Source organism: Zophobas morio, unplaced genomic scaffold, assembly GCF_036711695.1.
Source record: "Zophobas morio isolate AGI-343-1 ecotype UQ-CSIRO unplaced genomic scaffold, CSIRO_AGI_Zmor_V1 ptg000428l, whole genome shotgun sequence".
NCBI classification, from domain to species: Eukaryota; Metazoa; Arthropoda; class Insecta; order Coleoptera; family Tenebrionidae; genus Zophobas; species Zophobas morio.
This window is the reverse complement of record NW_026972532.1, coordinates 138,181-275,258: the sequence shown is the minus strand read 5'-3', so window position 1 is coordinate 275,258 and position 137,078 is coordinate 138,181. Positions and strand designations below refer to the sequence as shown.

The 137,078-nt window shown below is 31.4% G+C and overlaps 17 protein-coding genes and 3 long non-coding RNA genes across 28 annotated transcripts; 10 read left to right on the top strand and 10 right to left on the bottom strand.

Annotated features, from left to right (window-relative positions):
• Positions 1–965: 965 nt before the first annotated feature.
• On the top strand, positions 966–2,576 carry LOC135120840 (tRNA (adenine(37)-N6)-methyltransferase). Of its 2 annotated transcripts, XM_064045157.1 has the most exons (11): positions 966–1,106; positions 1,182–1,282; positions 1,333–1,414; positions 1,473–1,543; positions 1,599–1,672; positions 1,737–1,771; positions 1,826–1,898; positions 1,946–1,995; positions 2,056–2,187; positions 2,245–2,303; positions 2,354–2,576. In XM_064045157.1, exons 1-11 carry the CDS (start codon positions 1,079–1,081, stop codon positions 2,492–2,494), a joined length of 846 nt encoding a protein of 281 aa, XP_063901227.1. In that variant the 5' UTR covers positions 966–1,078; the 3' UTR covers positions 2,495–2,576. The 2 variants fall into 2 exon arrangements, with proteins under 2 accessions (XP_063901227.1, XP_063901228.1); XM_064045158.1 differs by lacking the exon at positions 966–1,106 and having other exon boundaries at positions 1,193–1,282; positions 1,338–1,414.
• On the bottom strand, positions 2,379–5,842 carry LOC135120839 (probable arginine--tRNA ligase, cytoplasmic). The gene is made up of 23 exons (XM_064045156.1): positions 5,740–5,842; positions 5,598–5,676; positions 5,461–5,524; positions 5,057–5,175; positions 4,881–5,005; positions 4,701–4,813; positions 4,570–4,643; positions 4,398–4,514; positions 4,213–4,335; positions 4,102–4,159; positions 3,970–4,047; positions 3,840–3,908; positions 3,672–3,782; positions 3,522–3,621; positions 3,391–3,466; positions 3,227–3,322; positions 3,111–3,174; positions 3,005–3,054; positions 2,899–2,950; positions 2,746–2,847; positions 2,637–2,692; positions 2,524–2,582; positions 2,379–2,459 (listed from the first exon to the last, which is right to left on the bottom strand). The coding sequence occupies exons 1-22, from the start codon at positions 5,784–5,786 to the stop codon at positions 2,529–2,531; spliced, it is 1,827 nt and encodes a 608-aa protein (XP_063901226.1). The 5' UTR covers positions 5,787–5,842; the 3' UTR covers positions 2,379–2,459; positions 2,524–2,528.
• A 3,332-nt stretch (positions 5,843–9,174) lies between these two features.
• LOC135120829 (uncharacterized) lies at positions 9,175–9,594 on the top strand. The gene is made up of 3 exons (XR_010278759.1): positions 9,175–9,210; positions 9,318–9,401; positions 9,453–9,594. It is a non-coding gene; the product is annotated as an uncharacterized LOC135120829 (long non-coding RNA).
• Positions 9,595–9,711: 117 nt separating this feature from the next.
• LOC135120841 (ras-related protein Rab-2-like) lies at positions 9,712–11,034 on the bottom strand. Of its 2 annotated transcripts, none has more exons than XM_064045160.1 (8): positions 10,945–11,034; positions 10,788–10,876; positions 10,580–10,719; positions 10,443–10,525; positions 10,178–10,292; positions 10,036–10,125; positions 9,902–9,970; positions 9,712–9,855 (listed from the first exon to the last, which is right to left on the bottom strand). In XM_064045160.1, exons 2-8 carry the CDS (start codon positions 10,834–10,836, stop codon positions 9,778–9,780), a joined length of 624 nt encoding a protein of 207 aa, XP_063901230.1. In that variant the 5' UTR covers positions 10,837–10,876; positions 10,945–11,034; the 3' UTR covers positions 9,712–9,777. The 2 variants fall into 2 exon arrangements, with proteins under 2 accessions (XP_063901230.1, XP_063901231.1); XM_064045161.1 differs by having other exon boundaries at positions 9,777–9,855; positions 9,902–9,960; positions 10,018–10,125.
• A 3,750-nt stretch (positions 11,035–14,784) lies between these two features.
• Positions 14,785–18,745, top strand: LOC135120857 (uncharacterized). Its single transcript, XM_064045174.1, has 19 exons — positions 14,785–14,852; positions 14,936–15,022; positions 15,092–15,340; positions 15,402–15,482; positions 15,534–15,604; positions 15,820–15,923; positions 15,974–16,086; positions 16,361–16,418; positions 16,732–16,806; positions 16,876–16,962; positions 17,038–17,129; positions 17,182–17,248; positions 17,309–17,477; positions 17,535–17,589; positions 17,639–17,715; positions 17,766–17,816; positions 17,871–17,943; positions 18,006–18,473; positions 18,524–18,745. The coding sequence occupies exons 6-19, from the start codon at positions 15,842–15,844 to the stop codon at positions 18,710–18,712; spliced, it is 1,656 nt and encodes a 551-aa protein (XP_063901244.1). The 5' UTR covers positions 14,785–14,852; positions 14,936–15,022; positions 15,092–15,340; positions 15,402–15,482; positions 15,534–15,604; positions 15,820–15,841; the 3' UTR covers positions 18,713–18,745.
• Positions 18,746–25,079: 6,334 nt separating this feature from the next.
• Positions 25,080–26,451, top strand: LOC135120860 (uncharacterized). Its single transcript, XM_064045176.1, has 5 exons — positions 25,080–25,371; positions 25,448–25,552; positions 25,629–25,900; positions 25,953–26,056; positions 26,110–26,451. Exons 1-5 carry the CDS (start codon positions 25,173–25,175, stop codon positions 26,363–26,365), a joined length of 936 nt encoding a protein of 311 aa, XP_063901246.1. The 5' UTR covers positions 25,080–25,172; the 3' UTR covers positions 26,366–26,451.
• LOC135120861 (snurportin-1-like) lies at positions 26,363–28,793 on the bottom strand. Of its 4 annotated transcripts, none has more exons than XM_064045177.1 (12): positions 28,651–28,793; positions 28,553–28,585; positions 28,368–28,465; positions 27,663–27,750; positions 27,411–27,471; positions 27,212–27,262; positions 27,045–27,147; positions 26,938–26,984; positions 26,839–26,889; positions 26,663–26,750; positions 26,528–26,611; positions 26,363–26,460 (listed from the first exon to the last, which is right to left on the bottom strand). In XM_064045177.1, exons 1-12 carry the CDS (start codon positions 28,652–28,654, stop codon positions 26,416–26,418), a joined length of 753 nt encoding a protein of 250 aa, XP_063901247.1. In that variant the 5' UTR covers positions 28,655–28,793; the 3' UTR covers positions 26,363–26,415. The 4 variants fall into 4 exon arrangements, with proteins under 4 accessions (XP_063901247.1, XP_063901248.1, XP_063901250.1 ...); XM_064045178.1 differs by having other exon boundaries at positions 28,553–28,582; XM_064045180.1 differs by having other exon boundaries at positions 26,404–26,611.
• A 1,924-nt stretch (positions 28,794–30,717) lies between these two features.
• On the top strand, positions 30,718–32,658 carry LOC135120871 (nuA4 complex subunit EAF3 homolog). Its single transcript, XM_064045199.1, has 11 exons — positions 30,718–30,880; positions 31,074–31,111; positions 31,168–31,277; positions 31,337–31,411; positions 31,463–31,512; positions 31,714–31,815; positions 31,881–31,968; positions 32,031–32,114; positions 32,168–32,251; positions 32,309–32,393; positions 32,452–32,658. The coding sequence occupies exons 1-11, from the start codon at positions 30,806–30,808 to the stop codon at positions 32,534–32,536; spliced, it is 876 nt and encodes a 291-aa protein (XP_063901269.1). The 5' UTR covers positions 30,718–30,805; the 3' UTR covers positions 32,537–32,658.
• Positions 32,659–32,661: 3 nt separating this feature from the next.
• On the bottom strand, positions 32,662–36,967 carry LOC135120870 (SEC14-like protein 2). Of its 4 annotated transcripts, none has more exons than XM_064045195.1 (27): positions 36,800–36,967; positions 36,643–36,729; positions 36,518–36,567; positions 36,288–36,364; positions 36,170–36,229; positions 36,049–36,115; positions 35,889–35,992; positions 35,675–35,836; positions 35,483–35,548; positions 35,332–35,415; positions 35,209–35,276; positions 35,033–35,087; positions 34,864–34,915; positions 34,726–34,808; positions 34,623–34,667; positions 34,464–34,572; positions 34,351–34,393; positions 34,245–34,285; positions 34,110–34,180; positions 34,008–34,055; positions 33,873–33,950; positions 33,725–33,817; positions 33,542–33,666; positions 33,351–33,435; positions 33,009–33,076; positions 32,893–32,959; positions 32,662–32,815 (listed from the first exon to the last, which is right to left on the bottom strand). In XM_064045195.1, exons 1-27 carry the CDS (start codon positions 36,875–36,877, stop codon positions 32,667–32,669), a joined length of 2,115 nt encoding a protein of 704 aa, XP_063901265.1. In that variant the 5' UTR covers positions 36,878–36,967; the 3' UTR covers positions 32,662–32,666. The 4 variants fall into 4 exon arrangements, with proteins under 4 accessions (XP_063901265.1, XP_063901266.1, XP_063901267.1 ...); XM_064045196.1 differs by having other exon boundaries at positions 34,488–34,572; XM_064045197.1 differs by having other exon boundaries at positions 36,518–36,563.
• Positions 36,968–39,414: 2,447 nt separating this feature from the next.
• On the top strand, positions 39,415–42,981 carry LOC135120867 (cullin-3-like). The gene is made up of 23 exons (XM_064045192.1): positions 39,415–39,463; positions 39,515–39,611; positions 39,690–39,791; positions 39,848–39,900; positions 40,054–40,155; positions 40,214–40,382; positions 40,438–40,492; positions 40,542–40,612; positions 40,670–40,721; positions 40,781–40,870; positions 40,942–40,994; positions 41,041–41,127; positions 41,178–41,267; positions 41,328–41,390; positions 41,497–41,554; positions 41,606–41,748; positions 41,803–41,910; positions 41,974–42,036; positions 42,088–42,204; positions 42,261–42,349; positions 42,403–42,690; positions 42,753–42,837; positions 42,890–42,981. Exons 3-21 carry the CDS (start codon positions 39,744–39,746, stop codon positions 42,539–42,541), a joined length of 1,650 nt encoding a protein of 549 aa, XP_063901262.1. The 5' UTR covers positions 39,415–39,463; positions 39,515–39,611; positions 39,690–39,743; the 3' UTR covers positions 42,542–42,690; positions 42,753–42,837; positions 42,890–42,981.
• On the bottom strand, positions 42,977–50,528 carry LOC135120866 (structural maintenance of chromosomes protein 4-like). The gene is made up of 37 exons (XM_064045191.1): positions 50,484–50,528; positions 50,344–50,416; positions 50,162–50,283; positions 49,312–49,342; positions 48,823–48,891; positions 48,451–48,530; positions 48,328–48,393; positions 48,052–48,118; positions 47,787–47,938; positions 47,588–47,729; positions 47,399–47,486; positions 47,311–47,339; positions 47,127–47,254; positions 46,976–47,066; positions 46,822–46,916; positions 46,616–46,759; positions 46,424–46,555; positions 46,230–46,366; positions 46,096–46,179; positions 45,922–46,043; positions 45,756–45,867; positions 45,608–45,692; positions 45,472–45,543; positions 45,344–45,412; positions 45,251–45,285; positions 45,003–45,186; positions 44,757–44,942; positions 44,464–44,549; positions 44,318–44,402; positions 44,155–44,268; positions 43,981–44,092; positions 43,875–43,922; positions 43,707–43,767; positions 43,587–43,647; positions 43,387–43,521; positions 43,269–43,324; positions 42,977–43,211 (listed from the first exon to the last, which is right to left on the bottom strand). The coding sequence occupies exons 6-37, from the start codon at positions 48,520–48,522 to the stop codon at positions 42,977–42,979; spliced, it is 3,285 nt and encodes a 1,094-aa protein (XP_063901261.1). The 5' UTR covers positions 48,523–48,530; positions 48,823–48,891; positions 49,312–49,342; positions 50,162–50,283; positions 50,344–50,416; positions 50,484–50,528.
• Positions 50,529–59,855: 9,327 nt separating this feature from the next.
• LOC135120874 (uncharacterized) lies at positions 59,856–61,704 on the top strand. The gene is made up of 13 exons (XM_064045203.1): positions 59,856–59,875; positions 59,934–60,031; positions 60,082–60,208; positions 60,258–60,379; positions 60,437–60,534; positions 60,595–60,634; positions 60,692–60,751; positions 60,803–60,841; positions 60,893–60,986; positions 61,142–61,288; positions 61,352–61,449; positions 61,510–61,572; positions 61,633–61,704. Exons 4-10 carry the CDS (start codon positions 60,286–60,288, stop codon positions 61,146–61,148), a joined length of 432 nt encoding a protein of 143 aa, XP_063901273.1. The 5' UTR covers positions 59,856–59,875; positions 59,934–60,031; positions 60,082–60,208; positions 60,258–60,285; the 3' UTR covers positions 61,149–61,288; positions 61,352–61,449; positions 61,510–61,572; positions 61,633–61,704.
• An 845-nt stretch (positions 61,705–62,549) lies between these two features.
• LOC135120834 (cytosolic non-specific dipeptidase-like) lies at positions 62,550–66,944 on the bottom strand. Its single transcript, XM_064045149.1, has 15 exons — positions 66,863–66,944; positions 66,631–66,735; positions 66,503–66,575; positions 66,346–66,449; positions 66,145–66,290; positions 65,824–65,880; positions 65,063–65,130; positions 63,685–63,833; positions 63,551–63,624; positions 63,416–63,501; positions 63,201–63,338; positions 63,001–63,136; positions 62,871–62,939; positions 62,648–62,812; positions 62,550–62,596 (listed from the first exon to the last, which is right to left on the bottom strand). Exons 1-15 carry the CDS (start codon positions 66,865–66,867, stop codon positions 62,550–62,552), a joined length of 1,422 nt encoding a protein of 473 aa, XP_063901219.1. The 5' UTR covers positions 66,868–66,944.
• A 3,926-nt stretch (positions 66,945–70,870) lies between these two features.
• LOC135120849 (trifunctional enzyme subunit alpha, mitochondrial-like) lies at positions 70,871–77,960 on the top strand. The gene is made up of 25 exons (XM_064045169.1): positions 70,871–71,168; positions 71,306–71,379; positions 71,440–71,604; positions 71,666–71,809; positions 71,860–71,947; positions 72,074–72,129; positions 72,206–72,332; positions 73,927–74,009; positions 74,065–74,128; positions 74,181–74,249; positions 74,360–74,410; positions 74,464–74,600; positions 75,295–75,343; positions 75,494–75,597; positions 75,794–75,890; positions 76,202–76,263; positions 76,326–76,422; positions 76,484–76,567; positions 76,637–76,725; positions 76,783–76,885; positions 77,049–77,105; positions 77,190–77,246; positions 77,314–77,435; positions 77,497–77,612; positions 77,840–77,960. Exons 1-25 carry the CDS (start codon positions 71,108–71,110, stop codon positions 77,958–77,960), a joined length of 2,277 nt encoding a protein of 758 aa, XP_063901239.1. The 5' UTR covers positions 70,871–71,107.
• A 2,416-nt stretch (positions 77,961–80,376) lies between these two features.
• On the bottom strand, positions 80,377–81,776 carry LOC135120869 (uncharacterized). Its single transcript, XR_010278766.1, has 4 exons — positions 81,700–81,776; positions 81,341–81,633; positions 81,071–81,280; positions 80,377–81,012 (listed from the first exon to the last, which is right to left on the bottom strand). It is a non-coding gene; the product is annotated as an uncharacterized LOC135120869 (long non-coding RNA).
• Positions 81,777–88,542: 6,766 nt separating this feature from the next.
• LOC135120830 (uncharacterized) lies at positions 88,543–91,640 on the top strand. The gene is made up of 5 exons (XR_010278760.1): positions 88,543–88,642; positions 88,695–88,763; positions 88,819–88,901; positions 89,093–89,237; positions 91,544–91,640. It is a non-coding gene; the product is annotated as an uncharacterized LOC135120830 (long non-coding RNA).
• A 4,488-nt stretch (positions 91,641–96,128) lies between these two features.
• Positions 96,129–100,728, top strand: LOC135120872 (uncharacterized). The gene is made up of 11 exons (XM_064045200.1): positions 96,129–96,216; positions 96,713–96,847; positions 96,916–96,999; positions 97,154–97,228; positions 97,551–97,808; positions 97,874–97,969; positions 98,036–98,175; positions 98,711–98,824; positions 99,626–99,723; positions 100,252–100,502; positions 100,556–100,728. Exons 3-10 carry the CDS (start codon positions 96,946–96,948, stop codon positions 100,422–100,424), a joined length of 1,008 nt encoding a protein of 335 aa, XP_063901270.1. The 5' UTR covers positions 96,129–96,216; positions 96,713–96,847; positions 96,916–96,945; the 3' UTR covers positions 100,425–100,502; positions 100,556–100,728.
• Positions 100,729–102,165: 1,437 nt separating this feature from the next.
• LOC135120848 (pyridoxal kinase-like) lies at positions 102,166–104,249 on the bottom strand. Its single transcript, XM_064045168.1, has 7 exons — positions 104,111–104,249; positions 103,886–103,990; positions 103,739–103,822; positions 103,563–103,683; positions 103,318–103,510; positions 102,525–102,617; positions 102,166–102,324 (listed from the first exon to the last, which is right to left on the bottom strand). Exons 1-7 carry the CDS (start codon positions 104,247–104,249, stop codon positions 102,166–102,168), a joined length of 894 nt encoding a protein of 297 aa, XP_063901238.1.
• A 1,566-nt stretch (positions 104,250–105,815) lies between these two features.
• LOC135120863 (uncharacterized) lies at positions 105,816–111,015 on the bottom strand. The gene is made up of 13 exons (XM_064045183.1): positions 110,830–111,015; positions 110,619–110,733; positions 110,467–110,513; positions 110,230–110,410; positions 109,943–110,078; positions 109,745–109,801; positions 109,583–109,682; positions 109,002–109,087; positions 108,806–108,944; positions 107,555–107,767; positions 106,614–106,910; positions 106,275–106,403; positions 105,816–106,218 (listed from the first exon to the last, which is right to left on the bottom strand). Exons 1-13 carry the CDS (start codon positions 110,912–110,914, stop codon positions 106,046–106,048), a joined length of 1,758 nt encoding a protein of 585 aa, XP_063901253.1. The 5' UTR covers positions 110,915–111,015; the 3' UTR covers positions 105,816–106,045.
• A 6,575-nt stretch (positions 111,016–117,590) lies between these two features.
• Positions 117,591–128,420, bottom strand: LOC135120847 (GMP synthase [glutamine-hydrolyzing]-like). The gene is made up of 15 exons (XM_064045167.1): positions 128,349–128,420; positions 128,037–128,205; positions 127,737–127,973; positions 127,415–127,531; positions 126,580–126,650; positions 124,892–125,014; positions 124,510–124,603; positions 123,334–123,446; positions 122,585–122,792; positions 122,247–122,391; positions 121,016–121,095; positions 120,804–120,947; positions 118,642–118,763; positions 117,764–117,950; positions 117,591–117,689 (listed from the first exon to the last, which is right to left on the bottom strand). Exons 1-15 carry the CDS (start codon positions 128,418–128,420, stop codon positions 117,628–117,630), a joined length of 1,944 nt encoding a protein of 647 aa, XP_063901237.1. The 3' UTR covers positions 117,591–117,627.
• Positions 128,421–137,078: the final 8,658 nt, after the last annotated feature.

The window sequence follows — 137,078 nt, the reverse complement described above, 5'->3', positions numbered from 1 at the left end:
CTGGTGACTGAATTATGACTTATCTTGGCGAGTGTAGATGTCGACTCTACTTGAACGTTATAATATTGGTTGTATGCTCTCATGCTGTTTAATATGTCTAATATTGTTAATTATAGAATTAAGATTAGATAATTGTTTCCAAGTTTATAAAAGAAACGAAATTACAAAACAGAATAACGTGCTGTTTTAAATAACTAATAAATTTTATCTTGATTTAAGATAAAATAATTATTTTTAAGTTAACAAAGGAAACAAAATTAAAAAACAGAATGGCGTTTAAGGCTAACCATAAAAAAACGATTCACCTGTTATTAACTGGTTGTGTTATATACTAACTTGGGTTATAAAAAAGTCTGTACCGTTTCTCAGTAACTTTTTCTATAGATAAGAATTTACTTATTTTTGTATAAGACGAAACCCCGAAGACACGCCTTAAATTTATTTTACGAATGTTTTTTTAAAAACTTAATTCAAAAAATCCTAATTTTCACACGATCTAATGTTTTATTACAAAGGATACATTCAAAAAAGCTAATATATTGTAGTTACTAAGTAAAGCTTGTAAGTTCAGATTGCTTTATATAACAAGAGTTTTTGTAAACAGACTTGAAAAACAACGAAGAACGGCGGTGTAAACAAAAATGTCTTTATAAAAGGTAGTCAAAAGCGGGCAATGACTACTTCGGAATTATAACGTATACAAATTTATAAGCTAGTAAATACATCTCAGCTAAAATATTAGAAGGGCACACATCTCTAAAGGCCAACTTCATTACTTGTTAAGGATTTATATACTGCAGCAGTACTCCGGGACTATATAAAAGAATGACTTAGTAGTTTTAAACTGTTTTCTCAGCAAATCGTTTCCGCCCTCTAACTCCAGTGGATGATAATTAAAAACATGTGAGGGTATATAGGTGACTTCCATTATTCCTGTCCTGTAGGTTGTTAATGAAACAGTTGCCGGACCCTTGAGCCCGTAACTTTTTGGATATTCTACACGAATTGGAGCCAAGTTGTCTGTCTACTTGAGTCAGGTCGCCTCTAAGACAAGAGCTTTTGTTTTTGGATTATAACCATGTCAACTCGTGACTTTGAGAAAAAGGGTGCTTGTTTTTTTGTCATTAATGTCCATATAATAAGTCCAATATGTGTTTACTTCGTATATAATATACAAAAAGGGAATCCTTTTTTTACCAAAACCGCTTTGCCTACGTATGAGTTAACGGTTTTGGGATACGTTGAATCAGTGTTTCGAACCAAAAATGGCACCCCAAGACAAGTTTTTAAATACTGTTAGTTTGAAATAAGTTTTTTTTAAATAACTTTTAGTCCAGTGTTGTCCCTAACTCAAAGGCTAGAGTTCATATTTTGCTTCATGGCAATAAAGGGCATATACTAGAAGGATTAGAAGGTTAACGTATATGTTGTTTTAGCTGTTTGACTTGCTTGTAGACTATATGAGTTTTTAGAGTTTTCACATGTATGGCTAATTTTCTTGTTTAACTGCAACAAGCAGAAAAATGTCAACTACAAAATAAGGGCAAGTTTTTTTTCCCTTATAAGAGCTGTGCTGTAATACAAGTATATTATAATAGCCGCCTCGCCTAAAGGAAACCCTTGGTGTGTTTAGTACAAGGTCCCCCCACCGCCCTAATCCCCTCGGCTTAAGGTTATTTCGTAAACAAGAAGTTTGATCTTTTTACTAAAGTTTGCAATACTTCTTAAAAAGTTAGTCTTGCTAAGTTGGATAAACTTGATCACAATAATGGTAATGGTAATGTATTTATTTGCGTATGTGGTAGTGCACTTCTATTTTGGCTAGGCACGCTACACTTGTCCCGAATCGACTTGGTGCACGGGACGCCAATTCTGGATATAAAGCCTTATATAGAAGAGTAGTTTTTTAAGTTATACATTCCTTTTTTATATTATGACTGTTTAGTTTTGATCGCGCTGAAGGATCACTTGTTCCCCAGTGGCTTACGTCAAGCCGTAAGAAACTTAATTAACCTATTACCTAAATATACTAACTTTTTTTATTTCAAATTATAGTTCAACAAAGTAAGTTTCAGGTTCTGATAAGTGAAAAGGCCCGAAGACAAGTGCAATACAAAATCAAAGCTAGACAATTAGATTTCTATAAATCAGAAGAAGAAGTGCTCTTAGTTATTACCCAAATTTTGGGTGAGTGACTAGATTTAACTATTTTCAAAAAATTTATATATTTAAAATGTGAATCAGAAAACGATCCACGGAGTCGTTATAGGCGAAAACAGCATGAAAACCAAAAAAATTTAGATGTGTGTAAAAAATTTAATATTTTAGCACGCCCTAAAAAATTTTTTCTTAGTATCAATTTCCCCTCGACAACTGTGTAGTCTGCTGCAAGTACGATCCCTATGATGCTAAAGTTCATGTGTATGCTGTGGAGAACTGGTTTCCCGGCTGGAACCACACTTTAACAAAGTTCGAAAATGAAAGCTTCGAATAATAAATTTATTGTAAGTATTGCAAACTTACCATTTTTACATACTGTCGACGGTTTTCAAACCAAGTAAATAGAAACACTGACGAAAGATCTGAAAAGCGTACTAAATTCATTTAAGAATTTATATTTATTATTATAAACTTACTATGGCTACGGCGTCACATAAAGTTAACCGGTTTATATTAACTTTTATAACTGTTCCTGAATAATAAAAAGGTGAAAAAAAGTAAATACGGTAATTCAAATTTAAAGACCTTCTTGCACTTCAACACACTTGCAATCGCGATAAAAAATGTTAAACGTGTCGCTGAGGTTGTATAAAAACGAACATAATCCGTGCGGCATCAAGTCCTTTTCTACTGAAAAATAAAAAAAGCGCAGTATATTTTACTAATTTAAAAGCCCACCAATAGCACGAACTACTTCCGGAAACCGAAGCGTCTGCTTTATAAGCTTTATCTGCAGAGAATGAGCATCATAGCTTTCGAAATGGAATCTAAAAAAGGAAAAAACCTCACTGGGATGGTAGAGTTTTTCTAGGGGCGGTCTTCCGCTGAGAAATTCTTATAGAGGAAGAGTAGTTGCAAGGGGGCGTGCACAAGCACTGCATGAAAAGTACCTCCCGCCTTTTTAGATATCGAGACGATGCGCGCGTAGGAGTAAAGCAGACGAGCCGCGGTGTCCTGATAACGCTAATAAGCGCACATAGAAAACCTGGTCACAAGTATTAGCAACCCCCTTAAGAGACATCATCCTTTCAAAGGAAAAAGAATAATCAGCAGTCCGGCGGTTCTTGAGATCGGCGTACTTAATGGCGGAGTATGCGATGACCTGAATAAAGTGAAATAGTGAGGGACCTGAGAAGGAAAAAGAACGGCCTCTATTGTTCGCAGAATAACCTCGTGCTTCCCCGAAACATCGGAACTGCCGGGCTCGTGGCTTTCAGCGCGTTTTTCCTCGGCTATAGTCGCAGCACTGCACAAAGAAGAATTGCAAGAGTTATAAGGAAGGCGGAAAAGAGGAGGAGTACTGCTGCACAGCCTTATCGAGCAAGTCCTGGAGTTTGACGGTTTCCCCACTTCTTGTCTTAAACTTCTTCCCGCTGGCATCATGGACGACTCCAAAAGCCACTAAGCGCGACAATCAAAAGAACAGAAGGGGAAAGAAAGACAAGTATTACCGTGTTCTACGCGATGTTTAGTAGGATCGAGGATTCCCGCAAGCTTTGCTGCTTCGAAAATGAGCTCAAAGTGGAGGCTTTGCCCAGCATCCACAACATAAAGTACCCAATCTGATATATAACATGCTATTATGCAGTCCCAACGCAAACGGAAAATGCGAGGGCTACCTGCTTTCATGTCAATCAATCGGTAGCGCAGAGCGGCCAAGTCGGAAGTGTCGTAAGTAAAACCACCATCTATACTTGGCGGGGGCTGTATAAAGGTTATGAAAATAAGCGGCCGCCCAATGGGAGTTACCGGACTTTTGCACGGTCAGAGGAGGCTTTCCTTCCATGCAGTACATGAGCTTCCTGCCGTTTTCGATTGTCAGCAGTCCTTAAGTATTGTTTACAAATATGTACTAGGCAAAAGCATACGACGGAAAAATACCCTTCGACTCCAAATACTGCACCATCGAAGGCATAAACTGCTGATAAAATGATTCGCCCTAATAATAAAGCTTACTTAAAAAATCATTATAAAAAGCTAATAAAATAACACCTTTTCCTCAATATTAATATCAAGCTTATCGTAAATGCGCTGGAACTCTGCTCTGGAAACGTCACAGATCAGCTTCCAAGCCCGCGTGACGGTTGGATCACCATTCTGAAGAGTGACCACTCCCTTTTTTATATATTTAAAAAAAAGGTCTCAACCATCCTTATTTGAAAAGTGTATTTAAATACTTTATAGGCTCTTTTCCTGAATCCTTCATCCTCATCAAACCGCTTTTTAGACTCCTGGTAAAACACCTGCAAGTCGCCAATAGCCGGTGACTCGGTGGCAAAATCGGGAAACTTATCCTTTGCAGAAGAAACAGATCGTTGACTAACGAGAATACGCTCTGCGAGGGACAACCTCCAGATGGCATATGAGCATCCCAAACTGTGTTCCCCAGTCGCCCACGTGGTTCAAGCGGAAAACCTCGTGGCCTTAAGGAAGCGCGGCAACGTGAAGATAAGCACGTTGTTGGCAGATGAGTGGAAGACCTAAATACTCGAAGACTCGGGAAAGTGTATCGCCGATAATCGTCGAGCGAAGATGCCCGACGTGCATTTGCTTAGCAATATTGGGAGACGAAAAATCTATGACTATTCTTTTTCTATGTATTATTGTAGAAAAGATAAATAGTTAATAATATCCTTGATGTGTTCATTCAATAAGGGTACTTGTGGGACGGCTTCGGGAAAACAGCTCCATTTCTATAAATGTTGTCCATAAGCTTGCAAAGAAAGTCCGGGGAAAAGGTGATATTAATAAAACCAGGCCCCGTAAGGCCGATGTCAGAAACAGCCTAAAATAAAGTTATAAGAAAAAAAGGATATATTTTTCCAAAAAGGCATACAGAAACGCTTGGAAAATGTTCAATTAATAACTCAGCTACTTCCTGTGGAGACTTTGGAGCTCCAGGCTGAGATTTTACGAGAGGAAAAATAGACAACGCCGATTGACATTGATAATCAGCTATTATAGTTATAATGATTAGTTGATAACAAAAAGAATTGAGTAATCCTTCAAGCCACTCTAAATGAGGACTGCTGTTCTTTTTGCTGAAAAATTATTATTTTACTAAAGTTAAATACTAGTAAAGGCTTCAGCATCCATTGTTGCCACGTATGAAGCTGACAAAATTAACGAAATTTTAAATAAAAATCGGTAGCCAACCAAAGTTTAAAATAAAATTTTTGGGTGACTGAAAGCAAGTTAAACCGTTTAACGCCTGTATAAAAATATTTTAAACTTTAAAACCTTTAAAATTTTGCGAACATGGTTGAACAGAAACAGGAAGACCTTGAAGCTGCGGAAATGATCTCTAGTTGATAAAGCAAAACAAAGGTAGGGCGATTTAGTTATAGAAAATATATATATTGGCAAAAAGCTTAAACCTCAATAGCCACTTTAAAAAGAGTCTTAGAATAAGCGCAAAGATCAAAGAGATAGCCCCCCCAACAAGATTCGTTAGGACTTAAAAATTATTGTTAGGTAGTAACTCTTAGTAAAGATGTATTGGTTTAGTAATATAAAAACTTTAATAGTATTTCTCTTTGTATTTCGGACCCATTTAAAGTTTCCATGACTCCTTCGAAGCTATTCAGGGCCTCTATCTCCTCAGTAACAGTTTTTAACTCTCCTTCCCTTATAATCATAAAGCCCAAACAGTAATAAGTTGAACGAGAATCACAGATGCAGGGGTACTACTTCTCGTTTACCCCACCACCTTAAGCACGAGGGCCTCTGTCAATAACGAATAATTTATAAGAATTAATTTTTTTTTTTTAATCGCTTATAAATATTTTGTATTTAAGAAATAAATTGTTTTAGGTAATTAACTAGTGGGAATGGTGGTCATTATTACTTGGCTTAATGCTGTGAAATTGTCTTTTTGTTATGGAGTTCTTTAAACGATCCTCCACAATAACATCTCTACTTTATATTGCAAATTAGGTTTTTAAAATAATTTTAGGACATGATTAATAAATTATTTTCTGCGCAAGATAGGCATCCACTTTTTGGTGTGGTGGGCAATCTAACAAACTACGAAGATCGATGCATTATAATATAGTGTTCTAACCCTGCTAGTATTTCTTCAGTTATCTATGAAGTAACCTTTTAATAATTACAGAATTACAGAATTTATTAAACCTAATTATTTTTGATCATTTGTCTTAATTTAATAGCTTGGTTCTTTAAATAAAGAAAAAAGTTTATATTCACTTACATCACCCACTATTTGACAATGAGGCGCGCTGACATTTATCTGGTCTGTGCGCCCGCACCTTTAAACTATGAATCTTGGCATTTTCATACCGCAGAAGAAACGTTATATCTGGTGCACTATAAATTTTTTTTATAATAGTAACTTTATTTAAGTCAAAAATGTAAGTAAAAGCATAATAAAGAATGGAAGGCTGTTAAAATAATAGATAGACCTAACACACCCCTTACCTCATTAATTAACTTACATATTAACTTTATTACTTTATATTCAATTTAAAATACATTATTTTAACACAACTTATATATTTACTAAAGTAGTTGCCAGTAATAGCATACTTTTAAAATATATAAGTTAAAAAAATACATAAAAATGTAGTTTGAATTTTTTTAAGCCGTTCGTGTGCAAATAAAAAAAACAAGATTTAACTTATTTTTTTATACCTCTCTCCTAGTAAAGCTATGATGAGTGCGATTAAACTGATTGGAAAAAATTACTAATATTGCAGAAAACATGGTAAACAAACTTTCTGTCTATTTAAAAAAATTTAAAGGATCTTAATCGTTTTGGAAATTTTACTCACAAATCAGTTTTAGTGCACTCCAAATTAGCTAATACTTGGAGCGTTACGAGTTTTTGCGGGAAAGTTAGTAGTTTATAATAAGAAATATTAATTAATCTAAGTAGAAAGCCTTCAAGAGTTGCTACGTTAAAGCTTTTTGTAGGGTAAAGAAAAATGACCGTATGCTTATATTTAAAAATTACTTTTTGACCTTAGTAAAAAGTTTTCTTTACGTGTAGTAACTTACCGCTATTCCCCGTTAAACCAAAATTCAAAAGACTTATTCTTCATTCTTATAATATTCAATTACCCACTAAAGGAAATTTGATTATTCTATTATGGACGTAGCTGAAAAAAAAAAGCTGCAGATTTCGACTATGTGCTAATAAAAGCAAGCGTAAACGATATGTTTCAATAGGTGGCAAACAGCACAAGTTTTCCGTTATTGAAGGGCAAGTTAAAATTTTTTAAATCCTCTCCATACCTTTTTAATGGTTTACATACTTTTCCTTTACTTTCAAGAGTCTTTCCCTGCAAGGCTTTTTTTTAAAAAAAATTGGGGCAGAAGAGACCTTGAAGGGATAGTGCGTAGCCCCTTAAAAAGTTTTTAATGGCAGCAGCCTCCTAAGTTACTATCCTTTTTTTTTCTTCTTTTAAAAAAGAATAAGAACTTTTCTTCGGATCTTTTTTTTTAAAAGGCTTACCCTCTGAAAAGTCAAAGACTAATCCAGAAAAAAAATCTAGTTTTTAAACGATTTAGCACAGTATAATAAAGGTTAGGAGGGGGGACATGCGTGTGAAGGCAACTTTTGAAAGCTCTAAAGGCAAGAATGCATCACCTCATTAAATTTTTATATTAAATACTATATATAACTTAACCCACAAAATAATTAATAGGTAATTTACTCTATTTAAGTACTTTTTATCCTATTAAGTTTGTGGAATTTTAGTTGAACACTAGCATTTATTAATAAAATTAGAGTCAAGTTAAAATAAAGACGGCATGACACCGCTGGAAACCTAATACTCTCTGCTCTGTCCCCTAACTGCCTTTTACTGTGTACGCCGTATATCTATTCATCCCCATGGGTGCATATACTTATTATAACGCTTCTTACAACTACTTGTGATAGTAACATTATTAGAATAAAATCTTCCCCAAGCTAAAATTTTGGTTGGACACTTATGGGATAGAATATATTTTATTACTGAAGTTATAATAATTGATTTTATTGTGAACCCATTAATACCCTACATAAGTAAATAGCTTGGCCTTAACTAAGTCGCTTAACTTCTATTTTATATTTTCCTTCTCATTTACTCTTGTACTTTTTTGTGTTCTATTGCTTATAAACCATTATATATATATATATATATATATATATATATATGGCTTATCTTTTTATTATTTTCCTCGCGTTCCCAAAGTAATGATATTAGGAATTTAAAAAGATTTGCAAAAATGTCAGTAAGTTAGTGATAAGTGCTCACCTAAATAGTCTGGAACATTCGATCTATAAAATTTTTGGGCTATTATAGGAAAATGTTATGGCTCTAACTTCTAGCTAGAGAAAAAGTTTCTAAAGTAGTGCCGAAGTTTAGAGAGCTAAAACATTGTTAAATAAGCAAACTCATCTTTGGAGAGACTTGGCAAGAAAGAGAAAAGCCAACTAGTCGTTACGAAGATTTCTTCGGTAGTGGCGAGTCTCAGAGCACCATTAGTCTACATTTACAACTGCTAAATTACTTTTCAAATTGAACCAGAAAATCAATAGGAAGTTTAAAAGAAATATTTTTGGCAATATCAAAAGAAATTGCCTCTCAGCAGTTAGTGGCTTATGTGAAAATTTATATTCAATTTTTAATAAAAAAATTTCAGCATACGTTACTAATTGCTGATGAACGTAGTAAAGGGGCCGTAATCCCTTAATTATAAATTGTTATATATGCAGATTTTTACAGGACCATAACAAACCAGCATTTAAGTTAATAAAGTTTTACAGAAGTACTTTCTAGTTGGTGCCTTTAGAAGTACATCAGCTTTTCAATTTATAAATATGTTTAGTCTCCTATTTTGCCTAGCAAATCATAATTAGACTTGTTTTCTAGAATTGTCCCGATTAACCATCTTTACTTCACATAACCCTCAAGATTTAGTCGTATTAAGCAAAACCTAACCGCTCTCAGCTTTGATTCTTATTAGTAAAGCATGTTTAGCTCGGTGCTCTAAAAATATTTTCTTTTTCTTTTTGACCTTTTACTGTCTTTTACTACTATATATATATATAATTAATTCAATTTTTTTTTTTTATCGTTTGTTTTTTTTAGCTGCTCCTGCATACTTTTTCTCATAGAGGTTTAGTTAAACCTGCTTCTCCTTTAAGACGGCTTAAGGCCGCTAAAATCGGAGAGGTATTCGTTATATGTCCGCACTTTCTTAAGTAAAGACGTTATTTATTTTAGAATCTACCCTTCAAAATTGGGCCTGACCATAGGTTGAGTCTCGGCATAAAATTTCTTGTTTTCATGTTATTTGGATTTGGCAGCCCCATAGCTATTGTTTACTATCACAAATCTAATTCCGCATAGTTCCATGAAAAATATATAGGACACTTTTTTCCTAAAAATAAATTCTATCTAGGCATGGCCTTTGTGATCTTTTTAACATCTAAAAGTTTATTGATCTTTTTGACATCTAAAAGTTTATTTAATCCTCATGGTTTGCGAGTTTTAGATAATTACTCAAAGATTTTTATTAGCCCTTTTTTCCCCTTTCTTTTTTTGTTTCTTAGCCACAGCAGTTTGAGTTTTTTTGACCAATTTGCGAACTTGCCTGTCTTTGTGGGCCAATTTTAACTCCGCTTATCTACTTAAAGTTAAACGCTTTTCGTTAAAATAGAACTTATTAATACCTCGTTTGACACGTCGAGCCTGCCACATTTGATCTTTTTTATAACTTCCCTTGCTGATTCTACAAAAACCTATCAATTAGAACATTGCGAAATTTATTAAATCTGGAACCGTATACATTTAGAAAGATGTGCACCTCCTCTACATTCTCGGTCGTTTTCGCAGAGGTTTCCATAAAGTAAAGGCCGTGCTCCTTCGCAAACGTCTCAGCTTCCTCTTTGGAGACCTAATTTATTACAGTATTGTTATAAACCTCAGTTTTTTCTCAAACTAGATACCTTTCTTTGGGGATGCATATCGCACTTGTTGCCCACAAGCATAATCACCATATTGTTACTTGCATACTGTTTCACATCGCTAAGCCAAGTATTTAGATGGTTAAATGTTTCCCTTCTTTATAGATTAGTATCGCTTGAGAAATAGAGCCAAAAATTTAAATGACTATTAAATGTAGCCCTATTTTGTTACACCTAACTTTTATTGCCCTACTGAAATTATTATTTACGAAGTAAAAGAGTAATTTCAAATAATTTTTTTAAAAACCGTGAAATATCGTAGACCAGAAGAGCACACGCTGCTCCTCGATAGTAAGATCTAGTAATTGAACGAAAGGATTCCTGTCCAGCCTAGCAGTAAAAAGAAGTTTACCACAAAACTTTGAAAGTTACTCGTGGATCTACCGTATCCCATATTTGTAATTTATACTGTTTTCCTTCCAGAGCTATTATACGGGCCCCAAATTCGACCCCTATGGTTAAATCGTGCTCTGGTTGAAAGCGTTTATCAGTAAACTGAAGTAGTAGACATGATTTTCCTACCCCTTTTTTTAACAAGTAGCTATATATCTTTTGGACGTATATTGGGCTTTTATATTAGTAAAAAGATAACCTGTATCTCCAATTATTATGTATTTAAAAAGATAAGTGTAACTTGTCATTTTTCCAGAAGTCTAAAAGCCGATTTTAGTATGTTGAGACCTAAACATAATATATATAGTTTTTTTACTTAAACAAGTGACTTGTACAATATTTTGACAATCTATAACCTGCAAAAAAATTAAACTCAACAAAGGATCGTCAGAGTTAGCGACGGCAACTACTAAGTTGGTAAGAAGGTCGTGCCAAAGCTAAAATAGTATTACATTTATTTAAAAAAACTAACAAGCAAAAGAGGATGTAATACCTAACCTTAAGATAAGCAAATTCTCTGGGCTAGGATTGGTCTTTTCAACCATCCGTTGTTTTTCTTCTAACAAATACGAAATTTCTTTAATCTGTTAACTTATTTTTTAGTCGTTTACATATTATTACTCTTCTTAATGTTTTGTTTTAACATCAGACATATGCACGTTATTATATTGACTAAGCTTTTCTTAAAAAAGATATCTAAAAGGTTATATGGAGCATGTAAAATCTGTCCATAACCGTTGGATTAAATTATTTATTATTATAAAATTATATAACTTCGACTCTAATTTTAATACTACTACACAACAACGCTAAATAATAGATTAATAATTCTTATTAATATTTAGTTTTTTCAAATTAATGTAATATGTTTAGAATGTTATTATAAGCTAATACTTGCAACACCTTTATTATAACGACTAGGGACACTATAAACGAGAAATTTATAGTCTTTTAAGAAAAGTGTGAATATTAATCTTGGATGAATTGACCTAAATTCATCAATGAAATTAGAAAAAAAGGATATTTGGAATAGATAAAACTCAAGAGAGAACTTATAGTACTATCAGGGTCTTATATAATTATTAACGAATAGATTAGATTAGAGCTGAGGATTTACTGATCACGAATTAAGAAAGCTTTTGAGAAAATCCTTGCATTAGAAGACAAAATTTTTTAGGGTACAATGGATTTGAGAAATATATTGTCCAATTCGAGTGACTATGAAATTTAAATATGTGTTTTACTTTTTTATAGAAGGTTTAATCCACTGCTATTGAAGTCATTAAATAAACGCTCAGCTTGTAATCTTATAATAATTGTTTCCGACCTCAAAACTCATCAACGGGTTAACATAGTAATGTGCGGTCCTCACCAGTAATACCAATTTTTTGACACTTAACCTTTTAAAATTTATACAACTAATTTTATTACTAAAAAACTGCTGAAGTTTTTCTTTAGTTAGTCAAATTTAATATAGCTCCTTTTAACCAGTAATTGATGAGGTGGGTATGTCAAGCCCCACTGAAATTAATTACGTTGCCACATGGTTTTAGGTAGGTAGGAGATCGCTCACAGTCTAAATACTTTTCATTCAATTTGCTCTCTACCGGTGTAGTACACGCACAGTGCGGAATGATTCTTTAGTTTCAAGTTATTTCTCCACAAACCCAATTTGGGGTTTTTCAAACCCTACTCTACCTATGTTACTGTTTTTCCCTCGATTTGTGTGGCTTACACGTCTTCAGGACGTGTAGTAAAGTCGTATGACCCGGTTTTTAGAATGCGCAACAAATATAGATAACTAGTAAGAGATTGATTATAGTGGTGACGGAAACATTGTTGACCCGGGCTTCGTTATTGGCCATGAGAAAGATTCCGGCAAGAAGTTTGTCAAATCTGAACCTGAGGATTATCTATACGGTGTTGATCAGACAACGACAGTAGAAAAACAGAAGACAAATTCTAAAGCATATTATGAAAAAGGGTCTGCCTTCAGAACCTGTAAATCCCAAAGTTTTAACATAATTACGCATCTTCCAAACATAATTGGTCCAGCAAAGCAGAGAGGAAATTATTGTACTTAGCTTTCTGCTTGGAAGCTATATTGTTCGCAGAGGGTAAATTTTGGAGAGGAGCTCATAACACTAGTTACTGCGCTCTGATACTTTGGTAGTATACTCTGGGTAAGCATAACCTAAGACCCATATAATTAAGAGAGGCCTAGGACCAACGCAAAACTAGTATTACACAACTTGATAAATGCTAAGAATTTTATTGAATATTACCCATTAGTAATGAAGAACTTTGTCTATAGTGTGATTGGTTTTTTACCAACTACGTTAGTGAGTTATTAAGCCTAGTGTATTATTTTTATTAATTAACACCACACTAATCAAGCACACCATTAAATTGGGAAGATTTCAGGAATAGTCTGTACAAGGACTTAAGCTCCCAAACCACCAGCTAACCCAAGATCGTTAATTTATTGTTGAGAACCAATTACCTGTGTCATGGATAATTTTAATGACACTTTCCCTAACTACCACATTTTTTTCTGGTGATAATTATTGAAGGATAGTCACTTTTTTCATCATTTATGGAGTGTTAATCCCTATAATTCATCTTGATTTTTCTTGAACCTTCAATGGGATTAGTTTATTTATGTGTTGCCTTGCCTCATTTTAGTGCCTATTAAACACTAGCAGGTAGTTACCTAGTTAGGTAAACTATAATTCCTATGGCTTTTGCACCGTTATTAACAAATAGATTCCTGCCACTATAGAGATGAACAACTCAATGCTTAAGCAGTTCCGCTACAACAGTTAATAATTCACTAAGGTAACGATCGCATTAATAAAGTATTTACTCGGAAAGTGCATTATATTGTTAATCTCTGCATATAACTTTGTTCAATCCACTCCATAGACAATACAGCAGCAATCGACAATGATTCTTTAGTTACATTAATTATAATAATAGAGCAATAATAAAATTTAAACGTACACGCACGGTTGAATACTAATCCTGATACCTTAATATACTGTTAATTCTTTTATTCAATCATTTGTTTAATGGTACTATCTCTTGGTTCAGAATAGTCAACTAGTGTTAGAAAGAGTCAATACAACGAAAGACTTTAACGAACTTATGAAAGTACCATCTTAATTTGTATTTTTTCTACTCAAAGTAAATAAATCCCAGAAGGGCGACCGTTCTGCTTCAAAAGAAAAGAAAAATATATTGCCATTAATACTTTGCGAGTACTAGGTCTCTTACTCAGGTACGTTTATTCATTACCAAAGGTATAATATATTTTTATTAAGACAGCATTGATTACCCTATTAGCCATACCAAGGTCTTAATAAGATTTCGTCTACTTCTACTAAGAGGTTTTGCAAACTGAGGGGATAGCCAAAAGTTGGTAACTTAAGCAAAGACTGTGTCATAAGATGGGAAAAAGCAACGTCAACGTAAAATTAAAGGGAGGCAAGGTATTAGTTAAGTTAGCTGTTGAACAAACTCCTCTAAATCTACAAGGTCAAACCTAGCTCAAATACAAACCTTAGATTTTAGTAACACCTTCAATAAGATCTGCTGCTAGTTATTCTAAGGGGGTGCAAAGGAAAGGGCCTCATAACACTAGGTTTAGGTTGGTTTTAACAATTAAACTGTAGTATAATTAAGTCTATAAGTTGGTTGGCTAACTCATTCGTTTACGGAGATAAGAAGTTTTACTGAACCGTGGGCCATAGTCATTAAGCAAATAGGAGAGGGGGAAAAGATGTTAGCTTCATTGGTCAGAGCCCTCTACTATGATTGTTAGGCATACAAAGTAGAAGTGAAAGATAAAAGGTCGCAGTTGCAAAACACAAAACGGTGAAAACAGACTGCTTGTAGCACTGCACTTTGTCATAGAGATGAATATACAAATTATGTATTATTTTCCCTCAATCGCTATCTTTCCTTTTAAATAGTAATTACTCTTAAAAAGGAAGGGAACCTTCAGCAAATGTTGCCAAAGATAAAATCGACATTACAGTACTGACAAAGCGGTGAACGGGGGCTCTATATTTGTACAGTAGTCATGACAGTAGCCAGAAAGGTCTTATATAGTAAACGCTTTAGTCGTCGCTTCATATCACCCTAATATTAACTAAATACTTAATAACATTAGGTTTTGTTAGAATATAAAGTTGGAAGAACTATAGGCCGTGGTGCTTTTTCAAAAGTAAAGCTAGCTGAGCATCGAGGCACCAGGGAGACAGTATAACCTTCAACTCTTCTTTAAACTACTATTTAATAGTTAAGTAGGTTGTTTCATATTTATAAGCATACGTTTTGTAACAGGTTGCTGTTAAAATCATAAGCAAGGAAAGACTTGAAAGCAGCTACCGGAAAAGAGTTGAGGATTTAAAAAAGAAAAAGAGGCGGGAAGTAATTGTTTTGTCTTTGTACGCTAAACTATATATTGATTATTTCCCTTTTATATTTGCATATCTGTAGTTTGAGAAAACCCAAAGAAATACTCCAAGGAAGGTTAACAATTCGAGCCCCACTGGCTACACAAAAACTACCAGAAGAATAAATAGCGAAGCACTAATAGCTACTTTTCCCTGGAATTTCCGGCTTCTAAGTTCACCGCGAGCATATTCACATACTTGCGAAAAGCTTGGAAAAGATCAAAAAGTTCAAAAACTATGTGATAAGCATGAAGCACAACCAAACACGGCCGTAACTTCCAAGAGTATCAGAGTGACTATTTCCGAGATTGTTATATATATATATATAAGTTTTGTACTGCTTTGCTTTATAGAAGAAGCTTGATGTGGACATCACTGAAATTCTTCCCGGACACTTTTCTAGGCGCCTTTCTAAGGAAGTTCGTTTGTTGCAGGTTTTCAGAAAATTGAAAGTGCTGGTTTGTTCACTTAGGATTTTTGCGTAGGTTTTGGAACATCCACATATTATACGACTTTATCAAGTTATAGAAACAGAGCAGGAATATTACATAGTTACGTAAGTATCTCTTTCACTCTTTTCTCTATACCGTTTTTAATAAAAATTTATATAAACTTCTTTGTCTTTATTTTTATTGTATAAATAATGGTTTTATTGAATTACAAAAGATTATTAATTTTTTAACCTAATTTGATTTATATTTGTTCAGTCTTTACTGCTTCTCTTTCTTAATCTTAACAAATTTATTGACCCTTTACTTTTGTCTTGACTAGGCAGTACGCTCCTGGAGGCGAAATGATTGATTTTATTGCTCGCAAAGGGAAGTTACCCGAAACACAAGCGAGATACTTTTTTAGACAGATAATCTCTGCCGTGGGTTGTTGTGATAACTAGTTTCTCGTCATTTTCTAAAAGAGTTTGAAGCAGATCACTGTCACAAGTCCGGGATACTCCACAGAGATTTGAAATTAGAAAATATTCTTCTCTCCGAGAAAAACGAAGTTCTAATTTCTGACTTTGGCTTGGGAAGAACTTTTAAAGTTTGCTTATATTTTTTGTAAAATTAAAATTGTAAAACCTTTTTATGCTCGAGAGCCAAACAAAGGCTCTTTGATGGCGCTCTACTCTTTTAAATTTAATTTCGAGTGCAGAATTACGTTCTTAGCGTGCGTGGTTACCACTATTCTGGCTTATACACTCTTTAATTACAATTCTTTGCTAGTCATAAAATTAGTTTTTTTTAAACTTCTTTCTTAATGTTGTACTTCGCCATCGATCTTTTAATTTTCTGCTGAAATTACTTTTCTTACTTAGCCAGAAAATCTATGTGACACGTTCTGTGGCACTCCTTTATATGCGTCGCCAGAATTGGGTAATAATCTTTATAAGTAATGCAGTCACCCCCAAGGAGATTCCAAATTGCACGAGCATTCAAATTTTTATAAAAAAATTGTAATAATCTGCTTTAAATTAGTTACACTTTTTGCTATTCAAGAGAATAGATAAATTCATTTTTACATTTTTCAATTTATTTTGGGAGAAGTTTTTACTATGAATTTATAATCTACACACAAAGCTTCTTATATATAATTTTCGAGTTCGGTTTATCAACAGCTCTTCTTTGAAATTATTATTTAATTATACTTGTGACTTTTTATAATAAAGCCTATTATGAAATGCACTAGTATCGGGCGTACAGTATCAGGGGCCTCCCGCCGATGTCTGGGCGATGGGTGTAGTTTTGTTTGCCATGATTGCAGGTCTGAAATATTTTTATTTATAATTTATAATTTATAATTTCGTCTTTTATTATTATCAATTTAATTAAGGAAGACATCCCTTTCGAGCTAAAAATATGAGCCAGTTGTATAAAAAAATCAGGGAAGTGGACTATAAGATGCCGTCTTGTTCCGAAAGTCAGACCTTTTATGTTTTAATTTTTTTATAAAAATCTTCTTGTCTACTTGCTGACAGCTTCAGTTTTTTTTTAGGTTTAAAGAAATTATTCAAGTCGATTTTTGTTAAAAGTGCGGAAGCTCGCGCCACTGTTGATGATCTGCGCCTTCACGAGTGGGTTATGGAGGTACCAATTTCAGCTGGGGTTACATTTTAGCCGTTAATTGGGTCGCATGAAGGGCTTCACAGAACCTCCCTTGCGCTTAAAGCCCGTTCTTCAGTATGATGGCACTAAAATTGAGAATTGTTAGTTTTGTAAAAAATAAAAAATTATGGGAATTTTCGATTTTTCTTTACTCTGTTGAGGCACTGCAATACAATTCGAATCGAACGCGATGATGTACCAATTTAAAGAGATGCCAAAAGCGCAAAAGTATAGCTTTCCGGTAGATGAAGAAATGCTGAGCGCGTATTCGGAGCGAAGTCAGCTGCTTCCAATTACTCCTCGGAAATTATTAAAAAAAGATTTTAAACAGTAACTTGTGTGAACATTAAATTTTTCTAATAAAAATAGAGAAAATCTTTTTTCCAGAAGTATTGGCTGTAGTACTCTCTTTCCTAGTGGCGATCTACTTCTTTGCAAAGAGGTTCTTACTTGTACTGCTTAGATCTATATAATAAAGCTTTTGTGTATAGATGGGAATGCCTGCCCCTGTATCCTTTCCAAGAGGCTTATACACAGCGACTGACAACACTGAAGAGGCTACTCGAAGGTTCTCTTTTAGGCCCGCTTGTTAAATTTGATTACTTTACTCTCGAGTAGATTTTTGGATCCCATAATGGAAGATTTCTTACGCAAAGTAGAGTATTTCAGGTGAAATTGATTTGATTATATACTTGATGCCCTTAATTAACTCCAATAACTAAGCGGAGATGGTCATCTTTGTTGGCAAACTTACGGGTTTGATAGTAAGGAGTCTGAGTGTAGTGTCTGTGTGCAGGTAGAAAGTTGTTTTCCTTTGCGTAAAATTTCTAATTATTTACTTTATGGGACTCTTTATAGAAACATAAAAACTTGAAATCTTCAGAATGGGTGCTACCTTATAATTCATTAACACTAATCAAAACATTTAGAAGCTCATGTTTTCGAAGTGAAACCGCGAAAGAGCTTGAATCTTCATTTAATAACACTTCGGAAGTGGATTTGTGCAACCTAAAGATCTCTAATGATCCTTACGAAATAAGTATTCAACAATTGAGAGTCATAAACTGGAATAAAAAGCAAAATAGCCTTAGTTTGGAAATGCGTAAGAAATTTCTCGGAAGCAAGATGAAAGATGAGAGCGTACCAGCGCCCGAGCATCCTTTAAACTTAGAGAAGTACATTAAGGGTCAAAAAAAAACAAAGGATGCAGCTCGATTGGTCAGAACTTTCTATAAAACACCAGTTATTAAGAGTAACGGTTCCGCTGAAACACTTCGTACTGAGCTTTTACTTGTTTTAGAAAGTTTAATGCTCCATTGCATTAAAGTACTATGTATATTTTTTGTCTCTCCTCAATATATACAATTTCTTTTTAGCTTGATAACTTCAAAATTACTTGTAACTACAGAAGTAACAACAGATCTGTCGAACTAGGCTTAGAAGTGGTCAAGGTTTGGCTCCTTAATAGTTGCGGAGTAAAAATTAAAAGATTAAAAGGCGACGGTTGGCTTTATAAAAAGGTTCGCGAGAAAATCGTGTCGCGTTTAAATAAAAAGTACAAATGAAATCAAGCAATAGGCAATACACTTTTTATAATTGTTTAATAAAATTTTTATTAAGCTGCGCAAACTGACCAGCGATAGTAAGGCTGAGATTATTAGTTAACTATAGTATATAAGTGTGCACTTCCCGCTTAATTTTTAATAAAATTCTAGAAAATGTGTTATATTATACTTATAATAGCCTTTATCCAACATCCATACGCGAGAAATAGATTTCATGTGGAGGAGACAAAATATTTGTAAGGGCATACGAAATATGCTTCTACCTTGATTTGAATTAAAAGTGATAGTTTCATTTCATTTAGCAGACTACTTCTTTCGATCTTGACCTATGAGTAAAAGCCACTAAACTGTAATAGATATGAATATTAATAGAAATTTTCATGTAAGAAACGACCTCTTAATTTTTATATGCAGTTTGTTTAAATAACCGTTTTGACAAATTGTAAATGTTGTGACAAAAGCAGTTTAGAGCGCAAGAGTACTTTATTACTAAAATCACTTAAAAGTGCTTGAGTGGAGAACAGTGTTTTTGGTCGTTAATAATATTTTGACTTAGTTTATTGCAGTATTAGCAAATATCGGTGTAACCCGGAGACCTATCAATTTGACGAGTGTCATTGTTTCCTGCTAATGGGCAACAGGTTTGCCCTTGAACCCGAAGATGGTCACTTTATTTGGTTCATCTCTACTATCTTTTTATTTTTATAAACAAGCTTGCAACTCTTGGGCTCTTTTTTATAATAGGACCCAGTTTCTAGCTTCTTCTCCAATTAACTTTTTAAAAGTCCCTAACACCTTAGCTACAGTTCTGTTATTTGACTAACGGGTGTGCTAGTTAAATTATTATCTTATTTATTTAACCTCTGCTTCATGTGATTTATTTCTGGCGCTCCATAGAGTGAACGAACACCATTACATTAAAGGCATGAAGCGATCTTTGCACGTCAAAAAAAAAAAAAAATCACTACATTAACACTGCCGCTGACCCATGAAGGCAACGTAATATCGTTATTCAAGCGAAATATTTGAAGGAGTTATAATAAACTCTTATGGCGTCCGCACGTAAGTTATGGGGTAGCCGAGGTTGAAGTGGCGGCCTGAATCTCTGTACACTTTGTACCAAAAGCAAAATCTCATTGCACAGCAAGCAACGCTTGTATGTGTTGTGTAGCGGTAATCATGACATATTCGTCTGTTCCCAGAGCCCACCGACAATAGCATGCTCGCTACAATTGACAAAACAAGCCGCGCGCTTCATGACATGGGCACTATGATTTCTTTATTAAGATGCATTACTTTAATACCCTAATGAGATTACTTTTACTTCAAGTAAAAACTGCATCACCCCGTTGAGAGCTCCTGGCCCGATCGAGCATTAAAAAATTCTATATATAAATTACACGAATGCGTGTCTTGGTTTAACATATTTGTGTAGCCTCCTGTTTCATTTTTAATGAACTTACTGTGGGGTTAGTATAGCCCCCTACCCTGTTAAAGGTATTTAAAGAGTATTCTTGGATAACTTAAATATGTAAGTTTTTATTGAGTTGTACATTCTTAAATATATTATGAAACATTAGTGAACATCCGCAACAGTTTATTATAATAGTTTCACACACGCTCTAAGAGTAAAAAGAGCAATTAACCATGCAGAATAGATTTTTCCGGTATATCAGCCCGCACCTTAAGGAGGCAGGAAAACGTAATGTATTTAGGGGTAAAATTATTCTTTTTCTTCGATCCCGCTCCCCCCAAGAAATTAATTATTTACTAAACTTAGAAGTAGTGAAATATATGGAAATGTTATTTAAAAATTTTAGAGTTTCCACCACACCAATAAGTGGGCGCCCATCTTAATGGGGATGTAAATCTTACGTCAAGGTATTAAGTCCTGACAAAGAATGAAAGTTAATATGAAACTCTCAATTGAGTCATCTACGAATATAGTTAATTAGTTTTTTAAATCCTTCTCTTCCTGTTAAACCTTAAAGTTAGAAGCCATGTTTCCGTCAATAGTACCTTTGGACTTTTATTCACGCGATTTATTAATACACTACTCTAGAGAGATAGGATTAAAAGACGCAGGATTTATAATTATCTTAAAAGTTACTAAAAGTATCATGTGATAAGGTGAAGGTATGTGTTAAACTTAATACCTTAATAAATTATTACTGGCCAATAGAGATAGGCTTCCCGTTTGTCGTAAGGGAAATTCAAAACAGAAAAAGCATAACGTTTTGTATACTGTCACTTTGTTTCATAAATTGCAATTTCTCTTGATATGGGGGCCAAATATAGTTTCACAGCCACCTTTTTACATTTTTTATTTCTTTGCAATTTAGTAAATCTCTGTTTAACCTATGCGTTAGTCCCTGGTCCACAGGTACTTCAGGGCATTGCGCCCTAGAATATCAAGGGAGGCCGCGCATTTTAGTAAAAAAAGGTACGATAGGCGTTTGTTACGTTTAAGAACGAGTAGAGATTTAGTCCTTACGTTAATTTTTAACTTCCAATTTTGGTACCATATATATAAATATATACATTTTATTAATTGACATATCAAGGTATGCACAATGCAATAAAAGAGAGTTTAATAAAAATATTAGGGTCTCATCACCGATAGATCAAGTCTTTGGAGAAGGAAGAGTCTGCTATAAACATGTATATAGAGGAGACAGCATATAAAGTGCACCTGATTGTAAACCTTCTCTTATCAATAATACAACAATTTAGTAATAGCTCGCTAGCAAAGTTTGTCCAGAATTCCGGCATGTTATACGTTACTGAGGTCTTTGTTTTTCGTTTTCTAATTTCGGGTAGCAATTTCAACTGTTCGTAATAAACGTAGTTATTTCTAGTCCAAGCAACTTATTTTGGCCAAGTATTCTTTGAAATAGGAAAAACTGATCTGCCGATATTCACTAATCTTTTGTGAAGAAAAGAATAATTAGAATGCATAACTACGGCATTTTTCAAACTATCTGAAATGCTCCTGGAGTGTGAGTAGAATTAATTCAGGTCGTAATTTGCACCAAAACCTTTTTAATAGAAACAAATCTTTGTTTTAAATGTAATCTCCACTAGTGTTTTTTATAGTAATAAGAGCGATTATAATGCCTTCTATTACTTCAAATAGGGAATCACACCACTCTTCTCTTAAAAGCTCATCAACAAACTTTATGATTTTGAGTGATTTCAGTTTTTGCGAGTATAGGTTTGCACAGTCATGCCTAATACTTTGTGGACCTTTAAGCCGCAAAGCTGGCAACGTATAACATAATACTAAGAATTATTAAGAATTATTAAGAACCAAAATTTTATAACGTTTGTACCGCATTGCTAAGTTTTCCCCAAAAAAATATATATAAGTCCTCTATAAGACTTCAAGTTTTCAAGTGAAACTTAAGCATATTAAAAACTCAATTTAATTATTTTTTTCGTATCTAAGTACGTCCTCTTTAAAACTTTAAGTTTTTTCTTTTAGTTTTGGAAGACTTATTTCCGTGTTCTTTCTGTCTTCAATACCAGTTAAACACTATTCTCTTAGATATTTAGTTTTGTTACCACAGTTACTATAAATTAATTCTTTCTGTTTCTAATTCTCGCTTAGCAGAACTTGTCTGCTTTAATTCTTGTATCGAGTTAAATATATCGTATAGTATATATCTAGACCATTTGCTCTTTGGATATAACAAGTATTTGAGGCAGTGGAGCAATTAGAATCTCACTTATAGGCGGTGACTACTTCTAACTACAGCTATTGCCTTTCTTAACTTAGGAATGTAAAAATCTCGTTGGAATTAATTAAAACTGTAACAAAAATACAAGTAAAAAAAATAGAGAAGAAGCAGAAAAAGGGAGGGTCCGAAGTCTCTAATGTGTTACTGGCGTATTAACTCTAATCCTTCGAAGACGCCTTTTGTTATAAGTAGTTGTGTTCCGTTTTTTTGGTACACAAGCGCTAACAAAAATATATTGAGCTAATCTAAGGTTTTTCTAAAATTTAATTTTAAAAATCACTGTTAACTTAGGTAGATGGGCGCACGCCTCATCAGTTTCATAACCGACGACTAAACAAAAAACAGATATTGTACATAAACGAGGAGGTTAAGTTCTTGTGTTAATGTCAACTTGGTGTTTTTTGTAAAGGTATTGTTTAATAACGTTAAGAAAAGTGTGCTTAAGGCGCCAATATTACGGCCCTCAAGTTTAAGATAAGTGTTAAAAGGCGTTAGTACTCCTAAAGTTTTTTATTTCAAATTTATTTAAAATTGACCTTTCATGGAGCTCGATTGGATACTCAAGCTCTCAATTAAGCGTAATCGCTTGGTGTTTTACATCAGCCGAACTCTGCATACCCTGATTTTCTAAGGGCAAAGTGCAGTACGTAGTAGCTTCCGTGGTCTCTCACCGCAGTACTAAACCAAGTCCTGAAGATTAAATTTTTAGATCGGATGGATTGAATGTCTATCTATAATCTAATGAGCTGTATTTAAAAAAGAATGAAAAAGTTAATGTTAATCATTTAATAGGCTAAGAGGAGGAGATAAAACTAGATACCTGAATAAAGGTTTTTCTGCTCTATTTAGGAGGGCATGCATATTTTGGTGTACTGGTAAGTCTAACAAAATAGATTGCATGGAGTGTTATTATGGAGAGTTTGGTTTATTGTGGCGATAATTTTTTTACGCCTTGTAGGGGGTGTATTGTTTAGCGTGGAAAGGGTAAAAAGAGAATTCTATTGCTTTCCGCCTTTTTCTCTTCAGTAAGCTTTCGAGGAATTCTAAGCCGGTAGCATAGGAGATACCTTTAAATAAATATATGTTGGAGCTATAGAATAATTTTTGTTATAACTAAAGTGATCACTTTAGTAGTTAGTGTTTATGGTCTAAACAAGAGGGCCACATTAATACTACCACATAATAGATACCTTTATATAGTTTGTAACAATTAATTATTGGTGAATCAAAAGTAAAGTAACTTTGAAAGGAACACTTTTTATTATTGCACGCATAGGTTTAAGATACCAAAAAAGTTGCATGCATCCAAACTTTCCTGTTATATTCGAATGCTCTTGAAAGAACGGGATGTAGGACCGTGCTTAGCTTAAGTGCTTGCTACTTTTTAGCGTCATTTGGAAAAATAACAGGATCCAAGAAAAAATTTTCACCACTTGTGATAATAACTTTATTTTTAAAGTAAACAAATATAGTGTTAATTATGTAAAAAGATATAGAAAGGACAATAATTTTATTATTGAAAGTATGATTGTATAACCTTGTTTAGGTAATAACATAAACCAGATATATATGAGCTTAAGTAAGAACGGGACATAAAAAAACAGAGCAGAACTAAACTAAGCATCATTATAAAGAGTAATCGAAGAGGAAGGAAATGTACAACCCTAAGCTTGTCGTCAAGTGCGAAGAGTTTTGTACTTTATTTAGGGAAAAAACCAAATAAAGTGTGTACACGTTAAAGTACTGCATTTCCCGAGCCCAAGTGTAAGCAGCTTTGGCTTTGCGTAGCGCTATGCCAGTTTTTACTTTTAGTAGTAGAAGGGCATGACACCTATTTCATGCCGGTTTAATATTTTACACTATGTGGTCGCTTCTTTATAAGTACCAAGATAAAAAGTTTTAAAAGAAAGCAGAAAAAGATTAGGTGTGCAAGCGGGTGGAAGCATTTGCGGACGTTGATTATAATGTCACTATATTGAAAAATCCGTCACAAGAATAAGGGCAGGGTGCTCCTTTAAACTTAACTGCATTGCAAATTAATGTGAGAAAAATTGCTGCTATAAACAAATAATGAACTGCCAGCTAATCTTACCATTGAGTACTACCGCTATACTCTGTTCATTATGCATATGAAAAAAATTAGCAAAGAATGGCAACCCCAAGAGAATTATCACTCAGAAGAAATGAATCTTACTTCCTTTAACGTTGTAAGTATGCAAGGCAGTGTCTTCATAGACTTAAAATCGTAGTTTAAAAAATAACCACTAATCAGTGATTAAGTACATGATTTTTTTTAAAGATACTGTGTTGAACGCATCTTGTTAAATCTTACCTTATACAAATCGCATGTAACGAGGTCCGTCACGTGGAAAGAGGGCCCCTGGGAAGTTCTTTCAGACTGACGGGCTCCAAGCTATGGGCTTCACGCACTGCTTTGTGCCGTCTTTGCTTATGATCTTTAGTTACTTGAAATAATTAAAGTAGTTATAGTAATTATGCATTTTTTTCAACAGTTATTTAATAGTAGAAAAATTTTAACAAAATTTATTAGCACTAAACCTAGAAACGGTGCTTTTTACTTATGTTTTTTCACCTACAACATTAAGAGAATATATAGCAATAACGCTAACACAGTTGCGTGTTCGGTACAGGAAGCTCCGAAGTATATTAAACAATTAAATAGCGCTAAAGGGAAAGTTGATATTTTAAAGTTAAAGAGGATGTCACCTTATTTCCAGGAGCCCACACCTGGTTTAACAAAACCTAATATAAGAGATTCCACTGAAGAGAGTATAATAGATTTACGTTTACCATCGTCGTTATTAAAAGAGCTGGATTTAAGTAGTGTTAAACCAGAAACAGTCAATAAGAATATTTATGAAACAAAGGGAAATTTATACAGAAATATAAGAAATTCAGGTGGGCGCCTTTATTCCTTCAATATACGTTGTTCGAGATCACGTTGTTAATCTTTTCCTTTTACTTAATAATATAGCTATACAAAGTCTGTCGCATAACGTTTTTTGGACTGAACAACAAGACTTTACTTTGGCCGTTTGCTCTTACGAAGCTGAACTTCTTAAAGTTAAAGTTAAACAAAGTAGGTTACTTGTTTAAATTTCATTAACTTCTACTTTTGCGACTTACTAATATAATTTGTCTTTTGCCTTTAAAAGAGTGTAAAACTATATGGTCTAAAAAAAACTTTGTCCCTCAAAGCGCACCGTCTTCCTTTAAAGCGCCTCCTGTAGTAAACACTAATAATTCTTTACGCAAAGAGCCTTCTGAGAATATCGTTAATTATGGTAAGAGAACTAATTTTGTAAGCAAGGTTGCCGGTGGAACCACAACTAAAGAGAAAAAATTAAAAACATACAATTTTCCAAGACCAAAGTTCTGTATTAGAAGTTTGTTGACGGGCGATGATTGGTTTCTGATCTCCAAAAAAGTTATTATTAGCATATATTTTGTTATAGTTTTTGAGTTTTTTTTTGGAACAGATTAATGATGGAAAGCTCTCCTACAGTCACCATCATTGCAGAGTGAGATACGTAAATTATCTGAAAACAATCGCCAGATCAATACTACATCAGGCGAAAACTGAGTAAGTTTTACTTGTTACGCGTCTTTATATATCTGAAATTACTTCTACTGCAGCTCGACGGTAAAAAACTTTATTACAAACTTGAAGAAGTTTGTTACTAACGAAAAGGAGATAGACTTGCTTGAGTGGAATGCAGTAGCTGAAAAATTTGAGTGCTACAGGATTATACATACGGAAAACAGTGGATATCAATTAAGCATTTGTAAAGAAAGTGAGGCTCTTCAGGAGGGGGCTATGAACAGCAAGTACGGCATCTCGCTGAGTCCCGCTATAGTTTATTTGATTTATAAGCTTTCGCCTAAGAATTAACGTTGCTTGGAAGAGATTGGAATTCTGATCAATTTTTTTTTTTAGCTTTATTAGGATGAACCAAAAAATAATCTGTTTATATCCATTTTTTGTACCTTTTTTTGATATATTTATAATATACAATAAATATGCTTTCCATATACTTTAACTATACGAGTCTACCCAGAAACACAGTGGTGCGGCAGCTCTGCTGTGGTATAGGCTTCTCCTGTGGAAAAACAGGATCCCGTCCAGCCGTGTGGCAGTCTCGTGATAGAGTAACTGAGCAAATTACGGAAGTGCTGCAAGTTGACTCACCGTGAATGTCTCGAGCGCTTTATAAATATTATTTATGCAGCATTGACCGTAGGGAAGTAAAGCGAACGGATATGGATTCATTTTGGTCCTTTTTTGTGAAAAATAAAATTTTGAAAAAAAAAAGTTGTTTACTGGCTTCGCCATTTTTTCGAGTTAAAAGAAATATATAAAAGAACCGTTTTGCTAAAGATAAAAGTTCATTAATTTTGCTTTCTAGCCACTGAAACCTAATAGTCAACTTAATACTAATGCGAATTTAAATAGTATAGCAAAACCTTAATTCCGCTGGAACTTCATTAAGTGGTTGTCCCTTCCATCGCATCTAAAAAAAATAAAAAAATAAAAAAGGCACTATCTATACTTTTAGTGCGGACTGTGGCACCACGTCGAGAATATAAAACTGTTCAGTTTCTTCCTCGTATATACAATCCAACCAACACTGCAGCATTTTGTGTTGAACATCTAAACCGTTTCCTCCTGGTAAGCTCATCAAAAAATTTAGTATAATAATTATAATTCAAAATAAATTTATAATTATTATTTACTTACTAACTGTAGAAGGAGGGAAGGCAGCATCCGTTTCTTTGATAGCTGCGCGTTCTTAGTAGATTTTATTAATTTTTATTACTAATATTTTCAAGTAGAATTACATAGTCGATATTTATATTAGTTTTCTTATGTATAAATTAAATTATTTTAAAAAAAGTCTTAAGGGGTTTATAAAGGACTTATAGTCGAGAAGACGTACTCTCCTTTGCTAGAAACAACCAAACTTCTTTTTCCTCTCGGGCACAATTTAAAAATCCAATCTTTGTTTAAAGATATTGGATACGTATAAGTAGTTTAGAACTGAATCATACTATAATATTTTATATAGTAAAAATTTCTTATATATACGTACAAGGTCAACTAAAGTTTTAAAATGTTATTAAATTTACAGTTTTAACAAAGTGTAATTTAATTAATAACTGGGTGCTATAAAAAAATATTAAACTTGGACCTTTTTCAAAGTTTTCAGGAATAACTTCCATTATCACCGAACGCATTATTTGTTTTTTGAAAAAAGCTTTTCTTTTAGAATTCTGATCCTGAAATAAAGCAAAATAAAATTTGCTTAAAGTATTGGTGGCGTAAAAAAAAGTAGAATAACTTTACCAATGAAACAAATTATAATTATTAGTATTATAGTAAAAGTTTTATTTCTGCAATAGAACAGGAAAAATATAAGTTTAACTCCCACAAAAGCATTTTAAAATGTTTTTTAATATAATAAAAAACCAAAATATTGCAGCATCTTTTTGAAATTATAAAACATTATAGTTTTTATATTATTGTATTCTCTTGCCTTAAATCTATTCATTCTAAACTTCTTTACGTTATTAATAACGAAAATTAAATTAAACGTGATAACAAGCAAGTTTCTAGCTTTCTTACCATTAAAAAGTATAAAACAGTGTTTTCCATAAAGTTCGCTAAGCGAAAATCCATAGAAGTATAGGATATAACACATAGTTAAATTAACCTTTTTAAAAAGCTAACTTTGTAAGTGAATAATATATATATATAAGGTCTTCGGTAAAAAAAAATCCAACTTTTTTTTTTAATAAAAAGATCAAAATTTAGGCTTATAAATCTGAAGAAAACAGAAAACTTTTAATAAATAGATAAAGGTTTGCACAATATCAGTCTCAGACACATAGTATACCTCTTGACTAAGACATCGAACCTTGCCATCTAACAAAATATTATCATTGTCCTGCTTTTCATATTCCAGTTTGCGCTTTACAGGCGTCAGGAGGCTTTCTTTGTAACCATAAATTTATATATTAAAATGAATTAACTGAAAAGTTTTATATTAGAAAATGAAAAAAGTAGAATATAAAAATACACCATACGCTTCATCTTCATAGAAATTAGTATCTTCTAGTAGTATAAGCATTTTTACCAATTAAAAGTCGTAATAAACTAAAAAAATAAACTGTAGTCACCCATCTATAAATATTGTTACTGTCGAAAGTAAAGTTTCTTCGAGCTGTGATAGTCAAAATGTCGACAGTCCTACACCCAGTAAGTTAATTATAAACCTTAAGATGTTGAAGTATAAACTAAATAAACTTCCTTTAACAAAAGCTAAAGGGCTTTAAATAGAACACATCAAATATTATTCTTCTATTTAGTATTTGTGTAATAACAATCCTCCCCTAATCGTTCGATCGAGTCAATAACTCGAGCCTTTATATTAGTAAGTAGCTCACTTGGTAATTCGCTTGCACCTCTTACCTTCACCCCTCCTCCAAGATTCAGCTCCTGACCCTAAAGACAACAAACTTATCGTCCTTATTAGGACCCGCTTGTAATTAAAAAATTTTGTGTTCGGTTAGAAGTTTGTTTAGGGAGATATAATGCGCCAGGAAAAGTTAAAGATTGTTTTGTAACTGTGGAACAAGGCACTATTACTGGCGCATTGTAGAACCATGTAGTAGACGCGTATGTCATGCAGATAGGAAAGTAGGAGGGTTTATAAAGGGCTTGTCCATTTTGTGCTTCCCAATGTGTAGATGCCGTGATGCTCTAACTATTAGTGAACGGTGACATGTCATTCAACATCAGCGCCACTGGCGGTGTAAAGCACTATTTCGCGTAAGAAGTGTTTTCTCTAATTTGCATGGACAATAACCCAACCTCGCGAAAGACTACCGTTTTGCTCGCTTATAGAAATCCACACAGAGAAGGTTTTGCTCGGTGGCAGTAAGTCGGTTTTTTAGAGCGCAAAGAACAAGGGTAAAAAAGATGAGAATCACTGCGATCCTTCGGAAAGATCTTTTTATCAAAGGTTAGTCCTTAAGAGTCTAAGAATGCTTACTTGTTGAGAGACGACATGGGCAGAAGAGTTCTTCGTAATCGCCTGTTTTACAATTTTGATTGTAATTATTAAATTTTACTTATTAGATTGTTTTAAATATAGGCATTAATATAACTTTAGAACTGCTATTAAAATAACACTGTATAACTAATTAGTTCGTAAGCCTATCCTTTGATTTATTAGATAAGGTGTCGGCCCTTTGCTAAGCTAGCTGTGGGGGTATTTTATAATTTACGAAGGTTAGTGTGAAGAGGCAGTCTACAACTAATTTAGAATTAAATAGATCTTTTAAATTGAGTACACTCTTTATGTATTATAACTTCTAGCTCTCTATGGTTTCCTTGGGCATCTTTCCTTAAAACCCTTCATTCGTTCTTAAGTTAAGAAAGTAAAGTGAACTGCAGTCTTTACATAACATGAGATGATAGTCTAAAAATATCGTGAGATATGACAAAGTAATAAGATAACTAGAGTTATCCTTTCGGTAGAGGCGGGGATCTAGTTAACAGTTGATTTGGATTTTTTTTTGGAAATGCTAAATCTTATTTGACAGCGTCGCGAGTGCTGGAGTCATCTTAAGCGTTAGTGCGGCTTTTACGTATAAACAGAATTCAAGAATTTTAAATTATTTACTCACTTTATGTGAGTTGGCAATTACTTAAGGAAGCTGTGAATTATTTATATAGAGTTATTTCCTTTTTTATAAAATTGCTTCAGAATTTTGTAGTACCTGGTAAAACCAGTGGAAAAAAGTTATATATTATTAAACAAGCTAAAAGGCACATTTTGTTGGTGTAACAGCTTTAAAAAAAACACTCGAAATCTAGTTTTTTAATTCTATTACACAACGTTTAGTAAATATTGTAGAATGGGCTAAAAAGTTAGTAAAACTAAGTTAGCTATCTTTTGTTAGTTAGTTAAAAAAATTTAAACACAATAAAAAAACAAACCAAAAATAATAAAAATCTTTAGTCTTACAAGAAAACAGTATTACACTTGTATATAGTAACACTTTATCATATAAGCTTATATACTTAACTGATAGCACTAATTATTAAAATAACCTCTATAATTAACAATTAAGAGCTCTTAAAAAACAATTTAAATAATATAAAAGGTCAGAGCTTAACGGAGTTGCTTTAATTATATCGCCACTTTCGGTGGAGCCGCATTTACGAAAGTTAAGTAAAATTGGTGCGTTGTTGGGCCCAGCGCCATTTTAGGCACTCCAGGAAGGACTTTCCGGGCGTTCCTCTTTGCGGATTATTTTTGCACTATTAATGGCGACGCAGTTTAGATTTGAAGAAAACGAAAAGGTTTTATGCTACCATGGACCGTTGCTTTACGAAGCAAAGGTACTGCAAAGTTAATTCCATTTTTTTTGGGTCCTTTATAAGGTAGTTACTCACTTATAAGTTAATTTTTGTTTTACCATTCCGTCGCTTTAAAGAGCCTTTATGATTGCAAAGTATATATATTAGTGGATAAGTATACTATTATAGATATTCTAGTAATTCAAAATTTTAGATTTTTCTTTTTTTTTAATAGGTTCTTTTACGTGAACTTAGGGATGACAATACTCCAAGGTTTTTTTTCTATTGCAAAGCCTTTAGCGTTTTTAGAACATCGTGTGGCGGTGTAGATACCGCATTCACTACAACGGCTGGAATAAAAGTTGGGATGAGTGGATCGACGACACTCGAGTATTGAAGTTTACCGAAGAAAATCTGCAACGGCAAAAGGAACTTTTAGGTTACGAAAGATCTTTTTTCACTGCCGTTATTATAATTAAATATAAACTAATTACTTAGAGAGTTTTTCTTATTCTAAAAAAAAAGTCGATAGAAAGGATTTAAAGCGGAAGCCGGCAGAGAAAGAAGAGGACGGTTTGTCACACCTTTTGCATTTAAGTATCACAGCGTTGATTCTTATTACAGCTAAGAAAAAGAACAAGAGGCGGGCAAAATCGTTAAACGATGTGGAAACGGTAAGTAGTTTTTATACTCCGCGGATCTATTCACTTTCGGGTGATGCAAGAACGCATTCTGCTTGTGCAGTACACTTAAGCCTTAAGAGTTTAAGGAGATTTTTGGCTTGGTAAAATTTCACGGTCGTGTCGTGAGCGCCTCGCTACTGCCGTTTTGTTAGTAGTGAAGAACTGATATCTCCATCACACCTTTTTTAAAAGGAAGAAGAATTTTTACAGAAAGTTGAAGTCCATCTTCCTATACCTGATAATCTACGGCGGCAGCTGATTCGGGACTGGGACTTGGTAACTTACCAAAAAAAGGTTGGCGGTGCCCATACAACTAGACCCGATTGGCTCCTGCTATATACCGCTGCCAACACGATAAGATGGTGCCGCTGCCTCGTACGCCCAACGTGGCTCAGATCCTTGACGAATACCTGAACTCGAAGGCCAAACTTTCCGACTCTTCTGACGGTTCGCTGTGCTACTAAAGGAGAGATACCTGCCGGGTTCCATAATTTTTTTTTGCGCGGCAGGTGTCGTCGCGGAAGTTGTAGAGGGACTACGCACGTACTTTGACCAAGCGCTGGGAATGCTTTTGCTCTACCGCTTGGAACGAGGTAAGGTCGGCCCCCTGCGCGTCTCATCGCTCCACCCATGTAGCATTCAATAGCGGAGTACACGGACCAGCTCAACCAGCAGCCTGACCAACCAATGTCGAGCGTTTATGGAGCGGAGCATCTTCTGCGTTTGTTCGGTACACCCCTATAAGCCTCGCTGTGGCGTCATGTATCTAAGTCAATGCCGGTTACAGTGAAGCTCCCAACACTTCTGGCGCACACCAACATCGACGAGGAAACTTTACAAGTGCTAACACAGCACTTGCAAGACTTTTTAAAGTCCTTTTTTTCTCAACAGAGTCAGCGTTGTACTCATTCACGTATGAACAACTTTTAGATATTTAGATAAGAATCGCTCAAAGCTTTTCTGCGAGGAGTACACGTCGGCGTCTCCCGAGTATCTCCGCTTAGCGCAACTATAAAGCCCACCCCGCCCTAGAAAGACTTGCCCGCACTCTCCCCGCACTCTCCCCGCACTACATTCGTCATCTTTCCACGGCGACTCCACTACATGTACATCAATAAAGTTTGCCGCAACCAAAAACATTTTATTCACGTTAAAACTGAGCCAATAAGGTAAGTCATTATCGCCCCCAGCAAAGCCAGGATCACAAGTTCCTTTCCATCCTCCAAATGTAGCCTCCTTGCCCACGTGTTTAGTGGCGCACATAGCCTCGTCACGACAGATGGCGGCGGCGAGACTTTTCATTCGGCAGGAATCACGTGTTTCTTGCTAATAAGATTTTCCTTCGTCAGCTTTAAGTAAAAAAGTTTATACCGCCTAGTGGAGGAGCGGGCTCCTCAGTTTCCCACTTAGGCGCCTCCTCGTGGGGTCCGGAGACCTTCTAGTAGATCACCCGTTAGGAGCAGTATCATAAAATACGAGGGGGCTACCGAGTGGGTATCTGCGTGAGGCGGCTGAGCAACGTAGCTGGAGTGGATATCCAACCTTTTTATGCTTTCTACAGGTAGCATTATATATTTTTACCTTAGTATTACTATTATCATAAGCAGCTTCTAAACATTACTAGTTTTTCTACTTTATATAAAAAAACTTCCATGAGGCTCGCGGCTCCGGTTCTTTACTTTTAGTTTTAGATACGAAGTAAACTTACACAACACGGGAGTTGTGCAACTAATGACTAGAGTAAAAGAGCACAACAACCCCATATTGTGGCCCAACCAAAACTATTATAAACAGACTAGACGTTCAGCCACTACCAATCACGGGCTTACCCTGACTTTGGCTTCTTTTTAGCTTAAAGGAAGAAAAAAACTTATGTTTTGGGCGTCTGCCTATTGATTTCATGACGTTTAGCCACTATTAAAATAAATTTCTGAGTATAATATAAAAAGTTGATAAAGCAAAACATAATATAACAGTAAAAAAAGCTTCTGAACATTTCGTCTACATTCAAAACGCCAACCTCTTTGCCCACTTCTTTGCCTGCACAGCAGAGCAACAAATTGGAGCCGGTGATTGTGTCCTTCAGCTCGATAAAAAAGTAGTGACTTTCACCCTGTTCTTCAGAAACAGGTGGGCATCGCACAGCTAAACGATTAACATGTGCGTCACTGCACACGAGCAAATAATTGCAAATTGGAAGGACAATTTTTCTTTATTTTGCGGACGGATAGCCCATCCAGATGATGGCAACCGGTGCACTTTTCGTGGTCCTCCGGGAGATAGGTGAGCAGCCTGCCTGTAGTGCAAACCGTTCGTAATATACGTACTTTTAGCAGACCACTAATAGAAACCTAAAGTAGTTAACATGTGGTAGCGCAAAACCCACTGCCCTTCCGTATGCGCTTCTTTTCTTTTATCTTTCGATTTAGCTTATCACCAGAAAAAATGGTGAAACCTTTAAGGAAAGCAGAGCTACCAAGTTATACCAAAAGTTGTTGAAAACGAAGAGGGCTCAACTAACGCATAAAGGGGTCCTAGAAAAAAAGGCTATAGCGTTATAAAAAATTAAAAAGTAAAATAAAAAGTACCTTCCTTTATTACAGCCTCATTGACGCTCATGGAAAGTGCGGAGACATTATCTGGCTGCAGGCCCAGCAAACTTTTTGGTAGGAACGTAAAGAGATTTCTGAAAAATGTGATAAAAGGGAAGACAATAGCAACACCTTGACGTCGGTGTGGTGTCTGCTAATGAAGGTTCATCGCTCTAATGAGAGTTTAAGAATCGTCGCAATTACAAATACAAAGTTCGCGACCATTATAATAAAGCACCTCATAAACAAAAGAGGCCGTCGCAGAAGGATCCTCTCTACCACTACAAATTTAATGTTAATTAAATATAAAGTCATTATTTTTTATTAAAAACTTTTAAAAATGTCTAATACACAACAATTTCTGTTGCTTTATACTTAGCAGAAACGAGTTGATAGTGAAGATATAGTTTCGCCGCGGAGTAATGCTGCGAATTTGCAAAGAGAAGCACGTACGTTCCCTCTTCATAAAAATATGAAAAATATTTACTCGCCAAAGTTCATTTTCCGTACCTTTTGCGCACGTGTAGCTTCCTTTGTGCGGTACGTGAACAGTTTCTATAAAAGAAAAGTCATAACTCGACCCGCATTCGGACGGAGGTGTGCATGAGATAACCATTTTTCTGCTTAGAAACTACCACTTCCATGCTATTAAAGTTTTCCTTTGTAATGACTTCGTGGGAAGCGTTGAATAAAATGCTTTATTGGCAAAAATATTAACGAAAATAATTAAAAACTCGTGCTAATGTTAAACCTGAATTCCAGAAGGAAGTCTTTTGACGAGTATTCGTACTCAATAATAGTTTCTATAAAAATATAAAAATGAGGATTAAAAAAGTCAAAAATTCAAGTGACAAATCTTTATAAAATTTTTATTTAGTAAAAACTTAAAAAAAAAGAATAAGAAGTGAAGCACGAATGACCTTGCTTTACATCAGGCACGGTGATATATTCCTCTTTCCCAGACTTTATTTCGTACTATTATTTTTTTAAAGCATATTGGATAAACATTTACAAAAAGGAAATATAATAAAACCACCAGTGCTACTGTTGCTCATTTTGTACTACTTTTAATTAAAAAAAATATACTATGAAGAACCTGATTCCAATCATTCAGTCTGCTGTTTAAATAATACTTTTCAGGGATCGGCCCTCCAGCCCTTATTCCTTACAGCCACACAAACTCAACCGAGAAACACAGGGTGTTCAGCATAGTGAAAACCTTCGTAGAGCCCAAAAATATCCGCATCCACTCGGCGAATCCCGCAGCCTTTCCCGTTATTTTTTGCGCAAAGCTTGCAGGAGCCTTTGATTAGCCAAAAATAATAAAATTTAGATATCGAGATAAAAACATCGGAAGATAACGAATACACCTCCCAGGAAATCAGGTATTTGGTCTTCCTCGATAAATTCCCGAAGAGTATTATAATAATTTTTACCTTGGATTTGGATTGCAAAATTATTATATTATTAAGATCGCAAGTAACCAGTGGCGAGTTATATAAGATATTTGCTTAACGTGTCTTAGCTCAAAAAATATTTCATTAAAAAATTTAACGACACACCGCAAACAGTTATTTTTTTCTGAGTTTCTTGAGGAAGTAAACCCTTAACCAGGTTATAAACCATCGGAAAGAAGGTCGGCGCCCGAATTATAAAAGTTTGGTACATCGATTCAGGATAATTAGATTCGACGTCGCTGATGGAGGATGCAAACCTTTGCACCGCTATTCAGTAGTAAAATTTTAGAAACAGACCATTTAGTAAGGATCTGTAGACCTTCTTTATTTATAAGAGACCAAGAGAGACCATAAAAATCATAAACAATAATATTTTGGTGGCAGGGCTTCCCTGTTTTCTCCACACGCCGGGCCATGATCAGTCTTGTTGGTATTACTTGAAGCTACCGTGTAAACGTGTTAGTAAATTTATTTACTACCTCATAATTTCTGTTTCGCGAAGGTAATATTTACGAAAATCAGAAGGACGAACAGACTTGAGCAATCCTTAATTATAAGCAATACAAAATTAAAAAGGAGGAACCTAAAAAGATTGTTTACCTTTTAAGTCAAGTAAAGTGATTCTATCATACCAAACTAAATGTCCACTTTTTGAAACGCCTACGAGAGAATATTATAATAGTTTGAGTTGCTTCTTATAAGAGGGTTGTATCTAAACCGTGATAAGCAGCAGTGGAATATTTCTTTAAGACATAAGGAGGTTCATAATTTTCGACCAAGTTATCAATACTCTCACTTTTATATTCAACAGGTGTTAAAAATTAATTTTCTTTAAAACTATTTTTAAAGATATATGGATATATAAAAGAAAAGTCCAGAGGTAGAAAGATAAATTTTTATAAGACAATTCCAAGATTTTGAGAATTATAAAATTTTACAAGGTAATACCTTTTTCTAAAATCTAGCATATCAAGAAAAAGTTTAGCAGCAACATCTAGCTTTAAAAAAAATAGTATTATAAATAATATATTAGGTAAATTTTGATATAAAATGAAAGGATCCCGAAAAATTACTTTAAAATCTCTGGCTTTAAGAAATTTGTAGAGTTGCAAGTCGGTATAGTTCTTCACTTCCTGGTAGCCTTTTAATTGCTCTCTTAGCTAAAAAAAAATAATCAAAGTATAAGATTTCTCAATTAAGTTTTTAAGTATGGTAAACAATATAGGTCACCATGGTGACTAAAGGCAACTTCTCCTCGTCCATATATTCAGGATCATAGTTAATAGGTGTGTTTTTAAAGTTTGACATAGAGTATTAAAAGTATTATTTTTCCTGTAAGCTACTTTGTACAAAATTATAATGATATAAGTTTTTCCTCTACGTTATAAGTTGCAATGTCCAACTTTGGCAAGAGCGAGGTAAAAAGTCGGAGTTTAACGCTTTAATAACTTTTATTCAACCATTTGACTTACTTTTAATTTAGATACTTTTAAATAATTGGCTTGGAGCTATTCAGGATATGTCTTGGTTTTCACAATATGTACCTTTCCACCAGCTTATTAAATGTAAAATTAGACATCAGCTTTATTGCTGATAGTATTATCAAGGCCTTTCTAGTATTACTCATGACATTTATTAGAAGAATCTTCTTTTAAAATACTGTTAGACTCTTCTTCACTTGTATAAAGTTAGCTTGTGTTCCTATCACCGAGTAAAAAAAACGCAAAAGGCGTGTTCTTCAGACTTTAAGGTGTTTTAAGGTGTTATCAAAAAAAATTGGAAGGGATTTTGTCTTAAGTGACGTATTAATGGCCCTACGAAAGTCGGATTATGCTTAATATCTGTCACTGCTCGTTCTAACCGATAACTGTAAAGTAACTATAAGAAAAAATAAGAGTAACAACGAAAATACAACTTCTGTATTTTAATATACACATATTTTATTATAAACAGCTATAAGCGACAGCTAATCTAAAGTAACATCAGTAAATAAGTTATTAAATAATTTTTAAGTTTATACTATTATTAGTAACCCAAAAAGTTAAACCGACAAAAAGTTACAAGAATAGAGCTAATTCTATTACGGACAAATACTCATGGACATTTTTGAAGCCAAATTAGATATAATAGCTAAGTTTGCAAACGTGATTGCCGTAACTTGTTTAAACGACAGATAAAAGCAAAGTAAGTCTACAACATATCTAGATCAGTTTATAAGAACTTAATAAGGAACAAGTAAATAAGGATAAATAAATTATAGAACTTTCTAATGTAGCTTTTATGGATTTACTTTATACAACTTGGTAAATTTATTGGTACCCAATTCTATAGCAGTGAATTAACACCGATTGATTCTTATAACTGTTTATTAACAGAAAAAATTTTTACCAGGTAACCGAGACAGAAAATTGTAAACGAAAGAACTTTATTAAGCTTGACGGCTTTATAAAGTAAGCTCTGTCACACATTTCGATAAAGGTAGACAGTAGTAGTTAAAAATAATTTAACAGCAAAGAAAAAGTGGTAAAAAACTTTTAACTTAAGTATCTTGAAAGCAGTAGGTTTTATAACGACACCAAACATCTTTACTTTATTAAAACCAACCTTGTCAAGTATATGTATTCAAGTATTATTGATTTATGCGTAATACTCTTTTACAGTTAAATTAAATTACTGGGTCGCCATTAAACGAAACGTATAGTAGTATGCGGCCCTGGTAACGTCAACTGTTACTTTTGAGCAAACTTGTGACTAGTTGCAGAACCACACTTATTAGGTTAGCCAAGGTTGTAAAACTCTGTGCAACTACTGCGGCACAAAATAAAAGTTGTAAAAGCGGGTTTAAGTTTGCTCATTATGAAGACCTAAAATAGAAAAAAAAAATTTAACTAAAATAATAATAAATAGGAAAAAATGATAAGATTGTAACACTATAATTAAAGTATCTAGTTATTTAGTCCTAAAGGTTATCCCTAAGTTATTAAGTACCTGTACCTTAAACGCTCTTTATTGCTTCTAGCTTCCTAGCCTACAACTATTACTAAAACCATACACTAAACCCCTTAACCACTGTCAGTCCGTGATAATGAAGGTAGACCTTAACGCAAACTAAGCATGAAAAAAAAAACGTGGCGAGTGAAGGGGAATAAATATGGAAGCAGCCAAACACGCTTACATCAGCTGACAATAAACAGTCCTCACTTTGCTATAATGGTCTAATTCGGCTGAAAGAACATTAAAAAATTAAATAGACTTAAGGCTAATTGAGTTAAAATATTTGAAAAAAGAATGTTTTTTAATGGTAAAATATTACTGGCAAAATGGCTATTAAAACATGCAAAAAATTAAATTATTTGTCCGTTTCAATTTTTTATCCAATTAGGAACTCTGAAAAGTTAAAAGAGCGAATCTCTTGAAGAGTAGCTGCACGTGATATGAGGGCGGGCTTCAACGCAGGGATTCCGTAAAGTTAATAACTTTTTTCGGAATAAAGCACATTTTACTTTATTAAACCTCTTTCTAATGGGAAGCTCCTTATAAAACATAAGTTATTTATATTTTTTTGTGGTGTGCATATTTTTGTTATTTTAATAGTCCTTTATTTTTAATTTAAAGGAAAATATAGTTAAATTTTTTATAATGGTTTTTTCGGAAAATAATGGAAAGGACTTCTTCAACCTTAATAAAACCTTTTCATCTTCAAAAAGTATTTAGATATTACCAACTCTATTAAGTTTATTATAGTGATATATAACAAACTCTATCTGTGATATTAAAAATAAAGAAATACTTGGATTCTTCAAAGATTAAAAGTCTTTGGGAGACTTTAAAACTAGCTATTACTCAAATTCAAGAACAGAAGACCAGTAATTTAAGTTTTGAGGAACTTTATCGGTTATAAAGCACAGCCCAATTTATTATTTTACGTGTTTTAAAGTTATTTAGCTGTTGTTACACCTTGGTTCTTTACGATCAAGGAGAAATTATATATGAAGGGTTGAAAAATCTCCTAAGCTCTTATTCAATAAAATCTTTTGAAAAGGTAAAAAAAAAAATTACACCATATTAAAGAGCTCATTTATTTTTTAATTTATTATTTTTGCAAATACTTCTTATGTAGCTGAAAAACTGTAGCCATGATGAATATATTGTTATATTTTCACAAGTTTGGAAGATGTATAGTACTTCTTTAACGATGATAAGAGATATTTTAGCCAGTCTGGTAACTTTTTTTTTCTTTCAATTTTTTTAGTTTTCTTTATTGTACTGTACTGATAGGACCGAGTTTACTTGGAAGATAATGCAGAACTTCTTTCTGTCTATGATTTGGGGTTCTTAACATTATTAGTTTACTTTTAGCTATAATTATAAGAAAGAGTTATTAGATTTAAATTTTACTACTAAAAACGTCTTTAGAAAGTACTTTAATTTTTTTTTATAATTTTTATTTTATAATAATTTTTTTATATTTTATTTCGTTGTAGATTAAAAACATTTTACTCGGAAGGAGCGCAATTTCTCTCTCAGTTAAGACAGCATTTACTGGAACAGATAACTTTAGAGCGGACCGGCATTGCGATTAACAGGTTTTCTTCAGTGTTGATAATTTTTATTTTTATATTCAAGTTTTATGTAAATCTTTAGAGTTGTAATGAAAGAGCTTCTTACTATGCTTGTTCAACTTTCCAGTGTTCAAGAATTTCTTTACGACGAAATTTTTGAAAACGAATATCTTCTCAGCTCTAAAGAATATTTTCAAACAGAAAGTGTTTCCTTTATAACCAGTCACAATGTTTTGTCTTATTTGAAAAAAGTATTGTTTGATTGCTTCCATTGTGTATCTTATTTTTTTTATAATTAGCAAAAAGGCAGATGTTTGGTTTCAGGAAGAATTAGAGCGTGCCACCGAGTATATGGATTCTAGTATGAGTTTTTTTATAATAATTTGGAGCATTGATTTAGATTAATGCAGAAACGGCCGCAAAAGTCTCCAGGGTTATGGAGGAAACCATTCTTATTAGCCACTTTGCCACCCTGACAGAGGTTAGTTGTCACGTTTTTTGTCTCCCACGTGAGCTGTTGGTTTTCACGTGATGTTAGGCCGCTAATTCAACGGAGTTGCACTCATGGTTGGATAAGCACATGGTAGAAGGTAACTACAACCGTTGTTAAGTCACGTGGTACATCTATCACTTGTTTTTTTGCCTATAGAACTGCGCCTGTTGTACAATTTATTTTCCAGAGATGCGCGTGGACGACAAAAGCTAGTCGAGATTCTTTCTTCGCACTTGAATTGTGCAGGTTTACGTTTTTCTTCCCGATGAGCCTTTTTTTTTACTTATTCCTTTCGCTACTTTTTTTTCTGCCCGAAGGAGCGAAGTTTATAGAAAACCACCGGCGCGGGGATGCATTGGCTTACGTTCAAGTAATCTCACTCCTTTTTTTCTTCACTTTATATAACCTCTTTTCAGTACTTTCTCGACCTCAAAAATAAATACGACGCGATACTTAAAGAGTGCTTTGGGAGTGACCTTGAGCTTGAGGCCGTCTATAATCAGGTTTTCACTTGTTCTATTGTGATTCTCTGCTATATTCATGCGTACGCCAGTCCTTTCGGTGCATGCTCAACTCGAATTCTCTTTTTCCCAAGTACTTTCCGTATCACATCAACCATCTTCTGCAGCACACGCTAATGGGGGTATACCTCTGCATGTGTTTTTGCCGGGTCTCTTGCATCATGTGTCTTTGCCTTTTACAGCGAACCGAAGAGGAGGTGGAGCGCTCGTTAAAAAAAATTTTGAAGGTGCTTCGGTTTATTGAGGTTCTCTTATTTTTGCTTATAAGCACATATTCATAATAAGTCGTTAGAGCCTTAAGAAAACGCGCTTAACGTTTATAATGAAGCGTAATATTCTTTTATATGACAGGACAAAGATATATTTGAAAAATATTATCGCGAGACGTTAGCAAAACGTTTGCTTGCAGGTCTTTTTTTTTAATGATTACTATGATTTAAATGATATTATTATTATGAAGACAAACTTTACAGTATGGAGGCCGAAAAATTTATTATTCTTGAAATAAAGCACGAGTTTGGCTACCATTTTGTCTACAAGCTGGAGGGACTGTTGAAGGACCTCATTATTTCTAATGAAATTGCTAGCAAGTATAGAAATGCGGTTATATTTATATAAATATAAATTTAGTAACATTTTTATATGGTATGCTTAAAGCATATACTTGACTTTGGTTTGTCCGTGAAAGTTCTGACTAAAAGTTATTGGTCCATTGGAAGTCAGAGCCCAATCATATTACATCCACTATTGGAAAAAGCTCGCGTGGTAATCTTTTTTTCACTATTTTTTTTTGTGACCAACTCGAGCAATATTTCGTTTAATGTGCAGAGTTTTGATGCCTTTTATCAAAAGGATTATCCGAGGCGGCGCCTGATGTGGAATTTTGCGTTGGTATGCGTAATAGTTGAAGTTTTTCATTAAATACTTCCTATACTTTTCCAGGGGAGCGTTCACTTGCGCGTGAGATTTTCTTTTAAAATAGAAAAGGTATTAGTGGTTACTCCGCCTCAGTTGAACCTGCTTCTCGCCTTCGAGGCAAAAGACAACGTGTCCTTTAAGGTGGCGGTTGATTGGTTGCTACTGTAGCCCTTAATTTACCTCGGAAGGAATTTTAGGAACTTGCAAAAATTGTCGGGAGTGACCAGGTTGCACGTGAGGTTCTTCCATCGTTGTGCTCTAGAAAGTTTCCTATTCTATTAGAGCGGTGCATATTTTTGTTTCCTTATAATTCAGTACGGCTTATTTGTTGTGTACAAGTAATGTAACGAATGAGAAAATATTCGTATTCAACACCGCATTGTCTTGTGCTAAACGGAAAGTTTCATTATTAAAATTGGCCCGAAATAACAGCGATGAGCACGTGAAGGAAAGCATTGATATCTTCTTGAAGGCATGATTGTTGCTCATTGTTTTTCTAGCAGGAAAGTTCTGATATTGCTCGTAACCGCCTACTATGCATTGAAGCCGCCATTATGAGGGTTCTGAAGACCAGGAAAACCCTCGAACACACCCATTTGGTTTCTCAAGTCGCCGCGCAAATAACTAGTTTGTCGCTATACCCTGCACTTGGTTTTTGTTTCCAATGATAAGCTGGACCTCTCATTAAGGTCACCGGCCGTCCGATGAGTTGATTAAACGCTGCATCGCATCGCTAATTGAACGAAAGTACATTTCCTGTGACCCTCAGCGCCCGTACACTTATTGGTTTAATAGATATTCGTTGCCTACTCTCCACGTGGTTTAGGGATATGTACATTTACGTCGCTTGACGGGAAGCCAATTACACGTAAAGCGGAAGTTACTTTTATTAACGGCGCATCTGCCCGGCTTTTCAAGGCATTGTCGCTTGTAGTGGGTTTGCTTGTATGCAGGAAGGATTGATAGCCACAGTTTTGGTCTGATTGGCTGTCTTATAAATTCCAACTAGCCGGTTGGCCAATTCAAACATGTTGTTTCTTAGGGAAATAATAATAAACTGAGCGTTTTTAGTCCTTTCCTTAATATAGTTTGCCACAATCGACACATTTTTGAAGTCCAACGCGGCGTCGATTTCGTCCATCACGTATCTTTTTTTTCCCGCCAGTAAATAAGGAATTAATAATAATGAAAAAGCGCAGCCATACAAAGGCGTGGGCTTGTAGTGGTGCAGAGCAAACACGAGCGCGAGGGAGCTCAGAGTCTGCAAGTAAAGAAAAGAGTGAGAAAAGCGCCAGAAAAGAACGAGCGCCGCCGCAAAGTCACTTTTTCTCCTCCGGAGAGATTGGAAATATTCTTCCACGACTTTTTCGGAGGCCTCACACTGAAGACGATGCCGTCCTCGAAGGGATCCAGGCTGTTCACCTGCTCCAGCTCAGCATCGCCTCCCATCGTGATCATCTTCGCTCACAGTCATTGGTTCAGGCCCGCATGGTTGGAAAATTTTAAGGAAAAAAAGACGAAACCTGGTACATCTCCTTCAGCTTGAGGGCTATTTTACTGAAGCCGTCCAGAAAGATAGTCAGTCTTTATAGGAAAAGTAACCACAAGCGCCAATAACAATGAATGCCTCATAAAAATAAAACCTTTCTTTTTTCAAGCGAGCAAGTTCGGCCCTTGCGGTATCCCGTAATTGGCTAGCCGTTTCTACAATTAGTATTACATAAAAAAAATATAAACGAAAATTGCAGAATTAAATGATTTTCAGTAAAATACAAGAAAAGAGAAAAAAAACAGCGAAGCTGAGAAAAAACCGTAGTCTCTTTTCTTTGCCTCATACTCTTGACACTTCTGCGCGTATTCTAAGTAGGCGGTGATTGGTCGCTTTCAACAAACACTACCGCCTTTTTAATAAAAAACCTGCAAGAACCGACATGTTGGGATTCATTTTTTTAACTTCCTCGTCGAGAATGGTCACTTTGTACTCCAGTTCTTCCTTGTTAAACTGCTTTATTTCCTCCAAATCATATTCCTAACGAAACACGTGGCAGCCTTTCACTCTTACGTGCTTTAGTACGTGGTAATAAAAAAAACTTTAAGTTCATGATAATTTTGTGGGGGTTCCTTCACAAAAGAAGGAAAGGGAAGAAGTTCCAACTTTTTAAGCATCTCAGTCCAATACTTGATATGCTCACGGCGTGTTTTTATCTGAATAAAAATAGATAAAATAATGAAATAATAGTAACAAAATATTAACATCAGCTGCTAAGTGGTCCACGTTATTAGCGAGATCGACCAATAAGGAGCGGTTGTTTGTAGCCTCCTTTTTAAGCGTATTGTAGCTGAAATATATAAATGTGTAAAAATTATAATGAAAATGGTTCAATATATAAAAAGCAGTACTGAATGTCGTTCTGCTCGATTTCTCTTTTCTTGGCTTCGTATAACTCATTAGCAACTTTAATAGTTTCGAGAACTTTCTGAGCTTTCTATTATTATTTATATTATTTAATTCATTATTTCTTATTCATTAATTTTTTAATTATATTTTCTGTATTTTTTTGTTTTTTATAAATTTATGATTACTTTTTTATTTCTTTATATTTTTTGTTGTATCACTTTTCTAGAGTTCACAATAATTGTGTTATCTTACACTATTTATCTTCATATTTATAATATTTTTTAACGAATCATACTTCATCTAATTCCTCAAACTCCTTTTTAGTGGTTTCTATAAACTTCTTATTCGAGTCGATCTCTCCCAATAAGCTTTCGATTTTGTCTTCCATCGTTTTTTTCTTTTTTATATTGGCTTTCACAGAAACGTTCGTGCGGGTAATGGCGGTAGCCAACGTATCCAGCTCCTTGGTGATAGTCTCCACCTATTTTATATAATAACAATAATAACAATAATAATAATAATCGTAAGCAATCACACTTACTTTTAGGCTTTGTGACTTCAACTTTGGGCCACTAATATCCAAAATTTTTTTCTTTAAGAGATCGACTGACTCAGTATATTTACTGACGATGGCTTTCGTCTTCTTTAATACAGGTTGGAGGACTTTCGCAGAATTTTCTAGCTCTGCTTGGCGCGCGGCGTCTTCAGCGCTGATGGTAATATTTCTAACGGCATTAAAAATAAAGAAATTTAAAAGTTATACTTTTTTTAAGGAAAAATAAAGAAAACTTTATTTTAGAAAGCAAAAGTTCTGTTTCCTGAATCTAATAAATAACAAATAATATTACGAAAACTTTATAATAATGATTTAGTAATGCAAACTTGTTGGGTCTTCGCGTGTATCTCCATTTCATGCTTTTTTAGGGTCAAGGTGCATTTCGAAAGTTCATTCTTTTACAGTAAATATAATGAAAACCAAAAAAAGTTGGATAGCAAAAAATAATTACTACATTCAGTTCATTTATTCTCTTTCGGTAGTCTTCTATACTTTGGCCGACTTTAGAAGTTTCTTCTTGAAAACTCTGATGGCAGCCAATCACATGACGAGGTTTTTCAAGACGCCATTAAGAAAAGGGAAAAAATTACAAGTATTTGCTTCTCGTGCTGCGCGATGGATTCAGGCGTAACGGAATCGTCATGGAGGCGGGAAGACATGCCCCCACGTGAGACACTGAAAAGATTTCAAGGGGTTTCAAGCAATGACGATAATAATAATAATGACGATAAGCATTACTGGTGCCCACCACCCGAAAGAGTGCCGCTGACATCCACCACTTCGCCTTTCAAAGTTACGGAGCGGTAACGTTGCCTGCCCGCCGTGGAAACACGTGTTGCTTGCGCCAAGTCTATTCGATGCATGTAAATAGAGAAAGGGACGCTCACGTGGCAAGTAAAGCGACCCTTGACCACGAGAGTGTCACGAAGTGCATGGTAAAAGGCGGGTCGAAAATGCTCGGCCTTCGGTTCAACCAAATCATATAAACGAGGCACATTTTCGGGAGTTTCCAACTTCTGCCGGCTCCTAATAACAATAATGAATAATAAAGATAGTAACAATAATGAATAATAAGAACCTCCTTATCAAGTTTTCATTCAACTGCTCCAATATTAAAAAAGTGGCTCTTCCAACATTAGCGGACCTTAAAAATTCTGCGCATCTGGAATGTCCATAAAAAATAATGGTTTTATATAGTGATAAAACGTAAACTTCTGAGCGGTTTGAACGGTGTCGACCACAATATTGTTAAGAGAAGGGCACGCGCTTGTTATTGCCACGTCAAACTGCACCGCAATGGTCCCCAGCGACCCCAGTCTTCCGTATATTCCTTGAATATTCCCAACTTTCTGCAATTTTTTTGTGAAATACAGGCAAAGTGCACGTTTTTTAAAGAAAAAAAAAACCTTCTGTTCCATCAGCCGTTCTAGTACAGCACTTTTACTAAGGGATGTGCTGAGGTTAGACTTAGACTCTTCCAGCTTCATCCGTTCCTCCTTTAGAGCTTTTTTCACCTCCTCTTCTTTTTTAACATGTGTCTTTTTATCAGAAAAATAAAGAATACTCCTGAATATATAAACATTTATAAAGCAGGAAACCGAAAGTTCTTTTTCTAAAGCCTGCAACTCCACTGGAATGGCAGTTTGGCGGATCCGGGTGGCCTCCAAAGCGGTTTTCTGCTCCTTAAGAAGATGCGTTAATTTGTTGAGAGTCTCCTCAGCCTCCTTTTTCTGTTCCATTTGCTTTTGGTATTCATAAAAAAAAATACTATTTCCATAAAAATAAATATTCAATAACAAGAAACCTTGTGGTACTTATCGCGAAGCATGTGATACTCACTTTCTGCAACATCGTACTGAGTTTGAAGGTCTCTAAGTTTTTGAGTCCACGGCTGTAGTTCTGATGAATATTATAAATATACACAGCAACGCAAATAATGTAGTGAACAAGGAACCAACCAGTTTCTTTTCTCTCCAACTCTTGCGCTTCTCCGGCTATCGACGCCTGAAGGCTTCTTTTCAGCTCTTCAAAAACAACTTCCTCGTGTGCCTATAGCAGGGTGGGGGGATGAGACCACGTGATGAACGCTCATTAAAAAATATTACGCACCAATTTCTCTTTTAAGAGTTTTGATTGAAGCTCCGACTCCACCAGAAACGCGTTGTCAGAGTCAATGGCCCTGCATGTGGCTTTGAGCGATTCTTCAAGAGCTTGCATGCCACTCAGCATGCGTTTGCCTGGGATCCAACATACCAAAAAAGTTCATTAAATATACCACATAATGAAACTATACCGTTTTTTTGGCAGTGTTTAACATCCTCACTATAAAAACTTTATTTCAAAAAATATATATAAATTTAAGCGAAAAAAAAGCGGAAAACCGCTTTTTGGTGTCCAGAATTTCAAGAGCGGCGAATGCTTCTTTGGCTTCCTGAAGATCACTCTCAAGTTTTTTTAGTTCCTGCAGATCTAAGGAATTTTCAGTATTAGAAATTAAAATTATAAAAAGAATTAAAGATAGATCAAATAATCTATGACAGGTCTTAAGAAAAACTCATAACGGATGTTACCGCGTGCGCGGAATTCCTCCAAATCTTTCAGCTGCTCAAACGAACGCTTGACGGCATCCTCCAAATTTTGCAACTCTGCTAACTTTCCCTGTAATTCTTTTTCGCAAGAGAGACAGTCGTGCTGAATTAGAGCTCTTTGAAGCTATCAATCACAAATTTGAACAGCGACATTAAAAAAATAGAGGCGATCAAAAATTACCTGAAAAAATTTACATTGGAGGGCACTGAGCTCATTTTTTTTTCGTATATAGGCGACGGTATTCGTCACCGTCCCGTCTAGCTCGCTGCGATCGTGTTGATTAGCCTTCAGGCGGTTGAATTTAAGCTCTCTTTCTTGTGTAAAGGCCTCAACTGTAGACAACAGAAAAAAATAAATATACAATCAAATCATAAATTTAAAAACCAGAAGTTTTTATAATTAAACTTGTTACAAGCAAATTAATTTAGATTAAATTCTTAAAGACCTTTTTCTTCGGCCTCTGCAATAAGTGGCTTCAGCTGATCACTTCCCACAATCTCTTCTAAATATTCCTGCATACATTAATAATTAAAAAAGTTTAACGCGTTAAGCATACTATATAATAAAAATGGAATTTTTTTTTAAGCAGCTTCAAAAAGATTTCTTATATAACAAGTTATAAAAAAAATTACTTTTTGCCATTAAAAATTTGCGTTTATAATATGAAATGATTAAAAGTAAAAGAGAAAAAGATTAAGCCTTTTACGTGTAAAAATATTACTAATAAACCGCGATCGCCATCACCTTTACCTTTCGGTTTCATTAATGCAATCTGCTCGACTTCACCCTGCATAGTTATATATATTATTATTATTATAAATATAATTATTAAAAAGCTATAAACCTGTAGAATTAGGAATCTGTTGTTACTAAGATCAACTCCTTTTCCTTTAAGAGTCTCAATTATAGTTTCCATCTTCACAACTTTTGTATAAAGAAATAATAATAAAGTGAATACTCTTAATTCGTATTAAAAAAATTTTAAAAAAAAATACAAGATTGTTAATAATAAAGTACAACGGAGCCACGCTTGCAAATTTTAAAAATTCTCAATTATTCTTTTTAAGTGTAAACAAATTTAAAAAAAAATTAGTATATAATAAATAATTTTCACAACGAATTTAAGAGCAAAAATAAATCTAATCGTTATTAATATCTTACAACTCATCAAGATTTTTTAAAAAAAATTCAGAGCAGCGCTGTCGCAATGACTCACCGTTATTATTAATAAAATAAGTTGAGGTAGATTTCCGATCTGCTCTGCGAGAAATAACCAATTCAGATCCTTTCAAAGAATTAAATTAGTTGAATATTTTTAATTTAAATTAGTGCCTAATAGATAAAAAACGATTTTTTAAAAAATTAAACTGTAGAACAGTAAACAGATGATTATATATAAATTTCAAGTAATTTTTTTTTAAAAATAATAATTACAAGATGAGCAATAACAAAGTGCAAAAGAATAAAAAGTAAAAAGTAAAAAATTCATATAAAACCAACGTCACTTAAATATACTATAATATAAGCCGCAATATTTCGATCGAGGTAATCACACATTAAAAAAATGGGATCTAAGTCTCAAGTTATAAGAAAATTAAATTAAAAGTATTATAAAAAAGATTTATTAAATTTAGAATTTTTATTAATAAAATCACTACGAAAAAATTATTTCTACTAAATTAATAATTATAAACAAAAAGAGGACCTGCAATAACTTCATAGTTCTCACTGTCACTCTGAATATATACGAATAATAATTAGCAAAAAATAAAAGAAATAATTTAATTTATAAACCAGAAAAAATGTAAAAGTTAAAAACTTTTTCATAACACTAAAGTTATGAGACGAATTAATAACTTCAGCGCACTGCGCAGTCGAACTTTCAGTTAAAAAATTTTCTACTAATCTTTTGCAAGAAATTGAATCTTCCAGTTTACTTTTTTTAAATCCCAAACCAGTTATAATCAAGTAGAGTAAAAAATTTTATATAAATACTCTTTAGCATGGCTTCGAGTTATCAAAAATTTGTAACGAGATCTAATTTTAATATAATAAAAACGCAATTCAAACCTTTCAGTACTGAGAGATTTAAATACCCAATTAAAATTGATTTTCAAACCTTACAAAAAGAATCTACGTAATTTTTAAAAAATTTGGACTTCCTAAGGTATATTAAATTTAAAAAGATTTATGGAAGTGGTTATCTAACTATAAATTAGGGACTTAAAAAGTGCTTCGTAAAAAACCGTTATAGTGCAAACCTTACAAAAAGAATCTACGTAATTTTTAAAAAATTTGGACTTCCTAAGGTATATTAAATTTAAAAAGATTTATGGAAGTGGTTATCTAACTATAAATTAGGGACTTAAAAAGTGCTTCGTAAAAAACCGTTATAGTGTCATTTCTAAAAAGAGAGGTCTAACAATAACAAATTCCGTAAGACCAAGAGGTTAATATATAAAAGTTAAAAGAAAATGCAAAAGAACTAATATAATATACCCATAACTTATGGTTAACTTATATAATTTTTAAAGGAATCTATAGAATAAAATTACCTCATAATCTACTATAGATTGAAAGAAAATGTTCACTTGGCAGAAGTCGCAAGGATCGCTCTTTTCACTGCTGTGTATTAAGTCTGAAATTTTTTTTTGACGGATAATGGACGCCCTAAAACCTTATTTTATTATAAAGTTACGGCCTCTGGATATAATAAATATTTTACTGAAAAGAAAACCTAAAACAAATAAAAGTGCATCAATAACGTTTGACTTTCCGCTTCCATTGGGCCCAACCACGGACGTAAAACACTTTTAAATTTTTTTTAAATGACTCATTATACCAAAACCAAATATTTAAAAAAGATTTCAAGTTTACCTTGTGAAAGGGGCCAACGGTTTGCTTCCCAGCATAGGACTTAAAATTTATTAGCTCCATTTTTAAAATCATAAGTCTACCCTTTAAAGAGTTTTGCTTAGTGGAAACCATGTTGCAACTACGAAGCTACTCAAGAAGAATCTTCCTATCTTGCTGAAATTTAACTAATTTTAAAAATTAGAGCTACTAGAAAATAATTATCGGTGCTGGGTATCTAAATTTAACTTTCTAGTTTTGCCTTCGGTGATTATTCGGATCAGCAAACATCGAGCTTTCAAACTTTCGAACAAATAACTTTAGCGCCTAATCCTTCGTACACTATTGTTTAAATTTGTTTGTTTAAAATTTTTCGTAAAAATCCTATAGCGCCCTAATTAACAACTGTTTTTATTGTTTTTTTGTGTAAATATAAGTTTAGATTAAGATCTATTCAATTTAGTTTATATCATAGAAACTGCTTTCATTCTTAAGGTTTTTATCCTTTTTAAAGTTTGAGTTTAGCTTAAAACGATTTTTCAAAATAACTTGTAAACAATTTTATATATATATTTTCGTGTATCTGCATTTATATTTGCTTATATTATATTAATTTCATGTCTTATTTTTTGATCTTACTTTAACATAATTTTAAATCCATAATAATACTCATGATGACATAATATATATTCCTATTGCTTAAATTATTTTTTATTTTACTTTTAATATTTTTAAACCATTAGAATATAAAATTACTTGATAAAAACAAGATTTTTATATCTATTTCCGTTTATCTTCATTATCTGCTCTTGTCATACTATTTTCATGTCTACCGACTAAAATATAGTTGTAAATCCGTTAAACCTTCGTTTTTAATAATTGGTATTTTTTTAAAGAAACCGCTGGAAGAGGAGGTCAAGGACTCGAGCCTCGAATCCTTTTTTGTCATGGTCATGAATGGTTAGTACTATTTTAAAAAAAGGTACCTAACTCATCAAACCAAAAGTGTTAATTATTACCAAACCTTGGTGAATAGAGCACCGACGAGTAATACCGATTTCACAGTGCACACTTTCTGCCTTTATGGTCAAGTACAAAAAATGCATTCTAAAGGTATTGGGTTGTAGCTACTAATAGTTGTAAAGAGTTGATAAACAAGCTTGTTGTCTCGAAGATAAAGCTTGTTAATAAGAATTAAATTAATTTAATTAATACTTAACCCTGAGCCGCTCCTTTCTGCCCGAGTCCCCTACCCCAAGCGCGGGACAGTCCGTGTTCAATAACTATTTTATTATTATATTAAGGGCTTCTCTCCTTTCAAAGCAGTTAAATTATGTAATATTGGTTTAGGCGGTATATTGAGTCTCTATACAAAAAAAGGTCAGACCTTAGTATATCCGTTGGTCTAAGAAGAAAGAATTGAGTGCTTTATTCTATAATGTTGATCTCGGTCTTAACAGTCATGAAAACCTATATTTAGAGTCTTTTATCAAAAGTACTAAGTCTTAAATAATTTGAGGAGGCTTAAGCCCAAGACTGCGAGGTTAAGGATCATAATGATTTTGGTGGCACGAATTAAAAGGACCTCATTGTATCATGATGTATAAAAATAAAGATAATATAGTAAAAGATATGAAAACAAAATATAAATTTGTATACGTGTTATATCTCTAAAATAAATTGTTAAAATATATAAAATAAAATGAGTATATACGTTTAAAAAAAACATTTTTGTTGACCGGTTTGTAATCTGAATTTTATACCCTTTACAAAAGGATAATTTTATTTATTTCTAAATATGTGTGAGTAGTATCCTTACCAAATTACAAAATTATTTTTTTGTTTAATTAATAGGTTCCTTCTAATATTGATGTTATTTCCTTATTTGGTTTCCTGTAATTTCTCTGGATTACCGTAGTAGTTTCTTTTCATTGCTTAACACTCTTAGAAATGATTGGAAACATTCAAATTCAATTGTTTTTTTAGTGTTTCACGATTTATGTTTTGTGTTTTGTGTTATGCTATATGCATTCTTTTATTTTTTCGAGTGTTGTGTTTAGAGTTTAAATGTTCGTCATGTTCTTTGTATTATGGTATGAAAGGTGGAGTTTTCCTTTTATTTTGCTATTTGTTGCTCTGGATTCAATTTAGAGAACTGTTATACTGATCCCAGAACAGATAAGTTGTTAGATCCGCCGAGCTTGTTATTCCTATAGCTAACTGAGATAGCTTAGTTCACAAGTTCTTAAGCAAGTTTATACCTTATACAACCCATTTCCAAAACAATTACTTTTTTTTTTAAATGCTATTATAGTGACTTCTGATTATAATAATGGTCTTTTTAAACATTGTGTAAAAAATACTTTTTCTAAAGTAATAATCAGCATTCTTTGCATTATTACCATTTATGTAAGGGAGAGCGTTTGTAACTTCTACAAGTTTTGCTCTTCTCAAAAGCTAGTGCGATGGCGAAAGTGCAACTTGCCTACTTTATGAAGGTTAAAGCCTCTTTTTCTTTAGACACTTTTAACAGCAATGCAAGTTTAGAGAGGCAGAGGGTTAAAATTAAATTGTTCAGTAAAAAACTCTATATCTATAAGGCCCATAATTGTATAAAAGCCTAAAAAAAAGCGTAACGTAATTTAATCTTATAGGATGGTGACACCGGCTGTTTTGGTCTTTAGCAGCATTTTAAATCATTTTTAATGTTACGTTAATTATTAAAAAGGATTTACGACTGTAAAAAAATGTTCAACTTAGTGACGAACATCATAATTGTAAAAGCTTTTTTTCAAGATGTCATAAAGTTTTCTCCTTTACACCTAGTATTATACTGGGGTGCCGAGTCCGGGCTCATTATATATATATATATATATTTATACTAGCAAACAATACTATTCATTCAGCACTATAACTATGCAATCGTTACTACTGCGTCATATACCAGAAGAGAACACTATTCCAGTCGACCAATTACCGCTTAGCCAGCAGTCATACACAGCATCATTTTACAATGATACGAGAATAGCATACTAGTATAGAACATCACCGAAATGTTACCGTATCTGTACGGGAAGCAATCACTCTCAACTTTAGCCAGAACTAAGCATTCAAGAGTTTAACAAAGGACACTAAAGTCTTCCAAAACAGAGACTATAAGCATCTAGACCCGATTCAATATCATTTTTTGCGTACCACTCATTCATATACAGAATTTGATCATAGCTTTCTCCGCATTTCTTCGCCTTTGTTAAGTTAACGTATGCTACAAACTTAGCCACATAGATACACATCGCCTATGTATTTACGGACCCCAAGTAGAAAGATGCAAGGAGCAAAGCGCAGGCAGTAACTTAGTCTATCAAAGCAGCAATGCGTCATTGTAAGGTTAATGTGCCAAACAAAAGTTAGATTTCAACAGACGGCCTTCATTGAAGCCGATTCATTTTTCAATCTGTTCACAGCTCGACCACTTTTCGCTCAAATTGAATTAAAGTGGGACAGCCAACCAGAGGCCCAATTAGAAAAGTCAAATGGACTTCTTAAAGGCTTGTCATTTGTGCCAGGTTTTATCATATTAAAGAGCAAGTCTTTCGAATCGCCCGTAAGAGCCAACTTTACAGTTCTTCTAGGCACACACGTGCTTGATAATTCTAGAACGAAGCAGGGTAACCATTATCATGGTCGTGGAGGGGGTGCGGGCGGTTAAATATTCCGTTTGATAATCTTTTAAGCCCACTTGGCGTCTCAGCAGATGTCAAAGAAAGCCCCTAACAGTAGAGGGTTACTGAATATCACAAAGTTGTTAGATTACTTGACAGCTGTGATCAACCCTAGGATGGATTTCGAGCTTGACGGCTTCGACAACACGCCAAATACCGATTAATTAGTCAGTAAAACACAGGCCATCTCCTTGCAGTTAGCTCGAAAGTACCTTCCAACTTAATGCTTAATTTTATATATAGTCAAGATCTTTTTCGTGCACTTTACGATAATAACCTAGGGACAAAGATGAGTCCTCGCTTACTTGTAGTAATTGCATGCTCACCAGTGGACACACAAACGTTCAGTTAATTCGCACTAACTTCGCGCAAGCTCAAGCATGCACTAAAATAGCTTATGGTATTCCAGCAGAAACCTCAAACAATCGAGCTTCTGCGAACATACTGAATATAAAAATAACCACATTGTAAGGCTACTGGTAGCATATAAAATCCACAAACCCTTTTTATTTGCGTGATTAACCATCTAAGAGCTCTATTTTGATGACAAAACCTGTATATTGGATCTGGTTAATAAATTATAAGCTTATATTACCAACTATGTTCTTTCCATTTATGTTAAAAAAAACGTTGGTTATAATTTGGACCCGCCAGAGAGAGTTAGCTATATAAGCTGGAAGTTATGTAACATAGTTTGCGATGCGATGCCTTTAGTTAGCTTATATATGTTTTATTTCCTAGCGCATAATGCTGTTCACGGGAGCAATACATTTAAATTAGTTGTTCTCGTCCAAGCTATAAGCGATACAGCTTAACTTTAAGACTAGGGTCAGAGAGTGTGTTAGACTGAACATATAACTTTAGCGATAAGAAAGGGACTAAAACTTTTCTTGTTTTTATTTATGTCGATTTTACAGTACTGATGTATCCGAGAACTATACATTATAGAGAAAAGGTATAATATAGGATAATTACAATAGAAAATCCGTAATAATATTGATGACGTTCAAACTGGCTGAGGAGCACAACCCACACACCTGAAATAAAAGAAAAAAATGTGTGTGCATGCCACGCCTTTTATAATACCAAACAGTGGTGTGCCCTCAAGCGCTCAACCATCACGTACATGCATACATAAACACAACCTAAAATTATAAAAAAAAATTAATAAAAATATTCAGGGTAAATTATCAGGAAGGCATCTTGGTTAGGACTAGGCAGTAAGGCGTAAAAGTTTTAGCTTCACGAAAAACTAAATCCTTTAGTTAACAGCTGATGCTGTTGCATATTATGGTGAATCCTAAATTATACCTCACGTTATGTTTACGAACACCCGTTTTATAGTTTTGTTCGTATAAGTTAGGATCCTTACCAGCGTAGACCCTCAAGTTAATTATAACACTGATAACAATAAAATTGTTGTAACAAACTATCCTTCAAATACAGAGATTTCTATCAGAAATATTGTTTATGCCCCGAACTTTAAAAAGGTTTAATAATTTATTAGTTATAGTCGGCAGGTACCCTATATATGCCTAAAAGCTTAAAAAAGTATATCAAATCAGTGATAAAGTGTTTCAAAATTATTTTAAGTGAGAGTCACCTAGTAAAATTACTCTTGATAAGCAATCGATCTTTAAAAATAAGAGTGGGATAGTGGCTTTCTTTCATAGCCTAAAATTTAAGAAAGATTTTATTACTACCGAACACCATCAATCGAATGGAATTTCTAATAGGTTTGTTTAAACAATTAGAAAAGCGCTTTTGAAAACTAGTTAAAACAAGAAAGCTTGAATGGGCAAGGTTTAGAAGATGAGTGCATGTACAAACTTATGGAACTCCTAGTGTACTGGAAACTGTATCTGTCTATTTGATGTTCAAATAGAAGCCAAGTTAAAAAGAGTGTTTGAAGTGCACAAGGATTTGATAATGTGTTGAGTGCTCAATCTTGCTCTGAAAGAAACACTAAAACGAACAATCGTTTAGAGAGGAAGTCTGAAAGAAAGAAGCAACTAGATATAGCCATGAAAAGATGCTATGTTCTAAAGATCGCTTTTTCGAAAAGTATAAAAGTCGTTGACTTAGTACTTATCGAGTATCCAGAAAAAAATTGGAAAGTGCCTGCTTTATTGGTTGACACACAACTTCAAATCATACCAAGCATACGTAATAGTAATTATTGCCAAACCTTGGGATTGGGAAGTATTATTTACGTCTGTTTAATAGTAATGGTATGAATGAAACTGATAAAATTACACCACTCTCTTGCTAATAAAGTGCCTAAATTTATTTGTTCTGGCGTTTGCTTTTCTTTTTTCCTTTCTAGTGTAATGATACTTTTAAAATAAAAAAACACTAGCCTGCGGTTTTCAAATTACTTAGATCTTAAATTTTCTCTAAGTTTTTTAACAGATTTGGTCACATAAATATACTTATAATTTTAAACCTTCTACTGTTAAATGTTCACAACAGCTCGATGAGACCGCTAATAAAGTGACTATGGTAATGTTTTCTTGCTACTTAGCACTTTGACACAAAGATTTAGATAGACCTAAATAAAATCTTATAAAAGATTGAAGTCCGGAGAGAAATTTAATACTTCTGTACATTACGTTATATGTCCATAGGAACTTATGCAATTGACATCACTTATATCGGTTCCATAAAAAATGCAAACATATAGCTTAGTAAAGAACGCTATCAATTTAAAAATACTAAATTGTGTTAGGCTAAACATAATAATTTCCGGTACTTGTATATAGATGGTCAACCCCTGTAAGCTAACGCAATTTTTTTTTTGCGCATGCTGCTCATCGTTAATAACCTCATTTCTCGTATCTATGATTGCAAAGCAGGCATATATTTATAAAAAGCTTTAGTGTTTATCACTAAAGATCAGGACTCCTCTAAAATTTTAGTTTACTTTTTCTTCAATATTCTAATAGTCAGCATTCTATAAAACTATTTTAGAAAACAACGTTTTTGTTATCCTGAGGTATATTTACTAAACGCTATTAAGAACGAGAGCGAGACGCCTACTATTAACGATGAGGGGGTTCTAGATCCAGTCCTTTATAAATTAAGTTAATGTTTTTAACTTATAGGCCCCTTGTTGTGCTTAACCAGCTTTTTCTTAACCTCGCGAAATAACAGGTCCAACCGTTTGAATGTGATTCTATGTTTCATATTTTTTCCTATAATTTATAGCGCTCTATTTTACATATGGTTTACCAAGGGCGGTGCCGCTTATATATATAGTACTAGTACCTAGTACGTAGCATAGTATAGTGAGTACACTATTACCATAGAGCAAGGTACAGATCACTTGTATATATATAAGTTTAGATTAAGATCTATATAACGTATTTTGTATTAAAATAATTGGTTTCTACTTAAGTTTATCGCTTCGATTTAAACAATTTGCACGTGACTTCCCTTCATCTAAAATTGTTTCAATCTTCATACGAAGTTATCGTAAACCCCCCATCATAGGGTGGTATTAAAGCTATTGGGTGACTATAAAGGATAGCTTAGTTAGAGACTTTAATTTAATAAGGCGTAAACTTACAATCTATATAAAAAAATAAAGTAATACATCTTTTATATTAAGGCAAGGCTTATCTACTGATCGCTGGTAAATGTGGTGTGAGTGAAGCCTAAACATACCGGATTAAAGCTCAATATGATCCAACTTCCCTGCAACGAACCCGAGGCGTCCAAAGTTTTTGAAGAACCGGGATGTAGATCGACTTGTACGACAAGTGATAACGGGTGTATACGAGTACGCACAGAAAGCTTCAAGGTCATAGAAGCAAAATTGTATAAATCAGTTCCAAGCACGACCGAGTCCACAGCATCGTATTTTGCTGGTTTCTATGAGAAAAAAAAGTTAACAAAACCCGCTTTGACAGGCCGTCACAAGAGAAGAAGAATTGCGAAGTACGAAATCAGCATTTCTCACTGGGAAAAAGTAATTTTTTTCGAGACCTAGATCAGTCGAAATAATTCGGATGGTATTAGACTGTGATGGATGCTATCCGGCGATAATCGAATACTCGATTGCCAGTTAGTGCGAACGTATAAAAACAGTGGATCAATTATGATTTGAACCTGTATGACAATCTATGGTGTTGGTAATTTAGAAAAAGTGACAGGGAGCATCACCGCGAACAAGTATTTAGACATTATTAAGAATGACCTACCCAGAACATGCCATTGGTGTGACCTTACTCTTGATGAGAGGATATTCAGCGGGATAATGCCCCACTCACACTGCACTATCGGTTCCATCACACCAATTCCAGTCGTTCCAAGTGCTAGACTGACCACCGCAACCTCTTGATCACAATCCCAGTCAGCTTGCATAGGGAAATTTTGAAGAGAAAATTGAGACCATACGAAGCATCTCCCTCTGATTTGAAGGCTTTAGTCTCGTACACAATCAGAATGGAAATATATAACACCGGGTCAATGCTAAAACCTAACTGCCAGTATGCTTAAAGGGTATAAGAAGTGATTAGTGAAAGGCCATATTAACGATTAAAACCTGGTTTATTAAATTGAAATGTTCTACGAGCCAAATTCTCTCGCAACTTTACAAGCTCACATCTTTTCGAATATTAATACAATTTAAGGTCAAGTATTATCAAAAAAATTTTTGGTAGAACATAGAAATTTAATGTATATACTTGCAAGTAATCCACTACGTTATTAAAAAATTATTTTATAAAAATGAAAAAATGAAAAACGTCGAAGCAATTTTGAACGAAAGTATGTTTATTATTGCGTAAGTAAAGGACGAGTTTTTAGAAGTCTTCTTTACACGTTTAAGTAGAAGTACAGAGCAATTCTTTGTCCAAAGACAACGTTATTTATGCCGTCAACAATATGAGTTTTTCATGGCATATGAATGTTTCTCTTACGGGGACGGACTTGTGTTCCTTCTACTTGATGTTATCCTTTGGAGGCTTAACTGACGGCACTAAGCATTCGTTCATTGCCAGTAATTAGGACACTTTATACTAAAGAGTGCACTTTTCAAGGTACAGCTGGTGGCAGGAAGAATCTTCAATACTTCGCTTGCCACAAACATCTTTTTACTTCATATGGTCATGCCTCATTCTTTTTTGTAAACTTGGTTTTTACCTATTTAATCTAAAAATATATTAAAATTTTCAAGCCTCTTTTATCTTCAACCTGGTCACAATTACCAACTAACTCACCATCCATGCACTCCTAAAACCTCAGCTTACCAGACGCTAACACCGATGCCAGGAAAACCCAAAACAAAGATAAGTTGTTATTACGAGGGTTTCTTTGCAATAAGTATTCCTTACCACGCTTTTCGTGAGGGCTAAAAAGCCTTAAACTAAATGACAATTATGCATCTAATGGAAACTTATTACTGTTTTCTTTTATTTTTTACTGAGTGAACTCGAAACTCTTTTTTCATCTTTATTAACTGTCAAACTTCTATAAGAATTATGAAATTTAAAGAGCTCTGTGAAACTCTAAAACTTAAATTATTAAATATTGGGTGTTTCTTTAGTTTTTATTTGCAGAATTTTATTATTTATTGTCGAATCAGTTGAGTTGTTGATATCTTTTCACACTTTTATAACAATAATATTATTACAATATTAATAGAATATATATGAACAATCAAAAAGAAGAAAGTAATTACGTAAAAGAAGCGTAAGTCTTTTATTTTATTACACTTTGGTACGCCTTTAATTATTTTTTGTGAACTTAGTTTAGAAAAAGCTCAAGTTTTAAATTCTGATCTAAAAACTAAACTAGATGACTTAAGTTTGCGCATATCCTCTGCTCGATACGAACTTTTTGCTGCCGGTAACTAAGATACTTAAAAACTCTTTTATACTTTTATAGTGCGTTTTCAGATAATAACACAGACCGCCTTAAGAACGAAGTTGTCATTCAAGTTAAAAACGCAAACATTGCTTCTGAACTAGCAAAAAGCTCACCCTCAATAGAAGAGAGTCAAGTTTCTACTAGTGAAAAAAATTAGTTAATTATTTTTAAGTTTACAATTTTATCTTTAATTTTACAAATAAAGTTTCTGGGATGAGGCAGTTAAGCATTTGATGGAGAAACTGCAAAATATATCAAGTAATTTAGAAGATTTACGAGCAGTTTTAAAATCAATAACCGATCAACAAGATTCCCGTCCTTCGGAAGGTTTGATTGTTACTTAAAAGCTCACTAGCATCTTTAAATTTTTCATCCTTCAAATAGCCTTTACTTTGGTCTTGCATAAGCAATATGACACTTTTTTGGCACTTGCGTCTCGCGTTGCTCTTCTTCATGAAGATGTTCGTAGACTCGTTTCACAAGTATATGGCCGATTATACTCCCTGAGGCTCTTCTTATGACCTCTATGATTGTTTCTTTAGTTCGGGAATTCTTTTGGTTTGGATCTTTTTGTTAAGAGCGGTACTCGATTTTCAATTTTTCCTTGTTTTAAAATATAGATGTCTCATTCAAAAAAAGATGTAAGCACAGCAAAATGCGTCGAACTAAGAGCGGACGACGAGTTTATCACAACTTTTGGTTGGGACTTGTCTATTTTAATAGTTCTGCGCACTTAGAATTCTATTATAGGAATGTTCGGTGAATTGCCTGGCTCTGCTCTTACAACAAGTATTTACAATTCCTAAACTTAAGAATTTGTTAGTAAGTTGCTCCTTTAAGATGACGCTGGTGCTTTTGGAAATCCACTAAATAATAGTTCGTGTACGCTTGTGAGTGCTATAAGTAATCCCACTCCACTAAAAACAGGATTTATGTAATAATTTTTTACGATTAATTACTTAAATAATAAAGCAAGATTTCTTTTGTTGTTAATTATATTTCTTTTACTCAAACTCGTCTTAATTTCAATAACCTTTTTATTTTGCACTATTGGCTCTCTTAGAGTTTTTACTTACTTTTCCTGTATAGATCTTAGTGCCGTGATAAGAAAGGGTTGCTTTTGTAGTATATATACAGCTCTTTGTGGTACAGCTTGAGGTCTTCAAGCTTTTCAGTTTATAGAGTTCTTTAGATAGAGGCGGAACTCCAAAGTTAACAAGCAATATTAAACAAAAGGTAATATAGACTTTTTTATAATATTTCTATGTTTCGCTCTTTAATAAAAAGTTTTAAATGAAGCGAAACTTTTAAGTATTTGACGCCACGCCCCCTTTTAGAATTTACAAGGATTTGTAACCAGTTTTCAGTAGCTTTAATCGGTTTATAATTCACTGCAGGTATCGATTTGTTTATTTGGTACTAAGGTTGGAGAGAATTACAGAAATTAACTATTAAAGGAACCTTTACGTTGCTTGCATTCAGTGACATCAGCTAAAAAGGATCTGACACTTTTTCCTGACGTTATTTATATGCACTCTTGCTGAATTTTACTTTATATTTTTCCCTTGCCTTTTTCGTAGGAATCGGTGTACTAGTTATTGATTTCCTGTATAACATTTGAACCTGTGCACGGACAGCGCACGCCTACAGCTGCAAACTCAGTTTGATAACACACAATGTCTTCGTTATAAGAAGTATGCAACAAAAAAAGATTGGTAAATAATATTTATAAAATGTAGGAAGGTGACCGCTAAGAGAGCCTGAACTTAAACAACAATAAGTCGAAATGGTTGAAAATTGTAAGAATATTAATTGAGGAAATATTAATGATTTATCCTGAGAGAAAGAAACAAGTTATTTTAAAATATATTTATATGATTTCTGCGATACATAAATTTTTATAGGCTTGACTTATTAAAAAGTAATAGTGATTTTAGGCTTCTGAACCTAATTTACCCTCTTACAATTTTTTAAAGGGCCTCAAAATCGTTAAGTTAATATATGAAATTTGGTTTACGCTTTATATTAGATAATTTCTTTTTATATATTATTTCTACTTTAGCTAGTCTCTTTGTAAGATTAGCAGTAAAACAATCGTTAAACTCCTACAAAGTGGTGTTATCGCCGAGTAATCTGGATACTGATAGTCGAAAGAATTGACTTGGAGGAATAGCGATCGCTTTTTCCATGGCAAATGTTTAGCTTGTACAGGAGTCGCTTAATACCATGTGGTCTAAACAGTCACCAATCTATTGCTCGTGCTAATAACAACACACAGCTATTTTAAAAAGCTCTATCATGTGTTACATTGCACACTTAAAATCTATCGCACGAATCTTTCAGTAAAGTTTATAAAGGAAGTCTTTTCTATAATGCTTAACAAATGGATAGCTTGACTATTTTTTAATAAATAATACATATTTCTCTGTTCATTACCACGAGTTAATAAAGAAGCCACTTAAAATATTTTAATGGATTTTCGATAATATTAGATAAATTATAGTTTTGATACTTCTTGCAAATAAGCACCGAGAAGCTTAATACCTGTACAGAAACAAATATGAGTATTTACAGTTACTGAGCAAAGCCAGTCACCATTAATGTAGTTGGATTCGTCTATCTTCTCGTTAACAGAGTGAGCACCGTCGTCGCCTCGTCCTAGCGGAAGCAAGAGGACATTTCTCCCCGTAGCCTTCTCGAAAGTCAAGGCAACAGGAATTGATCCGCCCTCCCTGGTGAAATCGGGCTCAACGCCATAAACTAAGGGACTTCAATATTGAAGAACGACCCAATGAAAATACGGCATATAGTACAGTACCCTGCTGAATGGCTCTTTTTCCCGCCATATAATTGGGATGGTCGGGATCGCTGACCCACGGCATGCCTCCTGGGAGATCAAGAGCGGGAAGAGGACGGATATGTAAAGCCAGCAGAAGAAGCGGCAGTACCTTCAGGAGAGTAGATGTGAAGTTTGTTTGGAGACTGCAAGCCGGCAAACTCAGTTTTGAGAAAGTCTGAAACGAGGGCTTGGATCTTCTCGGGCTCTTGGTTAGGAACGAGACGAATCGAAAACTTCCCTGTGACCTTTTTAACAAGCCATAATATAATAGTATTTTATCGGAAGAGTCTCATTGGTAAGGCCACCGACCTTGCAGGGTATCACCGTTTTGGAGCCCTCACCGGAGAAAGCGCCTTGGATACCGTGAATACTCAAGCTGGGGTATCGCCAGCGAGCCATGTGGAAGTCCACCGGGTTTTCCTGAATGCATTTTCCGACCTTTATACTCTGTCGCTCCGGAAAGGAGACAACATTAGCATAAGAAAGTTTTTATAAAATACGAATATTTGTAAAAAAAAAATTACGCGTTTAAAATCTTCAATAGAAAAATCGACTTTTTTATACAATTCTAATTCTTTCTCAGTTAAAGGGGCCACGGTGTTCGATATACCTGTAATTTTATATTATTATTTTATCATCACTAGTATTATTATATAAACCAGGTATTAAAAGTTTCCCGTCGGAAGTAATTAACTTCGAAAAAAGATGTATAAGGTCTGTCATGGGTTCATGGCTTGTTTTTAACAAAAGTAAATAATAAAGAAAAATATATAAAAAAAGAAAAAAAACAAACACGACGCCGCCAAAAACGCCGGAATGGAGGTCTGCATGGGCGCCTTCGATTTCTACAAAGAAATACACAAGTCCGCGTAGGCCGTAAGTGAGGCATGGCTTCCTCGTGCCCAACCAGTAGTTATCTGAAATACAAAAGTAGTCCACATCCTAACCAGAAACTATTATTATTATTATTATTATTATTATTATTATTATTATTATTATTATTATTATTATTATTATTATTATTATTATTATTATTATTATTATCATTAAGCCTCCCACGACTCCATGTTACATGATCTATAACTCAGTAGTCTAAAGCTAACACTTTATCATAAATTACGATATCTTAACAATTTTTTTAATTTATTATAATTAAATATAATAAATAAAATTTAAAATTGATAAAAGGGTTTTAATTCATATCTAAGTCTTATAAGTAATTATTTCTTAAAATAATTTTTTAAGACACAAATAGTTATCATTTGCAATATTGATGGAGGCTTTACTATTACTATTATCCTTCTAATGCTAACATTATTATTTTTAACATAAAGGTAATAATATTGGTATATTTCTTAAAAATATATTACATAATATATTAGTAGATTAATAACAATAACATTTTATGAGCAACTTAAATAAAATAAACTTAAAAAATCTTATTAAATATAATAATATTATTATTATGATAATAGTTTTTTATAAAAATGTTGGTAACCGCAGTATTTTTTTAAATTATACGTGCCATATAAATATCTAATAATATTAATTCTTCTTGAATGGAATAAAAACTTTTATACGTTTATAATTCCTTACTACTATATCAATTTTATAAATTATATTATTTCAGTTACTAAAAGTTGAAAGAGGCTTCCTGCCTTTTTATTGGTAAAAACTTTTATCACAAACAGCTGAATGGCAGAAAAAACTTTGACAGCAAATAAGCTAGATCTCCAAAGTATTACATAAATTACAGTGAGCAATAATCCTATAATTTGATTGGTAAATAGTAAAGTTGTAAATAGCATAAATTTTAGTGAAATTCACATATCATCAAGAGGAGAATTATATCCTATATAATGCAGTTTTCCTAATCTTTATAGAAAATTTTTGTGAATTGATTTGAAAAATTAAAAATATAAAAATAATTAAAAAAAGAAAACCAACTTTGTTTACAAAAATAGTAAGATAATCAAAACTCTATAATAAAAACATCATCCAAAATTATATTAAAGTTTGAGATTAACCAAAACATAAAGAAACATAACTACAAATTAAGTAAATTTAGAAAAAAAATCTAAAAATATTCAAATTTATTTCATACTTTTTCAAAATTCATTTATTATATGCAAATTAATAAAAGCTAACTGATGAGAATTACTTGAGTCTACCTTTAAAAATTGATCAGCTTCTCGATTAATCAGATCGTCGAGGCCCACACTACCGCTCTCTTCCATTCCTAAACATTATTAAGAGAAGACCAAAATATAAAACTATTAAAATTTTTATGCTTAATGAAAAGAAAACTAAATATTTTATTAGCTATTATTTCTGTTCTTCAACAAATTTTAGTGTTGAATAATGATACATATATAAAAAGTAAGTAAAAAACTCTGAATACAAAGATATATTACTTATTGAAGGTATAACACTAAAATTGTAGTTCAGACCTGTAAACAAAAATAATATAAATTTTTTAACACAAGAATTTTAATTTACTATAGTAAATTATACCAAAAAATTTTTAAAAAGTAAAAGCACCAAGCAAGCTAAATATTTCAAGTAACAATGTTTAGTTGTAAACTCTTCTAGCATTATTGTTAAAAACCAATTAAATTTATAAGTTTATTATATAAATTATAAATAATTTATTGTCAAGTTAACTTAAAAATAGCTGTAAACAGAATAGTTTTAGAATTATACTTTATAAACTAATAAAAAAAATTTTTAAAGGAGTCTTAAAAAAAGGAAGTAAAAGTAATCTTAATACATATATATAATTTAAATTAATAACATATAGTCAATATAATAATATATAATAATTTTTTTATGTATTTTCTTCTAAGAGATATGAAAACCACTTAAATCTATAAATTTTAGAACGGTAACTTCAATAGCCAAAAATTAAATAAAATTATAAGTTTTAAAATACCTTCAAAGATGAATTTTATATTAACAGGAACTTCAAGGCCAACCTTTTGATAAGCCTACTTAAATAAAAAAAATTTTAAGAATAATAAATTTGAAATGTTTTTTTACCACAACGAGGATTTACCCCGAATCCCTAAAATCTATCTTACCTTATTAAATAAACACTATATAATTACTGGTTACAGGAATGAAAACACGTAGCAAAACTCAATTAAAAAAGTATTAAGTTTTATAATACAAAATGTTCTCAAAGTAAGTGGATTATACTATAAAAATTTTGAAGTGAAATTCAGTATTGGTAAATATTCTTAGAAGCATTCCTGCACTGCCCAAATCCAAGCCAGTATTGGGGCTTTGTCATCGGAAACTCCTCTTCCGTAAAGTTTGGAATCTTTTCTGGTTAGAACAAAAGGATCAGTATCCCATCCATCACTCTCCTCTGCAGGTTGAACGTCATAATGCCCGTAACTAAAAAGAATTGTATTATAAGTAAGTTATTCGCAAAATATAATTAGTAAACTACACGCAAACTGTCTTTTTAGAACTATCAGATCCAAGCTGGCCGAAGATAACAGAGGGAAGACCTAAAGTTTTTCCGTTGGGATGAGTATACTGGCCCAAGTTTCTCTGTAAATCAATATCTTTAAAATTATACTTAAAACTATGCATGAATGTCTAACAATAATAGTCTTCGACCCAATATCTCTGAGATGAGATTCCATTTTCTCCCCCATCTTCTCTACTTCTGATACCCTTTCATGCGTAAAATTTAAACTAAGTCGTCCAAAGTTTGTATAAATACAGTCACCTAGAAACATCACCACTGACACTTTTAATGGAGATGGCTTTAGCAAGTTCATCTATGTAAAATTCCTTATTTTCGTCAATGTACTTAAAGTAATTTTTGAGATCGCTACAAGATTTTTAAATAAAATGACGTTAAAAAAGTGTTTATTAGTTTTTATTGATTTATTTAACAGAAAAGGTGGCTTAATTCTACTTGATCTTGGCGAAAAGAGTGGAATAGCAGTATATATAACCTCATGCAGGGCAAACTGTCTGAAGGGGAGCAATTAGTAAAGGTAGCTTTAGCTTGAAGGTGCTTAAAAAGCGGAATGATAAAATGGCACCATAGATCAAGTAGACTCGCGGGGTTAGCTTTCTACTGGCGCGGTTTGCGTAATAAAAAATATTAGGTGCATGTTCCCTAATTAAAATTAGATTTAAGTCGACTTGCTAACACAGGTATACTGTTTAGCCCTTACTTCCCTCTTAAACCAAAGGAATGGTAAAAAGGAACCAGCTCCTTAAAAAGTAGTGTTTTTTTTTTTCAGTTTGTTTATAAGCTAGGAAAGAAAATCATACGACCACTCAACAAAAAAAAAAATGAAATAAAATAAAGGTATATTTATAATTTAAGTAAGTAAATTTATAAATACATGACAATATAATATTTAAATATATTATATATACTATATATTCTAACATATGCTAACTGAAGTATAATAAATAAAGCTAGGACATTAGTATGTATAACCAAATAATTAAATATGGAGCCTATCTTTATAAAAAGGGAAAAGTTCATTCTTATATTAAATAGGAATTAACAACAAACAGAGAAAGCGACCTTAAAATGTGGATGGATCTTTTCCACTTACGGGATTATTTTTCATAATACCTAATAACAGCAGCTAAAAATTATGAAACGTTTACTGTATTCTTTATAGCATTTATTTGCGATCATCGAAGCCGAAGCCCTAGCGGTATGGAGGGCCCTGAAGGACGGAGATTAAATGGGGTTTTTTTTAGCTGGTACAACTCCAGCCCTACCAATTAGGGCAACTCCGTTTAGGCGCTTATCCGGGGTGGGTATCAGGGCCTTCTTGGAGGGTTTCTCGAAGTTTAAAATGTTGTTACCGGCTTAGAGAAGCTAACTCCACTGCGAAGGGTCAGATGGGCTAGCCGAAGGGTTTCAACCTCCAAGGTGCTAAAAAAAAATTATTTGCGATTTTAATTTCTCCAACTGACAGTGGCAATGTAACTGAGCATTATATATAAACCACGAAGCATCCGTTATTATTTACTTGACACTCAGAATAGAACCAAAAACGGAAGCATACACCCAAAAATGGATAATAATTTATATAAAGTAGCTTATTTTAAGGTGAAGTATGCTTCGCCTACATATTAACGGATATAAAATACTCTAGGCAGAGTTCATTTATTTCATGACCTATAAACACCAGAGTTTAAGTTAATTTTTAATGGGTGATATTCTTTAGTACTTAAATTGGAAGTTCTATGGAATAGCAGTTGGAAACATATTGTAGGCTTCGCTCTTATAACCTTGAATTTCTTTTCCGGGTAATTCATTGCTGAAGTTTTAAAAACATTAACTGTTATCTTCCAATCCGCAATTTAAGGTGTACTAATAGAGTTGTAATTATTTTATAGCCAGAATCGTCTATTTAGTACTGCAGAATATAGCTGTATCTTCTGCATATTAAGCTAGTATTCGATATTTGGCCTTAGCAGTCCGCAAAGTAGTCTGCAAACAGAAGCCAAGATATAACACCAGTAAAGCTTTTTTGTAAAACATGCTTGACCGTTGATCTTTTTGAAACCAAGATTTTATATTTAGTTTAACTATTAGTACTTTTTAATCTTAAAAAAGCTTTGTCAGCTATTGGTTTTTATAGCTTTATATAAAATTTAAGGCACATAACTGAGTGTACATTGTGACCAAATAAACATAGTGCCAGTGTAAAACTTAGGAACGCTTAACATTTATAGGCTTGCATTTCCAAAGTAAAGTAGAACAATAAGAATACCAGCTTTTAATTTGCTATTAAGACTTAAAATAAACGAAAAGTAGTAGACTAAAGTATAGTTGAGTGCTATATAATAATAATAGATTTAAATAAATCTAATTGTTTTTGCTTGCTAGTAATAGAATCAGTAAATAAATTCGGATCTTTATATATACATTATATTAAAATTGCCAAAATTAGTCTTGTCGACTAGCGCTGAAAAATGTCAGGGTCTTTGAGGACAAAAAAGAATTTTTGCTTGTGCGCAACTTAATATACTATTTTTTCGTTGCTTTATTAAGAATAGACATTAACAAAATAACTCGTACGTAAATTTTCCTTATCCCCTTTCTGAATCATTAACCCTATATTAAGAAATTTTCTAAATTGTTGTTGGTACAGACTGTAAGCCCTTGAGATTACATATATAATAATAGGTTAGCTAATATAATAATGATATACTGCAGACCTTAATGTGATATAATTATATGGTCTCAGAACTGAAAGTACTGTAGATTTTTATTAATAATATTGAACCTAGGAAACCCAACCTACTTATAGAGGGCAAGGACGAGGGGATAAAAATATATTAGCAGCGGGTGCAAGGGCTGCATTATATATGCCATGCAGTCTTCGATTCCTCGTACAAACAAAATGTTTTTTGGGTTTTAATCTGCGAGGGGACTACTTATGTAAAAATGAAAGAATTAAATATTTTTGATATTAATTTTATAAGTTGGATTATTTTTTTTACGCGTATGTCTACCAAATTGTAATAAAATATTATGACATAACCTTTAGCATGTGTTCATTTCTAAAAAATTTCTTACTTAACCATCATAAATGGGGTTCTAAAAAAAGCATTACGCAAAAATATATTTGTATTAGATTAACGTTGTGTAATATTATTTACGTATTTTTAAGTAGTATACTTAGCGCCAAATATATATTCATTTATTAAGAAAAAATGATTTCAAGGCTAATAGAACTAACAAAAAGTTAAAAAAATGTAGTGACTATTATTTCAGCTATACCTACAAAAAAAAATTTTTTAAGTTTTTTTTTCTTTAGCATGATGAGGAATTGGGGGGGGGGAGCCTTAAGCTGGTATCTCCTCATAACGGATAAGGCGCACTCACCTGGGCGTCCTCTCAAAGTTGTGGTTAATCTCTACATAAAAAATAAATACAGCACTTTAAAGTTTTTCGATTAACCAATATTGTGAACTTTATACTCTATAATACATATTGAGTATCTATGTTATACTACTTTTTTGCCTACAGTATAAAGCTATCGAAAAAGCGGTCTCTAAAACTAACAAAACGACTATTAGTCCCCTCGCCCTGCTAGGGTTAAGAAGTTGGCGGCGTCTAGCAGTCTCTAGCGGAAGGCGGGTGTCCGGACTATATTTATAACAAGCGCGCCTTGTCTTAACATTTAAACAAATTAAGTGCCACAGAATTTTTTCATTAGTTAACTCGGTTTTCTTTAAGTTTTCAGCTTTTTGCTCCTATAAAGAAAATAATGTTTAAACCACAGAAAATCACTCTCTGTGAGCCTTAATAAAATATGGTTATTATTGGTTTCAAAGACTTAACGAAGTAACTATCCTGGTTAAAGAGTATATGTCGCTTTATTTGATTATACAATACATACTGTGCACTGTTTTATAAATTTGATTTCTTCCATCTGTTATCTTAAAGGCTTTAAACTTCAAGATTTAAGGTATATAAACAATAAAAAAATTAATATTATGTATAAATTTTTTTACAAAGAAATATTTTGTAGAGTTAAACTTTAAATTTTTTAAAAAACTCTTGAGCCGCTGGAGTAAAACTACCGCTACCCCTCGAACTAAAAACAAAACGTTAAAAAATTAGCGCGGCGCGCACACCACCCTTTATAGCTATTAGTTAGCGTTGTAACTTCATATGGTTACATCACATCCAAATAACAAATAATCACACAACCTGTATGCTAATATAGATTAATAAATAATTATTTAAAAAATTACGATTTACCAGTGTAATTAGCCATTTACTCCTAACAATATGGATTGATGTTTAGTATTTCCCAAATTTAAGGTTGCAAATGAAAGTTAGGAAGGCCTAAAAGTTACGTAGTAAAGGAATGAAAAAAAGGTTAATAAGAATGGTCTTCAGCAGAACGCAGGCGGTTCTTATAATCTTATTAACTAGTGGACAAGAGAAGCTAATAAATAATTAAAAAACTTGGGCACGCATTTTTACTAAACATGAAAAAGAAAGAAACGCAAAACTTATAACTACCACAAGACAAAAGAAGCTTATTCCAGTTCTCTGCAAATAATACAGTCGAGAGTAGTTAAAATTAACTAGAGCCTTTTGCCAAAACGTGTAAATAGAGGGCGAGAATTGGAAGTGGACTAGCAGTGGTGTCAAATATCTTCAGGTAACGAGGAATTCGCAGAATCTCTTTTGCTCAGCGACTGCTGAGATGGTAGCCGTTCGTTTTATTAAGAAGCTAAATACTTTTAGCCAAAAATGTGGACGTTTACGTATGCACTCATTATTCCTTTATTATATAAAATTTGGGCTACTTTGATTCTTTTCAAAAATACAGTTCGCATTTCGTTAATTTTGATAAATTGCTTTTAAGCATATTTTGCTATATTTTATTTCTCTATGTTGTAAGGTTTATACCACACCTTAAAAATTGAAGAAAGGGATGGTATTGCTATTATTAAAGTAGATCAGACTAGTAAAAAGGTTTTTTTATTTTTTAGTTCAGTTTTTAGATTACTTTTACAGTTTTCCTTGTCCCTTAAGTCAAATGCGTTGGAGGAAAGGTTTCTTTTAGAACTTTCACGATGTTACGACGAACTTAATAAAAATGAAAAGATCAATTCTGTTATTGTTATGTCTGGAAAATCAGAAAGTTTCTTATCGGGGATAGATGGGGACTTGATTAGTTCTTTAAAAACAGATAGCCAAGTATTTACATTTTTATTGTAAGGGTTATAAACTTTTATAAATACACCAAATTATTGTTTAGATTTCTTCATTATGCCGAAAAAGTCAAGAAATTTTAAACTTAATTTCAGGTGGCCGTTTATCGTTCATTGCAGCGATACATGGCGCTGCCTTGGGCTTTGGACTAGAACTAGCTCTTGCCTGCCACTACAGGATTGCTTCAAAAGTAAATCAAGTTGGCTATCTGCAACTCTGCTTTTATTCATTGTTGAATAGTCGCCTGTTACTAAGTTGGGTTTGCCAGAAGTTCGACTTGGCTTGCTTCCCTGCGCAGGTGGAACTCAACGTCTTCCTCAGCTCATCGGTCTTCACTTAAATTTTTTTTTTATTAATTATTATATGGGTATATTGGCTTTTGTTAAACTATTAATTTTAGTATTTTTACTCTAATAACTTCAATTATATTAAACTTTATGAATCTTTAAATAAGGACTGCAGTCTACTCTTCCGCTACTCTTGAAAGGCAATGTTATTGATGCAGTTCAGGTTATTCACCTTCTGAAACCAAATTTCTTACTAAATATTTTAACTTTTTCTTATTTAAATACTATTAATTTTTCAGGCCCATAAAATTGGGCTCGTCGACGAAATTACGGAGAGAATCGGGCCGAGTGATCTGAGTTCCGATGAAAATACAAGGAAATTTCTTAAAGAAGTTGCTATTAAAGTTTCCAAGGAAATGTTTGCAGGTTTCTATTAAGTTATATAATTTTTTATTATATTATCTATTGATTTCCCACTTTTAAAGTTTCCTTTATCTTTCAATAGCATTTATAGTTGCTGTATTTACTGTGGTTTCTATTTATTTTATTTCTAATTCATTATCACGTAAAATAATATTTTTTGTATATAAGCTTTTTGGAATTTTATTTTTTTAAGTTAATAGATAGTTTTTATTACTTGTTAAGCGTTTACTTCTATTATATCCATTAAGAATTGTTTAAAAAGCAGCCTTATACTATTAATTTTTAAATTTAACATTTGATTACTTTCTATTAAGAATATATATATAGGTAGAAATCATATTTTTTGAATCCATCTACACTAGATCTAGGATAAGTATATACCTTGTTGATATACAAAAGGTTAAAATTGTAGCTAAATTAATACAACGGGGTACTAAACCAACTTTTTAAAAAGTAAAAAAAATTAACTTTTTAGTTTAAAGAACAATTTTTCTTATATTTTATAAAAACGAACATTGTTAGCTTTTTATTTGCTGAATAAATTTTAGGCAACGTTTGTTCTTTTTAACGTTATGGAAATCTTAAATTTAAAATAAGATAAATAGCCAAGTATTGATTTTAGTAGTTAAAAAACATTTCTATGATCAACTACAATTTATAATTATATATTTTATTTTATAGAAACTGTTTTATTTATTAGAAATAAAATTTTGCTACTATTAGATATGGAAGAGTTTACATAATAATTGTTTTGCTTTTTTGTTTAATCTTAAGTATTATTATTTCTAAACCATTCAATACTATATAAATATTTAATTTAGTTAATTTTTTTATGGAAAATGTAATTTTATAAGGAAAATATATAATAATATGAAAATATAAAATAATTGTTAACTTGAAAATTTTATTTATTGCAAGGTACTTCAAAATTAACGAATAATTTAACAAAACTAGTGGCACTCATATTTTTTAAATACTTGGATATATGAAATAAATTTCTTTTAGAAATATAATAACATTATTTGAAAAAAATTGTTAACTTTATATTTTTTAAAAAGTTTAATACTTTATAATAATCTTTTATGTAAGATTTGATATTTGTGGGAGTAATTTAGTTACGCTATAAGAGGGATTCCTTTTTTAAATATTGCTGCAGTATTTAATTAATAATTGTTAGGAAATTTTAGGTTTTACTTTTTGATAGTGACACTTTTAACTTTTAAGTTTCTGTTTACTAATTTTTCTTTTGCTGTCATTAGTTTACTTTTTAAGGTTAAAGTAAATCCCAAGTAACTAGAAAGTAAATAAAATATATTTAAGCATAGTTGTTATTAAAACGGGTTTTTAATTTTTTTAATATTATAAATTATTTTTATATTCTAGATGATTTTGTAAAATTAAATTGTACTCTAGTTAAATATTGTAATTGTTACGTGTATACTTATATTTTGTGCAGTGACTTTTTCGTTGGAAGTATTAAAGTTTAATTATATTTATTAACCAGTAGACATTTACTTATTCAATTTTAATTATAAGTTCTGATCTCGACTGAATAAAAGATTATAAAAATTTCTATTACAATATCTTTTTTATGCAGGTCGTATAAATCTCGAGCGTAAATTTCGTTTTAACAGCGCTGCTCAGACCTTAAATGCTGCTTTGAAGTATATTTGCCGAGAAGTATTACTGCTAATACTTCTAATAATGATAATAATAATATATGTCTTGAACCCAGAATCCAACTATTCGAAATTATATTTTTAAGAAAACCAAAGAAAAAATATTGAAAGAGACTCATGGTATTAAAAGTTTGTTATCATTATCACTATTATTACTATCATTATTCTTCAGCTCTCTATCCGGCCCCCCTCCAAATTCTAGAAGTAGTGAAAACCGGTTTGGAATGCGGATTAACAAAAGGTACTATCAATAGTTTTAATGTAAACCTCGAAGACAAAGAGGATTGGTCAGTCTTGCTCAATAGCGTTCTATTTATATATTTTTTAAAACATTAATTCTCGTGAAATAAGGTCTTGAACACGAGGCGCGTGTCTTTGCGGAATTGTTTCGGACCAGTGAGAGTATTAAACTTTTTCATTAATAATTAAGAATACGTCACGTATGCTACTAATAGGCAAAGCTCTTGTGGGATTGGCTTCTGAGGAGAAAGCGTGCAGACAACCTCCAGCTCCGTGGGTTTCTCGTTCACCAAGAAAAGTAGAGAATATCCATATTATCGGCGCTGGACTGATTGGTGCAGGCATCGCGGAGGTTTATTTACTTACTTTCATCATAGATATACCAATAGTAAACTAATATATGGAACAAATTAATTTTTTACTGTAAAAAAAAGTAAATAAACTACATAATAAATATTTAAAAAATAGAAAGAAATTAAGTGTAGACTATATTATGATCAACAGTATATTTTTTTCGGTTATTCTATCGGTTTGCACACCTACATTTTTTAATAGTAACCCTCAAGCACATGCACTCCCTCTGCTTAAAGTATTCAGTAAAAGCGCGGCGAATCCTTTCTTTGCGCTGGCGCTGACTTTCTTACCAGCAGCCTGGGAGGGGGCTTGGCAGGCATTCTTATTGTAATGCTCATTGTTTGAGCGACCAAAAATAACTGGGCCTCGCTACGCCGCTATGAAACTGTTTTACGCTTAAGAAAGATTATATCTGAAAAATAGTGACTTTTGATAATCGTATGCAAATTATCTAGCGCTTACAAGCACTTAGTTTCATTAAAGTTAACGTCATTTACAACTCGTGCTTCATGTAAATTCACCTTTCCTTTTGGCCCCATTTTTTCCAAAATAAGGCTGCTTACCCGGCACTAACTTAATTAATTAATTTCTGCTTCTTTTTTTTTTTTTTTTTATTAACTTTCCATTTACTTATGCTTATTAAAATATTTATATACAACTTTCTTAATAAAACACATTCAAATCCATCACAGGTTAGTCTTTCGAAGTTTAACGTTTTTATTAAGGACGCAACGGATTCTGGTTCTTTTTAATAATTTTGTGCGTAGATATAAAAGTATATCATTATTAATATTCTTATTACCAACATGAAAACCTAATTACCTGCGTGTTTAGCTCGTATATAACGAATTACTATTATCAAGTTAATAAAACTATAAATTTATTTTAAAGCAATTGCGAGAGGCCTCGAGCAAATTGGGGCCAGTTTACAAAGCAGAGTTGTCAAAGGGCACTTAAGTCAGTTTGAATCCGACAAATTAATGGAGTCGATCCAAGTAATTTATAAATTAATCTTTTTTTAGTATATAAAATTTTACAACTTTTTGCAAGCAACACTGTGATTAGAACTTTTATTATTAGTAAAAGTACATTCAAACTTTTTAGCATAATTTAACAGTTTAATAATATTATCAAGTTTATTTATTACTTATATCCATATAATTATTTTCTAAACTTAATAAATACATTCAGACCACCACCGGCTTCAAGTTCACAAAAAAGTGCGATTTTATATTTGAGGCCGTTCCAGAGTCTTTAAATAACAAACAGCAAATAATTGAACAATTAAGTACTGTCTTATACTTTAATTATTATTAAAATAAGCACATGGTTCCGCGTGCATTAACTATATTACCTTTTTAATTGAATCTACTTCTCTGCTTATTGACCAGTCAGTTTTGAGGCTTCACTGGTATTATTGGTAGTTTAGTTTTTCGTAACGCCCGTGCATGTGGCCGGAAAGCGTAGATTATTGACTGCCCTTCTGGCATCTTAATTGGTTGATAAATTAATGTTTCTGTTTATTAAAAAATTATGTAATAAGCGCAGTAAGAAGAGTGAACTGGAGAACTTTATAATAATTTTTAACGTCTTTTTTAGATGAACGTATTCCAGCTCATTGCATTATTGCCACCAACACTTCTTCTATATCCGTTGAAGAGGTATTCGTTGTTATTTAAATAATTATTATACAAATAGTAATAATTATAATACTTCACTAAAGATTGCAAAGATTGCTAAACGGCCGGAGTTGGTGCTTGGCATGCATTACTTTACTCCAGTTAGTGAGACAAAGTTGTTGGAGATAATTCCTCATTCAAGTGAGTAAATAAATAATAATAATTATGATGATGACCTTTTACTTTTGTTAACTTTATAAAGCTACAAGCCCTGAAGCTGTTGCTACCGCTTTTGCTGTTGGCGCTAAGCAGGGAAAAGTTGGTATTGTCGTGAAGGACACCCCAGGTTTATATTATTATTATTATTATAATGATTATATACTATATAATTATATTATATTATAATTATTATTAGGATTTTACGTCAATCGCTGCATTGGCCCATACTTGAACGAGTGTTTGAGACTTTTATCGGAAGGGACTGATCCTATAAGACTCGATGAAGTGATATTCTCATTATTATTGCTACATTACATTTTCTGATTCCGCGGTTTTTAATAGGCTTTGACTTTGTACGGCTTTCCTATTGGCCCGTTGGCTTATGCGGATGCTATTGGGCTTGACTTTTTCGAGCAAGTGCTTTCCTCTTTACAAGGCCATCTGGGTTTTTGTATATATTACCGAAGAATGATTTTTACCTTTAACTACCCAGTAGTAATAAGTTTATTTATTATCTGTATTTTATTGGATTTTAGCCATTTTCTTATAAATTAATGTTATTAATAAATATAACAGCGTTTATATTGAATTATTACTATTATTTTTAGGAAGTTGTGTTGAGCATACTACAGAACTGACCTTTTTGGGCCGTATGGTTAATGAAGGTTGCAAAGTTCCTTTTATTATAAATTTTCTCTTTTGTTAATAGCAATAATATATGTTTTATGGTTCTCCTTTTTTATTACCAGGCTTTGTTGGTCAGAAAACAGGAAAGGGCTTTTATTTGAAAGACAAAAGAATGAAAGGTAAAATTTGATAAAGTTTTTTTAGAAAACTTTTTTTATATATTATTTATAAATGAATTTATTTTAGGAAGTCGTGTTTTGAATTCAGAAGCTTTAAAATTTATTAAAAAGTATAAGAAAAGTGTTGTTGATGCTGAATTATCTCTGCACGACTTACAAAGAAGACCTACTTTCTTACTTGTTAATGAGGTTTACTTTTTCTTACTTTACTATACTTTACTTATAACTAATGACATATATATAATTATAGGCTGCACGGTGTTTACAAGACGAGGTTATAATGTCCCCAAGTGTTGGGGATTTGGGACTTGTTCTCGGTTGCGGATTTCCCCCGTGTAAAGGCGGTCCCTTTCGGTTTTTAGACAGGTTCTCGATTTATTTTTGGTTTTTCGGAAAAATAAAAGTATTAAAGAATATAATATTTTGAAAAAATTTAAAAATTTAAATATTGTAGTGAAAGTTTGTTTCAATGAGAAATTAATTGCATTACTTATATAAAACTTACTAGCGCTTGCATTATTATAACTAAGGCCCTCTTTTTTTTTTCAAATTTTGCATATTATACTGTCATAATATTTATTTTGAAAAACTAGTTTTGGACTTCAAAAGTTTATTGACCAAATGCGGCGCTACAGAGACGCACTGGGTGTCCGCTTTGAACCCGCTTCTCTTCTATTGGACTATGCTAAAGCTAATAAAAAGTTTTATTCATAAAAAAAGTATAAATAAAACGATTTCTAAATATTCCTCTTTATTAAATTTCTTATTATACGCTTCTGTTAGTTGAGTAAGAGTCTGAAAGCTGTACTACGTTGGTATAAACTTATGCATAGAGCAAGGGCCTCCTAACGCCGCCGTGGGCTTAAGCTATCTACAAAGGAGCCTTCACAGCTTAGCAACTATGGGTCTGGGCTCTCATCTTTTCACTGGCACCCCCACTGATACTTCTAACTAAAAAGTAAAGAAGTTAGTTTCCCCAGATAAATTTTTCAAGAGCTGAAATCTACTTGACTTTCACCATAAACAACACGTAATATTCTTGCTAATTACCTTTTGAATACATTATATCTTAGAACAGGGGAATTACTTTTTATTTAAACCAAGTTAATAGTCCAAATCCTTAGCATTAACTAAATTTTTTTATCGTTAAAGCAAAATTCATCCTTTAACCAAGAGATTACAGGAAAGCTTGATTAATTATGTCGCAGCTGTAATAGTAGACGCTGTAAACGAAATATTTTAAAGCCTAAGGGTAAAAAGGCCTCGGTTTCAAACTTTTATAGAAACGGCGTTTCCTCTGTTACTTTACTACCACTATTACTATTCGTACTTTAAGTACTTGTCGCCACATTTTCTTCAGAGAAAACTATCTGTTATTTGGAAATAGGTGTTAACTGCCCGGTCTAAGACTGACTTTGGATTTTCGACAAAGAAAACTGTTAATTCGAGCTTTAAGTTTGGAAGTCTTTCTCAATCTTAAAAAGAGAGATGAATCATACTTGCTACGCAAAGCACCACCGCCTCCATTGCGCGTAGTAGATTTTAGGCTTATTGTTTTGCTGTTTTTTTTTCGGTAGGAAAGTACAATAATTTTAAATTCACCTTTAATACAATATTTTACTGCCTTACACCTCCTCCTTTTATTAAAGATGCTTAGAGAAGTTCTATTTTAATAGACCACAAGCCTGACCTTAAATGTATTTTACGAAAGTGGTATTTGACAGTAAGGTACATGATGACTTTTATTTCTGTCTAGTTGTTAGTCCTTGTTAACTATAGCGCCTACGCAAGTGAAGCGAAAGTAGGTAAAAAAAAAAAAAAGTAAAAACATTCCTTAAATTGTTTTACATCTACACCTGCGAATCATCTTCACCTTCCCCAAGTGCCGCAGGGTTTAAGTTCGTCATCTATTTCCTCCCTCAATTAGAATGGCTGACTTTTCAGGATAATCAAAAACTAAGCTCGCTCTTTTACAGACGACTTAGCAAGATTCTTATCCTCTATAAGTCACCAAATGGTTTACTCTTAAGTATAGAATTATCGGCTACAAACTAGAAAAAAAGCTAGATATTCATGTTTTTGCCAAATTATAATCGATAAGTAAGAAAGTGCAAGAAAAATGGTCGCTTATTTACGAATATTTAAATAAAACCTATCCACTATGCCATTTAAAAAGTAAACAAGCTGTCGAGTACATGCCTACATTGCAAAACCTTTTTAAGCTAGGGTATGGTTTACCCTCGTGAGTTACTTTCAAGTGGTAGATATTATGATACCATCTATTTTCACATTTTTACTACTGTTTTTATCAAATGCCCAACTATATCGTGATCTAAAGCCCCCTGCAATCCATTTTATTCAAAGACTGACAGAGGTACTTATGTCTTTAACGACTTTGTCGTCAGGTCTTCGAAGAACTCAATTATTTTAAAAATTCTTTAGAGCCCATTTTTGAAAGACGCCGTTCAATGAGGCGATACTTGAAAAGACAGCCACTTAGCGATATAATGGTCTTTATGAAGGTAAGTACACTATCGTTAGCGGTAACTGCGAGTTTTTTGAAACAACGTTTGGAAAATAAGCTGCAATTCTTAAATTCCAACAAGAATGTGGAAAATGGCATGCGTTTTAATTTTAAAAGTCCAAGAATCCTATACTTAAAAACAAGGAAGCCATCCTCTAAACCACGTAAAAGCCGAAATCTTTCCTAAAATTTGTATCGACAACCTACCACACCATTATCGGCGGATAGAGAACATGAAGTGCACATACAAAAACAGTTTTCACTTTTCTCCGCTCCATGACCAACTTTGGAAGCTTTACAAATAAATATAAGACCCAATCAGTATTTGACAAACTTAACACTAGGGAAGACGTGGATCCTTATATAATTTAAAATATAATGCTTAAAAAGCTTTTGGAGCACTAAGGTGGCTCCGTGTTAGATTGCGGTTGGAGTTGTGCCGTTACTAAGTGTATATAACTTAGTGAGGGCTTGAGGGATTATTTTCTTCTATCATTGCGGGGTGGCCTGCTTCTTGCGTCAAGTAGCGCCATGAGCTAGTGAAATTAACAAATTATTATATAGTATAGTTTTTGTATGGAATAATCTTTATTATACTTCGATCACCAGAACAGATAGTATCAGTGCACTATAACAATTTCACTCCATATAGCTACTTCGCAATGTTTTTTTATGCATATAAAGAGTCAAGGCAAAGTCGAGTTGGAGCAAGCTTTGTGTCTAATAGAGCTGTACCTGGTAAGGGTGGGAGTCCCGCTTAAAAAGAAATGGCCATCATGTAGTAAGGAAATTTAATAACGATATATTTCAGTTATTAGAGAAGGCAGCGGAAGAGGAATTCCTATGAGCTCTTCAATAAATATTTTTGACTGCTATATGGAAAGGCTAGAAGGTAAGCGGACCATACTGCTAACTGAACTCAAAAATCGGTGAGTCCTTATTTTAGCGATGTGTCTAACCCTAGATATACCCATGCAATCTTAAAAGAGTTAAGATCTCCAAAAAGGGGAAATTTTACTGGAGTCATAGTGTTTGGAGCGATAACTGTAGAGAAAGTAGTAATCTAGTTTATGGTCAACTTAAATACATGAATGTAAGGTTAGGTTAGATACAGGCTCTGATAAAAGCTACATTAGTTTAAATTGGGTGATTGAACGAAACATACCTGAGCTTAAATGTAAGGAGCCTTATTTAGTTTTTGGAGGTGAAAGGCACGAGTGTGTTGGAGTAATTTGCGAGTCGCTAAAGTTGAATATTGTGACAAAGCGGTTAAGAGTTTACGTAGTGAGCATAGACTTACAATAGGTGTAGACTTACTGCTTGGCTACGAGGGTCTTCAGGAATTTTGGGTTTTCGCTAGTTAACGTTAAAGAACCCGTGCAATTTTATATGCACCATAGACTGAAAATCTTATGGAGAAGCAATAGTTATTCTTCAAGACTTGAGGACGAGAATGGAGTGGTTCGAGAGCAAGACAATGTTACTGTGATGTTGAACAGCATTTATAGCGCTAGTATGCAGGAAAGTAACGATAACAATGGTAAACTTTTTAGCTAAAAGGATTAATAACTTGAAATGGAAGCCAGAAAAAAAAAAGGCGTTTTGAGGTTGGAACCACTTAAGGTTACGTTGAAAAAGGATACTTCTCCAGGATAGTATAAGTTTGAGAGCAAGAATCCTTTAAAGAGAAAAGTGAATATATCAGAGAGCGTGAAAAGTTACTGAATCTTGGCTTGTTGGAGGCTTTGTAACGAACACCAGTGGCATCATGACCATGTTGTTGTTGGAAAACTCGAATACAAATATGCTAACCGGCTAGAGTTAGGGCGCGCGCCAGAAAAGTATATGATATTGTGCGACGCACTATAAGGTTTAAATAAACGTTGTGTAGTAAAAAGGTATGGCGTGACAAAAGGGCATTTTATCAACCCAAAGGCAGGGTGGCGATAAAAGCTTTGCATTCACTAAGCCGAACGACTGAAGGGTTCAATGGCCGGTGCTTCCTTTTAGTTACGTAAACGGAACTTTGGAATCTAAGACTAAAGAGGAACTATCTGGTTTTCTGCTAGCCTTAAACTGTTGGAGAATGCGTATTCCTCAAAAAGGGCGATTATTTTAGGGTCGTTCAGTGGTGCGCTAAAGAGGGTGTAAATTTTTAATGGACTAAAAGTGAGGAAAAGGGATGGAACATAATTATGAGTGCTATTAAAAATAATATATGTGTAGAAGTTATTAATCAAAATTTTTTCTAATTTTCCAGACGGACACTAGCGTATAGGATGGAAGGCGTGCTTTTTTAGTGCTATGGAGGCCGCGAACATTATATACGCGAAATATAACGACGCTCAGGGAAAATAGAGTATTACAGATAGGGAAATATTAGTTGTGACGTGGTGCGCAAATAAGCTCGTGTATTATATAGAATTAAGTAGCCAGAGGCTGAATGTGGAAACTCGTCGCAAGAGCCTTTTAAAATTAATCAAAAAACATGTGAGGCCGAGACTGTGTGCAGGGGAAAAGAGAATAGAATTCAACAAATAATGAATAATCTTGATTGGTCGTTCCACTATATACCTGGAAAATTTAATGTAGAGGCCGATCCCCCCCGGAAGTTTGGTTCAAATAGAAAAAGTTTGCGGGTTTGATGAGGAAGTTATGTCGGTTGGGGCCTGAGATGGCCCGAACAACACCGTTGAGGAGAAATTTGATAAGAATAAAATTATTGCGTTACAAAGAGGTTGTTTCACGCGGGTTTTGATAAAATGAAGAGGTATATGGTGCAAAGATAAATAAAGAGGTAGCTGAGCAAGCAGTTCAGGTATGCGATGGCTGTCTAAGGTTTGGTAATAGAACTCGTGTGCGGAAGAACGCCTTTTTATAGGGAAAATGCCCTATGAGCCGTTAGAACGATTAGCGGTGGGTGTACCAAAAAGCTTGAGGGCTTTGAGAGTTTACTGGTCATGCTCGATGAGAACTCCAGATATGTTTGGGCTAGAGCATATAAATATTAAATACAGACCTAGTGAAAAATGACTTAAGGAGATTTTCAAGTTGAGGAAACCTAACAAAGTTACTATGGACAGGAAATCTATATTTAACAGCCGGAAGGTGAAAAGCTTTTTTGGAGAGTGTAATACTGAGGTGGAATATGTGACTGCAAACCATCATTAAGCCAATGATATGGTAGAAAGAGCCATTCATACTATAAGAAAAGGACTGGTTAAAGTTGTTACGAAAGTAAAATAGACTGAACGGAGTTGTTAGATGACTACTTTTAATATACTGTATAACAGGTTGCCTAACGTTTTTGGAGTAAGTCCCTATCTTATATTTAAAGAGAGACCCAACTATGGTAGAATGAAGAGTCAGAAAGATTTCAAGTATGAAAACAGGGAATCAGCTAATAAAGGTATGTTTAAAGGGCGAATAAATGCGTAAAAGTTAAATGCCCTGAAAAGTGAGTGATCAAGTAACCAAAACGTCAAGAGGATTGCATGAAGAAGACTTACGATAAAAAAGTAAGGACTGAATCAGACTGAAAAGCTGTGATACCGTTTATGTGATTACGCAAGAAAGGGATAAGTTGGATATTGAACACTGAACGGTCTAGCAAAGGTTCTAGAAGTTCTGGAATTTGGTAAATACTTAGTAACCTAGATGGAACTGATAAAATTTACCATCGCAATCAATTATAACTGGTGAAACTTACACCAATGATATGTAATTATCGAGTATTAGAAACACTGACTAGTAAAATATATGTAGCAGAATTATTTAACTCACCTAAACTCGCTACTGCCAAAAAGAAGAATTATTAGCCTTATTTTTAAAGCGGAAAAGGCGTACGTGGTTGGGACAGGTGTTTGCAGTGAGATGGATGGATTGACTTAAGTAGGGAAAAAGGTTTAGACCCATATAATACACCTGCTAAGAACCTTTTAGATGAATACAAGACAGGTCTACGGACCATGAGCACGTACTTTCGACCCTTAAAGGTCACGCATCGTAGCAGCCTGTACACGGTAGACTCTTTGAAGATTGTAGATTTTAGGATAGCGTAGAAAAAAAACTAAGAGAGCGCTGTGGTTAATTTACCGTTTGTGTGCGAATAGTAAATGAAGGGGGGGGTAGGGGGGGAATGTAGTTAGTGAGTGCATATATCTTAGCGTGGGTTAAGTTGTGAAATTATAGCTAGCCAGTTGGCGCGACTCGAGAGATCTTTTTCTTCTATCGCGTGGTTAGGGTGACCATAGACATTATTCCCTGTCGGGGCGAAATAATGTTATCCAGAATAGCAATCAGAATGTCATCGTAATTTCTGATGTAAGAGGGGAATGAATCTTTTATAGGTAATAGTAGTGTAGACATTTGGACAAACTATTAATAGGTTTATTAACCCTTTAACTGGCAAAACCATGGTGCTTAAATATTTTTGTTTCTTTCTACAATATTAATTCCTATGTTGAAACTATACTTTAAAGTCCAATATTTTTTTTTTTAAAAATTTGATTCTATATTTTTGAAAAAGGGTGTTTACTATGTTAACCAGTGACCGTTTACTGATAGTACATCTGTAATGTTTACTGGTAAGAATATTTTCCACACTTATTGTTTGCCACATAATATCACAAAAGTCTTAATTTGTATTCTGTAAATAAGAACATACAAGTAAGAACATATTTTTTAAAGATATAGGTATATATTTTCGTTCTAAAAGGAAAAATAGAATAAATCTCTTTTTCTTATATCTACGCTACAGGTACTAATGCCTAACGGAAAATAATAAATTTTCTTCAAAAATATTAGGTCTCATTTCAGTCTTCTTAAGAAACAATACTAATTCTCTCTAAAAATTTACAAAATTCTTTCATAAAAAAGATACAGCCTCAGTTTCAGACTTCTAATTTTGTGAAAGGGCACGAAAAATTCTAAACATATCGAGCCACTTCGCATTTGGAACAAAGAAATGTACTTCGTTTTTGATTTTGCAGTACTGCAATATGGGCGCCATCTCGGCGCGCCTCTTATAGGCAGATGATCACCAACGTTGCGCAATCTTGTAGAATTATATAAAACCAGGCGTCCATCGGGTTATTCCTTTTCCTGTCTCTACCAGCCTGTGTAAGTGCCCCCCTCTCTGATCTTGAGCAGTAGTTCCCCATTAGTTCATCTGCCAAACAGATCGGAAAGGTGTATGACTTGGATGCTTAGATGTTTGCTTGCTGTTTTTCCAACAATTTTGGCCAAGATAAAACTGTTTACTATCGCTGCATCTAAACAATAATAATAATAATAATAAAATTTCAGCCGCCAGCGACCACTTTTCCATAATATATTGTGGACAGAGTAAAGCTGCTCGAAGTGGCCAACTCCCCCATATACTTATTACATTCAGCCACAGCCACGGGGCATGGAACTATAATTCTACTTCCATCTTTTTGAGTTCTCAAAACTGCGTCTTTTCTAGCGGATTGTACATGGTTTTTGTAACGCAAACAGATTTTTTGCCTCGATCTTTCCATTTAGTGATATCCTCTTCGTCTTTTATAACGCCGTCGCTTTCTAATAATCGTAGTTTCCATTTTGCTTTCAGAAGAGTTTTGGAAAAATCTTTACTTGTTTGGCGAATAGTGGTACATACATAATTTTTTTGCATAGAAGTCTACCAATCATGGGTATTGATGTAAAAAATTATTAAAAAACAGGCAATACCGCATTAGAAACCTCTTTTAATTGGTTTATAGGTGTATACTGCTTAAGGGCCCTTATAGATAGAAACAATATTCCGCCGGAAACGTCAGAAAAATTGGAGGCAAGGATGCCGAGAAAAGTCCTTGTGGCCATTGCATTTCAAGGGGAATTTTTTAATGAAACTAAAATTTAATTTTTTGGCATTTATACATCGTCTTGTAAATGAAATTTCGCTGTACTATGTTTGTCTTTTATTAGAGGATTTGCCACAAGTACTATTTCATCTGTACTAATAAAATTGCACAATAATATGACGTTTATCAACTTTTACCCGTTGTCTATCCTTCCGTGAGCGATAGTATATTTTTTCGATTGAGTAAATTTCAAACATTAAAAGATAATTAATTGGTAAGAGATGTTGTATTTTTAAGTTACACTGCGCCTTTATAGTGGTGTTTTGAAGTTGTCCTAGACTACCAGCGATAATATTTAAGTGAAAGCTTTAGTTAAGTGGACTTGGACAATATAAAAGCTATTTGTTTGGAAGGCGTCTAAACCTAATTTAGTAAGTTAACTTAGTAGCCTAGAGGATCACTAAGTAAATGTTCTGTTACAAAGCAATATTAAAAAGTTTTAGACAATTTATCATTAAAAGTATTAGGGCCAAAGAAAGGGTTTACCATAATTTTTGCTAAGCTTATCGTCAGCTTAATACCATGGACACTATAACAACTAAACTTATCAAGGATATTCAATATAATTTCACATTAACAACGCTAAAGAGAAATAACTACTGTAAGATCCCATTTAAGAAAATCTTGAAACTGTGAATAAACGCCTCTCTCGAATTTTACTGGAATAGCGTCCAAAAAAAAAAATTGTGGTAGATATTTAATTAGACCACCATTGACTACTCCATTATTATTTTATTTTCTTAAAATACTTCCGTTGGAAAGTAAAAATTTGGTTTGCCAATTAAAGTATTAAAAACATTACTTGGCAGTGTTTTAATTTTTTTTTACCTTTACGTTGGCGATAAGTCCCTTGGACAAATCTTTTATTTTCCCAATTTTTTTGTAATCAGAATCATTTACGGAAAAACAAAAACTTAGTCGTAAACAGAATCGGGTGTCAAATGTTGAATGTATAACACTATAATAAATTGAGAATTCAGTTGCCTAGAAATTCTTTTCTAATTCTAGTCCAGGTCACTGGTATTTAACCAATATTAAAAAGTTATTTTAAATCAGATTTTTTGTTTGTAAAGAACTTGTATACGCAACCCACCAGACCAGAATAACACGAGTTGGCACCGACGGGAATCGAACCCGAGGACTTGAGATTGCGCGACAATGCCCCAGACAATGAGCTAAGGTAACAAGTCTACATTTGTTATACCCTTATGTTTTTAAGATCTTACTGCAAGCTTGCTTACAAGCAGCTTATACTGGTAAATCACGTGTTCATAACACGTGAAACCAACACCATGAAATAATTACATCACATGCCCGCACCACGTGGTCTTCTGAGTAGGTACCACGTGTTTTTTCGTTTGTCCCACAATTTATACATTTTGTATTCTTCCCCTAAGGTATAAACCCTTCCTCTACGGGACAATTAATCGATCGCTACTACTCTTCTCTCCATCATGATAGGGTCGTGAATAAGGTGTTAACTTGACTTACAAATGAGAGAATATCAGTAAAAATAGTGTAGTGTGGCTTTAGTTTATGTCTAAAAAAGTCATGAATTGTATAAACCTAGAGCATATATAATAAAACATTGTTCATATCATATTACTACAGTGCTAGGAAAATCGTGCTCTTAGTAAGAGTTAATTTATTGGCATTAAAAAGTAAAATAAATAGTGCGTTTGCGTATAACATTCTTAATAAGATAATCCATAGCATTTCGCTCTTAAATAAAAATTTCTGACATTAACGGGTATCTCATTTAACGATCGTGCATAAGGTGAAGTAGATCTTCGAGCTTAAAGACATTAAACTACTTACTAACTGAGCCCAAAATTATTTAGATTATTTGCCACGCCTAAAACATGATGGAACCTTAATTAAACCATACACAAAAGTTATTTTAAAACAAAGATTTTTTAACCTAAAAAAAATTATGTCATTTAGCTAGACTTGGTTAGATTTTTTAATTCCACATGTTCGTCTGCTAAGCTTGTTTTTAATGTACGGACTAACTTTAAAATACTAATACAAAAGCCACTTGCATACCGCTGGTCGACGACAGGGCCGGTTCTCATGTGAGAGGAAGACACAGGGCAAGTTGTATTTATAAACAATTCTGAGTACAATTAGTTACATTTTCGAATGACAATCACAATGTTATGGTATGTTTGTTAATAAAAAACACAGGCTCCCTAAATAAATCCAAAATTCTTGTTTTCCCTATCTTATACTAGTTTTTTCAAATTTTTGTGGTGCGTAACCTTAATGAAACCTTTGTAGTAAAGTTTCCAATAATCAAAAAATAGAATTATATTAGTTTAGAAATAGTTAAAAAGGGCACATAATAATAAAAAATTTAATTAATAAGATTATTAAAAAAGAACATAATAAGCTATGATAAGCTCATATAAAACGGTAACATAAAATTATAATTTTTTAGAAGTAAAACTTTTTATCATTGAAGACATAAATATACCCGACAGATCATAACCGGAGAGTTAGCCTAAAACTTTTTGGTACAACCAAGGCCTTCATATGTACTTTAAAGTAAAAAAAACCAAGGGCTTAGACTGCAAAAGACATTAATGTAGTTTCAGTTTACTATGCGACTTCCTAAAAAGGTTACCTATTTGCCTTCCCTTGATAATATGGGCTTTTGTCATTTTTTCTGCTAGAGGCCAAAAGAATGATTTTTTCAATTATTAATGAAAGTAAACAAAACTAAAACAGGCTCCAACATGAAGAATAAGAGAACCAAAGAAACTTTTGTAAATAAACGTTTGCAATCTTTCCCTTCGCTCTCTGTTAACAAGGTTACTTTTCAGTCTACTTCAAGTTAAAGAACTATAAATCCCTTAAACTTAACTTTGTATATTAAGAAATTTTATAGGAAGAATAAATGTCAGAATAATTTTTTCCGAATTTTTCACCAGTTTCTTTATTTATTTCAGTCTTTACTTAAGTATAGCCTACTAACACTACCCGAGGTTTGCAATTATAAACTCATTACTTTCACATTCTCCTACTTATATTATGTAGATGATAATACAAAATGTCCCTTGGGTGGGCACTGCTCTTTCATTGTTTTGTCTTTATTCAAGCCTACAGGTGCTCTAATATTACTTTTAAAATGTTTTTTACTTCACTATCTGTATTTTTACAGACTCTTGGCCTCTTCTGTGCTTTTTTGGTGAATGTGTTAGGTTCATTAGCTCTAAAACTTGGGGATGGTCTAGCTACTTCAGGGTATATTGCTACAGTAGTTGCATTGTTCTTCTAATATTACAAACAATACACCTATATATTTCAATATTACGACTGCTCTAGTGTTGAAAAATTTAACATTAACTAGATATCTTTGGATTTTACCTGACTTTATTGACTTTCTTTATATATTTTTTCTTATTAAGTTAAGTAATTTTAGTTACTCCTTTTAGAATTATCCAGCAAAATAAAAATCCGTTTTATATATTTGCCACTTGCTATACTTTGTATGCTATGTTTTCGGTTCTTGTGGAACTTGGAATAAATATTTGGACTCTGAGCTGGAGCAGCCTGCATATGTTTCCTCAACAACGAAAAGTAGTTTATAATATATTTTATGATAAAGTTCTGTTTTTAAATTTATAAAATATTTAATAAATTAGATTTTTAATTGTTTTATTTACTTTACTTCTTTTAGTTGATTATTATAATATCTATTGATTTTATATATATATATATTTTTTTAAAGGTTTCTTTGTTATAATCTCACAAAAGATTAATAAATATACCACTAATCTATTATTTGTTACTGTTTTCATTAGGTTTAAATATATTACGTAAAAATTATTATATAAAAAGGTGTTTAACTTTTTTTATACTTTTGAGAAAAAAAAATATAATTTTCTCACCTTTAATTATTTATTACATTTTAATTTCCTTTACCTGTTTGTTATTAGTTATATTCTACTTTTTAGCAATTAAAAAGTTTTTAATAAACATTTAGTTATTATAACGACTGCTGTTTAAAAAAAATCTAAATATATATAACGTGTGTATTATATTTTTTAGGATGTTTTTGGAACACAGTTTAGGAAAATTTCAAATTTGTAAAATTTAGTTTAATTAATTTTTTTAAAGTAATTTTATAGTATTTATAAACTTTTTTTAAGTAGAAGATTTATTTAAAACTTTTTTATTGCTATTAGGTTTCGGTACTCGATATTTTTCTGTTTACTTCTATAAAAGGCATAATTAAAAATATTCTTTTACTTATTTGAAATATACTAGTTTTTTAACTCGTATATTTTTATTTTTCTCTTATCAGATTTTGTTTCTTATTATTTTCTTTCCCAAATTTATATAATATTTTACCGGATGATTCGTACAAACGCTTTACTGTTTACTTACGATGTTTATGAGTTAATTTATTTAATATTCTCGTGTTAATATTTTTATTAAATATTATTATTTACTCTATCAAGGTTTAGCTTTTACATACACACATTTTAACAGTTTTTATTATAATTTATTTTAGTAGTTCACAAATATATATATTATCTCGATCATTATTTTATTTGAAGAAGTAAACTTACTTTTAACGAAGTTCAAGTGACTTACTAATAATTTAATATGAAATTTTTAGTTAAGAGTTAAATTTTTTTTTACTAAAATTTTTTTGTTACTCTAATAAAAGTAAAATACGTAAGAATAACTATTAAGTAGAAAAGTCAAGTTGTTATAGTGGTTTTCTGTGTATAACTAAGATAAATTAATAATTAGAATATAGCACTTATACTTTTTATATTATAAAGTTAACAAAATTTTACTATAATTAAATTTTTTAAATTTACTAAACTTGTTATAGAATAAAACATTTAATTTTTATATAACCGATATAAATTTTCAACAATTCTAACTATTATCTTGTAGTTAATCTATTATAAATCTTTTATAACTCAATAAACTTTATTAACTTTATTACTTTATTTTTCATTTAATTAGTTTGCTACAATATATAAAACCTTTTTGGTTTGGGCCTATTCCCTTTTCTTTAACTTTTACAAATTAAATATTGTTGCTAATCTTTAATTTTTTATTAAAATTTTTTAAATAATGGTACTTGACTTTTTTATGGTTCGTTCCTACCAACTTAAAAACTTATTTTTAACTTAACTAACTTTATAAATAATATTTTGTACATAAACATTTACTTGCTCTTTGTCTATCGAATTCATTTTTTTCAAGCTATAAAATTATACTCATTTTTGTAAGTGTATTATAAATTTATACACTGTAATATTTTTATAATAAATTAAAATTCATATTAAAACTTTCTATACTTATCAACCCTATCAGTCTTCTTAAGTTTATTACTTTTATCATTTATAGTAAATCTTTTTAAAATTATTTTATAATCCACTTAAATCTTTATTGAAACTAATGACTTTTATTATAAATTTTTATATATAAACTTTAGTAATTTTTTTTAATTTTTATATAGTTATAAAACTTTTATTATACTTTTAAATTCATTTTGAATACCATTTTTAACATTTGGTAACTTTTTATAAGAATATTTAAAAATCCTTATATTTGTTAATCTTCATTGGAGACTTTGTACATTTTTTTAAAATTTTTTAAACTCTAATTAAACTTATTCCTTTATAATTAAAGTAAACCAATTTTTAACGTTTTCATTTCTTGTTCTTTTTAAATCTTTTCTCAACTTTTAGAAAATTTTAAGTAATAAAAATGGTACATCAATATATTCGCTTGACTTTTATTATTTTTATTAAATTTATTTTAAGACTATTTTAATTAACTTTAGAGAAATGCTTTGTAAATATTTATTTATGAAAAATCTTTATATTTTTATTTGATTCTGTTGAATTTTTTATGTTTAGATGATTTTAATGAATCAATATTTGCCATCATTACTGCTGCATCTTATGCTTGTCATGACGTGCACCACTGCGCTTTCCTTGTATGCACCGTACCTGTGCCGAGGTATCCTGAAAGTTTTCTTTCTTTGAAAAGTTACTATTTCGTGTTTCTCTTTTTAATGTTATATTATATAATTTTATATGGGAAAGCTTCTACCTTGTAATATCATAAATAGTAAACTCCTTTCACTTTTTTTTTTTTGAAAAAAGAAATAATTTTAAAGAAAATTAGGATAAGTAAAGGTAAAAATCAGTTTTAGAATTTTGGTTTAAATTCTGTTTACGGTTTTTTTTAGTATAATAATCTGTTCGTCAGAGTGCACTTATTATATTCGTCAACTTTTAAATTCCTTCCCAACTTTATTAAAATTTGAAGTTTTCACGAAATTACAATGTTTTTTGTAATATATTATAATTTTCTTCTAAATTAATAAAAATTAATTTATACAAATACTTTAAACAATTAAAATTACTTTGTTATATGTGATGGTATCTTTTGTCTATTATGATGTACATACGATTTGCTCTATTATCTATTAGTATTGAAGAAATTCATTTTTCTTTTCTTGAATAGTTTCTTAAATTCTTTTTTATTATAAATTTGGTAATTTTTTTTAATTATATGACCAATTTTTTTTTTACTTTAGTAAACGATATAGCTTTTTAAGTAAATTTTTCATGCAACGTTTGTTTTTTTAAGTGTGCAGTTAAAGTAGGTGTTGGTATCAATTTATATACTGTCGCTACCAGAAAAGTCAAGTGAGTATCTGTAACCAAGGATTGTATTGTTGTGTTTTCCCTCACACGTAGTTCAGTCAAATATCCGTGATCAAAAAAAAAAAGACAGGATCAGATGCTTTATTTAAGGTGGAACAGCGGCCCACACACTCCCCTGAGGACCAATCCAAAAAGACCTCTCGAGGGCTTAGATACATTTATATGTTCGGATGGGCGCGTGCCTTTATCTGGTATCGGTAGTTTATAAATGGATGCCGATTACTACCCTAATAGCACACAAGCCAATTATTTTAGTCATCAAATAAAATAGAGAAATATATATTTTTTGAGTTATATTTATTGAATTAAAAGTTTCTTTATAGAGAATTTACATTAAGCCTTAAATAAAATTGTATAATTTGCTATTATTATTATCATATTATCATATGTAAAATAATTTTCGTTTGGATAAGTAAATCTACATTATCAGTAAATATAGATTTATAGAATTTTCGTCCTTTCAATATGTACATGTATTTATACGTTTAGCGTGAATTATTATCAATATTATTATTACTTATATGAAGTTTGACATTACTTAATTTTAAAGTTTTGTTTAATATAATTGAGTTATAGCAGAAATTATTATTTTTTTATAAGTCTAAGTTTTTTTTTTGGTATCTTGTATTATTATCATTATTTTTGTAATATATTTAAGCCATTTTATAAACCTAATAGCAAATATATGATATATATATAAAATTTTTTTATTACTTTTTTGTTTAACAAATTGTTTGTAATTATTAAACATACTTAGCAAAGGCTATTGATTTGCAAAAAAAAATTATAACAACGGCACTTATAAGAAAAACTCTTGTTTATTAATTCTTATTACTTTTTCGAATATATTTTTTAGAATACTCCGTTAATATATATTTTATTTATTTTCATTTTTTTATTTTATTAACATTAAATACTTTTTTTTTAATTTCTTAACTGTAAAATACTTCTTTATTTATATATTTTTGGTGATTTAATTTTTTTATTTAATACTTTACTATTATATTGAATTAGTTAAATATTATAGAGAAATTTTAATATTAATAGCTGCCAGATTTTTTGATACTTTATTATTATTAATATAATTTTTCAATACTTTGATATAATTTTTTTAATATTTTATTTTCTTTAAGCTCTGCAATATAATATTTTAAAATAACTATAAAACTTTGCTTACATATTTTAATGAAACTACGAATATTTATTACTTTTATTTGTTCATGTAAACCTTTAAAGCGTTAAATTGTTTTCATACATGAAAATGGTAAACGATCTATGCTTTTTAGAATATTCTTTTATTACTACATAAAGTTTATTATAAATTTAAAAACTAAGTTTTTAAGTTTTCATAGAAAAGTTGTAGCCAGTAATTTTTTTATATAACATCGAACTAATTTAACTATTTCTAGTACAACTCTACAACTTTTTGAGGAATACTTATAAAACTTTATAGTAAATTTTTTTTTATTTTTACTTTTAACTATAAATTTGTAAAGCATATATAGTATTATTATATTAAATCACCATTGGCAGCTTATAAAAAGTCTATAACAAAAAAAATGATTCATGCGTTAGCTTTAGCTATTATTTTTAATTGGCTTAGCATCACTACCACCAGCCAGTAACATAGTATTAATAAATGGAAAAAAAAATTACAAAGTTTTTTAATGAATGTATTTTAGCGATATAAAATATAATATATTTCTTATAAAAAGTATTAAAAGTAGTTACTCATGTTAATATTATATAACTTACATTATAGCCCTTTCTTCATTATAGTCTTTATGTATAAGAGGTAATTAATATAACTTGTGAAGCATTTTTTATAGCGAATATTAAAATTTTTAAAAAACGTTGATCTTTGTTGAAAGTGTTTCGAATAGCTTTTGAAACATTGAAAATATAATAATCGATCAGCGTAAATATTTAATAATAATTACGATAATATTAATATATTTTGTTACACACTTTTCCATACTTTTTAGTGTTGTTACTATGGAAACTATTTACTTCCTACAATCTTATGTAACATTAAATTATAAATATTTTATGTATACTTTTGCTTAATATATTTATTATTACAAAATTATAAAAAATAGAATGATAAATTTTTCATTAATTTAAGAAGAATCCACGACGAATAAATTTTTCTGCCAAGAAACATTTTTAAAGTTTTTAACGGATCAGGACTCTAAGCTTCAACGCGTTTTAAAAATGACTACAATTGTCAGTCTGCTTCAGGTCGTATTATTATATTCATCGTCACTTTATTTTTTCAGTAAATTTGCAATGTTATACACTTTTTTAAAGTGGATACAACTATTCCTCTTTCGCATCAATAATTGGTCAAAAGCAATCCATAATAAATATTTTGGAACGTTATTATCTATTTCTGGGATATTTTTAATGTTCATGACGTGTATTTGGTATATTGAATGGCTATTAAGTACCCTCGGATACCCTTTTGTATATTACTATACACTTTTGAGTAAGTTTGCAACCCTTATATATATATTTATCTAATATTATGGTACTAATAATAGTTACCCCCAATTTAGACAAACTTGGCTTTTCCGCTACAGAAAAACAACTTTCTCTCTTTTTATTACTTTGCTGGGAGTTGTGGTTGCTCTCTTTTTCTTCAGCCGTACAATGGCCAGTAGAAAAGCATAATTATCATATGCTTGTATTATATTTTATATAATGTGTAAATTTTTGTTAAATATTGTAACTTTTTATTTATTTAGTGAAATATAATAATAATAATGAATAGAACATTAAATTTGGGCGAGTGATCCACTCGATGGAGCTGCTGTTTTGCTCTTTAGGGCTCTGCCAATTCATGCGTTCCTGCTTCCATGTGCATTTTGGCGTTGTTGTTGCGCAGGTTATAATAATAATATACGAACTCTTTTTAGTACTATTATTAGTTTCTCTATCCGCATTATTATAATATTGTTTTGTATGGAACCAGAAATTTTAAGTGTTAAGTTTTAATTAAAAAATTGTTCTATTTTAGGACTTTAGTATATTTTTTAAAAAGTTATAAAAGGTTTTCATTTGCTCATTTTATATTTAGTTTTTAAATACTTTTCTTTTAAAAATTTCACTTTTACTGAAAAGTAAAAATAAAAACTTTTTCTGACTTTAATATTTTTAAAAATTTTATTTATATATATTACAAACTTTACTTTATTCTCATTTACTCTTTTTATTATTATTTATTAGTCTAATTTTTTTAAATGCTTCAGTTTATTTTAAACTTTACTTCAAAACTTTCTTTGCTTTACATTTTATTATTATAAGTTTTAGCTTCGTAACAATTCAGATCCTTTTTTTTTTAGTTTATTACTTTAACTCTTAAAGAATATATTATATGTTTTAGTTATATAATAAACATCATTAGCTATAATAATATAACTATCTTTACTTTGTTATTTTAATAAAAACTTTGAGGACATTTACGGTTTTTGTATTGAAAATTTTACTTTTATCTTTTTTATATTTTATTTGTAAATTTTTGTCAAAAACTTTATTACAGTTTCGTTATGGGTATAAAACTTTCTAATAACAAACTTTTCTTGCTTTTCTTTCTTTTTCTTGTCTTAAAACTTTTATAACTTCTTTTCATTTACCATAAAAAAGGTTTTTTGTTTAAATTCAAAATACTTTTTTAGGAAGAATTTATTCAATACTGCATTGCTCTTCCATTTATTTCTTCAATACTCTATAAAGTTTTACTGCTTCTTATAAACATCACGTGGAGAAGGCTTGCTTTAGTCTTTCCATTGGCTGCACTGGTGTCTTTAGTTGTGTGTCGCTTTAGTTATTTCAGTGGGAAGGCAGTGACTATTTTGGTAAGACGTATTCTAATAAGTAGATAATTAGAGAGAAAAGTACGTTCTTAATATTTTTTGTTTATATATCCTGCAAATAAAAATAAGTAAATATTTATTTGTAACATTTCTAAAAGGTTTTTGGAAAATATATAAATTTTATAATTATTTTTAGTAAACAAACTTTTTAATCGACTTCATTTATGCAGCAAAATAAGCCTTATTTATTAGAATATACTACTTTTTTCGATATTTTAGGGTTAATTTGCAACTGCGAATGTTAACTTCGTTTGGTTTTTTTATAATAAAAAGGGCGGCCATGTCAGTTAGTTTCTTAGACTAATTGATGTGCAGTTCTATCTTAAGGCTATAATATGCTATTTTACTATATATATAATTTATTAAACAAATTATCGCTCGATTAAGCCTTTCATAGTAAAACAGTCTGCTTGCGCGCGGACTTTTACTTATATTTTTCATGAATTTCCTAAAGAGATAGTAAATTTTGGGATATCAGGTTTTTTGGCACGTGATCTCTAAAGTAACTTTGCTTTATGGGGCTGGCGGTCTTCCTATTAGCACGGAAAATAGCAAAACGGAGGTTACAGAGTGGGGCATTCTGACCAATACAGGGAAACGGGCATCTTTGCAAGTATACATAAATTATTAATATTATTTTCTTTCAATAAGTTGATCCGTTATATTTTACTAAAATAACAGATTTTCAGAGCGTTTCTGTTACTTGTGGTTATGTTTGCATTCAGTATGCTGGCCTTTTCTACTCTCTCTTCCCTGCAGGATTTAGTAAGTTTGTTAAAAAAAGTTTGTATAACTACTTATACAATGTTCCTAAATCCTTCACTAAATAGTGGTTTACTGTTGTTGTACAGTTACGAATAGTTTGGCGAATGAACCCCCAGTAAAGGGCATAATAATAATAGTAATTATTTTTCACCAGAATGAATGGAATCCGTTGGACATCAGTTTTAAAGAAAACAAAACTTCACAAGAATTCCGAATTGAACATGCAAAGGCAAAGTTATATATGAAAACTTTTAACAAGAGCTTAGTTGTCTGTTTGACGTTTGTAATATATAAAATTTATAATTTTTTATTAAGTATATTCTTATACTCATCGCAACAAAAGTTGTAATGAAATAAAAGTTCAAATTATTGTATTCTTATCACGTTTTTCTGAAAGGGATTTTTAACTTCGAATAAAAATTTTATATTTCGTAGACTATTATTACAATTTAATAAGCGTTTTTTATTATTATATATTTGTATTAATAATTATTATAGTTTAATTCTTCTATATAAATTCACCTTCTGAGTTGTTTATTTGTTTTGTTTAGATAGTCGATTTACTTTTAGCAAAATCCATGCAGCACCCACAGAACTTCAGCACAGCACGCCACGAGGGCCGCTATGCTATTTGCTCTTACGAGCTCCACGGCCTCAGTATCGTCGATTATGCGCTACTGGCCCAATTAGCCTATTTTGACTCCGAAAAAGAGGACTTTCATAGACTATTTAGTGCCCTTTTCAGGTTCCCGAAAGACTTTCAGCTGCGCATGCCACCCATCAAAAATAGGAAGAAGGGCCACGCTCAGGTCTATAAAATACTTAAAGTCATTAGTTTACTTTGTACTATTATAATTTTTTTAATTGTCTTCAGTTTTACGATATTTACAGTTCAAAGCGAAACTTAAGTATAATTGCCATCAGTGGGACGGACTTGGGACGGATTAGTGACATTGTGGAGGATATGAAAGTATTATTATTTTGTATCACGAAATATTATCATTAGAACAATTGTACTATATAAACAACACATGAGATGTATGCCGAGTCGCTGGTTTTTACCATCTTATCTTGGATTTTTCCCACCATTCGCGTGTGGCCAGACACAACAACTTCCTTTTTAATACAATTTTTCCACGAATTGCTTTACATTTTTAACCTCCATGATGAAACCTGGTAAGCTGTTTGACTTTCTGTTATTTAGTTTATTTATCAGAAACTTTATTAAATGTTATTGTGAACATTCCGAGTTTACGATTATTTATTTATTTTACTTGTCGTAAGTATTATTAAATATTTTCATTTATTATTTTATAATTATCTTTATTTTATCTTTTTATATATATATATGTTTGCATTTATTGTTTGTATATAAATATATTCGTTATAGTTGATAATTGATACTTTTCATAATATATCTCTTTATAGCTTTATCATTATGAACCTTTATTATTGCCTGTGATATTCCATATTATGTAGTTTTTGTAACAAACTTTATTTACTTAAATTATATTTGCGTAATGTACTACTTTTTGTTATTTATGTATAATTTTGCTTTAGTTTATGTTATTCTTTATGATATTTCATTGTTATTGTTTATTTGTAAATAATTTTTATATTATATCCCCTTTTATATTATTGTTTACTTTCTATGATTTATTAATTATATACCATACGCTAATATTTATTTTAAATTATAAACGCTTTTTAGGTACTTCAATTCTCTGACTGAATACGTGGAGAGTTTAAAAAATACAACCAATGTGGTGTTGACAGGCCACTCCCTCGGCGGTGGATTGGCTATTATTACCGGAGCGTTAACGAGGTTTTTTTATGAATATTGCATATTTTTAACTCTGCAAAAACTCTACTTTTTATTATTTATTATTTTCCACTGTTATTATTTCGGCTGCAAGTTAACTTTTTCTTCATAATAAGTTGTTACTATATCTGTTAAGAGCTATAAGCGATAATATATTAGATTACTATTAATATTGACTATCAATATTATTAATTTATTCGGTAGTTAGGTGGCTACTGGTAACTTATAATATTTTACTGCGTTATAACTAAACAATTCTGGCCATCCAACCACATGTTGGTTGTCCTTTTTAAAATTCAATATGCGCTAAGGATCAAGATATTTTGCGACGCGTAATGGCTAATGAGAAAAGGGATAGATGTAGCGCAAATCAAGAAAATAGTTAATTTTTTTAAATAAATAGATAACTATCAATAGTTACAAGTTAAGTGTTCTTAATATTAATAAACGAATTAAAGAGACTTTTTTGTTATACTTTAATATATAGTTATACTTCGAGTACACTCTTTTACCATTTAATATATTTGAAGTGTGTAAACGAAAAATTTCTTCTTTTAATGTCTCCACGTGATAAATAAAAAATTTTAAATTTGGAGAGCTTTTATTGGTCTTTCTAAACTAATTAAAATTAATATAACATAATTTTTTAGTGAAGTATATAATATGAATTACTAAATTTTTTTTAATCTTCCAAGAGTTACTATTTAGTCGAATAAAATTTACTATACTAATAATAAATAATTACAATTTACCTTTATTTATTAATTTCATTACTATACTGTTAATAAGTTTCATATAATAAAGACATCCGTCTGTAGGATTTAGTGCGCCGGGCATAACACACGGTTGGAGAAAAGTATTGGCTCTTAGAGAACGTACCAAGAAATATGATAGGAAATATGGTCAGTTTTACTTAATGGTTACTGGACGTGATTTTTAAGTCATTATTTAATATTTAATATTCAGTATAAGCGGAAGATATAACAATCAACGGACTATTTTGTATCCAATTTTTTTAAAGTAATAATATTTTAAAAAGAGTTGTTTGAATTGAAAACTCAATTATTATTGCGAGCAATAATGCTTACAGCATTTTCATCGACTCAAACACACACAAGTTTTACTCGAGGAATTTTATCACTTTTAAAAATACGTTTGATAATAATTTATATATAAAAAGTTTATAGAAAACCATTTTGTGTATTACAAGCAATAATTTAAGGCATAATATTATCAGCTTTTACTTAATATATACGCGTAAAATTATAATAAAAATTATTGCTTATTTGGTTTGTTCTCTAATAAACTCTAGCCCTCTTTTGGCTGTGTTAGTAGGAACTACATACCACAATAGTAATAAATAAATAACGAGAATAGCAGCATTAATTATACTTTATTAATAACAACCAAAAAATCAATTTTTTCTATAGGAAAAAACAAAGAAACTTTTCCACATACTGCCTTGAATATTGTACCGGCGAACGATCCCATTGCCATGGTGGACTCTCACGCGGGAATGGTCCAAAAGATTGCGTGCAAGCACACCCACCAGGCGCTCCAAATGTCATGCCACATGCTCGAGGCGCCTACCATATGCTTTTAATGATATTCATTTTAGCAGTTTTATGAATTCGTAAAAAAGCTTATCACCTCATCTTATTTTATAATAAAATAAAAAGTGGTAATCGATACTACTTATAATAAGAAAGCTAACTTTTAACTTTTCCTGTTTAGTCAACACTCTGCGAATTAATTGAAAATTGCGGCGATGAGCGTTTTTCAAGCTGCCAGTTCGAATACCACTTAAGCGGCCTCATTCCCGCCATGACAGTTGTCGCTTCTACTCTTTCAAAATCCGCTGGAGCTGCTCTTTTTCTTGTTGTTATGGCTTTCATATTGAAACAATTCTTAGCCCTTCCTTGAAACTTTAATTGTACACAATAAATTCTCTAATATTAATATAGACATTATTGTTATTATATCATTTAATAAGATAGTTAACTTGATAAAATTCAAGCAATCGCACTAGGCTTGACTTGATTTTATTTATGAAACAAATTTAATTTGTTTATTTACAACTTAGTAAACCTGAAAAGAAAAATCAATCTCTCCCGCAGAAACAATTAATATTTTTACTAAGTTTGTCGACATTAATATTGCTTTGTGTGATGGGGTGTATTATGAGAGACTTTGACCGCAGTTATGTCCGCCTATTTAGGCTAAAAGACAATAAAAGTAGCTGAAGAACAACATAGAACACTGTTTTATTCGTAAAAAGAAATATCTTCAAATATTATTTTCTGCATATTTAAAACAAAGAAACTTTGAATATATTTTTAATATATTAATTTCAAGTGAAATATCTCGTTAAATTATTTTCAACCTGCTCGGTACTACGGGTGACCCTCAATTTATTCTACGTTTAGAGCTATATAACCTCTCGCGTTTGTGTATATTACAAGGATGTTGCAAACCATTTAATAATTACTAGTTATCCATGTATTTTACTGCCAATAAGTATGAATATTATCTGAACTTTAGACTGTACAATTTGGTATAAGAGGGGAACATCCAATTTATAGAACCTCCAGCTCTGAACCGTGGTTAAGCTACCTTGATGGGCATCTTCAAAACAGTGCTCAGTTCTCGAGCTAAAGGGTTTCTACAAAAATATTCTTTTTTTTTTTCTTTTTATATTATTTAATTCTAAGTTTATTTATTTCAGCGGCCTGCCACGTTTAAAATTTGTTGTTTAAATAGGATTAATTTTTCTCTAATTTTCTCCTTTAGTGAAAAGGCCACCGGTAAGCTTTAGTATTTTACTTATTTAAATCTTTCCGAAACCCATTTATTTTACTTCTTGCCTATTTCTTAACTTGCACTCAACGTTTAACTAGTAGCGTGCACTCTTTGCAAGGCAGTCGAAGTAAACTTTAAACCTGCAACTATAAACTTTTTAATGATAAAAGCTGACGGGGAGGAGCAGGGTGGCGCTTCTACTTTTCTATTGTTAAAATAACTTCTAAAAGCTTAAAATAGAACTTAAACAAAATAAATGGAGAGCCCAATTTAATAAAAAACAATTTTATGCTATTAACTTTAAAAATTATTTGTTCTTTTTGCAGTACTAGTAAAGTATAGAATATAGCAAATAGTAAAAATGCATCGTTTTATCTTAACGTAAAAGCTTTTTTAATAAAACTCACTCTCCTAAAAAATTAAAGACCGTTTGAATAAAAAGTTAAACCTGCTACAATTTTCTTATGTCCCCTAATAGATATTCATATATAATATAAAGTATAAAAAGCTTTAAGTTGGGGTAACAGGGAAAGTTTATTATAGAGTTAAGAGCGCTCTAAAAGCTTAACAGGGGGATTCTCGATAACTTCTTTATTTTGTATGAGGCGCAGCTCTCGTAGCGCAGCTTCATTGGAAGCGCTAAACTTATTTTCTTCAATATATCTTTTTGTATCTAAAATAATATGTTGTAACGTAGCCAAAGCCTTTTTAATTAAAATTAGAAAAAATAACCAGTAGCAATACTTATGTATAATAAAAATAGACTTAAAAACTAATTACTGGGAAATTATAATTTAAAGATTTGTAATAAAAAATTAAAGGTTTATAAATAATAAGTTAATAATTACTATTCCACAGAAAAAAGTAATAATATATATATATAAGGTAATAAAATAACTACTACCTTTTTACAAGCCACTTCGAAGTTATAATTTTCTTTGTCGATCCAAGCAAGAAAAAGGGCAGAAAACAAGTCGCCGGTTCCAGTATATGTCCCCTTAACAAAATTAAAATTTTATAATTTATGAAAAGTATATATATTTATAAAATATAGTCGTAGCGCACAAGTACTAATTACTACTTCTTTTCCTTACCAGTAAAAAATTATAAACCAAGCAAACCTACTTTTTAATTTATTAAGAAAAGCATCTTATTCAAAGTTAAAGTAAAATCTAAAGTTTAAATAAAGAATAAAGATTAAAATAATATTTTAAATAAGAATTTATAATATAAGAGTTTACTGTAAGCGCCATGACCTTTTTAATAACTATTTTAAAAGATGGAGCTCTAACTTTGTGTAAACTTCTGAAAAAGTTAATATGCGATACGATATATGTACTATTAAATAACAATAAGTGCTAACTTTTGAAAAAAGCCTTAGCTTACATAACTAGTAAAGTAAGAATTTTAACTATAGATATTACTTTCAAAGAATAACCATATTAAAATTTAAGTAAATAAAGAGGCAGTAATTTATATTAATTATAATTTACTTCATACGTAGATAAAGCTATAATATTAGATGTTGGATTTAACTTAATCACAAAATACTAAATTATGTAATTAAAATTTTTAAATATCCATTTTTCTTTTCCAAATAACTGGTTAAAACTCGTTAAATAGATTGTTATTAAAAAATACTATAATATAACGTTTTATATATTATTTTTAAAGATAAATATAAAAATTATTTTAACTGAAACCTCAACTTTTCGGACAGTTTGCTTAAAATAAAAATTGTTTCTGTTCATGCAAAAGATGTGCAAATGTTTGTCGTCATCAGGAAAGATGCAACTAGTAATAACGACTGTTAGGGGGCCCCTCCTTAAAAGATCCTCCATAGCACATTTAGCAGAACGATCATCGACTATTTTAACTCCTGAAAGAATTCTTATAACAATCAAGTGGAAAAGTTAAAAAAAAGTTCATAAGTTTCCAATACTCCGCTTCAAATTGATTGGGAGTTATAATATCCGCCAGGGGCAATAACTCACTACGATATAAGTGGACTAAAGTTTCGGAAACATAGAGACGGTCGTTATCGCCAAGGACCGGATCACAAACTGTAAAGCAATAAATCTTTAACAGCTACAGTGGTTTTTTTAAAGATGAGAATACCATAAACAATTGCGGAATTTTTGGTTTTTAAAGCCATAATTATATAGGTTACACTTTTTAAAATAGACTCGGAAGCCATATAGCCTCAAATTTTACAATAACTGTTTCAGCTTTCAAGCAATAATTAAATATATATAAGGAAAAAACCGGTTAGAATGTGCGAATGACAAAGAAGACCATTGTTTTTAAGGCCTGTAAACAAATCTTTGCACTGTTTGCCATCCAAGGTGGAACCAGAGTAGTAATTGTAACCTAACAAAATTTAAGGTATTCTATTAAAAAATGGAAAGCGGTTTTATCTAGTAAAATGTTAATATTAGAAAAATAATTAAATCCATAAAATGAGAAATAGCATAAAACTCTGAAAGAAACCGGTATGGTTAGAAAATTGTACGCTATTTATAGCATCTACTTCATAGCCAAGTAGTTGTAAAGGAAAAGTGGCACACTTATTGCCCACATAACCGTATACAACGTACGACTGAATAGAGAGAATTCTTTTATAACTCATTCTTATAAAGAAAATAGCTTGTAAAGCTATTCATATATAAAGTTCAAGCTATATTATGAAATTGTGGAGTATAGCCCCCGTTCGCGTGCAAAAGTTTTGAGTTTACTGGTGGCAGCAACCAAATTTAGAACTTCAATTTGATTTTAGTAGGACGTCCAACAACTTAGTTTCGGTACTTCTTCATTTACTAAATTCATGGCATTCCAAGGATTTAGTGTTATAAAATTAAAATAATGTTCTTTACTTTGTTATTCTTAACAATATAATCTCCAAATTCATATATTATTTAAATATTAGCTGTTTTATTATTACTTAAAAGTTTATAGTTATTACTATAACAATTATAACTTTAAACTTCTCTGCATGGCCTAGAAATTATAAAAATCCAAAAGGTATATTAGAGGTGACTGTTTAAAATTCCAATAATATATGAGTAAATTGAAACTAAAAGATATAAATGTATTGAGCTTTCAATTAATTTATAATGAGGCCCCCTGCCTTTTAGGTAGAAAGCTAATTGGGGAGGCCTCTTGGGCCTAGCCACCCGCTGCCACCTTTCCTTGAGGTGTTTTTTAGGATGCCACATGGCGGGAAGCATCCCTCGCGCTTTCAAACCTCTGGTTTGAACACAGAATCTTTACTGAGCTGGGTATTTTATGGTAGTTTTTAAAGTGGGTTGAGTTTCTGTTTAAGTTTTTTCTGAAATATTTTTACATAGAAACTATAAAAATATTTTTCTCGTTGAACGCCAAAAAAAAGCACACGCCATACCATTTTCGTTCATGTGGTATTTACTTGAGTACTTCGGTTTTATTTTAAGGGCAACGACACTTTTATTGATATTTTTATTAAAAAATCTGGAACGAAATAAGGCCTTATACAATCTTATTTTTGTTATATAGTTTTTGGTCAATTTGTGCTTTCAAATGACTTAAAAAAAATTTAAATAAAGGTGCAATACTAAAAATATGGTAATATGGTATTAACTGATTAATACAAGTCTTTTATTTTACCTTCCCTCTAACCTCTTAGCATCGCAAAGATTAGCTCAGTTCCTAAGAGGTGAGCGTTATTATAATCAACTATTTACCAAAATTATCTGGGTTAAGGCCGGTAGGTCGAGCTCTTTTAGTAATGAATAGGAAACAGCAATTGAGTTAATTATTAAGTTTTTACGATTTTTTTATTTATAACTTTAGAATATATAATACTAATAACGACACTGCCCCGCCTTGAGTACTCCCAGCTTAAAAGATGTTTTCAGGCAAAAACATTTATTATATTGCCGTTAAATGGGTATTTTGTTATTGCAAAGTTATTGCATTATTTTTTTATACCTGTCCAGATATCCAAATTAATAGATAACATTTATTAAAGTAAAATTTTTATGGTTTACCTCCAAAGAAAGTTTAGTCAAAAAAAAAGGTTGTGAATGGTAATTTTTCTTTTAATTTATATATATTCCCATTTTTTCATTCTAGTGAAAGCGCTCAAGAAAACAAAAAACATGACATACTTAACTTTTTTAACTTATAAGACCAAGCACTCAAGGTCAACACATTCCTTTACATTTATTGAGATTCTGCAAAGTCATAACGTATTAGTGTAAAGCACTGTCATCATAATACTATCCTGTTACTTTAAAAAAAGTTAATTGTTGTTGCTGTTGTTATTGCTACTAGTGAGTGGAGTATCAAAATTGTGGTGTAACTTTTCTCGAAACTTATTAAACTATTCATATAAGAAAGCAATGATGGCCTCAACGTAATAACAAATTCTCAAAGCTTTTCACGCTGTTATATGCTGGCGGTCCCTTCTCGGCTGCGCTCTGCATGTATGCTTGCCACGCGCTCCAATGATTTTTCCTTCAGATTCGTAAAACTCGGAGGCAGCTCATTGGGCGTCTCAGAAACATGTGTACGATCGACCAAAGATCTTACAACGGTATTGGCTGAAGTAGCTTCAGCGTCTGGACAATGCAGTTATGTGAGTTGTAATAAAAAAAATTGAAAAAGTAAGCAATACAGTTCCGTTCTGGCTCCAATTCGCCATACTCAGGAACGTCGGAATAATTAAAGGGAAGTTCCACAGTAAGTGAGCCGCCAAAGAATTTAACTGAGACAGTTATAAAGTACCGCAAGGCTAGTAAAGTCCCTTCATTAATAATAAAATGATGTAAAGAAAAGTTTTGAAAAATTATAGTCGTAAAGCTCATTTGTTAATGATTACTAGTAGAAAAAGTGTAAAACGCACGTTAAAGTTATAAAAATAAAATATAATAGAAAGAATAAATTATTTTTGAAATATTATTGTATCCTTGAGCATTAAGCCATGCTTTTTATCATTTTATCTATAAAAAAAAACCGAAATCATCATAAAACTCGAAAGAAGGCGGATGGTATATTGGGCGCAGGCAATCGCACTTCTTTTGAAAAGGGTCATTGTTTAATTGGCTTCCACATTTTCCGGAACTTTGCAGAATTATTAGGAGTTCCCTCCACGGATTATTGGTAGGAAGCTGGCCCTCTTGAAGTGCACTTGATCGCCTCCCTGTCACGCGGCGGGGCGGGCGGTCGGCGTAGAAGGAGGAGTTTAAACTGGTAATTGCTTCTTTACTAGAAGATGACTCTTCCATATCAGAAAAGTTGTCTTGTTTTAAATCTTTAATAAGAAAAAGAGTAATTATTGTAAAGTAAATTTTACGCTTATTAACAATTTATTTAATATTATGTTCATTTATATAAATATTACACTTATATATATAATGGACAACTCTCAATGTAAACTTGAGTACATTGCATATTAATAAAGAATATCTACTACTTATTTAGTTAAATATAAATTAATAGTTAACTTAATACTTATTATAAACTATAATTTGTTTAATAAAATAATTATCCAATTTTCATAGAAATTTTATTTTTATAATAATAATTTATTCAATGTATTAACTTTATTTGTTTTATTTAATAAATATACTTCCTATCTGTTATAATTAAATTACTTTTAATAAGTTTTTTATCATAGTTGCTTCGTTAATTTCAATTATTTACTTATTCACAGTTATAGTGATATCTTTCTTAATAATAATTAATATATAAGCATTGTGGTAATTAACCTTATTTTAATATCTATTATATAATTATTGTTTTTTAATAACTCACAATAAATTTTTTTTAATAGTAATAATAAATTTAATTTTGTTATTAATCAATTCATTACTTATAAACTCACTTTATTACAATATATGCATACAATACATCTAGTAATAAATAATTATTTTTTAAAACTTTTTTATATAATACCAGTAATATATGAAGGGACTGCTACGGGAAAGTAGCCTTTACTCTCCGTCACTCTGGGAAGAATCACAGCCTTGAAGAAAAATTGGCGTATCCCCTTTTTGTTTTTAAAAGAGAATTTACGCTGTTGCTCAGGCCCTAAAGAGCTTTGCTGCTGTGCCTGTGATAATTCAGAGCTATACGAGTTGCAGCGCGACGTGTTTTTCTTTTTCTTTGCTAATATAAATAATAAAAGCTAGTATAAAAGTTTTGCTCAGGTGTTCTCAGATTATGCTTTATCACATTTATAAAGACAATTAATAATAATTAAAAACAGAGTAAACTCGAGAATAATAGGAGTATATTTAAGACTCAGGCTTATATTATATGAAGATAGATTCTGCTTGACAATAAACATAATAGAAAACTGAAAATATGAGATCCTTAAAATTTTTACTTAGTATTTATCATGATAAACAATAAAATAAAAAAAGTTAAATAAGATATATAATAATAATGCATTGTATTTACAAAATAATAAAAATCCATCTTGTGTAAAAAATAAAAGAGAGTAAATAAAGATAAGAACTCAATTAACATAATTAATACAATAATATAATAAATTAAATAAATAAATAAATTGTAAATATTAAAACAAGCAATAAGTAATGATGGTCACTAAATAAATGTGCTAATATTGATTGTATAATTTAATAAAATTAGTAACTAATAAACTTTTAGTTTCACTACTCAAAGTTTTATTTAAAACGGTAATAATAGATATAATATATATAATAAATATTTTCTGTTATAGTTATATAGTTAAGAATATAACAGAGCGCAAAGTTTTTAAAATATAAATACTATTCATAAATTTATTAATAGTTTCACTTTATAGTTAATAATAAAAATAGAATTCTATGTAATAAAAATCTCGAAGTCTATAGTATAATAATAATTACAATATGAATAAAATAAATGCGTTATAATAAAAAATTTAACAAAATTCAACCCAAAATCCCAGCACTACCTCATGCTATTAAAATTAAAGTTAGGTGAAAATCGGTAATTAATAATAAAGATATATGATAATTATAATGCGCTCTACAAAAAATACTTAATATTAATGAAAATAATACTTAAAATTCTACAAAGTTTTCAGGATGGTTAATAAGAGCGAACAAACGAAAAAGTTTACTTCATAATAATAATAAAACTTGAAAGAAATAATTAACTATTAACTATTTTATATAATTATCAGTAAAAATCGTTAACCAAAATAGGAACGTATATTCGTAAGACCCAATCGGCATCTCTTAAAGAAATTATAAAAGTTATTAACGAAGACGGAATCCTCTTTATAATCAGCTGTCTCCACAGACTTCTTTTGAGTCCTTCCAGAATGGTTGGAGTGCTTTTTTTAATTTTCTTTATACATAAAACTTTCTTTATGAGTATTATATATGCAAACCTCTCTTATGGCGACAGACTTTTCTGAATAAGACGCTTTGTCATCTTCACGAGTTCTTCGTAATAATGAAAGGCTGCGACTGCTCTCTTATTTTATTTATATTTAATAATAAAGCTGAAAAGTGTCTTTTTAAAGCTACAATTTTAAATAAAATAAATTAATGAGTATTTTATTTTGCCTCTATTAACATATATTACATTACGAGCTTTTTCATTAATTTTATGCAAACTTCAAGCATATCCACTATAATTTACGCAAACCACCAAACCGTTACTATATAAGTTAATTTGCCCCGCTGACTACCAAAATATGAAGGGTTTTTTAAAAATCATTCCAGTTAGCATTAAAGGCTTTTCTATTAACATTTCGTAACAAAAAACGAGCTAAAATTTTTTTAACACCCCAATAAAAATGTAGCACTTTTATTAGTCAAAGTAACTCTTAAATGTTATACTAGTCGCAGGAGTGCTTTATATGAACATTACAACAAAAAGAAAATATATTAACAATAGAATTAAATATAAAAAATTAGTATGAAAATATTAAATATGCACTCACAAAATTATCTAAATAAAACTTACTTTTAAACTTTTTACAAGAAGGAATAAGTACCGAATCTACCACAACATTTGAACCCAAAAGATCAGATCCTTCTACAGTAAATTTAAATTTTTGAATGGCCTGTAAAAATATTAAGCCACAGTTCATAAAACATAAATTTCTAACTAATAAATTACTCTTACCTGAACTAAAATTTCTCTTATTTTCCTGTTCGTATTGTTTGATATTTCTATAAATACCTGAAAAATACAATTTATAAAAGTTTAACCTACTTTAACTGTGTATATAAAAAAAAAATTCCAATTAAAATATGACAAAATGAAACTGAGATTAAAAGTCAAGTTAACGAGATTTATAAATAAAGCTTTCGAAAGACTCACAGGTATGCCTTCTCCTCTATAATAAACGTTTCTTTCGAGTTTCGCTTGTAAATAAAAGTCTCCCCTTAAGAAAGGAAAGAACGAGAATTTCTTTAAAACAATGCTTTTCGGAACAATGCTCGTATTGGGGTAATATCTATTATACCAGATTAAATGAAAAAATCTCATTTAAAAAGAAATCACGTCGGAGTAAAAGTTATCATAGAAAATTAAGGGTTTTTAACAGTACTTCCTAGAAGGCACTTTGGTAAAAAAGTTTTTTTCATTTTTTATCAACTAAAACATACAATATTCCTTTGTGAAATCGTCTTTGAGCAACAATGCGAGGAATATTAGACGCGGTTCCCGGCTTTCCTTGATATATTTTGAGAGTTACCATCCAATGACAGAAAAATTTTCTTGAAAGAAATAGACTAGGTGGTAACAATTTTTCCGGTAAGGTAAAATTAAATTCAAATCTATGTTTTCCTTTATTAAAAATAATTAACTAAGATTATATAGATATACACTAAAGCAAACAATACCAAGATCAAAGACATAGTTCCGAGCTAAAGTTTTTGATTCCCTGTAACTACAAAGTAAGTAAAAAGGTAACTAAGCTTTATATTCTAAAAAATACAAAAAAGTGAGAAAATGTATATTAATAATAATATTTGACAGAAATAGAACGTCATACATGGTATCCTCTCCTCCGTAAATAGAAAGCTTGGATATTAAGACACAAGAAACGCTACACCTCATATACTTGATGTCAGTCTTACTCTGAATTAAGCAAACAACTTGACCCGAAACTATTGATTATATAATATTATTTATCTACCCGTTATTGTAATAAGCCTAATAAGTATAGCCTATTAATTTTTTGGAATTCACGAAAAACGAAGTACCTGTTTCGTTGGCAAAAAATGGTTTGGACCGATAAAATCTTATTTCGTATATATTTTCGACTGGAGACTTTTTCTTCTTTTTCATTACTCAAGTATAAATAACAACTCAGTTCCTCAAAGAAAGCCCTCAAATGGGGAAAGAGTGATTAATGCGACAAGCTAACAAAGATTTTATCAACATTTCAGTTCGGAGATATTAGCGATTATTGGAGCAATTAGACATCTGCTTTATAAAATTATTCCGTATATAGAATTCATATGGTCAGGGACTTATATCATAATACACTTGTGCGTTGAAACTATCCACTATAGTATTAAATTGCATTTATACAATAAAATTGGGCTTTTAACAATCTTTCTAAGCATAAGTGCTAGTTAAAAGTATTCTAATATACTTTAGTCTCAGAAATCTAGTAATTGCACTTAGTGTATTATTTTAGTTTTAACTAGGATTGGTTATATCAGAAAATATATATATTGTAGAAACTAGTTCAGCATTTAATAATTTTTAAAGGTTGAAACGTTTTAAGTACACCAACCATCCTGGAGAATTGGTTTTTAAAATCTGCACTGACTGTATGCTGTATTCGAACATATATCGATAATTATTTAAATGGCCACTAATTTAGTAAAATTGAAAGCATAGAGTTTTAAAACGGAACTTTACATATGACATTCGAAAAATTACATCTTACATAATTTTTTTTAAGCTTCTTACTGGGTCATTTACTCTTACTTTCTTTTCAATAGCAGTACAAAACGCGAACATCAAAAGATGAAATACTGAACATATACTTCTGCGTATTCATTTAAAGGTATGCTATTTCGAGTTAAGTTGAAAGGCAACGCGTGCTAAAGACTAATACCTTGTTGTTTTCAAACTAAATAAACTAACTTCATAACTTTTCGCTTGAAAGTGTAACGACAGTGAGTTTCAAAATTTACCGTTAACTTTATCTTTATTGCACTAGTAAATGGAATGCTTTAATTGCCTGCTAAAATATAGTTTATGCATAATAAAAGCTTTAGTAATAAAAATTCTGCAGATGCAGAATTTAAGTAAATGTTCCAAGTATCAATATGTAAGCATTAGGCGCAATGTTAATAAGAAGTTTAACCGACTTTAAAAAAAAGGATTTATAGAGAACATGAAAATTTTAAAAGCATAAAAAAGCTGCAACTCCGAAGTTTACCATCGAAATTGTTAAAGAATCACCGCTCATGGGTCTTGTTGAGCTTAGGTGAAACTACCTTTAGTACTGCATTAATAAATCACGAGCATAAGAGACCAATGACCTCATATATAGAAACAGGGTGGTTTAAGTTAGAGGTTCTACAGGAAAATAATAATTATATGAATCCATTAATCTTAATTACTGTTTGTATAAAGTGTAAGATTCCTAAAACAAGTCATCAGTTTTTGAGGTTGTACCTGGTTTGACAGCTTGCTTTCGGTTGTCTTCTTTATTTTAAACGGTAATTAGTACATAACGGCCCCTGAAGAGATAAGCTGTTAAACTTAATTTTTAGGTATAGATAGCTCAGTCTTGAAATTTTCACAGGAATTTTTAATACTTTAACTTTATTTATATTAGTACGTCAGAATAGTTAAACTTTGTTTTTTAATGCGTAATAACGAGCGAAAAGACGAACCGGAAAATAGGCGTTGCTCGCACTTGATAATTGAAAAAATTCATTGACTTAGATGTAAAAATTTGTTAATATTTTAAAAGACACAAAATAGTAATTTGAGTTTTGTAAAGTATTCAAAGGCCCGTACGCTAAAATTGATTAACCCTCCAGTAACTGGCGTCATGCATACCACTTTCATACTCTCTTAATATTTATCTAGTTTTCATGTTTTTACAAATTTATAAGAATATCTTAAAATATATAATTATAGATAGACTTACACGGTATTATGACCAATAATATAAAATAAAACTCAAGGCTAAATTTTAGTGTTTATGATTTATATGTTATACCACAGTGAACCAAAAGAAAGCTATCTTAGACTGCTTACAGGAGGTTTTTATTATAGCCATTAATATTTATTTACTTAATCTACACAGCTTTGATTTCCACAAGGCTTAAGAGGGAACATTCGACTATAAATACTTCCATTACTTAAAATATCACAATCTCTCTCTACACCAGGTTTTTTTGAAATATTTATTTAATGTTATCCTAAGTTCTTTAAATATTCTTATCTCAAACTTTTAATTGCCTTAAATTGGGGGTTGATAGGTATGGCCTCGCAAAATTTAAGGCATCTAGAGCCGTCTCTTTTAATATAAAGACAGTGCTGTCCTTAAAATTTAAACGTTTATCATCTTTCTAATTTTTTTCCGTATATAAATAATTATGTAAACTTTAGATGTTTTAAAGCCGATACAGTACTTACTTTTCTAAGACAAATTAAAAAATGTTAAGGTCGTTTGTATTCTAAAAAATTGCATAGAGGTATTTCTATGTACTGGTTTTTAAATTTTTAGGGGCTCTTCGTATTGAGTAATGAGTAATACAGTTCATAGTTGTCCATTTATAGTTAAGCAAAAGAAAGTCAATCTTACATTCACGATGCAGATTATAGTTTCACATAGACCAAGTTGGGCTTGTAAGGGGCCTAAGGAGGTAGTTAGAATTTCTGGATTCTGTTAATATGGAATCTGAGCAGCAGGATTACGAGACAGATGCATAACTAACTCATGATAGACCTAAAAACTTTTGGCTTTATTGTTACAATGAATTACAAATAAAAGTGGTAAGTGTTGTACAAAAAGATATATGGGAAATATACTCGCGATAATGATTGGATTGTAAATAGACAATGCCATGAATTAAATTTTCGTTTGGTGTGTTAAAAATTTAATAAAATTACCTCTTGAAGCGATAGTTGGTATCTTAAACTTTTTAGTGGTTCTCTGCAATTTTTTCACACGAAAAATGCGCCAGAATAAAGGTATATAATTAAAAATTGGGAAAGGTCTTAGGGTATAACTGTGTAACCAATACACAGTAAATAATTAAGGCCACAAAATTTATAAAAATTTGCGAAAACAAATTGATTCTCATTGCAGAATTCGTAAGGGTAAAAAATTAAAAATAATTTTAAACCTGTATAATAGCCTACTGAATTGGTTTGGATTTTTAACTTATTCGTTTGAGGGTAGCTATTTATTGTTTATTAGGTGGTTTTTTAGAATTTTTTAGTTATAACTAACCTATCCAAAAGGCTTTCAAATAAACTCAATAAGTGGAAATTCACTAAGAGTTGGATACGCTAATTATAAGTATGCTGAGTGGTCTAATTACAATAAATTTTAAATTCAAGTTACACTGATACCTACATTTTCTATTGGGCAAGTTTCTTTATTATAAATTATGACGGGGGAATATGTATGATTAAAGTTTGACGAACCCATAATATAAGAGAAATTGATCAAATTTTCATTTTAGGCTTTACATGATCTATAGTATGCATTTTTTGCGCAATATGAAGGCGACGCCGCGATGTACTCTTATAAGCAAGAGATTGAAACTTATCTACCACCACCTATAATATTTCAAAATTTACTCAGTTGAAAAAATTAAAACAGGAATTTATGACTTAAATATATGACTTGGTTGTCGATAAAAATTGAAAATTTTCCTCTATTTTTTGTTAATTTTTTAAGTATATAATAAGATAAATAGTAGTAAAGATGGGGGGGGGGGGGGGAGCGATTAATTTCTTCAACTTTTTTCTTTAAGGTCAATATTTTTGCTGGAGAGTAATTATGAATTTGTGCAGATTAAAAAAAGTACTCCTCAAACTTGAAGTGTTAAACTGCACGGAAGTGAGCAAAGTGGATCTATAGATGATACTTTAGTAGAACTCATGTCCCTCTTCTTTTGATGGCAGATACAAAGGCTAATGCTGAAGTAGTTTTACCTTGTTTTACAATACAAACAAAACCCAATTATCAGTTCAGCCTCAGGTTAGGTCACCGCAGGGCTCGTAAATAATGACTTAGCATCAATAACGCTGTTAAATGAAAGCACGAGGTTGCTAAATTCAATAACCGTTATTGTATTAACAATATTCCAATAGTTTTACCTCGCTCTCTCAGTCGTCCTGCCTCTAGACATGCCTTAGCTCTCGTTCGCTACTTCCCTAACTACGTCGCACAACTTAATAACTTGCTACCTTTTTCACCGTGCTGGAATCCTTCTACTTCCTAAACCCTGCGTGTTTAACCAAGAAATTGTTGGAATTTAATTTTATTAATTTCTACACGGCTTTATAACTAAGTCGCTAAGATTAGCATTCCAACTAGTACTATTAAAATAAGAATGCAGTCGTCTGCAGAGGCATCAACCAAAGCATCATTACAGCTTGGAAGCACTCCGGTCCTTCTTCACAATGGTGGTATCACCCAACTCATGGTGAATTTAAGAGATAGATTCCACCATGCAGCCCGTTGAATACAGAGATCAACTAGCAGGTTGTGAACTCAAAGCCTACTTAGCCCTTTACTAACGGTTGGAGGAAACTACGAAATATATATACTTTATAACTTACTTAAAAATAAATGAAAAAAAAAAATTTAAAAAAGGCTTAATTGTTAACTCTATGTAGGATTTAAAGGGGCTAACAAAAAATTTGGAAATGTGGGTATTAGAACTGCCTCAAACTATATATCTACCATTATGACTAGGTTAAAATCGTGGTTGATATTTATGCTATTAATAGTAGCATTGGGACAATGTACATTACGTATTAGTCATAGGTAATCTAACACATTCCCAAAAAACTATCAAATTATTGACTTTATTAAGTAAAACCTCTATGGTGCTAAGAAAGAAACGGCAAAGGAAGTAGAAAAGACACATTGAAATTCATTTTACAGTGCGTACTATCATAATAGAGAAGGGACTGTGACAAAAATTTTGCTTTACAACAATATAACCTCTAGTAAGTAACACCACTTTTTCCTTAAACCGTAGGGGTAGTTTGAACAATTAAGCTTGGCAAAAAAACCATGTATAAGAAGGTATCAAATGCTCGTTTCGCGTTTCCGCCGGCACGCTGTAGGCTTGGACGCTCATTTTAAAATTCTTTTTAGGAACGTTGTAGTGAACTTACTTTCATGCGTTTTTTACGTGGTAATGTAAGCGTGAGCTATCATTTAAAGACTTGGCGCAAACCTTTAGCTATGTTAGTACTTTTAGGTTGGTAAACCCAACTACTGGGGCTTCGGTCTAACAGTCATGACAGTACACTCTTCCTGAGAGCCCTACGTTCTCGAATAAGATCGATCATGTAATAAAATTTAATGGGCAGATATATGGAAGTCTCTTAACTAACTTCGAATTTTGGAGCACAATGAACGTGTTAGACGTTCATCTGCAGATTGATTATCGACAAAGCGTACGTTTTACTAGCATTGTGTTGGTAGTAATACTCCTACGACTTTAGACACCCTTCGAATTGAGCTAATATTCCTAAAGTAGGTTTTAGGACTATGGAAAGGTTTCGAAAACAGAGTTGTGAACTCCCTTTGGCTATTGACGAAAGATATGCCGATACCATGGACAGCCCCTGGTAATATGGGTGCCTTTGGAGTATAAGAAAACTCTACAGGATTCGAAAGAACGGCTTTATATAATCCTAATCAAAATTCCCTCCTACCTATTATGTCCATAAAGTGTCTGCCATCTCTAAGTTACTTTTCTCTTGTTCTCCCTGGGGACGGTTATCTATAAATGGCATCTGGCGTTGTTGACTTACTAGCTGTAATGCCCGTCTAGGTTTCTCATGTTTTTGCACGGAGCCGAGAAAGATCCTTTTAACTAACTTGAAGTTGGTAAATTAAATAATCTAGTGCAATACAGAAGGCTTTATTAACTAGATGCGTCCAAAAGCTTAAGGTTACGCTGGTTGTTATTAGTAAGTGATACGTAATAATACCACTCGCTCTTATTCTAGGGATTTCTTGACCAAACTTGAATGGGGTTAGAAGTAGAAGTAAAAATTAGTTAGTGATATGTTTACTTTTATATCAGTGGCCATAGTGCTTTCGGCTAACTTACAAATAACTGGGATTAAAAGTACTATCTTCTCATGTTTTACCAGGAATTTATACTTTCTTACATGGTGTTATTACCTAGTAAGTGCTATATAGATGGCGTCGGTCCAAGTCTATTTCTATATTTGAGGGACTATAACATATATTATCTTGCTATTACTATATTCTTTGGTTCTTGAGCCTTAAGAACCGGAGCCTCAATAGTTTTTACCAAAAACTTATTAGTAATGAGCTCCTTTTTACAAGCAAAGCAGCTTGCATTTTTGCTTCTTTCTCATGCATAATTATCACCACGCTTAAGTGGTATTGTTCTCCTATATATCTATCTATATCTTTAACTTTATACAATTGTATTTAGTCAGTATTTATTCCCTTTACCAGGTGAAAAAAATTGTTTGCTAACCATATCAACCAGTACTGTGTAAAATTTAATACTGATCTCTACAAACTACCTAAAAGAACTTTGTTTGTACGCTTTTCTAGCTTATTAACAACAGAACTAATAGCATACGAGCGCCTTATGAAAATTAGAGTAAGTAAAGATGTGAGAAAATACCAACGCAGCGTAATTGTCTAGTAACTTACTTAGCCTTTGACCTCTTAAAGGCTTTATTAAAAGTCAACCTACACAAATACTAAATACAAAGCTTTCACAATGCATATTAAACAAAATAAAGCGTAGAGTGTAGCACTTGTTTGAGAACTAACAAACAACAGTCCGAGGCAGTTATTCCCATTCTGTCGTCCCTGGGGGTTTTGCAGTTAAATCGTAAAGCACGCGAGAGATACCTGATTATTTGTTATAAGTTATAATCAACATGTCTCCTTAAAAATTTTAATAAAGGCTAATTATTTAATCGCACCGTCCTGTTTAGAAATTTTGTTAATCATCTCCTCAAGCGAACTTTCTGGCAAATGTTTTCCAGGGACTGCAGGGACACCAGTCATAAAGTCTTTCGTGATAAAAGTACGAATCACAACGCTCCGCTTCACAGTGGGTTTTGCTTGGTGGCCTTCATCGAAGTCTATAGGAACCAGAATTACTGGAACCTTTCAAAAAAAAAGATTAACTTATTAACTTAATAACATTATAATAATTAAAATAATAAGTATAATAATAAAGAGTAGTTAAAGCTCTTGACAAAAAAAAGAATACATTTTCTTTATAGCAGTACTACAATATATAGTAAAGTAGATTATAAAAAACTTTTAAACAAATGCAGCAATAAATATTATTGTATTCCAAAATTATAATTATATTTATTTTAATAACAACTGTATAAATATGTAAAATCTAATTAAATAAAAATATTAATTCAATAATACTAGTATATGTTAAGTGTAAACAATAAATAATTCCAAGTAATAGATAATAAGCACTTTACTAAATAGAGTTCGTTTTGATTGGGTAAAAACACAACAATCAAAACCACTGAAAAAATTATTATGAATATATATTAGTACCTAAGAATAAGCAATAAATATTTAAGTAAATAGTATTACAAGTAAGAGTTAGCAAATATAACAAATATAATTTATAGATAATTAAATTTAAGTTAAAAAAACAAATTACAGTAGTTTTGAAGTTTAATAAAAAAATTATACCAAAAATATATTATAGCTATTTTAATACAAAGGTAAAAATTTTATCCATAATTACTATAACTTTTTTATATTTTATATACTGGTTTAAATTTCCTATAATATTATATATAATATATTAACATTAATCATTATAAACCTGGCTAAGTGTTGTAAGAAGTTTATGATTATAAAGAATTTCCGTCACCACGGCATCCGCCTCGCGAAGTTGAGCTACAACCGAAGGCGTAAGTGTCGTGGGAGTAACAGAATTAATAGTTTCTATAAACGGGAAAAAATAAAGATATAGAAATATAATATACTAATTGTGTTAAGTTTGTAAGTTATCAATAACTATAACTCTGTGAAATAGTTTTAATAGTACATCAAAGTTTAATTTAATTTTTAAAAAAAAAAAAACTGTAGTAGTTTTGAAAATTGTGATATAAGATAGTTACCACCGTAATTTAATTGGTAATATTAAACTTTATAAATATCTTGCAATTAAATTTAATATTATATATAGAAATGCCTTTCAAATACTAGTAAATTTAATTTAAAATATAAAAAATATATTATATTACAAAAAGATAAATATTAGAAAATGTTATATATATAACAGGTATAGTTATAAGGATAATATTTTTAACGGTAAAAAGCACAATTCATAAATACATAATATTCATAGTATAAAAAACAAACAATATTTTATATATAATATAGTATAACAAAAATAATTAGGTCAGTTTAGTTATAAGATCGTCGTTCATAATAAAATATATAATATTAATTATTATGACGTATATATATATAAATATAATATTCTTGATTATATAATAATAAAGAATTTTATTAATAAAAAAATTAAAATTTTTATGACATAACATACAAAAATGTTTAATAACAGTGTTAATCTATATAAAAGTGTAATAATAGCCTTAATATATTACATAATAAACAAAATTTTCCAAAAAAAATTATAAAATAGTCTTTAATACAACACGGAAATTATATATTAAGTATTTCAATTATAGTTATACTCTAGATGACAAAATGTTCCAAGCAAGCACGTTATTAAAAAAAATTTGTAATTTTCAGCAAAAAAATTTTATGCACAAACAAAGAAATTTGAAATATAATGGCATATCTTTTATTTAATTCGAAAATGAGTAATATTAAAGAAATAATACTAAAATATAATATTGTGTAACGTAAAAAATAAATCTAAAAAGTTTTAGTCTCATGATAATAAAAAAGGGAATATAGTAAAGTTTCTAAATAGTATTAAAATTTTGGTAGTTTCTAATAAGTATGTCTAAATGATTAAGCACTAATGAAACGGTGTAATATATTATGTACGAGATAATAATATAGATATTACATCAACGTGAAAAAAAAAGCATTTTTGTTATAATAATAAATAAGATGAGTAAATAAAAGTTTAAAAATCAGTATATAAATAAAAGTAAAGAGGAAATATATAAAAGTGTGGATAAGTTTAATAATTATAAAAAGAACGTAAAAGTATATAAAATTATAAAGCATCAATAATAAAAAAATGATGGTTTTAAAAGTAACTGAAACTATAAAAAATGCGAAGGAACTTTAATAAACATTGGAATAATCATAATGTAAATATTAGAAGTAAATGAAGCTTAAAATTTTGTTAACATACAGTTGCCCGTGATAATAAATAGAAAAAAGTAAATATTATTACAAAATATGAGAATAAGTAATATTAATAACAAATTCTACAAAATATATAAAAAAAGTATTGAAAATAAAAAAAAGAAAAGTTTAACGTTGCATTAAAATATGTATATAGTAAAGAGATATACAAGAAAAGTAAAAAAGTATAAATTGAAAATAATAGATTTGAGTATAGAATAAAATAATATGATGCGAGAGAAGTCGATTTTTTTAAACATTAATTTTTTATTATAATTACTTATATAAAGTAAATATTATAAGGAAAAGAAAGTTTGTAAATTATAAAAATTTCTTGTGGGTTGAGAGGGGAATTAGATCATATGCTGTAGTATCTTAAGAGCTCCAACTATACTTATTTAATTTAGAAAAAATTCGTAATATTTCCATTTTTTACTTTAAGTAAATGTGTAAACTAATCAACAGAAAAAAAGCTGCGGATAAAGTTTTTTTAAATATAGATAAAATGGAAAGTTTGCTTATTACCAGTTTAATAACTTTACGATTGTCTCAATAAGATAAACGAATTCGCACAGTTAAAATAAAAGCACAGAGAAAGTTTATAAAAATGTAAAAAAGTAAAGGGAAAAAAGTAGTGATATCAATTATAATAACTCTTGACGCCCTCACGGAAAACAAACACTACGCGATTGATATTATGACAAATTTTAGGAATGAGTTTCGCTAGTTCAAAAAGAAAGGGCCAATTTGGGATCTCACATGAGAGAGCAGCTACATAACTGTAAGTTCGGTTGTCGCCTTTATAAAATATGATATGAAAATAACATTAATATTAGTAATAAAAATAATAGTTATAGTAACAAAACCTTGCACCCCCACACTTTTAATAGGAAGTAGAGTAGAAGAGATTAGCTGCTGGCTTGCTAATAAACGAGTAGAGTGTTCTCTGTTTAATTTAATGACATAAATATATGTATACTACTAAAAGTTTATAAATTTAATTACAAGTATAATGATAGAAGTCTCATATTTAAAAAGTATGAAACCTAAAATTTACGTCACACTGTTAATGTATAATTTGTTTAGTGGCAAATGTACTTATTAGTTGATTGCCTAAAAAGGGTCTACGTCAAGAAGTTTCCTTTTTTAAATTAAACAGAAAGTTGGAGTACTTATAATTCATTAGAAATTTTTTTTAGCATTTATTAATACAGTAGCAATAATGAAATCAGATAATTATAGTCGGTAAAATAACCATTTTTTTATAAAATATAAGTACTCAACGTTTATTTAAAACTTTGTAAAAGATAAAAAAATTTAGATAAGTAGATAGCAAGAAGTAAAAAACTTAATATATAAAATTAAAGAAACCAACTTTTATTTGTATCGCTCTGCTTTAAAATTTTCTATAAAAAAGTTTCTTATTCATTTTATAAATGACCAAATTTTAAAAGTTTTCTGAAATCGTAATTAGATGATTGCAGTTAAAAGCGGATTAATCCAATTTTTAGTTATAGAGAAGTTATAGATAGCAGAAGATTTTATAAAATAATAACATATATAAACAAGTAACCTTTTTAGTAAAAAACAAGGTAAAAATATCTAAACTTTTGATATTCAAGTAACTTTTGTTACAAAATATACCAAAGTTAAGGTTTTCTTTAACTTTTACTTCTAAAATACTGAAATTGAATTACTCATTATACTTTTGGTTTCTATGAAAAAATTAATTATGCTGTAGACAAAATTTTATTATTGAGTCAGTCACGATATATTTTTTTTTAAAAAATGCAAAAAATTCACTATTGCTATTTGCAACTTCTTAAGCAATGCTCGTAAATCAAGCAGATTACAGAAAGCAGTGTGCTTAAATTTTACTTTAAATTATCTAAAACTTCAAAAATAATGTTGGAAAAACCATATTTGAAAAAAAATATTTAATAAAAACTTTTACATTATATTCTTTATAATAGATCTTAAGCGACTTTTATAATAAGTGAAAAACTCCTATAATTGAAACTTTAAAATTTTCTTCTGTTAGTTTTTTAACATTTCTGTTTAACCTGGCTTGTTTTAATAATAAATATTGTAACAAACCTAACGAAATCGCAAAGTAGCTGGTTGGTCCTCTCAAAAACTTCAGTTATAAGAGGCTCATCACAGCAAATTATCCGAACAGCCAATCCAGGGCCAGGAAACGGATGCCTTTGGAGAAGTGGTTCCGGCAGTCCCAATTCAAGACCTTTATAAAAAACAGAATTTATATTTATAATAAAAATAATTTTGAGTAAAAGATAGTAATTAATATAACTAGTAGTATACCACTTCGTTCAATTATAATAAAAATAGACCATTGTTAATACTTAACACGACCGACACATTATTCAACAATCAAGACCATTCCCACCAATACAAAACGATTTAAAGCAGCCAACCAAGTTGTTTCACTTCGTCCTTATGGTAGTCCTTCAGGGGCTCTATGGTGCTGCCCCGCGATCTCAAAATTCGAACCAGATCCGAATCATTGTGATGCGTCTTCACTTTAGTGGCGTGCTGGCTCAAAGTAATTGACGCGCTTTCAATAAGGTCAGTGCGTAACGTTCCTTGAGCAAGAAAAACTTCATCCGCAAGAATATTGTATTCCTAATGAGAACGTTATTTAAAAAGTTTTTAAAAAGATGATTAGCCTTTGAAAAAAATTATAAAAAGTTTGCTAAAACATAAATTACCATGTGTTAAAAAAGTTTAAATAATAATTTCGCAATGTATAAAATTATAAGTAATAAATAGTTAATAGAAGTTCGTTCAACATCACTAAAAGTGCTTATTAATAAAACATTTGAATTATTTAATAAAAATTTCAAAAATTACTGTTTTTATTAAATTCCGCATTGGTAAGAGAATTCAAAAGATAGCTCAAAAAATGGGAAAAAGAAAAAAGATGCACACGTGATTGCCCAAAGATACAAAACTGCATGCTTCGCGCGAGGGCTATATATAGAACCAAACACGTGCTAATGTTAAATGCAATAATTCATCATTATACCGTGTTTGTACGGATATCTACATATAATTGCATTACTTTATATAAACTATTAACAAATTTTTTCCTTTTCTTTACTTTTTAACATAAAAATTTAAATATTTATATAAAAAGAAAAAAATTTTATGTATAAAATTTAACTTCAAGAGCGTTCTGAGCCACAATCATAAATGTATCGCCGATAACTTTTCTCTTTTCTTCTGGATCATAAAGTTCACACAGTTTGGGCGTTTCATATTGGTACTCCCCGTTTTCTGTATTTAAATAAAAAGAAATTTCAGGAAAAAAAATAGTTAGTAATAGTGTCCACGAGATGTGAAATTATTCATATTATACATTAAAATATAGATGTGTTATATGTAATATAGAGAAAAAAATTAATATAAATATAATGAGGAAGGAGTGTATTAGCTATAAGCAAGAGTAATAATATCAGTATAAATAACTCAAAAATCCTAAAATATATAAAAGATTTTATTATTAGTAGATACATAGCTACAATACTATGGACAAGTCTAGAAGGAATCATTGTATTAATCGTTAATAATAATAACGTAAATAAACAATAAATATTACATTTAAAATTTAAAACTACTAAAAAATAACTTGTTTTTAAAATAATATAAATATAATAGTAAATAAGAACTGTTGTCAAAAAAAAGATAATATATAATGAATAGTAAAAATTATATATTCTAAAATCCATTTTATAATTGTTACAATAGTAATAACAAAGTTTCTATTAAATAATGCATACATAAAGAAAAATATTAATTACACTAATATAAATGAATTGATGTATTACGCTAGATATATATAAAAAAGTCATAATAAATTTATAGTAAAGAAATAGAGAAAGATACATAACTGTCAAAAAAAATAAAAAAATTAACATAATAATAAATAAAATAAAATTATTTTTACTTATAAATAGTAACGTTAATAGTAAACAAATAAAATTATTTTTACTTATAAATAGTAACGTTAATAGTAAACAAATAAAATAAAATTAAATATACCACTAATATTATAAAAAAAATAAAACTGAATATATATTATTAATTGAAAAATACTTTATAAATCATTGTGGATATGAAAACAAAGAGATACAATGTATTTAAAGGAAGTAAAAATATACAGTAAACAACCTAAATAAATAATCTAAATTTTATTATGTAAGAAAAATATAATAAACAAATTATAAGAATGAATGGTATTATTACTACGTCCCATGTGCTGATATAAAATAAAAAATTAACATTAACAGAAAAGTAACAGGAAACGATTAAATAATTAACAAAACAATCTAAGTTTCACTTATGAAAGTTCTTCCGTTGAAAAACTTGTCTGAAGCGTCGACGACTCTCAAGTTAAGACCAATATGGGCTAAGGATTCCTCAACTAACTTGCTCTAAACAAGTGTTTATAACAATAACTGATTATCAAGTAATGCTTAATAAATTATTAAAGAACGCAAAAAATTTTTAACCAATTAGGTGGAAACAAAGTTTACTTTATACACTTTTTTATCAATACTTTGTTATATTTCTCTCTCATTACAGCTAACAGAGCTATGAACAAATTTATTCTTTTATTTTTTTAAATTAATTTTTTCATTTTACAAGCAAAAATTTTAAAGCTACTTAAAAAGTATAGTTATAAATAGTATAACAATATTTATAAATAATGTGTTATATACTTCATTCAGGCGCATGAATCCATTATTAATATGAAGCGCGCAGATTTGCTGAGGCCCTAACGCTTTATAAAGCAAAGCAGCGCAGACTGACGAATCCACCCCCCCACTCACAAGAACCAAAACCTAACAAAAGTTATAAATTAAAAATAAATTTATTAAAAATAAATTTTAAAATTATTACTTAAGCCAAACTAAATTATAGCTAATATATATAGTGTATATAGATTATTTAAAATCATGTAAAGAACTTCGGTAAAAAATTTATAAATATAAAATTTATTGTATATTTTTATAAAAAAAATTAACAACTTAAAAACCAATATTTTTATAAATTTTTTTAATGAAAATAATATTAAAATAGCAAATATAATAAACAAGTTTACAATTCGAAAAGTGTTTTAAAAAGAAAATTAAAAGTTCCTATTATAAAAAAAGTCGTTATACGGATGGTAATATTAATTGAATATAAAGTAGAAAAAGTGGGAAAGTAGTGAATATCTTTTAAAGAGTATTAATGATAATGATAATTGAAGTTATTAATATTAATACTTCAGTAAAAATAAATACAATAAAATGTAACTTAAGCAAGAAAAAATAAAAGGTGTATCAAAAATTTATTAATATAAGCTAAAAAAACAGACTTTACTACAAAAAAATAAAATAAATATAAAGCAGAAATGGAAAATATTATGCAGGTAAAAGTATTTTGTTTTACTAAAAAAATAATTATAATAAATTTTTTTTTTAATTTATTTTAAAATATAATTATTTCTTTTAATTTAAAAACAGCATTATTAATATAATTTAAAAGTATTAATTGATTATTATTTTACACAAATATTAATAACTTAACTTTTATATTTTACTTTAATTAGATTTTTAATAATACCTTCATGTTATTCCCTATTCATTCTTTTAACAGGTAATAATAAATAACATTAACAGAGATAATAACAACACTTTGTATTATTAAATTATATTTCACTTTATATGAATAAAAATAATAGATATAATATATAAAATGCTCGTCATTCACCATTAAATTTATAAAAAATTTTAATATTTTTGAATTAATTAAAATAATAATTAATAATATATTATTAATTCATAAGCACCATTCAGGTTATTAATTATTTTTTTTACTTATTTTAAATTATAAGAAAACTTTGTTATTATAAATTTCAATTTTAAAATTATAAATTTCTTTAGTAATAATATAATAAAACTTTTATGCCATTCTTGATCACATAAGTATATTGCTGACAATGACAATCAGAGTACAAATTTTCAATGCTAATTTTGATAATTTTTTATATAATTTTAATGATAATAACAAGTACAATACTAACAATAAATTTACTTCACCCAATATACTGTTAAAATAATATATTATAATAGGTAATATTCATTTTAATACTTATAAAGAACATTAATTTTTCTCTATATTAATTATATTTGAAGTCTAAAAAGTTTAACTTTTTAAAATATTTCTATATTAATAATTTTATAATTGAATTTAAAAAAAATTTTATAAGTACTTTAAAAGTTTCAAAATTTTAAGCAATATTAACTTTATTTCTTTTAATGCTTACCGTTATATTTATAAACATTGACATTATTACTATTATTTTGTTCTACTATAATTTATCAAATTAAATTATTCATAAGAATATTATGAATGAATGTACTTTTTTATTGCCTACTGTTTTTCTTATTTCAGCAATACAGATCTCTTCTCTTGACTCAATCGTATAGTTCGCTTATAATTATTGATGTTAAACACATTAAGAGTAAAGATAGAATAACAATATAATTGCTTGCGCAAAGCCCTCCCCTCCAAACTTACTTTTTATATACAATTAACACTAAATTTATATGATATTTAATAGTTCATCCAATATTTTAATTGTACTTTTCTTTGTAAATTTTTTCCCCACAGTTTATGTTATCTCATAAAATTTAGAAAAATAATATTAAATAAAAACAATGTTAACTAAAATGCACTTTCTACAAAATAATTCAGATGAAAGTTCACTTCGTTAAATCTAATTCCTTAAACTTTGGTTTTTAAATTACTGCCGACAAGATTGTTCTCAATCAACATTAATAAAAAAAATAAGCTAAAATATTTCTGTTATTTGAAAATATAAATATGTCGTAGGTGTATTAGTGGTCAGCTTCCACATAAAAGTATAATATCGTAGAATAACACATTTCTATTTGTGGTGTTTTTTTTAAAAATCAAACTTGTAAATTTACATTAGTTAGAATTTAGTATAATATTATTATAGTAATTAATCATATAATAAAAATATTTTTTTAAAAAAGGACTTGACGGCATTAGAATATTGATAACTACCAACATTTATAGCAAAACGCTGCATATATAATTAAATAAGTATACATTTAATTCCCAACTTATACAACTCTGTATTAGTAAAGTATTTTAACCAATAACTTGTAAATCTTTGTAAAATATTATAAATAATAATTAAAAAAAATATTAGGTAATAAAAATTGTACCTGGACAGTTAGAAATCTTAATAAGAAAATTGTAAAACATCTGTGAACCGTTAGTGGTTAAATCAACTTCAGGATGAAATTGAACACCAAAAATTTTGTGGTCAGTATTTTCAATGGCTTCAAAAAAATTTAAATAAAAATAGTTATTCTTCTTTAACATGTATTTTTTAAATTAAATAAAATTAAGTCAAATTTTTATAGAAAAATTGAAGACAATTTTTTTTTAAAAAAACTCCACAAAGCACTTAACAAATAAAAATATCATTAGAATAGTATTAATAAAATAAGTATAATAAACTAACTATTAATTTAAAATGAATACCTGCAATAAAGTGGTCAGAGGTGGCAATACTTTTAAAAGTTGGAGCTACTACTCCAATAGAGTCACCGTGGGTTAACAAAACTTCTTGTTGGCTATGAAGGCCTGTAAAAAGCAGGGATTGTGGATCTACCGTTATGTACTGTTGCCCATCTTCGCGAATGTTATGTCGTTCCACGGTACCCCCAAAATAAAGATTGATCAGTTGCATTCCATAACAAATACCAAAAATTGGGATTTCTGGTGGTAAAAAATTAGTTTTTTACGCATAAAACACCAAAGTATAAAAAAAGTAAATTAAACTGCTTTTTAATATTCTTTCGTCACATCTTGGAGAATCCTTCTCGTAGACGCTACCAGGGCCTCCAGAAATAATAATAGCACAATATTTATCTTTAATTTCTTCTAGAGGAGTGGAAAGAGGAATAATTTCACTGCGAACTTTTATTTCACGTATTTTTTTATCAATAATCTATATTTTTATGAAAAAATACTTAGGCCAATTTATAAAGATTATTTCAAAAAAAAAAAAACAGATAAATTAGTGCTAATTTAACTATTTAATACTCTTAAGTATTAAATAAGAAAACTTTAATTAGTTAATTAGCCCTAAACCTTAGAATATTGAGACCCCGCATCGAGTATAGCTACTAAACCGGTGTCAGTTAAAGAATTTTTAATTGCCATGTAGAACTCTTAAAACTTTAAAAATTAATTCTATAAAGTGATGAACAACGGCCCAGAAGGATATTTCAAAAACATGGTATCACGTGCTAGAGAAGATCAGTCACTAAATTGCGTTGAACCAGTCTTTAACCATTCGTTAGGGGGGTTGGCACCGTTTTAGTGTTTCTATCCTTACTATATGTCGTTATATTAGAATTTTTCGAAATAATTTTGCTTGTTAAATGTATGTATTCTGATAAAAATATAAATTTAGCCTTTTTTTTTTTAAAAAAACGTAGCCGTTATCCAAGACTAGCTTAATAACCTTATCTCACAATTAACTTGAAGACAAAACTATCGAGCAGTGAATTAATATGTTCACTGTAAGTCACAAAAGTGTAAAAAGCAGTAAAGAAAATTTTTTATTAAAAATTTTTAAAAAAAAAAAAATTGGGAAAAACAGATATAAAGGTAAGTATCATACGCGCGAATTCTCGAGCTGTAATTTAAGCTCTCGTCCACTGGTCAAGAGCAATTAGTAACAACCCGTGATAGTTTTACTCTACCTGAGGTTTTCAGTAAAACGAAATGAAAAATAAGAATTGAGTTCTAAACACAGCTATAAGAATTTGAAAGTTCATTAGCTTGTAACGTAGAACTATATGTAATTTCTTCTTTTTAATTTGTTTCATTTTACCGTAAAAACTCAATTAATGGAAGGTAACCATTATCGCGATTGCTTTAAAGCGAAAAAAAAGAGTTGCACTTAAGATATTTTGCTCACATACTTAAATATAAGTGATTTTAAAAACTTAGCAGCTAGTAGGGCGCTTATATTAAGACAAATATATGTGGGATGTACCTGTAGTAAAACAAAAAAATATTTAATGAGAAATAAAATATCAAGCTCAATCTGTTTAATTGGAAATCTTAATATTTAGGACGCACACCGCTGTGCGAAGAAGAATAAAAAACTTTTTTTATGTTTTCTTAAGTTAGATAGACAAGTTCGACAAAACACTAGGGCTAATTGTCTTCAGACCATATTTTCTCGAGCTGAGATACACTGAAACCTCAAACTTATTAGCCTTGATGCGTTCTGATAAAATTACAACAAAATCCATCTTTTTAAATTAAACAGTGAAATGTAATTACAATTTAATAATATAAAGAATTTGGCCCCTTATTTTGTAAAATTTGAGTCAATAAACATGAATTAGGTTTATGAACATTGCGCCTCTTCTATTTGTCGGTTATAACTACATATAACAATTTCTTACTATCAAATTACTAGATTGGCAACTATTAAGTGTATAACCTCACATGCAGCACTAGCATATGTCCTGATAAAACATAAAATACCCGTGGTCAGATCACGAACCCACGCTGATTGGCATGATTTTATTAGGACCCTAAATTTGTAATTTTAGGATCACGTCTCAAAAGCGTTTATAAAAAATTAACGGTCGTAGCATCTTGTATGTCGATAAAGCTTGTGACAAAGGTTCAAAATAGCATCATTTTTAAAATAATTATGTGGCAAATCTATTCAAATTTTTGGGCGAGATTTAGATACGCGCAACCATCTAAGCCCGGAAAGAGAGTCGGCATCAATGGGAATCAAACCCATGAGCTTGAGTTTGCGCGTTAATGCTCATAACCGCTGAACTACGACGACAACTCTCGATCTCGGTAGTATGAAGACTAACTTATTAAGTTACCTCATACACATTAAAATATCTTTTCTCCGTGAAGGAACTTTTCCAATAAAAAAAAACTCAGAGAAAGCTGTAAAAAGCAAGCAAGCTGGAGACACACTCCCCCCACTTTTTATCTCCATCCATGATACCCCCACATCTATTAATATCTTTAAAAGTCTTTAAGCAAATTCCACAGCAATAATTTTTAGTACAAAGTCAGCCCCTTAAGCAAGAAAGTATCAACCATTTTTAGGAAATTTGAGAAGTGGTTTGGCATATAGCAATTTAAAGGTTATGCTGCAAAGCCATGCCCACACCGCCTGCATTCTTAGCAAAATGTAGTAGAAGGAGAGGAGGAGCATCCATGTAAAATACAAAATGTACCAAATGTGGAACTAACATAGAAAAAAGGGGTTAACGAACATAAAGCAAAGGTTTTAAGAAAAGCTTTTTGTTTCTTTTTGAGCAAAAAAGTATACTGAGCGATAAATCACCAGTTAAACCGGTACCAATTGAGTGACCGCCATTGCTAATCCACTACAAATTTAACTAAACAACTTCCTTCCATGACGCTCTGAGTTCGTCCACAACTTCAAAAAATTTACGACGGGACTATTTATTCGAATACTGCCAAAGAGTTCTTTACTCATAGTTCAGTTAGTAACCTTAATTTAATAAAGCGTAAACTTTTGATCAATAAAGAAAAAGATGTACATTGACTTTTAAATCAAGGTAAGCCATATATTGAGATCACTCGTGAATGTGGTGTCAGTGGGGCATCTCTCAGCTCAAATTTCAGTGTGATTTAAATCGTCCTTTCAATGAATCTGGACTTCCAAAGATCATGAATAACCGGGATGTAGATCGACTTGGTCGACAAGTAACATCGGGTGCGATCGTATCTGCACAGAAAGCTTCGAAACTTATATAGACCTGTTGTAACCACCGTATCGAGGGCATTGCATTTTGTGGTCTAAACGCGAATAAAAAGTTAATTAATCCGCTTTAACAAACCGTCACAAGCGACTATAATTTGAAGTTTGTTAAGAAGAACGAAAAATTCGTCCGTTCATGACTAGTAAAAAAATTATTTTTATGGCGAGAACAAAATTAATCGATGTGGTTCAGAGGGTATTAGAGGACGTTAGAAGCGCTCCGGTGATAATCGAATATTTGGTCACGATTTGGTCCTATATAAGATATAAGGGGGTTAGATTTTCGGAAAAAATGAACGGGAGAATCACGGCAAACACGTATTTAGACATTATTAAGGATGACCTGCCCAGAACATTCGATTGGTATGACCTTAATCTTGATGAAATGTACTGCCTGTCACACTGCACTATCGACGCGAGCATGGCTCCAAATACAGTAATTCCCAGTGCTAGCCCGACTCCGCAATCTCTTGAGATCTTTATGAATGGGGAATTTAGATTAGGAATAGGGAACATAGGGGTCAGCTCCTGCTAAACCGGACAAATTATGGACTCGTGTACAAACAGAATGAGAAAATATAGCGCCGACTATGATCTGTTAAACAGCATCTCAAAGAGGATACAAGCAGTTATTCGGGCTTAAAGGAGCTATACTAATTATTGAGAACCTCGTTTATAAAATTAAAAATTTTCCAGGTGCAAAATTTTATAAGTTCATAGCTCTTCGAATATTAAACCATGAGATTAAGTATAACAAAATGTAGTTAAACCTAGAAGTTTACTTTGTATAAAATGCAAAGTAATCAGTCAAGTTATTAAAAATTTATATCCTATTAAAGGATAAATGCAAAACAATAAACACAAATATGAACTATGGTGTAGAAAGTTAAGTTTTTATGCATTTACCAAAGTAAACATAGGTAAAAATGCACCAAAGATTAAAAGGAGGAAATGTATGAATTATATATTGTGCAAAGCGATAAGACTGACAGGGGCACTATATCCTAGGTTTGATGGAAAGATCAATTTAAAATTATATAAAACAATAATTCGTCCTATCTTAACCTATGCTTCTGCGTAGGGCTACTACTCTTACAATATTATTAAGCGAGTATAAAAGTATCATAATGAACTATTGCGGATGTCCACTAATGTTAGCAGGAGAAACTACACCAAATACCCTAGCCTTAAACACACTCTCGGGTAATTAAGTTGTACTATTGGTATTTACAGCAGTTTATAAACTAATTTGAAATATGGATGAAGGGCGAATTTCAAAGTTACAATTAACAATTAATACAATTCTCATGAAATGAAGTTCTTTAAATTAAGTAGCGTAAAGGTTTTGATGCATCTGATGTGCAGATTATTTCCATTTAAAAGTTTAAGGCGCACAATAATTTGGCCTTTGGTAACATTGAATCCAAATTTGTGTCAATAATTACATTGCTCTTTTATTCTGGGGCATGGGATTTTTCGCTATACACATAGATGAGCAATCTCCAGAAAACATTTTGTTACTTGAAAAGAGGTCATAAATTACACGTTTATAGATGTCCATAACATTTATGATATATTAAAAGAATTTACTAGAAGTTACTGAAGAAGAAAATTCTGACTGGACCTCTGGAGCCTCTTTTAACGGACTCATCGGAATATTGGTTATTAATGTAATATAGACCTAAGGTAACATATTTTCCTGGCCGTCGTTGCGACCGGCATGGTGATTAAGCCAGCGTTGCAGCAACCTCAATACCCTACCAGGAAAAAGAACGAACGATAAGCGTGCAAGAAACTTTTTACTTAATACACCCTATCTTTAGAATAAAATTTGTTTTTGTAAAGAATTCGCCTACACCAAAAATTGATCGCGCTTTCCTTGCTGTATAATAATGTTGCTTGCAGTAGAAATTATTATATTGCCTTGCCCTTGTTCTCCTCCTATTAATCGAGCTGCTGGTCCAAGTGAACTGATACTATCTTTTACTAACAAATCTATTCTTGATTTCTAGAATTTGTTGTAAATGATAGTAGCGCTAGTTAACTTTTATATAGTGGCTTAAGTTTATTTACAGCGTTAATGTCGGCTTCATAATCTATCATTGTAGCCGACGAAAACCGTTATTTATGCAACCTATAAAGCGTCGTTTGGATAACTGGAGTCAGAGTTGAAAGCATATATTTGTATGCTCATAAAACAATATTTTTTTCGATAGAAGAGATTAAGTGGGGCCTTCGGCTATACTGCGATGGTGTAAACATCTCTTTCTGATTTCTAAAAAAAAGGATTAGTTAGATGTTCGACACTGGTCTACTTAAGTTGCTGTGGAGTTAAGCTTTTCTACGCTCTACTTTCAGTTTAAACAATCTTATTTCATCTTTTTTCACTTCAGCCAAACAAAAGCAGGTTTGCAAGTTCGGTTTTACTTATGATATCCATGTGCATGTTTTTGGGCTTTATTCGTTCAATATAGGGCTTCACGATGTGTTCTAGGTTTCGATATCTCCCTGGCATGCCTAGTAAGGGCAAAGGATAAGAGTGCGGTATTAGAGTTGCATTGGGTGGTATCCTCAAGTTTAGACCAAATTTTGTTTCAAGACTCCCATGTACATTGCTTTGACCCGAGACAACTCGTTTACTCCTGCGTTATGGGCCCTTAGCTCTACTTGGAATTGAGCTTTTAAAAGGTATAGTAGTCTCGTCGAGTGTATGAGATGATACATGTCCACTTGCTTCGGAATGATTATTGGTCGTGGTAGACGCACCAACCTGGGTTTGCAAGAGGGGAGTAAAATCCTCAGCGCTGTGCTATATCCGAATCCTGTACTCTCCGCAAACGCAAATGTACTACACTCGCCATGTTAAGTTACTGACCCAGAAGGTCCAACCTAATGCGAGTGGAGCTGAAACGAAGGGATGAAAAAAAAACCACAAGAGGAAAACGTAACCCTTAAATTAATTCCCATGTTGTTCGATAGGAATAACAAATGAAAGACTATATTTTCTCTTTTTTGACTCACTGACTGCAATAACTATGACTTTATGAAAGTAACAAAAATACCTTGGCATTTTTTTTAATTAATGTCGTGCATGAATAGTACAATAAAACGGACATTGTCTCAACATTTGGTTTATTGAAAGAATAAGTTATGTGAAAATACAAAATATTTGACAAAGGAGGAAAAGACCTTGTTCAGTTTTATTTTTAGAGTAAATGGCTAAATAGAGTAAATATAAGCAATAATTGGAAGACTCTGCGCATAGATGAGACAGTCTACTCAAGAGGAATTTAGTGAGGATTACCAGTAAGAGAATAACACAGGGAAACAAAGACTAGTTTTTAGATATTGTGTAAATATTCTAATCAGGTAAAGGTATTCTAGTTTTAAAGTTAAAAGAAAATTATAAGCTTGTAATACAATTTAGTGTTTATGACCTTTAAGCTCGAATAAAGGGCTAATAAGCAACAAATAAAAGTTATAGGGGATAATAGTTCTAGTTTCCTCTTAGAAACTTATTAAAAGAAAGAGCTGCGACCTCGATGTCGATTCAGCATAACCTCTTATTTTACGAAGACTAGAGAGTTATAGTGGTTTATTGTTTCAAGTGCTAAGTGAATTAAGTAAACCTCCAGGCAACTGTGAAGGACTTTGATCTTTGTTAGTAGAAACCACCATTATAATTATGTCAAATACGAGAAGACTTTTGGATTCTAACTCTGCCTTGTATTTGTGAGTAGTAAGCGTCCAAGGTAATATAGATTGATTACCATTGGAAAGCTGAATGGGGAAGCACTTGATTAAGGTTTATACCTTTTTCCAGGAGAGGGAATAAAAATAATTGAGTCATAGCTCACGGTTACTTGCGAAGTACAATGAAGTACAATGAATAATAAATAGGGGACTTCAGTCAACCAGATTAAAGGTGAAGCATTTGTCTTGTAATCAAAAGTCCCTAGTCAATACTAGTATTCGGCTATATCTAGGGGATGGGGAAAAACGGCGCATACTGTGGGAGCCTCAACCACTTAGAAACCATCCTGAATAATCTTATGAGGTTTACTTAACAAATTTAATTGCTTGAACTTATCGTACCGTATTAAAGAAAGGCATGAAAAAGCGACTTAATAGGCATTGTTTAGTTGATTGGGAAATTTACGTTAGATACCTTTTCGTAGGTTAAAACGTTTGCAATAGTAGCCATTTTGCACCACCAGGTGGATTAATATATTGACTAGGCGTGCTAATTTTTGAACATATATATAAAATTGGTCCTATATATATAATTATTTATCAAGCCTGAAGCTTCTGTGAACAACATTTTTAAAAAGTTTTTACAAAGATTACAGCAGCCCTTACATTGTAACTATAGCTAAGTGGTATTAGCGGAATCTTAAAAATAAATAAGAGCAAATGTTACAAACAATAAGTTTTACTTAGATTCCAGGCCGATGCCAAGTTTTGGAGAATATTAATTCATAAATAAAAAAGCAGCTTTTTTTTTTTAACTTATTTCTGTGGGTATGCAACAAGTATAAAGACGGCTGCAGTTTCATTAGCGATATTCCTATGAAATATTAAAAAAAATATTGTTTTAGGTAAATAAAAGAATAATGAAACATATACATTCGAAAACACTAAACTAATATACGATATCTGTGACATACGCAACCATTGTTAATAAGTTTTCTTGAGAGGGAACAGGGACACTATAGATTTGCTTAAGTTAAGCTAAGGTATTAAGTTCTATAACAATAATCTAAACATCTCTGATTCCTGGCGGCTAGAGCTCTATCTGTGTTAACTAGCATGTTAAAAGTTTTTTTTAATAAAATAAAGGTTAAACCTTTAGTCACAGTAGATCATTATTAGCGCAACAAAGTCTTCTATTCTATTAAAGAAAGTTTCTGTACGCACGAGCGTTCAGGGGCCAACATGGGCATTGAGGCCCACATAAACTACTATAGCAAGCTTTCTAGTTTATAATAGCTGCTAAAAATACCTATCTTACTATACAAACACCTAAATAATATATTATTAGCGTTTAAAAAGTATATAAGAGAAAGCAAAGAAACCTATTTAATCTGACATCTATTTTATAAAAGTACTATATTCGTGCGTCTATCCTGTTTCTGTATAGTTCCAGGCTCCCTTATGGACTTATACTCTCTTCTACTTAATTAGTTCTCTCTGCCTAAACGTCTCGCACTTTTTAATCACCGTAGAATTTGACAATATTCCACAATTCATAACACTAGCTAGAAATACCACTAAATTAATTAGCGATAGTTAACGCTTGGGGGATTTTGAATAAGGAGATTATAAAATGTTTAAGAAATCTTACAGTTATCTAAAGGCTTGAGCTAAACAGTAAAATAGTTTAAATGGTTTTTTTAGTGAGTTAAAACTAAAAGTATATAGTTATCAAAAGTTGCATTCATTCTACATAATGTCTATTAACGCGAAGGAATAAAATAGATATAGATCAACAGAACACATACTGAAGTTTTACGAAATTGTTTCGTGTTAAACAAACTCGAAGAGCTGTAGTCAAGAAACAACGCATTTTCTTTAGGATTAGAGAAGATTTAATGAGTAGTGTTATAGTAAAATAGAGGCTTACCTTCAGTTACCTACACTACAGAGGGTTTCATTGTAATGATATAAAACTTTTTATAATAATCAAACAGCATTAGATTAGATGTTTTATTTGGTTATGTTGTTCCCTGCTACTAGGGAGACGTCAGCTAAACACCAGACATGAGTTAGCATTAATAGATTAGAGCATAACTTAGCCGGAGTAGGCTCGTTGTTAAGACAGACCATAAGAAATTGGATTTGGCCAGTATTGCATCTTTCACAAACGGGCGTGCTTGATGCAACCAATCTATGAAAGCTTTTTTTTTATCAAAAGTAGCGTATTTGTCAAATTTTTAAGCAATATAAAAAGCCTTGGTGTCTTAATACTCATATAGCTAAATTCTAACGATGTTTTTCAGCAATGAAGAAAGGTGGGCTAAAAATAAAAAAATAAAAGTAGATCA

Bases quoted from the DNA above. Each gene is read 5' to 3' on its own strand.
- LOC135120840 (XM_064045157.1), top strand. From the start codon at position 1,079: ATGTCAACTCGTGACTTTGAGAAAAAGG. The intron at 1,415-1,472 runs GTTAACGTATAT...ATGAGTTTTTAG, and splicing joins TATACTAGAAGGATTAGAAG to AGTTTTCACATGTATGGCTA. The intron at 1,996-2,055 runs GTAAGAAACTTA...TTCAAATTATAG, and splicing joins CCAGTGGCTTACGTCAAGCC to TTCAACAAAGTAAGTTTCAG.
- LOC135120839 (XM_064045156.1), bottom strand. From the start codon at position 5,786: ATGGAAACTTTAAATGGGTCCGAAATACAAAGAGAAATACTATTAAA. The intron at 2,951-3,004 runs GTTTTTTCCTTT...CATTCTCTGCAG, and splicing joins AACTCTACCATCCCAGTGAG to ATAAAGCTTATAAAGCAGAC. The intron at 2,848-2,898 runs GTGGGCTTTTAA...ATTTTTCAGTAG, and splicing joins GGAAGTAGTTCGTGCTATTG to AAAAGGACTTGATGCCGCAC.
- LOC135120841 (XM_064045160.1), bottom strand. From the start codon at position 10,836: ATGACAAGTTACACTTATCTTTTTAAATACATAATAATTGGAGATACA. The intron at 10,526-10,579 runs GTAGATCCACGA...TTTTACTGCTAG, and splicing joins AATTACAAATATGGGATACG to GCTGGACAGGAATCCTTTCG. The intron at 10,293-10,442 runs GTTTTTAAAAAA...TAATCTATAAAG, and splicing joins CTGGTCTACGATATTTCACG to AAGGGAAACATTTAACCATC.
- LOC135120857 (XM_064045174.1), top strand. From the start codon at position 15,842: ATGATTGATTTTATTGCTCGCAAAGGGAAGTTACCCGAAACACAAGCG. The intron at 17,249-17,308 runs GTTAGTTTTGTA...TACTCTGTTGAG, and splicing joins TGGCACTAAAATTGAGAATT to GCACTGCAATACAATTCGAA. The intron at 17,944-18,005 runs GTAGAAAGTTGT...GACTCTTTATAG, and splicing joins AGTGTAGTGTCTGTGTGCAG to AAACATAAAAACTTGAAATC.
- LOC135120860 (XM_064045176.1), top strand. From the start codon at position 25,173: ATGTCACCTTATTTCCAGGAGCCCACACCTGGTTTAACAAAACCTAAT. The intron at 25,553-25,628 runs GTAGGTTACTTG...TGCCTTTAAAAG, and splicing joins TAAAGTTAAAGTTAAACAAA to AGTGTAAAACTATATGGTCT. The intron at 25,901-25,952 runs GTTATTATTAGC...TTTTTGGAACAG, and splicing joins GGTTTCTGATCTCCAAAAAA to ATTAATGATGGAAAGCTCTC.
- LOC135120861 (XM_064045177.1), bottom strand. The intron at 28,466-28,552 runs GTGTATTTTTAT...ATGGTTACAAAG, and splicing joins CTATGAAGATGAAGCGTATG to AAAGCCTCCTGACGCCTGTA. The intron at 27,148-27,211 runs GTAAGTAAATAA...TTTTTTGATGAG, and splicing joins CTTCCCTCCTTCTACAGTTA to CTTACCAGGAGGAAACGGTT.
- LOC135120871 (XM_064045199.1), top strand. From the start codon at position 30,806: ATGGCGACGCAGTTTAGATTTGAAGAAAACGAAAAGGTTTTATGCTAC. The intron at 32,115-32,167 runs GTAAGGTCGGCC...AGCATTCAATAG, and splicing joins GCTCTACCGCTTGGAACGAG to CGGAGTACACGGACCAGCTC. The intron at 32,394-32,451 runs GTCCTTTTTTTC...AACAACTTTTAG, and splicing joins CACTTGCAAGACTTTTTAAA to ATATTTAGATAAGAATCGCT.
- LOC135120870 (XM_064045195.1), bottom strand. From the start codon at position 36,877: ATGTCAAACTTTAAAAACACACCTATTAACTATGATCCTGAATATATG. The intron at 36,365-36,517 runs GTATTACCTTGT...TGAATATAAAAG, and splicing joins ATGCTAGATTTTAGAAAAAG to TGAGAGTATTGATAACTTGG. The intron at 33,818-33,872 runs GTTTCTATTAGT...TTTGCACTACAG, and splicing joins CCACATGTTAACTACTTTAG to GCAGGCTGCTCACCTATCTC.
- LOC135120867 (XM_064045192.1), top strand. From the start codon at position 39,744: ATGTATAGTACTTCTTTAACGATGATAAGAGATATTTTAGCCAGTCTG. The intron at 40,722-40,780 runs GTAACTACAACC...TTTTGCCTATAG, and splicing joins GGATAAGCACATGGTAGAAG to AACTGCGCCTGTTGTACAAT. The intron at 41,555-41,605 runs GTCTTTTTTTTT...ATTATTATGAAG, and splicing joins AGCAAAACGTTTGCTTGCAG to ACAAACTTTACAGTATGGAG.
- LOC135120866 (XM_064045191.1), bottom strand. From the start codon at position 48,522: ATGGAAACTATAATTGAGACTCTTAAAGGAAAAGGAGTTGATCTTAGT. The intron at 48,394-48,450 runs GTTTATAGCTTT...ATAACTATGCAG, and splicing joins ACAGATTCCTAATTCTACAG to GGTGAAGTCGAGCAGATTGC. The intron at 46,917-46,975 runs GTTGGTTCCTTG...AATATTCATCAG, and splicing joins GTTGGAGAGAAAAGAAACTG to AACTACAGCCGTGGACTCAA.
- LOC135120874 (XM_064045203.1), top strand. From the start codon at position 60,286: ATGGAGAAACTGCAAAATATATCAAGTAATTTAGAAGATTTACGAGCA. The intron at 60,380-60,436 runs GTTTGATTGTTA...TCCTTCAAATAG, and splicing joins AGATTCCCGTCCTTCGGAAG to CCTTTACTTTGGTCTTGCAT. The intron at 60,635-60,691 runs GTACTCGATTTT...ATTCAAAAAAAG, and splicing joins GGATCTTTTTGTTAAGAGCG to ATGTAAGCACAGCAAAATGC.
- LOC135120834 (XM_064045149.1), bottom strand. The intron at 63,834-65,062 runs GTAGACTCAAGT...GTTTCTGGTTAG, and splicing joins AAGCTGATCAATTTTTAAAG to GATGTGGACTACTTTTGTAT. The intron at 63,137-63,200 runs GTCGGTGGCCTT...CTTGTTAAAAAG, and splicing joins AAACGGTGATACCCTGCAAG to GTCACAGGGAAGTTTTCGAT.
- LOC135120849 (XM_064045169.1), top strand. From the start codon at position 71,108: ATGGTAGCCGTTCGTTTTATTAAGAAGCTAAATACTTTTAGCCAAAAA. The intron at 76,726-76,782 runs GTGATATTCTCA...GGTTTTTAATAG, and splicing joins ATCCTATAAGACTCGATGAA to GCTTTGACTTTGTACGGCTT. The intron at 77,436-77,496 runs GTTTACTTTTTC...ATATAATTATAG, and splicing joins CTTTCTTACTTGTTAATGAG to GCTGCACGGTGTTTACAAGA.
- LOC135120872 (XM_064045200.1), top strand. From the start codon at position 96,946: ATGTTTGCATTCAGTATGCTGGCCTTTTCTACTCTCTCTTCCCTGCAG. The intron at 97,000-97,153 runs GTAAGTTTGTTA...ATTTTTCACCAG, and splicing joins TCTCTTCCCTGCAGGATTTA to AATGAATGGAATCCGTTGGA. The intron at 97,809-97,873 runs GTCTATAAAATA...AATTGTCTTCAG, and splicing joins GGAAGAAGGGCCACGCTCAG to TTTTACGATATTTACAGTTC.
- LOC135120848 (XM_064045168.1), bottom strand. From the start codon at position 104,249: ATGAGTTATAAAAGAATTCTCTCTATTCAGTCGTACGTTGTATACGGT. The intron at 103,684-103,738 runs GTATTCTCATCT...ATTGCTTTACAG, and splicing joins AAATTCCGCAATTGTTTATG to TTTGTGATCCGGTCCTTGGC. The intron at 103,511-103,562 runs GTATTGGAAACT...GATTGTTATAAG, and splicing joins CCCAATCAATTTGAAGCGGA to AATTCTTTCAGGAGTTAAAA.
- LOC135120863 (XM_064045183.1), bottom strand. From the start codon at position 110,914: ATGAAAAAGAAGAAAAAGTCTCCAGTCGAAAATATATACGAAATAAGA. The intron at 106,911-107,554 runs GTATTATATAAA...TTCTTATTAAAG, and splicing joins AGTCCCTTCATATATTACTG to ATTTAAAACAAGACAACTTT. The intron at 106,219-106,274 runs GTATTGCTTACT...TGCATTGTCCAG, and splicing joins ATTGGAGCCAGAACGGAACT to ACGCTGAAGCTACTTCAGCC.
- LOC135120847 (XM_064045167.1), bottom strand. From the start codon at position 128,420: ATGGCAATTAAAAATTCTTTAACTGACACCGGTTTAGTAGCTATACTC. The intron at 122,392-122,584 runs GTTGGCTGCTTT...TTTTTTATAAAG, and splicing joins GGACGAAGTGAAACAACTTG to GTCTTGAATTGGGACTGCCG. The intron at 121,096-122,246 runs GTTTGTTACAAT...TAAATTAAACAG, and splicing joins CTACTTTGCGATTTCGTTAG to AGAACACTCTACTCGTTTAT.